General features: G+C 38.7%; 9 protein-coding genes and 1 non-coding gene across 28 annotated transcripts in view; 4 read left to right on the top strand and 6 right to left on the bottom strand.

The window, feature by feature from the left end:
* Positions 1 to 10,620, top strand: part of znf687b (zinc finger protein 687b) — an 11,895-nt gene extending 1,275 nt beyond the window's left edge. Inside the window, exons 2-10 of one of the 3 annotated variants that reach the window (XM_055053800.1) lie at positions 1,103 to 3,382; positions 5,046 to 5,287; positions 5,378 to 5,562; positions 5,914 to 6,090; positions 6,172 to 6,334; positions 7,183 to 7,536; positions 7,610 to 7,710; positions 8,282 to 8,369; positions 8,876 to 10,620. In XM_055053800.1, coding sequence (XP_054909775.1) covers positions 1,117 to 3,382; positions 5,046 to 5,287; positions 5,378 to 5,562; positions 5,914 to 6,090; positions 6,172 to 6,334; positions 7,183 to 7,536; positions 7,610 to 7,710; positions 8,282 to 8,369; positions 8,876 to 9,490 — 4,191 coding nt within the window. In that variant the 5' untranslated portion in view covers positions 1,103 to 1,116 and the 3' untranslated portion in view covers positions 9,491 to 10,620. Of the gene's footprint in view, positions 1 to 1,102; positions 3,383 to 4,991; positions 5,288 to 5,377; positions 5,563 to 5,913; positions 6,091 to 6,171; positions 6,335 to 7,182; positions 7,537 to 7,609; positions 7,711 to 8,281; positions 8,370 to 8,875 lie in introns of all 3 variants that reach the window. The other 2 variants (XM_055053799.1, XM_055053798.1) reach the window with 2 other exon arrangements.
* LOC129375203 (small nucleolar RNA SNORA13) lies at positions 6,367 to 6,501 on the top strand. Its single transcript, XR_008607609.1, has one exon. It is a non-coding gene; the product is annotated as a small nucleolar RNA SNORA13 (small nucleolar RNA).
* Positions 10,621 to 11,345: 725 nt separating the features above from the next.
* On the bottom strand, positions 11,346 to 15,623 carry aqp10b (aquaporin 10b). The gene is made up of 6 exons (XM_055053801.1): positions 15,457 to 15,623; positions 15,017 to 15,143; positions 14,273 to 14,410; positions 13,502 to 13,620; positions 12,401 to 12,618; positions 11,346 to 12,322 (listed from the first exon to the last, which is right to left on the bottom strand). The coding sequence occupies exons 1-6, from the start codon at positions 15,541 to 15,543 to the stop codon at positions 12,094 to 12,096; spliced, it is 918 nt and encodes a 305-aa protein (XP_054909776.1). The 5' UTR covers positions 15,544 to 15,623; the 3' UTR covers positions 11,346 to 12,093.
* An 819-nt stretch (positions 15,624 to 16,442) lies between these two features.
* On the bottom strand, positions 16,443 to 20,508 carry hax1 (HCLS1 associated protein X-1). Of its 2 annotated transcripts, none has more exons than XM_055053652.1 (7): positions 20,334 to 20,508; positions 19,189 to 19,439; positions 18,584 to 18,756; positions 18,444 to 18,507; positions 18,235 to 18,368; positions 17,114 to 17,234; positions 16,443 to 17,037 (listed from the first exon to the last, which is right to left on the bottom strand). In XM_055053652.1, exons 1-7 carry the CDS (start codon positions 20,396 to 20,398, stop codon positions 16,964 to 16,966), a joined length of 882 nt encoding a protein of 293 aa, XP_054909627.1. In that variant the 5' UTR covers positions 20,399 to 20,508; the 3' UTR covers positions 16,443 to 16,963. The 2 variants fall into 2 exon arrangements, with proteins under 2 accessions (XP_054909627.1, XP_054909628.1); XM_055053653.1 differs by lacking the exon at positions 20,334 to 20,508 and adding an exon at positions 19,578 to 19,649.
* Positions 20,509 to 21,776: 1,268 nt separating this feature from the next.
* ubap2l (ubiquitin associated protein 2-like) lies at positions 21,777 to 50,999 on the bottom strand. Of its 6 annotated transcripts, none has more exons than XM_055053686.1 (29): positions 50,872 to 50,999; positions 47,760 to 47,897; positions 47,008 to 47,085; positions 45,321 to 45,431; positions 43,261 to 43,435; positions 42,307 to 42,420; positions 42,174 to 42,216; positions 38,859 to 38,965; positions 38,734 to 38,775; positions 38,601 to 38,653; positions 37,724 to 37,809; positions 37,442 to 37,616; positions 36,676 to 36,874; positions 36,232 to 36,569; positions 34,975 to 35,147; positions 34,515 to 34,635; positions 34,086 to 34,125; positions 33,323 to 33,509; positions 33,175 to 33,241; positions 32,648 to 32,972; positions 31,833 to 31,921; positions 31,690 to 31,743; positions 31,494 to 31,575; positions 30,397 to 30,614; positions 28,781 to 28,886; positions 26,626 to 26,751; positions 24,391 to 24,458; positions 24,085 to 24,279; positions 21,777 to 23,198 (listed from the first exon to the last, which is right to left on the bottom strand). In XM_055053686.1, the coding sequence occupies exons 2-29, from the start codon at positions 47,853 to 47,855 to the stop codon at positions 23,103 to 23,105; spliced, it is 3,564 nt and encodes a 1,187-aa protein (XP_054909661.1). In that variant the 5' UTR covers positions 47,856 to 47,897; positions 50,872 to 50,999; the 3' UTR covers positions 21,777 to 23,102. The 6 variants fall into 6 exon arrangements, with proteins under 6 accessions (XP_054909661.1, XP_054909657.1, XP_054909660.1 ...); XM_055053682.1 differs by having other exon boundaries at positions 42,174 to 42,219; positions 50,872 to 50,998; XM_055053685.1 differs by having other exon boundaries at positions 32,648 to 32,969; positions 42,174 to 42,219; positions 50,872 to 50,996.
* Positions 51,000 to 52,319: 1,320 nt separating this feature from the next.
* LOC129374970 (protein C1orf43 homolog) lies at positions 52,320 to 55,240 on the top strand. The gene is made up of 7 exons (XM_055053696.1): positions 52,320 to 52,646; positions 52,736 to 52,837; positions 52,910 to 53,018; positions 53,106 to 53,159; positions 53,632 to 53,798; positions 53,883 to 53,941; positions 54,671 to 55,240. The coding sequence occupies exons 1-7, from the start codon at positions 52,584 to 52,586 to the stop codon at positions 54,876 to 54,878; spliced, it is 762 nt and encodes a 253-aa protein (XP_054909671.1). The 5' UTR covers positions 52,320 to 52,583; the 3' UTR covers positions 54,879 to 55,240.
* An 81-nt stretch (positions 55,241 to 55,321) lies between these two features.
* On the bottom strand, positions 55,322 to 83,640 carry tuft1b (tuftelin 1b). Of its 6 annotated transcripts, none has more exons than XM_055053692.1 (13): positions 83,437 to 83,640; positions 81,502 to 81,552; positions 65,074 to 65,118; positions 64,825 to 64,923; positions 64,669 to 64,743; positions 64,484 to 64,549; positions 61,606 to 61,692; positions 60,341 to 60,451; positions 58,476 to 58,699; positions 58,246 to 58,351; positions 57,418 to 57,501; positions 56,301 to 56,392; positions 55,322 to 56,215 (listed from the first exon to the last, which is right to left on the bottom strand). In XM_055053692.1, exons 1-13 carry the CDS (start codon positions 83,545 to 83,547, stop codon positions 56,143 to 56,145), a joined length of 1,224 nt encoding a protein of 407 aa, XP_054909667.1. In that variant the 5' UTR covers positions 83,548 to 83,640; the 3' UTR covers positions 55,322 to 56,142. The 6 variants fall into 6 exon arrangements, with proteins under 6 accessions (XP_054909667.1, XP_054909665.1, XP_054909669.1 ...); XM_055053690.1 differs by having other exon boundaries at positions 65,041 to 65,118; positions 83,437 to 83,639; XM_055053694.1 differs by lacking the exons at positions 81,502 to 81,552; positions 83,437 to 83,640 and adding an exon at positions 72,877 to 72,944 and having other exon boundaries at positions 65,041 to 65,118.
* A 1,707-nt stretch (positions 83,641 to 85,347) lies between these two features.
* Positions 85,348 to 114,603, bottom strand: cgnb (cingulin b). Of its 4 annotated transcripts, none has more exons than XM_055053890.1 (21): positions 114,443 to 114,602; positions 106,676 to 107,779; positions 105,957 to 106,051; positions 105,808 to 105,877; positions 100,427 to 100,524; positions 98,652 to 98,784; positions 98,356 to 98,568; positions 96,681 to 96,829; positions 96,397 to 96,423; positions 94,623 to 94,722; positions 94,199 to 94,411; positions 93,947 to 94,045; positions 92,374 to 92,634; positions 91,549 to 91,719; positions 91,151 to 91,312; positions 90,198 to 90,287; positions 90,014 to 90,097; positions 89,823 to 89,941; positions 88,671 to 88,779; positions 87,548 to 87,711; positions 85,348 to 87,466 (listed from the first exon to the last, which is right to left on the bottom strand). In XM_055053890.1, the coding sequence occupies exons 1-21, from the start codon at positions 114,491 to 114,493 to the stop codon at positions 87,385 to 87,387; spliced, it is 3,594 nt and encodes a 1,197-aa protein (XP_054909865.1). In that variant the 5' UTR covers positions 114,494 to 114,602; the 3' UTR covers positions 85,348 to 87,384. The 4 variants fall into 4 exon arrangements, with proteins under 4 accessions (XP_054909865.1, XP_054909867.1, XP_054909866.1 ...); XM_055053892.1 differs by having other exon boundaries at positions 106,676 to 107,785; positions 114,443 to 114,593; XM_055053891.1 differs by lacking the exon at positions 96,397 to 96,423 and having other exon boundaries at positions 114,443 to 114,601.
* Positions 114,604 to 115,845: 1,242 nt separating this feature from the next.
* pygo2 (pygopus homolog 2 (Drosophila)) lies at positions 115,846 to 124,870 on the bottom strand. 3 transcript variants are annotated; one of them, XR_008607594.1, is made up of 5 exons: positions 124,692 to 124,870; positions 122,551 to 122,611; positions 121,896 to 121,948; positions 116,691 to 120,345; positions 115,846 to 116,596 (listed from the first exon to the last, which is right to left on the bottom strand). XR_008607594.1 is itself a non-coding variant. In XM_055053816.1 (4 exons), the coding sequence occupies exons 2-4, from the start codon at positions 122,597 to 122,599 to the stop codon at positions 118,690 to 118,692; spliced, it is 1,758 nt and encodes a 585-aa protein (XP_054909791.1). In that variant the 5' UTR covers positions 122,600 to 122,611; positions 124,692 to 124,870; the 3' UTR covers positions 115,846 to 118,689. The 3 variants fall into 3 exon arrangements, 2 of the variants coding, with proteins under 2 accessions (XP_054909791.1, XP_054909792.1); XM_055053816.1 differs by having other exon boundaries at positions 115,846 to 120,345; XM_055053817.1 differs by lacking the exon at positions 122,551 to 122,611 and having other exon boundaries at positions 115,846 to 120,345.
* Positions 124,871 to 126,021: 1,151 nt separating this feature from the next.
* LOC129375031 (SH2 domain-containing adapter protein E-like) lies at positions 126,022 to 137,498 on the top strand. Its single transcript, XM_055053818.1, has 6 exons — positions 126,022 to 126,885; positions 130,950 to 131,076; positions 132,102 to 132,323; positions 132,615 to 132,834; positions 133,473 to 133,592; positions 134,962 to 137,498. Exons 1-6 carry the CDS (start codon positions 126,145 to 126,147, stop codon positions 135,143 to 135,145), a joined length of 1,614 nt encoding a protein of 537 aa, XP_054909793.1. The 5' UTR covers positions 126,022 to 126,144; the 3' UTR covers positions 135,146 to 137,498.
* The last annotated feature ends 3,076 nt before the right edge of the window (positions 137,499 to 140,574 follow it).

The raw sequence follows: 140,574 nt of genomic DNA, 5'->3' as shown, positions 1-140,574 counted from the left end.
GTCAGATGAATACAATTTTGCAGAAATTCTACGACAAAGACGCAAGTTTGAGCTTCGATTTAATACTTCTTAAGCGTCATTATTTGCTCCATTCACTTAAATACAGAACCGTCTCTTTTATCCATCTTAATTAAATAGATCAAAACTGAAATGTTGCCTGTTTTTCTGTCAGCTCATGGAGACGCAGCATGTTTTTTTTTTTTGCTGCACTTTGATTTGAGGTTAGTGAAACCAGTTGGAGGAGACAGGCTTATGCTTTGATGCACAGATTGAGAAATTTTTGTACTTCTTAATTTTCAGTTGAATTCAGAGCTATCAAACCTGCTGCTAATGATCAAATTAGAGCAAAGTTTACAGGAATTTGCTTTTATATATTGTAGGGATGAAGCTATCGATTACTTTTGTAATCAAATGTTCTGACGATTAGTAGAATAAAGGGGAAAAAATCTTAATTTTCAAAAGATTTTCATTTTAATTAAGATAATTTTATACAGGATCAAAAATACAACAATAAATAATTAAGACATTTTATTAACCAAAATGCAATAACAGTATTTATTAGTGCATGATTGATCATTTGTGGTAAAAGATGCCTCTGCAGCTAAAAAACTCAGGCCTTTCTGCTTGACTTAAGATTGATAAAGTGTTGAGCTATTCTGTTTATTAATTTGTTTATTATTATTGAATAGGAGATTTAATTAATTTTTTTTTATGAATCTGAACCAGGTGAAGATAAATTTGCCACTTGCGGAGTTCTGGATATAAGATACCTAAAGAAAAGTTTTTTTTTTATCTTGTATGAAAAAAACTTTGTTCATCTTTGGCTTAATTAATGCCCGGAGTAAATTTGTTGTTTCAGAAAATGGCCATTCGTTTTGAATCTGTATATTATCACGATTATTTTATTACTAAATTAGTTGATTATTTCAGTAAGTAGTTAATCACAATCGTTTCAGTCTTACTATATTGTATTCCTTTTGAAAAACATGTAATGAAGAAGGAAACTAAGCAGAAAATTAAAATCGTCCAATGAAAGCCTGATCACTGAATTCTTCGTTTTTCCAGATGAATACTTATGTTTCTGTATTTTCTAATGTTCCAGGAGTGGATCCCGTTATGGGGGACATGAAGACCCCAGATTTTGATGACCTATTGGCAGCGTTTGATATCCCTGACATCGATGCCAAAGAGGCCATACAGTCTGCGCCGGATGAGGCCGAGGGCCCCCATGGACCGGCCGGTGCGCCCCTGGGAAAGCAGGAAGGCGTGGTGGGTGTTGGGTCCTCCCTGAGGCCGCCCAGTCCCTCAGACCCCCAGGCGGACACTTCCATCGTGAGCGTGATCGTGAAGAACAAAGTCCGGCATGAAGCTGTAGACGGCGGGGATGGAGATGCGGAGCAGCACCCCATCGATGTGATCGCTGGGGCGGATGCCGGTCCCCGACTCGGCGCCTGCGCCGAATCTGAAGCGCTCAATCACAACGGTTTTGGAGCTTCCGGTGTTTCCATGCCTCTTTCCCTTGGGCAAAACCAGTCCAATGGAGGGCCGTGGTCTGTGAACACTCCCAAAGCGTCCGCAGAAGCAGCCGGCGCCAGTACAGCCAAACCTCACAAGCAGGGCGGGAACATTTTCAACAGACTCAAACCTCTGGTGGCGCAGGGGTCTGGAGATCCGGTGGGTCGAGCCAGGAAAATGCAGCTCCTCCAGCAGCAGCACCAGCAGCAGGACACGGGCCAAGAGAGGGCGGATGCCGTCAAAGCCTCGCTTCCTTCATCTTCCTCCGTGTCGGCCGGGTCGTCCTCTCCCGCCGGACTCGCCTTGCCGTTCTTTCCGCCGTCCAAGCCTCTGCTTTCAGCTCCTCCTTCTGCACCTTCATCGCAGTCGCTACTCTCGTCTCAGCCTTTTAACGGTGCCCCTAAAGGCGGAGCTGGTGGATTCCAGCACCAGGTGGAGGAAGACGATTCCGACCCAGATTTGGGGAGTCCTCTCATAATCCAGGAGAACCCAGACTCGCCGACTATCGCGCAGATGAGCAGGCGATATAAGTCTGATTCTCTTTTGTCACAGCCTGCATCGTCCGCCGCGTCCCAACCAAAACCTGGGGACACCCCTTCTGCGTCTGCTCCACAGTCCGGCTCAGTGGAGACTCCACAGGTGGAGGAGAGACATCCAGAACATGTAATAGAGGAGAGAGATTCACCTGAGAGCCCGGAGCCAGAGATGCCAAATTCAGCCGCTCAGGTCCCTGCAAAGCGGTGCTCCAGCCCCGCCGTGGCGTCCACTCCGCCTCCCCCTGAGCTGCGGGTGCCTAAAGAGGAAGAGGAAGAGATGGAGGTGGGAAACGGCATCGATAAGGTCACGGATGGCAAATCGGACAAGGGAGAAAATATGGAGGTGGATGATGGAAAAGCTAAACCGTCTTCCACTGATGGAGGAGAAACAGAAAGTGCTGCTCCTGCTCCCCCCGGAGCTCCATCCCGGCCACTCAAAGTCAGGATAAAAACCATTAAAACCTCCACAGGTGGGATTACCAGGACTGTGACCAGGGTGGCGTCAAAAGGCGGTGGAAAAGGCTTGGACCCAAAAGGTCAAACTGGGGAACACAGGCTTTTATCAAACAAAACGCAAAAGGCAGACGTTTCCCCTGGCCTCATGACAACGTCTTCCCAAAAAGTAAGTGCTCTGAATGCTCTACCTGTTTCTACACTTGCAGCTAGCAGCGTCATGCTCGCCGCTGCCACAAAGGTTCAAAACAAGATGGCTTCTTCGGACAAGGCCAAGGTTTCGGCCACGGCTGTCAGCATCACCAAGTCCGCCGCTCTGCCGGCGACGCCCGCGGTGGCTTCCTCCCCCAAGTTCTCTGTCGCTGCCAGCGGGATAAGCGTTCGCACAGCCGCCAACAAAACAGCCAATGGAGGCAGTGGCACAATCTCGGGCAACGCCATCCAGCCAAACAAGCCCGCCTCAATAGTCAACAGCACTGGCGCCGTCATCTCCCGCAGCCAGTCGAGTCTGGTGGAGGCTTTCAACAAAATCCTAAACAGCAAAAACCTCCTGCCAAGCTACAAGCCCGACCTCTCTGCCCCTCCGCCACCCGAGTGGGGGCTCCCCGTGCCCGCCACGGGTTACCGCTGCCTTGAGTGTGGAGACGCATTCGCTCTGGAGCGCAGCCTGGCACGGCACTACGACCGGCGGTCACTCCGCATAGAGGTCACCTGCAACCACTGTGCCAAGAGGCTGGCCTTCTTCAACAAGTGCAGCCTGCTGCTGCACGCCAGGGAGCACAAGGAGCGTGGCCTGGTGATGCAATGCTCGCATCTGGTCATGAGGCCCGTCACTGTGGAGCAGATGATTGGCCAGCAGGATATAACGCCGATTGGTGGTAAGTTGATTTGCATAAACACTCGCACTACATTACAGCTACAAATGTTGATAAAACCTCCATTAAATGCATTAAATTTTTTGTATTTAATAGAGGTTAAATGCAATACTTTTTACTCCTAATGTAAAAAGTGAACAATTAGTTTACTTACGATCAATTGTCAATTAATGGTATCAGATTAAAAAAAGAGCTGGTAGAATTTCCAAAAATTTTACTTAAGCATATCACTACTTCAGCTTATTTTCACTCAATTAAAAGGGAAAATTAGGCTCCAAAGAAATTACACAAGACTTAAAAAGTCTGGTCAAGTACTGAGTAGGCATCGATCTTTTAAAATCTAACACTCACATCATTACATGGACTGCTTCAACATATTTCTGAAGTAAAAGTAAAACCGTATATGGTAAAAAAGTCTATTGAAATATTCAGTAACTGATCAAATTATTAATCGTTTTATATTAAAACATTTACATTATCAGACTCACCAAAATATAAAGTTAAGTGGAATTTTTGGTATTTCAAGGACCAAAATGACAATAAATAGTGAAAGTGACAAAAAATAACAAATCAGTCAAGAAGAATGTTCCAAATCATTTTCTGTCAATAAAAAACATAAAAAATGCAACAAAAAATGCATTTGTTTGTCTTTTTCTGATGAATTTTTGGTTAGAACATGTTACTTTAACCAAAAATCACACTTTATTATGATAACTCATAATAAAGTTACTCAAATAAAATTAAAAACGTATTGCATAGTAAAAATACTTTTAAGAGTTAATTTTTTCCAAAAAGTCACTCAAGTAAATATAACTGAGTAAATGTAGCTAGTTACTACACAACTCTGATTAAAATAACTTCCTCTCGATTAGCTAATGAGGTCAGCTGGCGAGATCGTTTTATTGTTGCAGTTTGGCCGCCATCCAGCAGAGGGCGCTGCTGGTCATCCTCAAGCTGAGCCGTTGATGCAGAATTAAAGATAGCGGCCATATTGGAACAGGAAAGAGATGCGGACCAAACAGCCCGGGACGGGAAGCAAAATGCACTTTATGCGGTTGTTTTTAAAATTTAAACACTCGACACATTCCTTAAGTTCACGCGGAGAAGCATCAGCTTTTCAACCAAAAATTACTGATGTGCTACGGAGGCAAGGACAGATGTAACAAGCTGAAAACGGCTGATGTTGGTAGTTTTAACATTCCTTCAACAGCAGGCAGTACTTCTACATTGATATCTATGTTTATAGGGAATTAAGTCTTTACATATTTTATTCATTTAATCTTTTATTCAGCAACAAAACGTTCTCGTTTTGTTATATTTTACAGGTATAAGTTTCATAATGTGAGAAAACCACCATTTTCTGTTTGTCCAGTCAGCATTTAATACAGATTACTGATTTTAAGAAAATGGCCGTTTATCAGTCTGTCAGCTCAGTTAGTTGATGGGTAAAATCAATCAACTTTAGATTGATTAATTTGCATCCAGGTTTGGAACTTGACACAGCTCGTAATGGTTGTGAATCACAACTATGCATGCATCTTTTTTCTTTTTATCTATCTTCGCTGACCTCCACCTGTTTGTGCTGCTCGGTGTCCACCGTCTGGCTATCCAGGCCTGCTCACTTCTTCGTCCTCTCCTCCAGTCTCCTCTCCCTCTGCCACATCAGGGGGTGCTGCTGTCCCCGCTGGCTCTAGTCCCATGAAGGACGCCTCGTCCCCAGCGGCAGCAGGTCCGAGTCGACCCGTCCGCCGTGCTCCTCAGGGGCCTCAGGCCTTGATGCCGCTCCCCTGCAAGAAGGCTGAGGGGCTGCAGTACAACAACTTCAAGTGTCCAGAGTGTCAAACGCAATTCTCCAGCAAGGCGGAGCTGGTCACTCACTTCCAGCAGATCAGGGGTGCTCCCAGCTCGGTGAGGATCAGACCCGTATCCTGCTTAGGACGGTTCATATAAAACATCAACGGACACTGAATGTTTTCCCCAAAATATTTGTTTTTGCAGACCTGCAGCCAGTGCTCGCCTCCCATGATGCTCCCCAACTCATGTGCCGTGTCCGCCCACCAGAGGATCCACAAACACAAAGCGCCGCACGTTTGTCCTGAGTGTGGTGGGACGGCGCGCCAGGCCAGCTTCCAGACCCACCTGGAGGAGGCGTGTCTGCACTTCGCCAGGCGCATCGGCTACAGGTGGGCAGGCATCTGTGTGAGGATGAAACCTCAGCTCTAATAACAGCAAGAGGGAAAAATATGAAGGATAACGTAGGACTATAGCGATTAATCGTGATTAATTGATTACAGAAATAATACTCAACTAAATTAGGAATCAATTATTTGCTATTGAGTATACAGACTCTAAAAAAGGTACATTTCTAAATGGATGACACACTTCATATCAGCAGTTTAGGCTTATATTGTTACTAATTAATTGTTGCTAATCATAATTAATTGTTACTAATTGTGATTAATGCCATCAATAGAATCACCCCATACGGCAGGTACAACAGGTGTAGTCAAGATGGTGTCTTTCTGCTCTTCCAGGTGCTCAAGCTGCCAGGTTGTGTTTGGAGGCCTGAACTCCATCAAGTCCCACATTCAGACAGCTCACTGCGAGGTCTTCCACAAGTGCCCCAGCTGCCCCATGGCTTTCAAGTCCTCCCCCAGCGCCCAGAACCACATCAGCACCCAGCACCCAACACTAACTGGAGGACAGGCCAAGTACGTCCCTCATCCTCCCATCCACAGGTCTTCTTTATTTGAATTTTAAGAGGACCAAATAGCTTTCCTCTCTCTTTACAGGATGATCTACAAGTGTGTGATGTGTGATACGGTTTTTACCCAGAAGCCCCTGCTGTACATGCACTTTGACACTCATTTAGCCAAGCAGAAAGTGCATGTGTTCAAGTGTCCCGACTGCACCAAGCTCTACGCCCAGAAGGGGTCCATGATGGAACACATCAAGGTGTGTGTTTGGACCAGAAGGGTTTCTGTCGTCGCCTTCATGTGTTGCCCATCCATTGCTCTCCACAATGAATGTGGTGTCAGAGAAGGCGAACATTAAACCTTGGGTCGGCCTTAGCAGGGTTCCTTCATGGTGACCCTGTCCTAAGTTCTACACCAAGAACATCACTGCACTGTTTGTTCAGCTTCAGTTCATTACCAGGGTTCTGCAGAACCCGATGACTGGCTGAGAAATTCATTCAGCCGTTTGGTTCCGACTGCCAGAGCAGGGCTGCAACTAGAATTTAAAGGGCCGGAGGCCCGGGTCCCTCGAGGAAAGAAGTGTGTCTGTGTGTAGAGCGCTGCTATAGATGTCTATTAGTTAAAATCGGTCCATTTGTCTGTCCATCCATCTAGACATTCGTCCATTTATCCATCCATTAGTTTGCCCATCATCCATCTATCCAACATTCCTACGGCCACCAATCTGTCCATCTGTCTGTCCATCCCTTCTTCCCTTCTTCCCATCTGTTTGCCTACCCATCCATCCTTTTGTCCATCCTTCCTTCCTTCTTTCCTTCCTTCCTTCCTTCCTCACCCTCTTTCTCTCCCCTTTTACCTTCAATCCATCTCTCCATCATCTGTCCATATATCCATTCCTCCATCAATTCATCCATCCTTTTGTGCATCAGTTCTTCCATTCATCCATCCATTCCTTCTTTCTTTCTTCCTCTCTCTGTCTCCCTGTTCTGTATTGTGAATCCTGTCTGCTGTAGAAGTATCCACCATTACAGAGTCATCTCTTCTCTCATGACGCATTCAAGTTCTGTGACCTTCTGGCCTGTAAAGTTTTCCTGTGGTTCTGCTCAGACGGCTCACAGAGGCCCATCAGCCAAACCCGAGTCTCAGCCCGACGCCTCCAACTCCTCCTCAGCTCCCACCAACTCCTCCAGTCCTTCCGGCCTCAAGTCGAAGTCCTCCGCGAAGCCCGACACCTCGGACGGCGAGGACTGGGGGCGGGAACAGGAGGAGGAAGACGAGGAGGAGGACGACGACGACGATGAAGGGGACGAGGACTACGAAGCCCCGGCGGGCCAGTCTTCTGGCAGCGCGGGGGTCGGCGGTCATTCCAGCGCCGTGAGCGAGTGGACCTGCCCTCAGTGTCAGACCACCTTCACCGACAACGAAGACTACCTGAGTCACGTGAAGATGGAGCACGGCAAGGTGACGTTCCAGACGCTCGAGCAAACGGGGCCACCTGAAGAACAACGTTGTTTATTCTGTTTCTGCTCCACAGTTTCCCTGTCGTATCTGCGGCGGGACGTTCAGCACTTCTTCCAGCCTGCGGCGTCACGAGCGAGTCATTCATGAGGGCAACAAAAGGATCTTCCATTGCCAGTGAGTCGCTTTCATCGATGACGGAAAACATTTCAGAGTAACGCAGTAAAACATAAATTAACAATCAATGGATCTCAATGAATTAGATTAACTTTAAAAGTTAATTTAATGCATCATTTTAATTCAAAAAGTTAAACTCTAAGTTATAATTTAAGATTTAGATTTTATTTTGATTATCCTGCAAATTATTAAATAGACTTTACTATTGAATAATATAAATAGCAACGTTTTTCTACCAGTTCTTCCTTCCACTGAACTTTTATTCAGTGCTCTTTAGCAGATGGGTTGACATGTATTAATCCAAGTGTAATAAATCTATTTGATCACTTTTTGAGTTGAATTTCTGAATTATCTTTCTAAGCATCTTCTGATTTACCTGTAGATTGTCTTTTTGTAGACGTCTTAAATTATCACCCTCAATTTGTAATTTATTTTAAAACTCTAAATTAGAGTTCAATTGTTGGATATTCAGATGACATATTGTGGCCCCTAGAGGGCAGTAGAAGCGCTTTCCATCTGTGTGTGACATTTTAATAAAAAGTTTTATATCTGTTCTGATGTGTTTATCCAGGTTTTGCACAGAAGGCAAAAGAACATTTGGTAGCCGGTTCTTGTTGGACAAACATATCCGACTCCATCACAGAACAACAGACGGACAAGTGAGTAAAAAATGTAATTTAAGGTTCAGGTCAGAGTTCTGCAGCACTGGCCATGTCTGGGTTTTCTGTTGCATGTGAGATTAATTCAAAATGCTTCTTCTGCTCCACAGGCGACTTGTGGGCAGAAATCAGTTAATTTAACTGGACTTGATTTCTGGTTCACATTCTAATAAAATAAAATGATCAAGCATCTTTTGCAGCCAATTATCAGTTAATCCCAAAAATTATTTTGATGCCAAAAAAATCTTGGCGCAGATTTTTTTAATTTAACCACTCAAGCCTTTGTTGTGGAATATTTGCTATAAACTAGTAGAAGCAAATTGAAAATTATCCAGTTCTTAAGAAAATAAGCATCATGCAGAAACATAAGGCGTTGAATTGGTGACAAAAATCTTTGAAAAACAAAAATTAAATTGATTTGCTTCCCATTTGTGGGGATAAATGTGTCTGTCTGAGCCCTCATGTTGTTGTTTTGAGCACCAAGTTCTCGCTTGGTTTGCGCTCAGGGTCCTCCTCTGACCAGGAAGCGAGCCGCTACAGGAGGAGACGGACCGGGCAGCTCCTCGGAGCTCGACGGCGAGGTCGGACCTCCTGCGAGCCGGGCAGCAGACGAGGAGGAGAGCGCCACAGAGGACGGCAGCGGCGGCGGCGTTGGCCCTGCAAAGAGAACCAGGGCGTCGGTGGCGTCCACGTCGTCGGCGCCTGGCGAGCTGGAGGACGAGGACAGCGTCTTCCGCTGCATCCCCTGCGGCTTCTCCACGGAGGACGGCGCCGAGTTCCAGCGCCACATCCCGCAGCACCGCGGCGACACCGCCGCCTTCCAGTGCCTGCAGTGCGGCGTCTGCTTCGCGTCGGCCGGCTCCCTCAGCAGGCACCGCTTCATCACCCACCGGGTGCGAGACACGCAGAGCGACACGGAACGCGGCGCCCCGCGTGCCCCTGGCTCGCCGAGCGCCTCCCCCGGCGCCGCCTCGCCGCTGGCACACTTGGAGGACGGCGATGGAAACCTGGGCTGCAAGGTGTGCGGGCGGCGCTTCGACAAGGCGACGGACCTCAACACGCACTTCAGGACCCACGGCATGGCCTTCCTCACCGCACACAAGACGGACAAGCCCCAGTAGGGGGCGCAGCGCGGAGGCGGCTGCAGAACATGAATGTTGATAAAACACCTTTTTTAGCTCACAGAAACATTTTACTCTCTACGGCGCCTCCTCTATGCGACTGTAGCTGCATGTTTGATCTTGTCACACCTGTGCTAGTCTCGTGAGAAGCTCTTCCTGGGTCAAAAGCCTTTGTACTGGACCCGAGTGAAGCTGGAGCTCCACCTTCATAAAGTTGAATGAAATTGGTGTAAAAAGTTTGTGCTGCTAAGATTTTTAAGATAACGTTTCCAGAGGACCTCAAAGGTCAATTTGCCCCCCTTTTATTTACGAAATATGGTGTCAATCAACCACTACATTTGTGTTGCAAAGAATTTCATTTGTTCTATTATAATTAAACATTTTTTTAAAACGTTTCCAGAGATCAAAAGTCAACATTTACAAAATCAAACAAAATCTGGTGTTAAACTCTTTGTCTGTGGAGCAAACAATGTTGTTTGTGCCGCCATTTCCAGATGTCATCAGAGGTCACCTGATTCCCCCACATTTTATTTTTGCCGTTATAATTTTCAAGGTTCAAAACAGAAAGTTACCAGAGGTCAAAAAGGTCAACCAGCCCCAGCCCAAATAGTTACGAAAAATAAATCTGGTATCAATCAGTTGTGCTGTTTGTGCAGCAAGAAATTCCGTGACATCATTTCAATACATTGTTTCCAGAGGTCAAAGGTCAACTGGCTCCCCCAACATGTTCAAAATCAAACAAAATACGGCGTAACGTTTTGCTGCAGTTGTGCAGCAACAACTTTCATTACAATTTTTAAAATAAAATAGAAAATAGTCGTTTCTAGAGGTCAAAGGTCAACCCACATTAAGAAAAAACAGTTGATTGACTCTTAATTTGCTTAATTAGACTTAAATGTGGGGTAGTCGGTTGACCTTCGGTGACCTTTGGAGCAAGTTCATATCTCTGACATAATAGCAGCACAAGCGAAAACGTTTTCGCTGCACAAACCAAAGTTTCGTTTGGCTCTACGGATGCGGGAGGCCGACTTCACTCAGGTTCTGTTTTCATCAGCCGTTTTCGCCGGTCCTCCCATTTCTTCCACTCTTCTTCACCGAATGCGTCCACGCATTTCGCCTGCACGCCATGCGGCCCGCCTCAAACTCCTCTCCCGTTCTTACGCCCGCCGCCTCCCGAGGCGCACGAGAGACACGAAGCATGAAGAGGAGCGTCCGGAGAAACTGACAGTTTTTTTTTCTTCTTTTTTATTTTATTTTATTTTTTTCTATGTTGCAATATTTATTTATAGTAAATACGTCACTGCTGTTTGAATCTTAGAGTCATGAGATGAAGAGGAAGTCTGCGACCCGGTTGGTGTGAATAATTTGTGATGTCGTTGATCGTTCAAGCTAGAAAAAGAAAGGCCAGACTTCCTGTCAGTAGTATCGGTGTACAAGTTGTTGCCATGTAAATACATACAAGTACACTAAGAAAGCATTCTGGTTTTAGTAACTTACTATAATAATGTGAATATGTGTAGTATTTGTACTTGTACTGTTCCACTCCCCCTCCTCAGACCGACTAAAGTTAAAAACCCTCCCAGAGTTAGTTACATGTTGAGAGAAGGTGTGTCGTCTTAACGTGTATGAAAACAAAAGGTTTCTATTTCAGGCGGTTCTTTTGTAACTACAGGATCAGTGCTTGCTGTGCCCACCTTTCTTTTCTATGTTCAAGCCCTCACAGTGACATGATGGAGGTCTATGAGTGGACTTTGTATCTTTTTTATATGTCATATCATATTTATATAGCTCTATAGTGGCAATTTCATGTCATTTTATTTCCCATGCTTGTGGTCTGCTTGCTGAAATGCCATACACTTCTGTGCTGTTTGGAAATAAATGTGGAAAATATCTAAAATGTGCAAAAGTTTCATCGAGGTCTCATTTAAAGTGGATTTTAAGTAGCGGGATATTTTCTGCGCTCATTTTGTGGCCAGCAAATACACATTTTCGGTTACATGGAAATAAATACACTAAATATACGGTTCGACAATTTCTTTGGAAATCAGATCTGTGAATTACTTCAAATCCAAGTTGAAAGAGTTCTTGTTCCGAGGTAGAAAACTAAATTTTTATGGCTCAGAAGAATATAACTCGATTAGTTCACATCTTTCTTGGCTGGTAGGAGCTGCGCTGCGTCAGTCGGTAATAAATCTGAACGACCAAAGATCATGTGGGGTTCCTCAAGGCTCAGTTCTTGGCCCACTTTCTCCATGATCTCAATGCTCAAATGAGAAAGTGATATCAGACTTCCTGAAAGACTTCAGACACGCTCAACACTGCATGTGTTCAAATCCCACTGGTTTCCCAGACCCCATCTAGAATGTGACATCGATCTCATATCCTGGTTCTGATTTAGTTTTTGAATTTCATTAAAGTTCAGAACTAAACAAACTGTTAGGTTACTCAGAAATGACAAATTAGGTTTATGACCGTCATTAAACAGCTGTAAAGGTTCTCCCAAGGTATCATAATGCTGATAGCTTGTTTGCCTGATAACAGACTTCCTCAATCGGATCCTTCAGTCGGTCAGCCTTGGTCTTTGGTAAAGCACAGTTTGACAGCTATGCAGACTTTCCACCGCTTGGTTTCACTCCCTCCAGCTCCACAGACGTTCCCTCTGTGGTTTTTCCCTCGGTGGTTTTTCCCTCGGTGGTTCCCTGACATGAAGGCTGATCCTCCGGACAGAGGGATGCATGGTGGGCTTCGACCAGCAGCTCATAGATCAGAGTTCCTACCAAACCCCCGACGCAGGGAGCGACTAACGGGACCCACCACCAGCCACGTCCGGCCCTGAAACACAAATATCGAGGGTTAACATTTGGGAGGACGTTTTAGAAATAATGACCAAAAAAATTTAAAAAAACCAACTTGAAAACTTCATCTCCCCAGCCAGCAATGTAAGTGAAGAAGCGAGGTCCAAAATCTCTGGCCGGGTTCAGGGCGTATCCGCTGTTTGAGCCCATGGAGACGCCGATAACCAGGACCGCGGCTCCGGCCAGGACGGGCTGCAGACAGTCGGGTATGGAGGTGTTCCTCTGGTCGCCCAGAGCCAGGATGCAGAGCAGCAGAGCAGCGGTTCCGATCACCTGCGAGAAACCCAGTGGGCTAAGCGTAAATACGCTTACATACGTTTTATTTTACATCATTTTCCATCCTACAGAAAAAAATAAAAATCAATATTTGCAATATTTTATGTTTATCTTTACTTTGAATCCAAAAAACAGTAATAAAATGGTGGTTCTTCAAAAAAAAAATTACAACACATTTCTTAGAGTAAATATAACATTTGAGGCTGTAACTTAAACTTTTATTTGTATTTTTTAATAGTGCTAAATGGCTCTTTAGGTTATAATGCTTATTCTATTTTTTGGGAGTCTGGACTTTATTGAAGTTTCAAATTTTACTTAGTGTTACTTAAAAGGTTGCAGATCTCTAACCTAATCCGATTTCCTACCCTGGATGGATTTTATCTGTTCATCTAATCTGGTCCAAGTTGTAAAATACTAAATCCTTTAACAACAGGGTGGACCATAAGTTCCCACACGTATAAAAAATAAACATTTAATACTGGACAACCGTTTTTATTTATATCATGTTGTGTCTTCATCGGTGGCTCTACGTTGTTTACCACTTTCTGGTTGATCTGCAACATGTTCAGTTTTCTGAAACTTGCAGATAAGTTTTGCTACATTTGATGCTCGTTCCATATTTTCTGTTAAATTTCCTTGCAGCCATGCGACTGCCTCCTGATCCAGCTATCAGTATAATTTCAATTCTTTGCTCTTTTGTCAAACGCATCTCCTATCTGGAATATCAAAAATATTCCAGATACATTCTCCTGTGTCTGGACCCTCATGACCCTCCCTGCGTTTTGGTTGCAGGTCTTTGCTTTGGTAGTTCTTGGCTGTGTTGCTGCAGTTAAATATGAATTTCTCATGTCTTCCAGATGAAACAGTAACTCTACCTGACCTGGTCCAACAAGCCTCCCCCCAAACTGAGGTATTCAGCCGGATAAGTGCTGAATATTCCTGCTGTGGCTGAAGGACCCGTCACCGTCAGCTGACCCCCGCTGTAACTCTGGATGGCGTCTGCAAACATTTTATTCCCTCAGTTTTCATGCACAGCTGTGAACAACATGGACTTAAAATTTGTAAGGCTGGACAAAAAAAAAATGTCAACTTTATATTTTATATACCGAATTTGAATTTGATCTCCAATTTCTGTAACATTTTTCTCACTTTTTCAAAAAGAAATTAGAAAGTGAAGGAAAATATTTTCAAAAACTGGCTTTTATTTCAATCGTTTCTAATCTGAATTGACCTGAAATCAAATTTTAAATAGTTAGAGGCTGTGAAACACACTTGTAATTCTTGGACGAACTGACATCACATGTGGAAACCAAAGAAGTAAATTGTTGGAAAAAAAAAAAAAAGAAGAAAATCCAGATTTTTGTAAAAGTGAATACAACTGATTAATTGATTCACCACCATCCTGGTCTTTATTTGAAGCATTCAGCCAGTAAATAAATGGAAGAAATGTTTTCACATCTTAATGATGTGAAGATTTATTTTAAATGATTTCCATGAATGAATGTAGAAACTCAGAGCAGCAGGATCTGCTTTAATAATAACCAAACGTTTATGAATTATTTTCATAAAGTCCGTGACAGTATGGAGGGCTGATGGTGCCTGTACATGGTGCGCCCAACCCAGCGATTTAATGTTTTGCATGCAGACTCACCGTGGTACTGCAGACCGACTGTGGCTGCACCCAGAAAGGCTCCAAGCACTTGGAAGAAAGTGTAGAAAGGAAGTTTCATCCATGGATGTCGGCCCAAAACGCACAAACTCAGCGTCACTGCAGGATTCAGGTGAGCCCCTTTGGGAACAAACAAATAATCTGATTTACCAAAACACATTCTGCATCTGCTCAACGTCAGAGTTACAATAAATGATGTTTTAATGTATAGTCTTCATTATGTCAATCCTGTAGGCAGGAAAACATGAGCGTTCATATTGAATTTTGATTTATAAGCAGCAACTAGTTACTTTTACTCACATTTACTTGAGTAGTTTTTTTTTTTTTGGAAAAAATGTAAGAGTACTTTTTACTCTTAAATTAAACTCTCACTTATATTTCTGGATTCTCTACTCACTGTGAGAAACTTCACTGAATGTTGAACCAAAAATATTTTACTGACTCCTGCAACTTTTGTTGAAGTTTTACATTGAAAGAAATGGATTTGTAAAAATGTTTCTATTTAGTAATTATGTTATTTGTATAAATTAGTTTCATTTTGACGTATAAAATAGCTAAATTTCCACTGATGTCTGATGATGCAATTGAATTACTGATCTGTTACTCAGTAAACTTTATACCAAATGCTCTTTTTATTTTAGTAAAAATATGCTGAGTGAATGTTTTTGCTCTCCTCTGCATCTTCTATTGTTTGTGCATTCAATAAATTAAATTAAAGAATCGTACCTGAGATTCCACGGGACACAAAGACCCCGAACGTCACCCCCAAAGCAAAGCCGAGGTTGATCGACAGATACTGGCCGTTTCTTTCTCGAGACGTCGTCACCTGAGCAACGGTGCCACATCCAAACAGCTGCAAACACACGGAGACTTTTCTGAGCTGTGGACACGAGTTTCTATTTTAAGCAGACGAGTAAAAACATTGAGATCGGACACTGAGATTTTATGGACTTCACTTCTGATTAACCTGCTTTATGGTCTGTGCTGTAAATGTTCATTGCTCTAGAAGGAGAGACACTCATTAGGGGTAAAACAACATGAACACACCTCGTCTCTCAAACTGTCCCCGTTTTTGATTTGAAAAAAAAAAAAAAAAAAAAGGGGGCAAAGTCAAACTTTTCTGCAACACGAAGCAGTTTAGCGTTTCATTCATGAGTTTTACTCACAATCAGGACGTAAACGCCGAGGCATTCAGCCAGGCATTCCCTGACCAGAGGGTTTCTGATCCGGCACCTCCTCAGCAGCCTCTCCATCCTGCTGACGACCTCTGACCCCAAGGTGAGCTCTCCGAGACGCTGCGGTCAGGTGCGTGTGATCTGCACGGCTCTGCTCCTTCTGCCTCACTGAGCACAGTTTGCCCTCTGATGCTGGACTTCAGGGCTTACGTCACAAGGTTTATTGCAACGCCGAGGAGTTTTTTTTTTTTTTTTTTTGTCAGCAGAGGAGAGAAGATTATTTGATCTGACATCCTGAGAGCAGAATCAAAGCAGCAGGAAGGATTCACTGGATCTCTGAGCTAAAAGCTGATAGAAATTAGTTGATTTCAGCTCCTTTCTGATTGGTTATTTCCACTCATTCAATTTCTTTCCCCTTTTTATGAAAAAAAAAAAAGTATTAAACTGTTAAAATATTTTATAATGTTTTAGACAGTAACTGTCTGAAATACTGTAATTCCACCTAAATACATTGAGGTCAAAAATATTTGTTTATTTAGCTTTGCAATTTTTGACCTTCCCAAATACAGGAAAGAAAACAAAAACCTAATTCTTAAAAAAAAAAAAAAGTAGATCTGTTATATATATATATATATATATATATATATATATATATATATCCTGTTTATTTATAAGGACTTGCAGATGTAAACAAAATTTTAAAAAATTCTACAGTCATAATCAAATATTTTTTAATTTAAAGACTGAAATTTTTTTTAACTCACAATAATTATTCCACATCTGAATCTCTCTAACTTAAGTGCAATTACTTTTACTCTTCATCCTGACCTCCAGTGTTTTAAATTAATGATTCTCTCATGATTTAATTTCTTTAATTTCACTTTTGTATTCACGTCTGAAGGCTTTAATTATAAAGTTTGTACATAACTTTTTTCTCAGATCATTTCTTGCCAAAAGACACAAACTGACCAATGGTATTCATTTATTTAAAATGTTTTATTTTATTAAAATGTCGACTGCTTAGAATTTTTGTCTTACCCTGGGACAAAAAAACCAGCATTTTTTTGTCCCACTTTCCCAAATTTGAAAGTTTAAGAACAAAGAATAAAATTCAACACAATAAATAATATTCGTTATTGGAAAACCCGTCTCCAAACTTCCAGATGTTTAAATGTCAAACGATTAAAATGCAAATACAAGTTTAAATTCTTTCTTAAGATTTTGTATTTCAAATGTTTTTTATTCCAGACTGCATCATTTCGTCAAAGAAGAAGGAGAGTTTAATGGTGGTGTAAATATATTAAGTCTTTATTTGATTCTTTTTCACATTTCTTCCATTCACTCTGCCTTTTTTACAAAAATAAAACATTTAACTGGATTGTTTGTTCTTGATGCGACCAGTTTGAATTTCCTGTTTAAACCAAAGACTTTGTGTCAAACACACGTCCTCCCTTTAAAAACCAAAAACCAAACGGAGGACGATACTTTCGTTTATTTCTTATTTAAATCCTCCGAAGAACTGAGAGAATAACGAGTCGTCGTCCCGCAGGTCTGAGAAACGATTCGAATCTCCTGGAAAAACAAAACAAAAGAGGTGCTGTTTATTTATTCCTTTAGCTCAATGAACCCAGCCTGGAGCACAGCTGACCTGGGAGTACCGGTCCGGGCTGCCGGTCCGGTCCATCCAGCCTGTCCGGACCCCCTGAGCGGCTCACGGTGGTCTTCTGGTTGCCGTGTCCGTCTCTGACCGTTCGCTGCTCCTCTACAGTCTGAGAGGAAAGCAGGAGAACGTTTACGCCCATCCTCTGGCTTTTTCCACTTTCAGAACTAGATTTGATATTTTCAGAGACGTATTTTCTTTCCAACCATCATGTTGGAAATAAAATTTTACTTGAACATAAAACAAAGTCAACTTTTAAACAAGAATAAGAGTTAATTTTAACAGTCTATTGTTGCTTCACTGCATATGAAAATGTTTAAGCTTAAATATTATTTATTACAGCTGCAAAACTGAATTTTACGTTAATTTTTAAACGGCTTTTTAACTCTTTCTTTCAGCTGATTAGTTTCTTTTTGAAGTTTTTCAGCTGTCATAGGATTTATTTAAATTATTTATTATTTCTGCAGGTCAGGTAGCAACCAGGCCTGTGGGATTGAGTTCAGCTTTCTAAAAACAAACGACGTAATCCCAGTTAATTCATGACTTAACAGATGCTTTGTCACATAGAGCCAGGTCGATTTGGGTAGATTTTTTTTCTCTAATGAATGAAATCATCATTTGAAAACTGCTTTTTGTATTTACCTTGTTAATCTTTGTCTAATATTAAAATGTGTTTGATGTTCTGAAACATTTACAACTCATAGAAAAAACAAAAATAGATCAAATCCGCGAGCAGAAACGCTTTTCTGCAGCATAGATAATCCCAAATCCCAAACTCAAATTGACACAGTGGACTTTTAGGTGGTTTTTAAGCAGGAATATAAAAGTTTACAATGAATTTCATGCAATTCTTCAAATTTGTGGAGCTTTAAAGATGCAAGTTGTGAAAAACTTTGGAAGGAAAAATGTTTTTTTGAAAACACAAAAATAAATAAAATCTGGAAATAGAGACATTATGTTAGAATCGTGAGAAAAGAACATTATTACTATTAAATAACTGAACATGTAAGTGTAAAAAATATTTATATTAATAGAAAATATGAATAAGTACACACTTTTTTTTTTAAAGTTTGTGTATTTTGATGGAAGGATGTTTAGAAAGAGCTCACCCCATCAGGTTTCACCACCTTGGTGACGACGACTGACTGGAAGAAAGACCGGCTCTGGGGTCCGCTGGGCTCCTGACCGACAGGCGGAGTCAGGATCTGATCCAAGCCGCCTGACGACACGGCAGAGTCCAGATCTGGACGGAAAAATTGGCAAAAAATTACAATACAACAAAAAAAACGATGCAATCCAAATCAAAAACACGCCCTACCGCTGTCTTCTTTAGCCTCTTGGCCAGGAGTTCTCTGTGGCGCCTCACCCCAGAAATCATTGAACTATTTGGAGACAGTAAGAAAATCTCAGAGTCTTGGTTGAATGTGAGCCGAAAAAGCAGTGAACTCTGTCATGTACCTTAGAGAAAGGGCTCCAGCCATCAAAAGGCGACGACTCAAGTGAAGGTCGGCGCTCCGGGTGCGGCCGTCGGTCGGTGCCGTCGGGTGATTTGAGCATAAAGTCTCTGAGAGGATTCCCGCTGCTCTCCGATCTGCCCTGAGGTGGAGACGGAGGCAGGATTCTGGGAACGCCTGAAATATAAAGCAGAGAAGAAAAAACAAGTTTATTTGTATTTATTAAAGGTTATATGATGGTGGACAAGATGGACCTGCAGAAGACAGTGAAAGAGACGGAAATAAAACGCAGGATTTACGATGCCCCATTTATCTAGCTTTGCCTGATGGGAGTCATCCAGTGACTTTTCATGTTTTCAGGTTAAATATGTTTAAAGTTGAGAGGAAATTTGAAAATATCACTAGGTAATTATGTGCTATTGGAAGACATATTCAGCAATACCTAAATGGGCTTCAGTGAAGTGGACTCTTTATTTTTTCCAGAACTTTTATGTTTCAGACATTTCTCATTGGGAGACTCTGAGGCAGAGCAGGAATCCGTCTGCTGGAGATGTTTCCCAGAAAGACCTCACAACCCGGATGACAGACATGTTGGTTCTGTTTCCGTACCAAAGTGTCCCGACTCCGGATGTCCCTCCCAACGGCCCAGCTGGGAGAAGATCTCCTCCATCTCCCTGAGGACGTGGCCGAACACAGCCGGCTCCTGGAACCTCATCCCGTCTGGACCCAAGTTGAAGCCAAACCTCCAGGCTCTGTCCAACGGGTCCTGCTGGTCCCACCTGAATCCATCGTAGTAGAATCCTTCTTCCTCATCGTCCTCGTCGTCATCATCATGTGTCATTGCATCAAAGAAGGGGTCCCTAAAAAGACAAAGAGATTAATGTTCCTGCAGCCGCTACTACTGAACAACAAGTTCATTATTTGTTAGGGTGGAGATCACACATTTTTTAATTTGAACTAAGTACCCAGTAATAAATAGCAACCTAAAGTTCACTTACAAATATACCACTACAACATTTTACAAGAGCAACATGTCCATAAAACAGACATGTTTGTTTATTATGACTTGACCTTCTCAGCTTATGTCATTTATTTTGTTTCTATTAATGGTTTTTACATTGCAACTGTCCTGCAGAGTGACTGTTATTGAAAGAAAACAATTTTAAAAAAACACTTAAGTGTTGCTATTTGCATGATTTTCCTTCTGAATTGATTTTGCCTCTCCAAGAGGTAGTCACTTGTGCATCATTTTTTTCTACCACTAAACTTTCCAGTTCAGTGACTGTACTAATGAATTAATATAATAAACAACATTTATTCATTAAAGTTTTATTTTGTTTCGTACTAATTCAAGAAATGTTCTTAAAGTATTTAGATTTATTGAAATGTACTGCAGAATATAGACAAGTACTATTGTTTTTTCCTGGCTCAGATGAGGCTTGCTTTTCTGATTTAAAATATTGAACCACTTTTCTGATCAAAAGCCACCGCCAGCTGCTCACTGGGGGCTGCGAACCCCTAAAGGTCAGAACCGAGAACCGCCCCTGGCACAGACCCATCAGCAGTGACCTCAACAGATCAGGAGTCTCGACGCTAAAATGAGTAGCAGCCCAGTGAGATCAGGGACCCCTGTTGTTTTCCTGGCAGAAATAAAACCACTAATCTTGTCCTGGACGGCGCTGGCTCGTTACCTAACAGCGGCTAACTTCTACTTTCTGATTTAGTTTTGAAAAAAACAAGAAAAACAAACTGACCTTCTTCCTCGGAAGTGTCCTCCCGGGACCCCGAAGAACCCGCGGAATAAATCAAAAACACTCATTTACTCACAGCTCGAGCAGGAAGCTGTTAAATCATAACTAGAAGTATGAACTGCAACCGAATAGAAGCGTCAGTGCTGCTGCAAATGTCAACAGACGTAAAGTGCCGTAAAGCGCTCTGGAATGTTCCGCACGCATGACGCAATATGTCGCAAAGAGAGCTTTACCGTAAAGTCGGGAAAAGACGCGCACTTTATTCAATTATGTGGACTCGCCGTAGTAATCAGGATAATTACTCCAGGAGAAATGATGTGACTGAAACACATACCGACATATCCACTAATTATTCCAATACAACAAACACTCTTTAGTTATAAATGAGTTGGGATTTGTAGATAAAAAGGGATTCAGATTAATTTACGGCATCAATATTTCCCAGAAACGAAATGTGATAAAATAGCAAACATATTTATAAAGTATTTGTATATATATTCTGGCTGACATTGAAACATTAAATTTTTTTGTTGGGAAAATTTCACCTTTAAGAGAATGTTTTTCAGAACTGTTTCCCACAGTAAAACTCTTCCAAGAAAACAAGAAAGAAAACAGACATTTCTCAAATGTGAAATAAAAATAATTATTCAGATATTTTGACCAAAATGTTCCCAAATAGATGCAGATAACTGAAAAATTATTCCTACTTTTGGCATCTTTGGTTAAAGTTTCAAAAGTGCAGCCGTACAAAATACAAAAGGCAATGTTTACCTCCTGCATGCTATTTTCTGCTTAACTGTGTATAAATCAGCATATAATCTTACATCATTTGAGTAAGAAATTTCAATTAAATGTCTTTAAATCCAGCGGTATTGAAAAAAAAAAACTAAAAACATCAACCTTGACTTTTGGAAGTGATTGATTTTCTTATATCAAAATAAGTTTATCAAATTAGAAAAGAGGAAAAACTTCAGTTCAAAAGTTGTTTTTAGCAGATCTTGTTATCTTCATACCAAGATGTAAATTTGGTCAAATTAAAAAAATAATAATAATGAAGAATTTTCCATGGTTGACAGGTGTGGTCTACGCTGAGGTCACCAGGTCACGCAGGTCAGAGCCACAAGTAAACAAGGTAGACGGAGCGTGGCAATTACTCCTGCAATAACATGATTAATTATTTTCTAAAGACTAAATGAATGTTTCCAGTACTTTTAGGTAGGTACGAAGGAAACAGATTGATCAGTTTTGGTCAGTTAGACCAATCAATAAAGTCTGAAATTCAAGCATTCAACCATTTTAGCAAGATATGAAACGTACTTACTTACATTTTGTACTTATCCAGGTTGAGAAAGATCCGTAACTTTCTGATTTATTGACACCAACTTGGATCAAAGCGTTGAAAGTTTCAGCTGCCAGAAGAAAAGTTACATTCACACACCACAAAAATCTGTTTATTAAAAGACATTAGCATCCAAAATGATGAAAATGTCTTTGTTTATTTACTTAATATTTATATATTTTTACAAAATAAAAAAAATGGAACAAAAGAAGCTAACAAGTCCGCGAGAATTTGCGAAAAACAAAAAAAGAAAGCCAATGACAAACAAGGACTACAGTACTTGTGTTTTTCTTTATATATGTACAAGACAATTTTATCCATTTAAATCTTTTGTTTTAAAACGCACAGTACAAAAAGAAGAAAGAAAAAAAAAATAAACCACTGACAAAAAGAAAAGCCATAGCACAACTCTGTCCATCAGTACTCAATGGTTCCTTGCGTCTGGAGGGGGCAGGTGGTGAAGCGGAGAGGAGGCCGTGGAGGGCCTAAACTAAATAAAACTAAATAAAACACTTAAAAAACAAAAAGCGGCTCGGGTGCGAGTCATGGGAAAAATTATTCAACATTTTTCAAAAGAAGAGGGACCTCACGCAGCGTCGTTCTAAACTCATGGGAACGGTAACTGTACAAGCGTTGGATAATGAAAAACTCCTGTGCTAGGCGAAAAAACGAAGCACAGTACACCAACACGGCCCCCTGTGTGTACAAACATGCACGCAGTCACATGACAAACACACCTTCCTCACAGTTCAAGCCAGTGAGCTCACTTATATGTCTTTATATATAATAATATATCTATATTTGGTAAAAAATAAACTTCACAACTCTACCAATTAAGAGAATTGTTTCTTCAAACTTAAAAAGAAAAAAGGGAGGAGGAAAAAACAAAAACATTCAACAGCAATTGTTTTTTTGTTTGTTTTTTTTTTTATATTTTGTGTTGGAAGATTAAATAGGAGGTGAGTTGAGGGTGAGAAATAGAAAACCAGCCTGCCTCCCCCTCCCAACCGCCTTCAGATTTGACTTCGTTCAGCTAAGAAAAAAGGTGGGAAATAAAAGTGAAATACAGGAAAAGTTCATTCTTTTAGAAAACAGTTCTATGTTACATGTAAGTTAAAGAAACAAACAAACAAAAACAAAAAAAAGGGCGTGGAGAGCAGAATGAGGGGGGGGATTATCATGATACAAATTCCCAACACTCAACATTTCACCTCCTAATTTTTATAACCATTTTCAGCTCCAACCTTTAGGCCCCTCCTGGCACGGCGCCTCCTCTGGCTGCAGTCGGGACTGCAGGGAGCGGCTGGGCCAAGAGGCGGGAGGGAAACCTCTGCAGGAGGAAGAGGGAGCTTCACATGTGGACACGGTTTTGCAAGAGTGATGAGCCGTAACCCCGCCTCAGGAGGAGGCGCAGGAGGTCCCGTCGGCGGATGTTAGTTCCCGCCCCAGTTGTAGCTGTTGTACGCCGACTTGTTTATCTGAGATTTCTGCTGAATGGAGGCGTTCTGGCTGCGCTGTCCGGTGCCGCTCTGCCAAGAGATAACGGATCGTCAACAGGGTTCAGATAGGGAATAAAGACTCAAACGTCTTTAAATGGTTCTCATTTTCATTGGGATTGCTAACTGATGCAGTGTTGCCAGATTGGGCTGCTTTTAAACACATTTAGTTGAAAAACCAGAACAGATTTCAGAGGAAAGTTTTTTGTATGTGCTGCCCTTATCTTTTTAGTTAATTTATTACAAAATCTCTGGAATCTGTCGAATGATCAGTCATTGGATAAGTGTCACCATACAGAAGTATATTGTAGAACGGAAAAACTCAAGTCTCTGTGTTCAATAGTCAGGTCCCAAAGAATTCTGGTTCTGGTTGTCAGAGTAAAATAAACAACAACCAAAAATGTTACCTGAATCCAGTGGATGAACACAAGATATTTTTAGTTTTGAGGTTGAGATTTCAGCTGGTTTTTGAGCTGGAATCAGTCAAACCTGGCAACCCTTTAAGGGACGCAGAGATTTTATGCTTTTTCCACAGTGAAATTCAAGTATTTGAGAAAAAAATATGTTTGGGCCTTTTCATTAACTATAAAGACCTGGATTTAATTAAAAATAACACTTTGAAAAAAAATTTGACTTTTAATCAAATGTTAATTACATTTTATTCAGACTGCGCAGTTTGAATATCCTTCACTTTCCAAACCTTAAAAACAACAAAATGAAATGTAAGAATTTCAAGCACCAGTATGAACTCTGGGTGTTTTCCAAATTGTTTTCGACTGCAATATTATAAATCCTAATGGACACAAAACAGTAAAAATATGTTCTAATAGTGCGTCTTTTAAACGTCTAATTCTGGTTGTATTTTTCCTGCCAGGTCGTCTTCAGTGCTGCTGTATCCTTGAACATGTGGCGTGTCTACCTGGCCGTCTTGCTGCAGGTGGTGGTGCAGAATCTGAGAGTGGGGCTGTTGGTGCGGGGTCAGGATGTGCATGAAGGGGGCTGGAGCGTAGCCAGCGGCCGCCGGGGGGTTGATGGGCCCGCCGGTCCCCAGCGCCGAGGGGAGGCTGAAAGAAGCTGCTGGCGTCCCGGCGTGGAAACCCTGCTTCTCAAACGACTGCGGGAAGAAACCAAAAATTAGGAAAACATGAAATGTAAAAGCAAACAAAAATAAAAATCAAGGCACTGCTGCTCGACTGCACAGAGATTGATCATAACCGACAGCTACCTGTGTCTTCGTGTAAACAGATCCTGAAATATCCGGCACTCCTGTGTTGCTTGATGTCACAGAAACTCCTGCAGAAAGAGAGACATTACAAACTTTATCCAGAACTGAGTGACATCGTCTCCCATCAAAATAAATGACAATATGATCCTTCACATGTTTAAACAACAAGGATTTAAAGCGAAAATAACCTTAAATGGTGACAAATCCTCAGCATTTACATCTATGTTCTTATTCATAGATGATTTCAGCAGATTGTCCTCGTCAGAGACAAAGTAAGGAGGAACAAAAGTAAAGAAATTATGTCATAGTGAATAATCCTGTGATGTATTTGCAGCCATGTTTGCTCCAACTACACATTAGAAAACCGCTCACATCAACACTAAACGGGGTCAAAAAAACAACAAAAAAGTGAAACATCTTCAGGTCAGAAGCTCATTGATGCTAAAATATTTATGCCTTCAGTTCCACATGTTAGATAAAGAATATATGGAAAACAACAACAAAAAAGCTACTTGTTCCTGTGAATGCAGCCTCTGCAGAGCAATAAGTGCCTAAAAACAGCAACTAAAAGTTTTAACTTTTTTTGAAAATTCCAGCTCAAGACAAGAAAAAAAACCCCAAACATTTTGGTGAAAAAGGAAAAGCTGTTATTTCATTTATTATGTAAGGCTCAAGCAGAGTAGCTATCAGCAGTCACCATCTTACCTGCAGCAGATTTGAAAAACAGTTTAAATTATTATGAAGAAGATTAAGGCATTATTAGAAAATATGAACATTTTGAAAATGATAAATATTGTAAATTTTTTTGGTAGTGAAGCAAAAATACATTAAAATCAGCTTAAAAGAAACTTACTTCTGCATAGGCTGGTCCAATTAGCAATAAATTGTATTATAATCTAGAATTAAAAGGCTATTTTGTTGACAGAAGTCAAACAATCCATTTTATGTTTGGTTGTGTGTATTTTTTATTTCTACGTTATTTATTGTTTAGTGTTATATATATATATGTATGTGTGTGTGTGCTTCAATGACAAATACTTCATTAATAAGTTCATAATTCTAATTTCCAGCCATTGTTTCCATCCAGATTCAATGCATCTGGATTTTACAGGTGCAGAATCATCCTGCATGTCTCAGCATAATGACTTAAATGTTGGCTCAAATGCAAACCGACTGTTACGACTGCAGACTCTTTCAAAACAATCGGATATGAATCCAAATTAGAACCGTATGTGAAGTTGGCAAAGATCAGAATTGGGCCGTTCAGACTACTGCGAAAAAGTTAAATGTGGGGAAAAAAGCAGATTTGAGTCACATTTTCCTGTTGATTCACTGATCCTGACTAAATAGAACTAAACGTTTTGAGTAAAGTTTAAATTTTTGTTGCGGGTAATAGAATAAATTTACTACCCAACGTAGAAAACATTTGACCCACAAAGTTAAGAAGCTGTAAACATTTCTTAAGGGAAAATGTTTGAGCCTGTTTTTTTACAATTTATCAACATTATTTTAGCATTTGGAAAAAGAAAAAATACTTTCAACTTTGGCTTCAGTGGAAAAAGTTTGGACACAACCGGATTAGACTGTAATAATGAAGGTAAACAACAGTTTGAGTCAATCACACCAGGCTTTCTGCATACAAAGTGTCACAGTAGATGTTCAGTAAAATAAAACAAAAGCAATGAGAAAAACCTCCTTAAACGCTGCGACTGATCAAAACGGCTACAAAGACAAAACATTCTCGCATCCATCAGACTCGGCCCAACAAATCCAAGAATCAGCGAGTTTTAAGTCCAACCAGCAGGAGCCCAAGAGCTCGGACATAAAGTCACTCTTCAACATTGACAGGAACAGGAAGCATCGAGTTGTTCTGATGCCCTTTGAGCAGCGATGATGAGGATGACGAGCAAGCAAAACGCAAAACAGGACGGCATCAACCAGAGAAACTCATAATCAGCTTGGATTGATTCAGCTCATCGTATTTTAACTTCCGATGATGGAGCCGATGATGAGTTTTTCTGTGCAGAATTCAGGAAACGGGGAAAAAAAGAAAATGTGGTGTGATGTTTGTCCGACGGGCCAAGCTCTCCAGCAATGAGGCAAAAAAAATGAACAAGAGCGAAAGAAAACAGACGAGGGGGGGAGAGGGATGGCTGGTGACACGAGGAGGAAGACTGAAGGAACAGTTTTTGTTTTGTTGTTCTCTGCTTTAATTCGGCGTATGGCGTCACTCACCGACTCCAGGCCCGGTGACAGAGCTGGCTGGCTTGTTTTGTGCAGAAGCGGCCGCGGCCACGGCAGTGCCGTATCCGCCCTTACAGAAATCCCCACTCCCTGAAGCCTGGCCCACATCCTCATAGCCTGCAACAGTCAGACACACAGCCGCAGCCCACAGCGTTAGACACACCAGGCAGGGGGGCGGGGCGGGGAGGACCTGCTTCACACAGCATTTGCAAATAATTTCCAGGTCTGGAATCGAAACTAGAGGACAGGCTTTGCCAAAACATAATGTAGACTCAGAAGAGTCTGGAGACCAACTCCAAAAGCAAAGTCTTACCAAGTATTTTTACTTTAGCTTCTACTGCAAATGAGGCTGAAACGATTATTTGGATTGATCTCTGAACTCTTCCTGAGTCAAAACGTTAGTATTGTTGTTTCTAAATGAAAATCAACTTGTTTCATTTGCATTACTTGAGGTCTGAAAGCTCTGCATCTTTTTATATTGACCATTTCTCACTTTCTGTAATTAAATATGAAATTTCTGCTTGGTATTTCAGAGACATGATGTCAGCAGTTTACAGAATAAAAGAAGAAAATTAATTTCACTCAAACATAAACCTATAAAGAGTAAAATCAGAGAAACTGATCATTTAAAGATGTCTCTTAATGTTTTTATGGAGCTGTATGCAGAACCGTAATTAATCCAAACCTGTGCACTGATTGATGCATTGACGATAAATCGATGCATCCGTACCACGTATGTGCATTTTACATTTAAGATTAAAAACACTTTGGCCTGTAAATATATTTTATCCAAACTCCTCAAGTTGTATAGGTTTAGCTTCACCAGGTTGGAATGTTATTGCATTTAAAATGTTTATTTTCTTACTTAAAAAAAGAAAATCAATCTCTTTATTTGCTCCTTGTAATGCATTTCTAATACTGCATTAAAAAAGGTTTCTTAAGTGGCCAAACAAAAAATCTCTATCTGATCAACTGCCAAAAAAAATAAATAAATAAATAAATAAATCAGTAAATTAATCAATGTAATAAGTATTGTAAACTTACTAAGATATTTGCAATAAGACAAAACTAATTTAATAGCAACTATTTTTAGCAAGAAATATTTATTTTGTTTTGATGAAAATGGTTTTATTGTTTGATTAATTTGTGGGAAAAATTACTTATAAGTAAAAAGTAATCATCCAGTGGGACTCATGATATTTTTAAATCTTAAAAAAAAAGCTCCCATATTGTGCTGAAAAGTTAATTTTGACTTACTTTAAATGCACTAAAATATTTTCACTAGAAACTAGACAAAAATACTTGGCAAGATTTTGTGTTTTTGCACCGGAGAGCCTGTCTAAACGGTCCAAATCAACGCCAACATCATTTGCAAAACTGTTTGACTCAAGTCTCGGGGAAGGAGGTGAGGGAAGTGAGGGGCAGGCAGGGTGTGTGTAGGAAGGGGGTTGAGAGTGAGTGTGAGTGGGGTAATGGCAGAAAGCAGCAGATGGTGCAGCTTAGGATGAATGGGTGATGTGCATGTTGTGGAAGAAGAAAAAGAAAAAAAAAACTACAAAAACACTTCAGTGCTGGGGAAGAGAATGGATATGAATGTGTAACGTAAACTCCTGAAAACCACCAGGAAAACAAGCTGGAGAGAAACAAAAGAGCTAAAAAGGAAATATGGGGGAAAAAAATGGTAGTTTCACTCGTAATTGTGTGCAAGAGATGTGATCAATGGCAAAGCCCGAAGAAAGACTCCAACTTGTAAAATGAGCAGAGCAAGCCATGGAAAACAGCAGGAAACCAATAACCGAACCCCTCTAACTGCTGCTGGTGCTTTCACTTCCAACATGGTGGAAATTAGACCTTCATAACAGAAGTTTACATTTCTTGTAAAATCCTCAAGCACAAACATCAGTCGCTCAATTTTGGAAAAAAAACTGTAAAGCAAAAACAAAAAGAACGTCTCCAGCAACGACGGCCGTCTTCACAAACATAAAGAAATAAAAACTTCTGCACACACATACAATGTTTACACTCGCAGATGCAGCCGAGTTCGGATGAAATGTGGATCCCACGCCATCGGGGAAGACGATTAAAACAAAAATCAATGAGCAGACTGTGAGAACCGACGCGGAGATTTACAGAGTGGGCTCCTCACCAGTGCTGTATCCATGGGAACTGTAGCCACTGGCTTGCTGGAACGGCGTGGCTGATGCATTCACGCCAACATTCACACCGTGTTGTTTCGACGAGGTAGGAGCCACCTGAGTAAAAACCGAAGCAAGTCAGGATGAAATATGAAAAGAAATGATATTCATTTAGACTGAATATCAAGAAATTATTCGGATAAATATTAAAACTTTTTATGTTTGCAAGAACCATTTTGCTCTTAGTGCAGCTAAATAAAACTTTAGGACTGAAAATGTTACATCATCTTCAGAAAAATGTCTTTTAATGCATATCAACCATAGAAAATATTTTCTCATGCTTAAAGAACAATTATTTTATTTTTAGAGTTACGACTGGATGAATACAATTTATTCTATGTTAACGTTTGTGGAAAATGTTATTAAAAAAAATCGCTTAAAGTTTATATATTTGTACCAAATGTCTGAAGGCTGGGAGCACTTGAAATCGACAAGTAAAATATAGTTTTAGCTCATGCAGCTAATTCTGAAAAAAAGCTAATATTTTCCAATCTAAAGATAAAAAAAGACTGCAATTATTTTGTCAAAAGAAATCTGAAAAACTGCTCAACCTGCATGTTATCATGTCTTTATTCAAATACATAACTTCAGACCTTTATCACTTTTTGCCAAAGTGGATGTAATCTCACATCATAACCGGATTCATTAATTTTCTGCCCATATACAAACAATACCATCAGATTATTTAATCCAAATACATTTCAATCCAATCAAGGAATTTTGCATGTTTTAACATAGCCAGTCAGAAGAAAGCATTAACATCAAAAACCTAAAAACGCAGGATTGCAATTTGTAAATGTACACAGATCTTCACTTCTGGAAACATGATCTGTGAACCGTTGAAACAAACAAACGCAGGTTGGTCTTACAAACAAACTGTAGCTGCGTTTCAATCACAAATGTCAGCAAAACTTTGTCAATATTCTGCTAATGTTAAAAAAAGCATCATTTCGCATTAAAAATAAGAAATGGCGTTTAGAAAAAAAAAAAAAAAAAAAAACCCAACAAAAACCAAAACCAGACATGAATAAGTTTTGTTTACACGACAAAAAACATGACCTTCCCACCACTTCCTGTTGTCGTTCTCATTTTCGCCAGTAGCAACATTGAATTTATGACGCAAAAAAAAAAAATTTCCAATGCAATTGAAATACACTAATTTTAATACAACTCCCAAAAATAAAATATCACACATAAGCAAAAACTAAATTAATGCGTTCCATTAAATGAGTTTAATTTCTTAATTCCAATTTGCAGTTTTATGGCCAATGGAAACGTATCTAATGACTCCAAGCTTACAGGCAAAGTGGCTTAAGTACAAAGTCAAACTTCTAGAGAATTTAAAAGGTTTACAACATTTTCTAATTGCAAAGAACCAAAATATATTGTTTTATCCTGAAGTTTTTCTTTCAGTCTTATTCTAAAAGATTAAAAACGGTTCTATTAGGACTTCGTCTTTCTCCTACATCACATCCTCAGCTCTCCTCGTTCTGATTGTCTGTCAGTTTCTCATTTCTGCGATCTGACAGGCCGGTCAGCAGCCCTGTGATGATGTAAAGTTTCTCACCGGAAACATAGCAGGGCCGTATTGGAAAGTGTTGGGCAGGCCCGGCATGCCAGTGTAATACGGGAGGCTCGTGTAGCTGTAGCCAGGCGGCAGCGCCGGGTTGAGGAAGGGCTGCTGCGTGGTGTGGTGCGTCTGGGTCTGATTCTGTTGTGTCTGAGCTAATGTGGTGGCCGGAGCCGGGGACGATGCATCACCTCGACCGAACTTCGACAAGTCGCCTGAAAACAGGACAAGGAAAAAAGATGAAGCATATTACAAACAAATGTCTTTTAAGAGCAGCATTTGTGTTTCTGGGGATATAAATGCTATAATTGACATACAGAAGCAGTCATACAGTAACCTTAAAACTAAGCAAAATATTTCTCATTGTTACCTTTATCATTATCACAATAGTACAATGTATCGTGATACAATTTCAAGTAAATATCGCCCACCCTGAGTTCAGACTCGTTTCTCAGACACATCAGAATAAATCAGGAACCTAATTTGTCTGAAGATAAAAACATCTCCACCAGCTCAGTTTCTTTGTTTTTTATTATTCTTAATGCAAAGAATTTACTGGTTTTATTAATGGCTACAAAATAAAAGTACTTGTGCAACAGTCTTGAACCTCATGCAACCACAAACACAGTTTGGAGGCAGATTATATGAATCGAAATGCAAAACACAACAACAAAAAAATCAACATGATGAGAATAAAATGCTGCTTTAGCATCAGAATATCAGAAGCTGGAAGTGGAGCCTCCTGCACAACGAACAAGGACCAAAGAAGAAGTTTCTGAACAGTAAATCAACAACAAAACACTTGTGTTTTCCAGCAGCCATTGTACTTTGAGGTAAAACCAGCTGAGTAAACGTGATGGAGTTCTTCTGGGGTTGCTAGGCAACAGCAGGGTACCCATTGATCCCGATTTAATCTGGAGGTTTTTGATGCAGCTCATTTTCCAGACACCAAAAAAAAAAAAATAAAATAATTTTTTTTTAGCATTTTATTTTTATTTTTTAGAAATAGTATAAACTTAAATGAAGTACAAAACATGCAAAACTGTGAATTTTGCATCTTAACTTCTCCACTCAGTTCTTCGAAGTGGACTCACCAGAATACGGGTTGCTCGTCAAACTGCCCTCTCTGCCAGTCAGCGCCGTTGTTGGAGTGGCAAATGGAATGCTATAATAATCCTAAAAAAAGAAAAAGAAGTGTTAGTAACTCAAAAGATAAGCTACCAGTATGGCAGTGTGTGGGTTTCAGTGGACTTTTCAGCGGTTAAGTGCTGCTCTGGAGAGGAAACTCACCAATGGTATTCTTGTTTGCAGCATTTGTAGGTCATCATAGCCATACACCTGAGGCTGAGATGAAGTGAGAAAATGTCAGAAAAGTGTTGTAGGAATGTGAAGAGCAAACATAAATGTTCAGAAGATGTTATTTTGAGGCTTACAGGGTAGGCATGCAGTAGTCCTGGAGCCATAATGTATGGGTTGGGCAGTAGAGGGGGCACACCAGGTGGCAGATTTGGAGGTGCTTTCCCTGTACACATAAAACAATTTAAATAAGGAAAACTGAACAAATACCATTATTAAAAGAAAAACAATTTCCTGATTGCCTCAAAGTTTACACTGTATGGCTGAAACTAATGATCACATTAGTAAATCAGATTTTTTTATTTTTTCTTTTAAATGGCATGTTCTGCATATTTTTCATGTAACCATTTAAGATTTTTCACACATTAGAAATGCATTAATAAAATGCAAATAAGCCATTTAATTCCCTTTTTAAAATGACAAAACATTTAACTGCCTAAAATGGCAATAACATATTCTTTTACTGAAAATGGCTGCAAACAGATGCAAAATTATGCAGCTATAGAGCTCTGAAAAGCAGAGGTGGAGCCTCCTGTACAACCAACAAAATACACAGCAAGTGGTTTCTGAGTGGTAAGTCAAAAACACAAACCATTTTCCAGCAGCCATTGTGCAGCGCATACAGTGCTGACTAAATGTGCTGGAGCTCCGCTTTGGGTTGCTAGGTGACGGCGCAGTGACTTAATTGGCAGGTTTTTGAAACGGCTCATTTTCCACATACTAAAAATAAATCACATCTTATTGGGCATTATCTTTTTTTTGCCACTTGGGTTGTTTTGACAAGCGGTTGAGACCCAAATGGATGAAGAAAAACGTGCAAAATATGAATTTTGCATAATCGGTGTAAAGAGCTGGATGATAAACACAGTGTATTTCTGACTTGTCGTCCAACCTGAGGAAGCTGCAGAGCTGCGTGTGGAAGAAGTGGCAGAAGAGGGAACGGTCGAGGACGTCGTAGAGACTGAAATGGAGGCGGGGGCCGCTGTCTGTGCGCTCATGGAGGCAGCGTTGAGGCCCATGGCCAGACTGCTGACGGGACCTTGACCTGAGGGAGTCGAGACGGTGGCAGGGCCCACCGAGGAGCCCTGAGGGACTCCGAGCGACGCCTGCGCTGCAGCCATGGAGGAGGAGGAGGGGGGGACCGATGAAGATGGCACAGCTGAGACAGAGGGGAAGGACGAGTGCAGGCTCAAGTCGCCGTCTACGTTGGGGTGCTGCTGAGACAGAAGGAGGATGTACTTAAGACTGATGAGATTACATATCCATTAACGCGAATGTGCATCTAATGCGTCCATCTGCAGCCACAGGAAGCACCGAGAACGCTGTTAGCAACTTTGAACGGAGCAAGAGATGCACATCGATAATTTGTGGCTCTTACTGCAGGAAAATCAAGCCGAATCGAGCGTTTAAAGAGCTCACCAGTAAGCTTGAGTTTGACGTTCGGACTGAAGACGGAGCCAGACTGTTCTGTTGTGATGGATGAGAGCTGTGAAAATAAAACCATCTGGTTCAGACGAGCCGTTCAGCTCTCACGACGGCCTGGATGCACATGTTAGCTTCAGCTCACTTGTTGTGCTGAGGAGGAGGAATGGAGCTCGGTGGGAGATCTTCGTTGTGGCCGAGAGCGCCGAGGTTGGACTGAGTGGCGGTCAACAGGGAGGCGGGGCTGGAGCCGCTGTCTGCCAGCGCGGCCATGCTGGAGACGGATGAAGGCGTGACTGAATCAGAACCCGGCTTTACTGATACCGCAGGGCCTGGAGTAGGACAGAAATGAAACGATTTGCTGTAAGATGCTCAAACTGCAAAGATAATTTCACCTTGTCGGGGTTTCATCTTATAACCATGAAGCGATTCTAAAAACTCTAAAATATTACTATTATCTATTAAGAAAAATATAACTTTTCACTAATGTGTTTTTGTCTGACCAATGTGACCTGAGTAAACTACTGAAATTAATGATTTAAAGCCAAACCAAATTTTTTTAAATTTGATTGAAAAAAACCCTAAACAAATGAACATATTCAACCTGATTTCCCTAAAGAACATTTAATAAATTTGAATGTTCAACTTAAAATTCCTCCAGACATCTTTATTTACAGCCTCAAATGATATATTTTAGTTTTGTTTATGTATTTTTCAAAGAAATGCAGCAACAAAAGTAAATGGAATAAGCAACTAATCACATGTACGGTACATATTTAAGACGCAGAATATGTACATATGTACGTATGTTCAAGTTATTTTAGAGAAATGATTTTTGCAAGAACTTTAAAAGCCAATCAGAAATCCTGCTGTTACTTTTCAGAATAAGACAGAAAACAGACACTTACCTTCAACAGACTGACTAGTTTGTATTGAACTGAAGCCATTCTGAAATAATAAGAAATAAAAAATGTGAAATGAGATTATTGGTTTGATCAGAAATGATGCATTAATGAAATCTGAAAAGGTATTCTAATGTAAAATGTTACATTTTAATGAGCTGCAAGTAGAAAATCATCATAATTAACTGAAATGTTTGAAAATATCAGTCTGTGTGTAGCTAATCTATGCTTCACTGACTGAATTTATTTAATGAAATAAGCATATTTTTATACAATATTCTAATCTTAACACTAAAAATAGAAATGTAAGCATTTTTAAAAAACAGTACTAATTTAAAATAAAAGTTGCACACAATCAATAGAAATAAAAGTAAATAAAATGAGATGATAATATTGAAAATTTAAGGTAAAAATTAAGAGCTGCAGCAGCTTTACCTTGGGCTGCAGGTCCTTTTGAGGAGAGGATGAGACCGAGGGGGGATAGCGGCGCGTTTGAGGCGCTCTCTGATCGTACATTTCCAGCTGGCCGGAGTTCGACAGAGCAGGAGTTGATTCACTGCAAATCAGAATGAAATTATCCACAAATAATAATAATAAAAAAAAGAGAAATCACAATATTACTTTTTTTGGTTTGATGTTGATTAGATTAATTAAAATTAGACTAGAGCATTCGCAGAAAAAAATAATAATGAGACTCAATAAAAATAGACTTTTTTCAACTCAGTCCTAAAAAATACATGTTAAAACATTTTTTATTCCTATCTTGTGTACACAAGATGGCATCAGATACCACAGATATAAAAAGCAGAACTTAAGATTTTCTTTCCCAGCATCAACCTGTGGATGTGCTGAGACAGGAAACCTTTTCCAGCATTGGGCTGCAGAGGTTACTGACCTGCTGGGACTTGTGTAGAGGCTGTTCTGTACTTGGCTGCCTGGCGTCGTGGTGGCGGGGGTGGACTCGTACTCTTGTAGAACTGGCTCTGATCCAAACTGCAGCGCTCCGAATTGAAGGTTGAGGCCTGAAATGTCTGTGGAGCCGGGCATTTCAACGGCCATCGCTGGAATCTGAGAGAGAGCAGAGGAAGAGGAACGTCAGGGAGGAACTGGAATAAAACGAGCTCAATGATGCTCAACATGACACTTAAAAGTGAGAAGAAAACAAAAATTTGTATCATGCAATTGTTGCATCAAACCAAAGCCGATATGTCTGAAACTCTTTTTTTTTTTATATGACCCTTTAAGTTCTGGACTAAACACTAAATGTGCTTAAATATTATTTTATCAATCATTTTAATGCAATTTTTCCAATTTATATCAATCAGTTTCTTGGAAATTATCATGGAAATTCATGCAAAAATCAACAAATCCCCACACCTTTTTGTATTAATACCCAATGCGGAGTTTATTGCAGATTTTTTAAAAAACTTGTTAAAACCTCTTACTGTACTAAACAGCTACCTCAGATTTAATTGGGGTCAGATTATAGTCCATGATCTATAAAGCACGTAATAAAAAGTTACCGTTATTGTCACAAATAAGCATAAATATTGCAAATATTTTCAAATTAGTACCACAAACACTTATTTTAATTGCAATAATCAATCAAAACAAATGTGAAATCCCAGAGGGACTGAGAAGATGTTAAATATTGTTAAATTTTAAGAATTAATTCATATCTTAAACAGTTTGTGAAGGTTTATTTAATCAATTTATTCTGGCACAACTGGCCCTTTAAGAGCATAAATAATCCCAATGTGGGGGATTTTATTAATTTCAGAAGATTAATAAAATCTTATTAAATGATTGAATGAACTCAACACACTGACATTTCTTTTCACATTTTTGAATGTCTACTTAAAACTGCACTGAAAAAAAGATTTTTAGAAGATTTTGATCAAATGTGATTATTAGCAGTTGTGTTTTTAAAACATTTCCCTAAATTGTATGATCACGTTCAAACGAAAGTTTAAATAAACTATTGCAAAGTCGTTTACAACTACTCCTTTAACGTTTTCAAATTACAACTACAAACTTTAATAAATTGGGCTCTAATGTATCTGCTTATTTATGATAAAAAACTAAAAATCTGTTGCAAGCATTGTGTCGGCATTGGCATTTCAATAATAATAATAATAAAAGCAGATATTACCTTTGTGGAAATAGAAGATCTCTTCTTCTGCTGTTTGAGTTTGTGTTGCTGTAAAGGCAGTGGACTGGAGCCCTGGGCATCTGAGGAACTCGGGGAGACCTGCTGACCCAGAGAAGGGACAGCAGCCATTTTGGGAAGAGAGGACGCAGGCGGCGGCACCGCGTGCGGTGAAGATGTGGACTGTTGCGGTAATGAGGAAGCGGAGACAGAGGAAGGAGGAGGCAGCCCTTTGTCCTGCAGGAACACATCCAACATGGACGAGGTTGAGGTGGCAGTTTGGTAGGGCTGCCGCTTCGTAAAGGGTGTGTGGATCCCAGATTCTGACTGAGTTTTCATCTCTGTACAACAGCGAGGGTGAAAAATTAAAGAGTTAAAAATCAGAAAATAACTTAAATGTGACTTTTTTTTTAATTAAGAAAAAGTAAAGTTTAGTTTGATTCTCACCATATTGGCCCAGAGTGGAGGCGTTGTTGTCCCAGGACGAAGGTGCAGTGTTGGGAGGACCAGCCTGGGAGTGCTGTGCTGCCAGCTGGGCCAGCGCCTGGGCGGTCTTGTACTGCTCCAGGAACTGGGAACCAGTAGTTCCTGTGCTGCCTCCTTTGGGGTCTCCCACATCCCCAAATCCCTTACTCAGCATGCTGGCCTGCAGTGCATAAAGGTAATAAAATCAAGTTGTTACATCAAGTTTGCCTAAGAACCGAGTTTCAAATTGTTCTGTGGTTCAAGTGCATTTGTGGACACGCTGGAGGCTGCTCCAAATGCAGGCAGTGGATTATAATGCAGGGCATTCTGGGTGAAAACAACCAAATGAATGTGCCATTCTAACATTATCAAGAGAAAAAAAATCTTGTGGTCTTTTTCTAAAGACAAAAGAGAAATACTACAACCGCTAAAATCTCACACCACTCCATTTTCGTTTACATTTTCTGTTATCAGTTTCGCTCAAGTCTTCAGAAGTTTTTTGGACCAGGAATCCCAGTAAGTGATTCCTGGTCCAGCGCCACCACAGGCAAGAGGGGGAACAGGTTTTCCCAATTAATTTTTATGGTTTGACAGGGTAGTGAGAAAGCTAGCCACACCTGCTGAAAATGTATTAAAAGTTGTAACTTTGTTCCCCAAACAAGCCGAGACCACCGGACTATTGGGTATGAAAACAGCCTGAGACTTTGTCTAAATGTTGATCGCTGCAGGGTTTTCATCAGAGCCTCACCATGCTGGAGTAAGGGGCGCTGGAGGATGTCTGGGAAAGTGGCCCCCCTTGCTTGGAGTTGCTGAAAATCAGAGACTGGGGCAGAGAGGAGGGCTGGCCGGCCTCCATGGGGGTGTTTTCCGTCTCTGAGGATGAAGATGGAGGAGTCTTCCCCAGCAGCACTGCAAGGTCAATCCTGCAGCAGGTGAAAAACGCGTTTAAAACTTGAATGTTGATATTCGTCAGGTTTACGTTATGCAGAGAAAATGTAATCATCCAAAATCAACTAAAATAAAACCCAACCTCTGTCCTTTGGTGATTGTGACATTCTCTTGAGGCGCAGGAACCGATGTAACATTGGAAGCTGTAAAAATCTTGGTCTCTGACAGCTGAGGAAGAGAAGAGGAGGAGGATCGGACGGTTTGCATTTGGAAGTAAACAAAAAAAGAATTGACATTTTTCAGATGCAACTTTCCAGAGTCATCAGGGTTTTGTGTTCATTTTGAAATAAAATGTGAAGTCCTAAAAAAACAGAAACTGGAAAGAAGAGGAAAAAAGGGGGAAGGTGAGGCAAAAGTACAAGAGATAAGGAAGGATAAGGATGGAAAAAAACAAGAAAAAGAAAGGATGCAAGGAACAAAGACAGAAAGGAAGGAAGTGATAAAGAACCACAAGGAGAGAAAATAAAGGAAAAGAATGAAGGGATAATGCAGCAAAAGAAGAAAAACAATAAAATTTGAAGGATAAAAAGAGAAAGGCAACAAAGACAAAAGGAGGGACAAAAAGATGTAGGATATAAAGGAAAGGAAGCATCAAAAGACGAGGAGGAAAAGAAAGTACAGGGAAGAAAGGAAGCACAAGAGGGAGGAAGGAAGGCCTTAAAAAGGGAAAAAAAGAACATGAAGAACAAAAGGAAATAATTAAGGAAAAAAGGATTAAGGATAATACATTTTCAGAAAGTGGGAATCAAGTCTAGAAACAAACATTTTCACACACTTCTTTTCTAGAACTTGAAAACAATGAAATTAACTTTTCTTGATTGCATAGAAACCATCAGTGGATCTCAATATTTTCCACATTCTTGTTAAAATATCAGGTTTTCATGAGGTTCAAACTATGAAACCAAGGTGTTTCTTTTTAAAACTGTAAAATGTGAACAGCTATGTCCTGAAACACTCACATCCTCATTCCAGTCCTCAGTGCCCCATTCCTCTGTGGCAGGTCTCCATGGAGCTGTCAGCCAAAGACAATTTAACCAATGCCTCTAAAACAATAAAAGCACATTTAAAACAAAAGAGAACAGACGGCCTTACCAGGAGCAGAGTCGAACTTAGGTGGGTAATTTGTTCCCTCTCCTGCAGAATATTCCAAAAATTAAAAAAAGTCAAAAAGAGAATATTATTTTTCATTTGTAGCCTTTCTTAATGAATGGACTTACTTGCTCCCTCCTCTACCTCCACGCTTCCTGTGTTGTTCCAGGTACTGCCTCCTCCATAGTTCTCCTCTGTCTGGGCTGGCTCAGCATAGTCTGCAGGGTTGAAAGTTCTGGGAAATGCAGAGAAAAGTTGAGAACATGTGCAGACAAATCGCCAGAAAAAAACTGCAGAGGTTGCACAAAAAGGAAATAGTTCAGGTTTCAAAGGTGACCTATGTTTCTTTGAGCAGGTTAGGATTGGTCTATGGACGATAGGAATGGATTTTCTTTTGCACAAAATCCATTCCTAGAAATCTCAATTTTCATCTCGTCAATTCTGCCTATTTTGAACTCTTTTCAGAATGAGATATTTTAGGGACCCTTGCCATTTTAAATACAGATAATCTGCTTATAATTCAACGTTTGTACTTTCAAGTGAAAATGGCTGCAAACAAATGTGCAATTATACAACTGTTAATTTTTAAAAAGCATTAATAGAACCTCCTGCACAACCAACAAAAATGCAGCAAATAGTTTCTGAATGATAAACAAACATCAAAACACTGTGGACTAGTGCCGTTACATTTGGAAGGTTTTCGAAACGGCCCATTTTCCAGATAATAAAAAATAACTGATTGCTAAAAAAAACATCTGTGTGGTTCTTCTAAGCACTTGGGTTGTTTTTAGAAGCAGTAGAAACTCAAATGTAAGTACAAAACATACAAGATGTGAATTTTACATAACAGGTCACCTTTACAGCTCATTAAAGTTACATCAATTTGTAATTGTACACCTGGATAAAATTACAGACAATGAAGTTGAAGCAGAAAATCAGAGTTTTTTTTTTTCTGACTTTGTGCGTAAATAAAAAGTCAGAAGTAAGTATCAAAAACTTGAGCTATGTTGTGTTCTTGTAGCTTCTACTGATAGAAGTCTTATTTGTGCAAAAAGAAAAATCCCACCATGGCAGATATGACCAACAGCAACAAGTCAAACCAGTAAAAACTTTTTCATTGTCTGCACAAGATCCTTCCAAACAAAGACACAGTCTCGTCTTAAGGAAACAAATCAACGGTCAAACTTCAAGTTTTTTCTACATAACAAAGAGAAAATCATTTCTGATTCTGGCATTCAGGTTTCTCTTATTAACATTGGGAGCAGGTTACTGCAGGTGTCCGTCAGTTCTGAACTTTGGTTTGATGACGTCAATATGAGAATATGATTGGAGAAACCACAATCCGTAAAGGCAAAGACAAATCTTCTGAAGTTTCAAAATAAATCATTTAATTTCACATAGTTGTGGTAGAAGCAATTTATTTGTTAAAACTTGATGAAATATATTTGTCCGATTTGATATTTGTTGTGATGCTTATTCACAAACAAACGAGGGAATTAGTCCAAGTTTGTCGTTTATTGAACGTTCAGAAACTACAGCGGCTGTAAAACAACCCGAACAGGTGATCAAACTCAAAACCACTCCTACCCTTTTACTCGCTCTGTTGGTTAAGTGCAACTGCTGCCCAGCAAAGATTACATTGAAAACATAACATTCGGTCCGTTACGATACCAGATTTCCAGGCTTGATATTAATTTCTCGATTATTAATGAGCCTCTCATGAACACAGCGGTGGCTGATTAGCGAATTTAAACTCCTGCTCTGCTAGTCAGTCGGTCTTTGAGTCGCCTTTTTATTTGTTAATGGACCCAAAACGCACTGAATTGCTCAAGACCTTGTCGAAACAATAATAATCACTGAGATTATTAATTTTAACACGTTCTGTTGATTTTTTAAAAATGATCATTCTTTAATGAAGCTAAGGATCCTAGTGAATATTTTGATAAGCCTGTCAAAAGAGAAAGTGCTGAAGCGTCGAGTTTGTGACCTACTGCTGAGATCGACTCAAAACCTTCGACCGGTCGATTGCGATCGATATATTGAGCACCTCTGCACTAGAGTCATTTTGCAATAAAAAATAAGGTTACTGTGCAATTTTGAAAGTAGTTTTAGTTAAGGTTAATTTGAAGCTCGTTGTTTTTCGACTATTGATGAAACGTAGGGAGGTTTCATACAGATAAAGACGGATTGTTTGAAGTCAGGTCACCCTGAGAAATAAAATCCGAGCCAGAATGTCGGTTTCCAGGCTCCTTGTGTGAAGTAGAAAAAGGTAGTAAGCAAGTTTGATAACCAAGAGTGACAGTTAATTAGGGGAAACTACTTTTTCCTTTTATAATTATAATCAAAACTTTCCTCAGAAAACTTGTTTTCATACCAAAAAATTTTTAAACTTGACAAGACATTTGAAAATATGACTCTACCAGAAAACAATATTGACCACAGAGTATTTAAAAAGAGAAACAAAACAATTAAAAAACATATTCAACTTCAATTTAGTTTAAATTCTAATTAAATAATTAGCCAGCATTTCTACTCGATTTTATGAACTGGCGTAAAAACATTTGCTTTGTGAAATGACTACTTTACTTCTTGATGCCAGATGTATTTTCCCTGCATTTTATGGAGTTTAATTTTGCTGTCATGAGTTACAAGCCGAAATACAAACAGAAAACTTATAAAAATGATGATTTATATACCATCATAATGACTACAAAAGTGAAATCGGTCTAAAACTGTTGAGTATTTTTCCAAATGTCTTGGAATACAGACTCTGAAGATCTAGTGAGACATTATGTAATTGTTTGTTGTACCATTTAAACCGCCAACAGCAAATCCTTAAATTACTGAAAAGCTTTGTTACATTATTCTGGTTTCTCTCTGGCAAGACACCATACATGAACATACACTCGTTGTAATGTTACCCAGGCTTTCAAGTCCTAATTCAATACTTGGTTTCAGTGAGAGAGAAAATTTGATTTAGGCTTCTGGGGAGGAAACCGCACAGCTCCTGACCTCAATCTCAAAAGCCACAGTCTAGATTTGATGCAGACTCTGAAAGCATTTACAACATAAGATCTAAGTGTGTAAAAAAGAAAAAGGAAGAAACATTGTCATCCACTTTATTCATACCTTTTAAATCCAAATTCAGTGCAATGTTACCCATTAGGAATCCCATCACAGACAAATGCTTCTGTCAGTCCAGTGATACAGATCAGCCAGTTGCTGAAACTAAAACTCAAACATGCTGATAAATGCAGATGTTTTTTCTGAATGAAATTTTTAGACGCTACGCTCTCTGTAGAAATGCTCAGCCCACGCTGCTCTCTCATTGGATAACGTTTCCCCCCCACCTTCTGATTAAGGCCCAACAATAGACTGGGGTCATGCTTTCTGGTGACTATGGCAACAGGTAAAAGTGCAACAAAAGGCAGTCGCTCTCTTACCCCATGCCTTGTGCTGAAAATCTGCCTCCTCTCCATCCGGATACTGCTGGGGAAAACAGAACAAGTTTCGTTATCGGAAAAGTGTCAGATGTGCCGTTTGAACAAAAATGACTTTTTCTAGAAAATTGCTCACCAGCAGTTGCCCTTCCTCTACCCCTGCCTCTTCTGCCTCGCTCTGCTCCTCGCTCTGCTCCTCGTCCAGCCACTCCAGCTTTGCCTCCATCCAAGCCGTTCTCCTGGCCACGGACTGCAATTATGCAGAGAAAGGCCGGTATTGGATTACAACACCGCAGTGCACAACATTCCCAGGAGAAGTGACTTCGAAATGAGTCACATATTACTGGGAAGCTCGCAGAAAGAGGAGATTTTATGATTTATAGAACTCAGAAAATCAAATCAAACTGAAAAACAAGTTTGTAGTTCAGGGATTATGAGTCTATTTTGCCAAATTTAGACTCTCATATAATATCAGGAAAATCTAAAAAAGAGAGGCAAATATTTAACTATGCATATTACTGATTTAAAGACTAAAAAAAGATGAAAATATGAATAAAAGATTGGACAGAAAGGTGCCAAATGGTCAATAGAAAGTTCAGAGCAAAATATTTTTGCTTCTAACAACTACTGGAAGGAAAAACTTATTTGTCTTATTTTTAAGACGTAAAAATAAGTTCAAGCACTCAATGCACCTTGAACTGCAGGACAACTGATTAGCAAATTTTGTTTCAAAGCTTACAAATCTTTTTATATTATTGGGACCTTATGAGGTAGACCAACACAAAGCAAAGTATGGGGGGGAAAAATGATGCAAGGTTTCTAAAATGTTGCCATCTTAAAGTAAGAATATTTTTGCAGGGAACTACAACTTGGATAATTCCTCGTGCATGAACTTTCAGCTGGAATTATTTACTAAATACCTGGTTTCACAAATTTAAGAATCTAAACATGTTCAGTTTATGTTTAGATTTGTGAAAATCATAAAATGCATTAAAAAACTGCTTATAACTATCAAAGCAAATCAGAAACATGGGAATAAAATGCAATTAAACAGAGAGGAGAGCTTTAAAATTGCAAAGTGTAAACGTACACTCTCGACCTCTGCTCAATCCGCGGCCTTTTCGTGGAGCGCCACCTCGACGACGTGCAGCATCTTTCTCTCCACCTTTCTCTCTGTTCTCTTTTCCTTCCTCCCCGGTTTCCGCCGGGCTGATTTCCTTCTGCCCAGACACTCCTTTCTTCTTCCCTACCATTTCCCAGGAGTCCTGGAGAAATGAAAACAGGGTTAAAATGTTTCTCCTTCCAGCCATTGTTGGGGGTCGCGAAGTAATCTGTGGTTTATTCTGAGTGCTTGGCATTTACTGCAGGACAACTGGCCGGATGGTCACACGGACAGTAAATGTTTTTAGTAGAAGAATAAACCTCAATGAATGATGCAGGGTTGTATAAAACTTCTGTTTTTGTTGCCAATGGCAGATCTTCAATTATGTGGGCCAACACTGCTGATCCTTTCACTTGAGCAAAGAAGAAATTGCTCCTTAATGACTCTGCAATTAAATTGAGATTATTCTGATGCATTTCCATTACTTTACGGTTTCAGTTTCTATTTATATTCAGCGAGAAATGTCTGTGCATTTATTTGGAATCATCTTTGTATCACATGTCAAGCCCAATTTCAAAGTTTTGAGCATTTATCAAACATGAAATGTTTGATTAATACATTCCAGAGCGCTTACGTGTTCAAAAACAGAAATAAAAGCCTGGAAAAATTGATGAATGGACAGCTGGAAAAAGAATAAAATAATGGAAAAGGTTGATTAGATGGATATTGATTGACAGACTAAAGAAACAAGTACAGACGAAAAAAATGGACAGACCGAATGATAAAACCACAGAAGACGGATAGCAGGCAAACAGATGGACAGTAAGATGGAAAAATTGACAAAAACTGATGAAAAAGTGAGTGAGTGGATGGATACAATTTCTAGTACAAGAGTGGCCAAGTCCAGAACTCAAGAGCTATAACATTTTCTTTCCTAAAGTTTTTAATTTTTTTAGCAGACAAAACTTTTCTTAAGAAACTGGTTCCAGATGTTCTTGCAAATTTGTGAAATAAGTTTAGAACTGTAGAATGAAACTCTAATCTGACTGACGACGCCAAACGCGTCACAGGTGACAAAATAATGGTTGATTTTATGCAAATGTTCTGCAAAACGTAGAGTCTTTATGTGCATCTCTCATACGTCATGTTAAGCGCCACTGAGGGAGTGAAAACATAATTTTTGGTTATTTCTGTCTATGTGGATGAAAACATTTCTGGAAACAGTCTCATTTGGACGCAGGTGATGCAGACAATCCCTTTTAGGAAACAACTTTCCACTGTGGACTAACTCAGTCAAAACTGCATAAAGCAGCAGTGCAGGAACCTGGTAGCAATGATTTAAGTCTGTTCTATATAACTGGCAAGAAATTAAGTCAAAGACTGAAACAATTAGATTAATTTTGATGAATTGATTACTGAAATAATCGTTGATTGGACTATAAAAGCCAATTGCTAAAAAAACCCAAAACTATGCAGTCAGAGCAGTAATTGAGTCAAAACTGTACAAAATATATACATTTTACACTTAAGGAAGAAAAAAAACTAAATATGTTCTACCCCAAAAATCCACCGACTTTATGCTGTTATTGCATTTTAGGCAGAAATATATTTAAGGGGGTTTATACGCATTTTTTTCATATTAATTTTAATACTGTATAAAAAGGCTAATGTGGTGAAATGAAAACTGTTTTTATCCGATTGGAAGTACAATTATCTCACACAATTTTCTTTTTCAGATCTCATCTGGAAAACTTTTACAGTCTATAAACTCTGGCATTCAGAGTTTTATACAAATTATAAAGATAAAGACTTTTCCCCCCAAAGATCAGCAACAACAAACAGGAAAGAAAAAAAAAGTCTTTAGACAACCTTTCTATGGTTCCTTTCCTATTGACAATTCTTCATATACAGTGGAATATCACCCTAACAAATGCCAAGTTGCACTGCAAAAGAACAATGATAAGTAAATTTTCCCCACCAAGTGTGGTCTAAGCCTGGGTGGCACTGATTTCTCCAGAGGCTGCGTCTTAAACAGAGAGCGTACTCACAGTGTCCGGGCTGCCCTCCAGCAATACGTTAATAGCTCTGTTGACGTCCCCATTGCAGTCATGCAGCGCGATCATGGACTCATCCTGGTCCTTGCCTGTGATGTCAACCAGCTGAAGCAGTACAACAATGAGAACAGAGATGAACCCACGCCTAGATTTCTGCAAGTCACAGTTCTTATTGTGATTATGTCAAAACAAGGTAAAATAGTAGGTACTTGTACAGATACACCAATGAAAGTCTAAAAGAGAAGATGCTACTCCTGATTTAAAGTTGAATATCAGGTGTTTGTGACGATATCTCCTCTCTCGAAGCTCCATTCATGAACACCATGAAGCTAAATATCTCCAGGTAACGTTAATAACTTTTCCTAAAAACCGTGTGATGCATGCAGTCTAAGCTCTATATTTAATAAAGTCAACAGCACTGTTAGGATTTGTTCTTGTTCAGTTTTGGAGCAAAACTGCTCTGGCAGCTTCTCCATGTGGAAGAAATAAAATGCTGAGAAAAGACACGTGACCAAAAGAAATAAAAGCCACAAACAGCTGCTGTTGTCTGCAGCCCCAACAGTAAATATGGATTTATAGTCAGCAGTGCAGCTCAGATAAATAATACGGTTTAAAATCACCTTTTTAAAAAAATGGTAAAATTAAGATATGAAATTTGCAAGAAAAGTGAAATAGTATCAAGTGCCTCCTCACACTGTGACCATCTAAAAAGGAAAACTTTTTTGGGGGGAACTGAGCTGTATTTTTACTTTTTATAGAACCAATTTCTCGAAGCTGTCTTATGGTGAGTTCACACCAAACGGGTCAGGCACGCCTGATTTAGATGTGGAAGAGCATCAAGGGAGCTTCAAGGGTCTTTCACAGACTTCCTTATTTAAAAAACCTTTGGGCCTTTCGCTGGAGTTGAAAAATCTTATCTTTCACCACTCTATGTGACGTGTCAACCAGTACATGGTGCATTTTCTGACGGGACCTCAGAAAAAAAAACTATGGAACATTGTTGCTGTTTGCTCTTGTCCTATAATCTACAACTAATCAAGTCATGACTGCAGAGACAGGACTAGAAGGACCTTGCTTGGAGAAGGATCAGCGAGGAAGTTGGAATGTCGAGTAAATTATAACTTTTGTTATTTGAAAATATTCCCCTGGACTTGAGCTATCCAAATGCATCCAGGAAAATTGTGATTTAAATAAATGTTAAATAAACATACTTATTTAGATGACATATGAAGGAGATGGTGGAAAAGTTTGAGGGACATGTCATTCCTTGCCATACGCCTAGAGCACTTGACGCGTCTGACGCTCGTCTAGAGCAAAATCTCAAGAGTCTGACCTCAAAGCGCACAACGCGTCAAACTTGAAGCGTCAGACGCTTTTTTGAATGCGAAACGCGTTTGGTGTGAGCGCACCACTAGAATCGATTTCTGACCCTTAAAGAAATTTCAGACCTCTTTTTTAATGATTCTAACAATAATACTAATAGTCTAAAGTTTTAAATTTTGTAAAATGGGAAAGGAAAAAATTAAATGCTTATATTGCTACCAGGATCAACAAAGTAAAAACAAAGCAGATCACTGTATTGTCAACACTTATATCAAAAAAGACACAAACTGCAAATACAGTGCAGGTCAGCAAAAAACACGGCAGAAATAAGACAATGCGACTATAAAAAAGGGCTCACCTGTTTAACCTTCTCTTCAAAATCTGCGTCATTGTGGTCTGAAATCATCTGCGCGAGCCGGATCTGCTCTGCAGTGGCCTGTCAGAAAAAAAAAAGAAGAAAGGTGTCCACCATTTGCATCCAACCAACGTAGGAGATTTGCATTCTCAGTTAAACAGAACATAATTTATATACAACTACACATAAAGCCTCCAGATACAAATACATGCAGATGAAGCTAAAAGCTACTTAAATGTTCTTAAAATCTGCTGCAGTTTGATTTTAACAAAAGACATTAACAGGAAAAATCTTTAAACCTCATCAAGTTAAAAACTGGAAAGTTCTCAAAAAGTAGTCTCTTATTTAACCAATTAGTGTCACAGATTATATGTTCCTTTCATAACATCAATAAGTTATTTTTAAATGCTAAGAATAACCTCAGAAATTAGACCTGTTGGAAGATATTTACCCAAGTAGAAAAATTTACGAGAAAAAGTCTGATTTTCTCATTATAAAAAGAGAGGTAAAACTCCTTCATAGACCTTTTTTCTTCCACTCAACTTTCAAATGAAAGTTTATTGATTTATTGAGACAAAAGTAGTGATTATCTTTGCATATTGATAACTAGTTCTACCTCCAACTTAATACTTTGTTTTCAATAATCAAGTTTAACTCATCCAGGAGATTCTTTTAACAAAGCTTGATATCTAAATAATCCCAGTCCAATAGTTTGTCGCTGTGTGTATAAAGTCTGCAGGTCTCAGAATGCGTACCTGAGGCCTCTGCTTGTGCTGTGTCTGGCTCTGTGTTTGGCCCTGTGTCGGCTCCCAGCTGCCCCGGGCTCGGTTCCCGCCCATGGACGTCATCATTTACAGTATATACAAATAACAGTATTTACAAAGGAATAACACCTGAGGAGATAAGGAAAGGAAAAGGGTGCTGCAGAACTTTACGAAGCTTATATATGCACAGAAGAAGTGCTTCCTCCACTGGTGTCTTATCATTTAGAGTTGGGAAGCAAAGCAGTGATTCAGCAATGTTCCAGTAAAAGCCTTTAAATTGTTAGGAGTATTTTTGTTTCCTTCAAGCAGAAAGATAAATAAACCTTAACCTTGTGAGTGAGTTGACCTGAACGAGAAGTAAGCCTTTGTATACTAGTTGCACACAGAGTTTTTCTACATATAAAATCTGTAACCAGATCTGTAACCTTCTGTAATCAAAAATAAAACATACAAAAAACAAAACATTTGTCTTTTCTCTCTTACACCGACTACAATCACTGTCAACTATCATCATTGTTTTATTAATGCTTTCATGTGCTGGTACTGGAAGCCGAAGTCTAACGAAGTAAATGAAAAATGTGCCTTTTTTTCTGAGATGCACTAATCAGATTTTTTGTGATCAATACATATTTAAGACCATTTGAGATCTGAGTTGCTTGTTCAGATTTTGAAGGACTCGGACTCCTTTTCAAAGGACTACAACACATGAAAAAAAAGAAAATGTGCTTCAGTTTTTTTTTTGTTTGTTTGTTGTTTAGACAAACAGGGAAAAAAATAATATCCATTTTATGCATCAACTAGTGACCAGACCAACCTGCAAATTTCAACTTCTGAGTGAAAGCTGAACATTTAAGTCATTTATCTCCTTCAACCATGCTACACTGCAATGTTTTATTTTCTCTTTGTTTTTATGACAAAGTTATATAGTCCTGTTATATTACTGTTGTAAAAAGGTTTGTAAATATGGCAATACTAAAAAAAACAAAAACTTACTGAAATATTTACCCTGGAGAGAATAATGTGTAAAAACACTTGGAAATGTAAAGAAATTCAATTATTGTGACATTTAAAATCAACATCAATGAAAAATGCCAAATGTTGGCATAATTTGTTGGTCAATAAGTATATAGCCTGATCTTTAAAATAATGAAAGGTAAAAATAAAATTTTAAAGCCTGATAAGTTCATGTCTAGTACATGTTGGGAAAAGAAAGTTTTATATTTTTGCTGATTTTCAGACAAACTCATGCTAATAGAAAAATGTGCAACAATTTTCTTTTTCTCTGTTGAGAATAATAGTAAAAGTAAAGTCTAATAATTAGGAAAGATTTCAAGCAAACCATAAATATGCATTGGCCCAGAAACACCTGTGTATCTCCAATAATAACTTAATCTAATGTGTTCTTTCAAAGGGTCAGGGTTAAGCTTTAACACCCAGTGGGGAGTCTGCAGGATCACTAACTGGGAGAATTGGGAAAAAAGCCAACAACTAAAAGCCAATGTTTCCAAATCTGAGTCTGGAAAATCTTGAAAAATTAACGACCTCGATTTGGTTTTTGGGGGACAATAAGATCCATAAAACAGGAGGAATGATTGAAACATAACATTTCTCGTTGAGGTGACCGGTACCATGAGCACCTATAAGTTGCAGTCATCATGGTAGAGCTGCAATAGAAGATGCTCCAACTACTCTTAAAACTGTTGCATGGCAGCATTTTGGGGATTTCCAGTAGAAAAGATAATTGACAGAGTAACAAGAAACGAGCAATTGAGTTGTTCAGTTGCTGAAGGAGACAAAGAGTTGCTGGACGTCACAATCACAGCAAACACTACCAATAGCAACTGGGACAAGTGCTGCAGAGCATGCACAGTTTAAGCACTAACCTAGGGCCTAAAGGGATAAAAAAAAATCAAAAAAAGACGTGCAGTTTGTTGAGTTTGTGGCAAAAATGAATAAAGAGGCAGAACAAAGGCCTTTTTGCAGCATAAATTTGGTCTTAGAAGTTTCTCTTAAATTAATACTAAAATCTAATCCCGTCTCGTCTTGAGGGTTTTATGCATCGTTACAACCCTACTTTACCTTATTTTATACGCATTTACAATTCTCTCTTAGGTTTTGCTCATAAGCATCCAGAGCGCAATCCCAAGACAAATGTGATCTTTTAAAAAGTCCTTTGAATAGAGATCTAGGCTTAACTAGTCATGCAGCGAAAGGAAAGAGAGATGCAAACACCAACTAAAACACAACCAAGCAGATATTTGTCAAAAGGAAATGGTTATCCAAGCTATGTTAGGTTAGGTTACTACTTAATCTTGCTCAGGTTACGTAAAAGCCGTGTTTGACGAGCCCATAACAGCAAACTAGTAGCCAGGGCCCGTCGCATATACAATTATATATCACTTCGATAAGTCAGCCACATGGTCAACTAGTTAGCCCAGCAGCTAATCGTTGAAAGAAAACATCCAGCTCTGAAGCCTCGGTGGGCTTCCGCTTCTCACGGCTTCACCTCATGGCGACAACGAAGCTAACTTTACCAGCTAACGAGCAAACACCGCTTCAGAAAGCTGCCGTGAGAAAGCAGCGTTACCGGGGACGGCTTTACTTCACCGCATCGCCAACAGGTTAATTAGCTCACCACCTGTTTAACGAGCAGCGACGCTTTCACAGCTGAAGAGAGAAACAAACAAAAAAATACGCCCTGTTGCTATAAGAGTGTTGCTAATAACTTGAAGCTATGCTAAGTAACGTCGTTCGTTTCGGCTAACTGTAACTTTAGCTAGGTTAGCAGTTTGTGCACTACAACGTTTACAGCCAGTGTCCCTCCGGTGTGTCCTCAAACCCGGACTGTCTAGTAGGAAAACACCGGGGCTGAAGGCAGGCCTGCAGGCCGCTAAGATTGAAATAAATAACAGGCGATACTAACCAGAAACCCGGCTCAATATAATATCACCGCTACAGCCGACAAGATGTCTCGCTGTCGAGCTACTGTTCGGACAGGGCTGTGGGTAACTCTTGAATTTTAGTAGAACAAATTAAATAAAATATATGCATATAAAACCCGAGCTAACAAGCCCACAGACAATAAACGAGAGGCTGAATTTACCTGTTTCTTTTCCACTCTGACACTACGAAGAACTGCGTCACGTGGTTTTTCACAGAGCCGCTTCGAGGAAACGGGAGCCACACCACGTGACCACTTTCGGATATGTATAGTTCAATATCATCAACCGAGTTGTGACATGCTGAAGATGTTGATGCACAACACAGGAGGCGACAGCGTGGAAGAAACAAACTGCAGCTGGCATGTGTCCTCCTCACTGAGGAAATCAAAACAAGTCCCAGACTACTGCTCCACAGGTACACAGGCAGGTGAAGACAAAGAAACAATTAAAAAAGGAAACTAACTAATCTTTTTGGAGAGTACTTTTGTCTCATTATTGTTATGTTTTGGTAAAGTGTGCATTATATGTTTAGAAATGGAGGACCTATTACATAGATACAAACTGTATTTTAAACTCCAGGTCCAAGCAACGAAATAACAAACAACCAAACAGATGCACAAATCTGCAATCAGCTATTGTAGATTTGTGCATTTTTGTCAGGTGTTATTGACAAAAATGAAAGGTTCCCGAAATAATAACAGGGTATATCTTATCTGGAAAAGTACATGGAAAAGTACATTGGTGAAGAATTTTAAGCAATTCCCAGGTGTGAATAAGTAGGAGAAAAGGAAAATCCTGCAATGTGGGGTTCCCAATATGCCTAACATATATGTACATTTATAATTTAAATATTTTTATTTGCAAGCTTGTCATTGTCAAGGTATTGTATCAATTCATCCTTCAATGTTTTTATAAGTCTCCTATGCAGTTTTAAAAAGGGAACAGAAGTTTGTAGAAAAACGAAAACCATCTAGATGTACATACTTTGTTCATTAGAAATCTAGATTTCTGATATTTGACTTGTCTTTCTTATGTACTATAGAGTACACAGAGCTACAAAATGGTTGTGGTTCAAACTGTGTTCTGTCATTAATTAATATCTTTTGTTTGTCTTGGTCTCCGGTTGTTCGCCCAGGATTTTTTAAATTATTATTATTATTATTATTATTATTATTATTATTATTATTATGCAACAATTGACATGATGCAGCAGTTGCAGTATTAACATTGTTAATTTTTACATCTACAATTCCTCCATTTATAACAATAATAATAATAATAATAGTACTATTATCTAATAATAACAATAATAATAACAATATAGTGTATATTCAATATACATTTTTAAAATGATTTAAGTGTATGCTAAAGTAAAGTTCAATTACTATAATATCTTTGTTGTTTTTACGAGAAACCTTTGAAGGTCTACATTGAAGATTGTCAAATAAATAGATAATAACACCTGAGGTTTTGGTAAAAATATAAAAGTGTGATGTGAAGAATTTATTTGAACGTTTATTTGAACGTTCATCTCTGAGATGAATCAAATCGTTTCCTTGTGTGCTGCCTTGATCTCCACTCCTCACCAGGAGGGGGCAGCACTGCACCATCCTGTGTTGCGCAGTTGTTGTCATCCTGTCAGTTCAAAGCTAGCTCAAGGTAAAACCGGTATTGGAAGAAAATACTATGAAAAGGGGCGACTACGTTATTACGGTATAATAATTTTTTTTAAATAGAAGAAATTATTCAGGTACAGACATGTAATAAAGCGGTTTATACTGCATTGGTCGGCTTAGGCTTTTTATTGAACGTACCCTTAGCTACCGAGCTAATGTAGCCACAACCGTTGAATTTATTGAAGTTTACAGACAGAATGGCAGATTCGTCGCCTCTGTCCGGGGTCAATGTTGTTCTGGTCATGGCTTATGGCAGCTTGGTGAGTCGCTTACCGTATCTAGAGAACATTATAATAAACAGTTACGTAATATTGTTCCACTTTGAAGCTTTGTCTGGCTTTGTGCGCAGGTGTTCGTGCTGCTGTTTATCTTTGTGAAAAGGCAAATCATGCGGTTTGCGATGAGATCCCGCCGTGGACCGCACGCACCTATTGGCCACAATGCCCCGAAGGTAGCTGGGCTTTTCTCACCTTTAGGATCTGGTACCTCTACCTTTATCGCTTACACATGAATCTAATGACAGGGCTTGAGGGAAAACATCGACTCCAAGCTTTCTAAGGTCCAGGAGATCTGCTTCGAACCTCGGCTCCTATCAGAGGGGGACGACCGACTCAGGAGGGGATCACAGATGAGTCAGTCATATTGTTTTTGTTTCCTTTATCACTGCTAAATTGTCATTTTCCACTTTTAATGTAACAAACCCTCTCTCTCCCTCCAAGGTTGCTACAACTATCTGTACCGAATGAAAGCCCTCGATGCTATTCGAGACTCAGGTGAGTTTCAACATTTAGTTTCTGCTGGTGGTTTAGTTTACAGCAATATTAATCATCATTCTCTCTCCAAACAGTGTCAGAAGTCCCCTTAAATTATTTATCCATGGGGCAAGGCAGCAGTACAAACTTATTTCCACATGAAGACCTGCAAAAAAAATCCCAAACTACTACACTTTACAAACCACAGAAACAATATACATTTATTTTCAAACCTCAGAGATAGAAGTTTAGAATGTGACTTTAGTTAAGATCAATAAACATGATCAGTCTCATCCCTGTTCAGGCTGTGTGTGTTTGGTCTGAAAGAAAAAATCACTATCAGATTGAACGTTACATTTTAAAGCACGGCACTAACAGAGTTCTCTTTGTTTTGCTTTGCTGCTAATAACTTACTGATTTAGTCAAACTTACAGAGCAGTCGTTAATTTTTTAACAAGTTCATTTCTTTAATCTTTTTGGTTTTCCTGTTTAGGTATTCCTGTTCAGGAGATAAGCGGCACTCCAAGTGCATTTACTGGCCGCAGCTTCAGGAACTGGCTGGTGGAGCTGCGCAATTCCCATTCTTTGATCAAGAGCAGCCGCAGCGCGCTCATCGATCGCTTGCTTGAAGGATATGACAGCGCTCGCCACGGAACTGGGGTAGGCAAAGGACCAGTTATATTAACCCCCTCTAGCTAAAAGTGGAGGGAAGCTCGCTAACTTTCCTCTTGCTGTGTGTGTCAGGTGTTTGGCGAGGCAGAGTTTCTGGAGTACCGACAAGCTCTCGATGAACTGGTTGACGTGTAAGTGCTTCCATGCCGGTCCAGACTCGAAAACTATTAAGTTTAGTAACAATGTTGGAACAAGTACTTTAGATTACATTATTTACGCAGACATTATTTGAGCAGCTTCCCGACAGTGTTGAGGCCAAGTTCTGATCTCTTCACCGCACCAGATATGTGGTGAAGTTCCACCTCCTTATTTGGATTCATATCCGACTGTTTTCGAAACGTCTTTAGTCTGAACGGTCATGTTGCATTTTGTGGAGCTTTTATATCGTTAATGTGACATTTGCTGCATAATTCTGTTCTAGAAAAAGACGGACATGGTAAATCCAGATAAATTTGAAATGCATCACATCACAATCCCATCACTCCTGGCTCTGACTACACATCTAAACAGACTAATCTACAGAAGTTGCAGTGAATGCTCCACAAAAAGCCGTTGCTATTAGTTGTGCTTGTTTTTTTCTTCTCTTTTTAACACAACAATCTGTAAGTCAAGTGCTGCTGTGACCTCATGTGGGTCGTTTTGGGAATGTAAACACTTTACCAGAAGTCTCATTACAGTCGGCTTTATTTAGTACTATATACAGAAACGCAACAAAACAAGAACAAGATCAAGATGTGCAAACAGCCGAAGAATTGCTAGAAAATCGGGGTTTTCTTTCTTGCATCCATTTAAGTTTAATATCACTTACAGCTGCATAAGGACAGTTTTACTGACAGTCATTCCTCTCTCCTCTCCTCCAGAGTGAAGGCCTACTCCAGCAGCACCAGTTTGGACCAGCAGCACCAGTCTGCAGCCAAAGACTTAACGGGCTCCCCAGTCCGCGGCACTCCTTCCACTATTCAGGTCACCTACTTGCCCTCCACGGGTCAGCGCAGCAAGAGGCCCAAACACTTTCTGGAGCTGAAAAGCTTCAAAGATAACTACAACACACTGGAGAGCACCCTGTGAAACTCAGATGCTCAAAAGGAAAAAATGTGACTGCATGTTTCCAAGTTGTATTTTACAGTTCTCAACAAAAACTGGGATTTTACAGGGCATCGCCTTTATGTCCACACCCTTCAGAAACATTTGCAAACTTTGGACCTAATGGGTAATTAGGCCCAGCCTGCCACAGATTTCATTTTAAATTATTTGACATTTCTTTTCAAAAGCCTAAATGTGAATTTATATATTAGTCTTTTTTAAAATTGTTTTTACAGATATGTAATATTTAATTTATAACTTATTGATGCTGCTTGGTTTGTATTTATCCAAGATGTGTTTCTATGTGATTTAAAGATGGAAAGGAATAAAAGCAACCATACATCTAATTCAGTTCCCATTCTTCATCGAACCACTAAGTGGCAGCATAACACATAATTGAACCCATAAGAAATGAAGCACTGACAGCATTCAGGTTATCATGGGTTTTTTTTATTTAGGTTTAAATAAAAGTGGAGGAAAACAGCAACAAAATGTCTATAGATAGCTATCTACAGCTTTTACAGAAACACAAGAAATATTGACAAAAGTTGAAGAAAATTTTCAAAAAATTTAAATACTCATTAAATATCACCAGCAGAAGTTAAGCCTGGACACAGAGCATGTTCAGATTGAAAAATAATATAGCTTAGAGAATATTTTGAGTCCAGAGTTTTATTACATTAAATGCATTTTTTTCTTCACAAATGACCCACTTAACGTAAGAAACATTCTGACACAGTAACAAAGTCTGTACAAAGCACTGAGGAATTTCATTGTGACCTTTAAGGAAGCTGGTCACTCATAAAAATGTGCTAAAACCATCAGAATATTGACTATTTTTTCATAGATTAGTTTCCTATGAGTTTAGCTTCTAATTTGACCTATAAAGCTGCTTATTATTTTACTTTTACACGAGACGCAGCTTGAAGTTCTTTGAATGTTTTTCACTATGTCCTGAGGGCTTTCCTGTCAAAGTACAAACTGCACAGACTTGTGCAGTTTGTACATGCAGATTTCTTGGATGTTACACATCCAAGAAATCATTTAACTGGTTTTGAGGAGTTCATCATGTTGCCCTATTTGTTTTTGACATGCAACAAATATCCTGCATGTGAAAAAGCCACAAAAATGAGGTCTGTTAAATACCCATCACTGCAGATCTACATATAAATATCTGTGTACATATATATTATCAGAGGATAAGCAAAACATTTACACATTTGTTCTAGATCATTTCCGTGGATGTTGCTCAGGATTTGATCTCTATGACTTTGATGAAAGGCAGGACTTTGTTGGTTGGGGATGTTGGAATCAAAGGTTTGCTGCAGAAAAACAAAACAGTGAGCGGATGTAGGTCAGAAAAACCTTGATGATGAGTTGCAAAGGAAATTGGGGGCGTCTCCTCACCTGTAAACAATTTCTGGCTTGTTTTCTGTGGACAGAGCAGGGGGGTCCTGTCCTGCCAGGAAGTGCTCCATGTGGTCGTGTAGTTCCTTGTTCTGCAAGCAGAAACAAGTGAAAAGCATTTACTTTCATTCTTGTATTATGTGCCGTTTCTTAACATCACTACCTTTTACAGAAATTTTTGCAAAACACTGTAGTTTCACAAAAACATGTATCCATGTAAAGCTTTGACTACTTAAGTGGATAAACTGACATGAATTGTACAATCTGTATGTAAATACAGACATGAAGAGTTTTACAGCTCTTTATAAAACCATTTGTACCACATTCTGTCGCATTAAAATCACAATGTTCCTGGAATTTTATGCTTTATGTGGTGCAAACGATGATTTGGGCAGTAATCAGTAGCTGTGTTTTCTTTGACCATATAATTGTGCAATTTGACATTTTGTAAATAAATTCGCTTAATGGAAACGTGCATTTTGATAAAGCATTTTGATGGTAGTCTGAGGTGTTTTTTTTTTTGGCCACATTGAAACTGATTTATTTTTTCAAAACTGCAATGGAAACACTTTTTTCACATCACACGAGTCACATGCTCAACAATGATGTTGCCGCTGGCACAATCCATGAGGAAGAAGAGACAGGAAGTAGGTGCAGCATGATAGAGCAACATGGTTTTGAATGATTTATCACGTAAACAAACTTATTCGTGTGTGACTTTAATTGCCTTTCTTATTTAATGGGAACACGGAAATTGCAAAAATTATTTTTTTTACATCAGCAAAATATTGACAAAAAATTTTGTGCACTTTTGTAATAGAAATGCAGAGTGCAACATGTGGAAAGCCTGACATCGAGTTATTCTGACCCCCCATTAAACTTCTCCACAACATCTGCTGGTTTTTATGACACTGTTTGTTGTTTTAACAATGGTCTATTGACTGATTAGTGAGTTAAATTGGGGGTATCAGCATAAAGGGGCACAATGAAATTTGTGGTTATAACGTCACACATTATGAAGCAGTCAAAGGCTGTTTGTAAAGATTACTACTTTAAAAGGTGAACAAGCCCTTTGGAGGGTCAGTGGTTTTCCCTTTGACAAAGGGAAGCTACTCACCTCAGCTTCCAGGAAAGCGACCCTCTCCTCCAGATCCATGATGACCCGATCCCTCTCTTGGAGTATTGTCCGTGAGTGCTGCAGCTGTGATACGGGCCAAAAGCAAACAAAAACTGTTAAATTCAGAAAAAAAGCAAAAAATCCCTCCTACATCAACTCTGTCTCATTTCCTCATCGCTGGCATCTTCTTTGTCTCTGTGTGCACAGTCAGCAGAGGTGGGAACCCAAAATTACATTCAAGAGTAATATGTGGACTACTCTGACATATTATTACTCAAATAAAAGTAAAAAGTAGCAGTCAAAGAAATTACTCAAGTAAGAGTGAAAATTTATTTGATAAAAATGCGACTCAAGTGTTGAGTAACTGATCAAATCATCAATCATTTAATATTTAAAAATTACCTCATCAGATAAACCAAAATGTTAACTTATGTGGAAATTTGGATATTTCAAGGTCAAAATGAAAATAATTGACATAGATATAATTATAAAATAACAAAAAACAACCACAAAAAACAACATTTACCCAATAAATTTCTTTCAATATAAAACTTGTGAAACTTTAAGGTGAATCATTGCTTAAAACAAGTTTGTTCTTCATTCAGTAAAGTTACTCACAATGAGCAGAATATCAAAAAAATTCCTCAATTAAAAGTAGTGATACTTAATAATGAAGTTAATAAAGTAAAAGTAAAAAGTTCAACATTGTAAAAATTTCTTCTATAAGTAATTTATTTACCAAAAAGTCACTCAAGTAAATGTAACTAACTCCAACTACTCACTATCTAACTCTGACTGTCAGGTAATCATGATTGAGCGCCTAAATACCTGCTCAATCATGAGGCGGAGCTTCCTCTGATGACTCTTTATCATGTCGTCGAGGTGATGAATCTTTTCCTTCAGCAAAGCCACTTGTTTCTTGAGCTCTGTGCACCTGCAGACGATGTGATGAAAAGTGATTGGAAACAACAAAACAACCATCTGCAGGTTTTTCTTCTGTCGAATTGCTACCCGAGTTTACAATGGAAGTTTCTACCAAATAAAAAATAAATTCCTACCTTTCCTCATTCTCTGCTTCTTCCTTACTGTCCTCTTTAACTTGCAGCAGCTCCGCTTCCCTCGCCTCCATCTTGTCTTTGAGGAGGCCGCTCTCCATCCTCATGCTCTCCAGCAGCCTCTGCAGCTCCTCCACCTGTTGGCACTTTTCCTCCGACTGCAGCTCCACCGCCTGCAGACGCTCCGACTGCTCAGCCAGCCGGATGCGATACTCGTTCGACTCGGCCTGGAAGTAGATAAACAATTTAACAACGTCAGATTTTTTTATGACTGCATATACAAATAATTGTATATTTTCGATTTTGGTCGGGAGAGGAGCATTTTTGAAGGAAATCAATCTTTTCACAAACTATTCGTCTGATATTACACTGTCACAACATAGGGACAGTTTTAAATTTTTTATGACTTACATACTGCAGCTTTAACACCTTATATACACTTGAATAGAATGATCTGACCAAGATGCCAATATTTGAAGGGTTAAACCTGACCTTAAGAAGCCATGCAGCGTCAGGTCTAGCGATTCAAATCACACTAAACATCCAAAACGAAACTAAACTCTCCCTTGTACTGAGTTAATAGTCAGTCAAATGAACGTGAATATAATTCAATGAAAAAAAGAAAGAAAAAAAATTCCATGAGAATGAATGATGGAGAACAAATTGATGATCTGTCTTTCCACACATGAGCCTGAGTCATCTCCTAATCAATTTAATCTGAGATCCACTAAAAGCTAATGGCCTGTCTTCACATCAGCTTCTCAGGAGGGATCTGATGGATCTGTTCACTTCCTCCTGATAGAGATGTTACTTTAATGTATCGCCGTCTGAAAACTACGTACAACAGATGTAAAGCTGATGGCATCCATTACTTGTGGTTTCCAAGCTTCCCATGAAGTCCACAGTCGCATTTCTAAACATGGTTGCGGCTTAAGCGCAGACTCCCGGCCAGCATTATCTCACACTGAAGGTTCGAGAAAAAGAGGAAACTTTAATTTAAATTCATGCATTTGTTTGAGAAATAATCGGAAATTATTCACCAGTTAACACTTCACTGGCAGAGTTCACCAGATCTCTGTTTAGAGGGGACCTATTGTGCAAAATTTACACTTTACAAGTTTTTATGCCATCATTTGGATTTCAACTGGATCTAAAATCAGCCCAAGAGTTTATTAAAATAACCGTACTGTTTTTTGGCAATAAGTTAATGGTTTTTGGGGTTCGGAAAATTATCAGTGCCAAGAACTGAAAGTTATATTTACATGTTATATTTACACCCCAGAGAAACAAAGTCACATGTCTCCAATCAGATGTTATAGAAACGTTTTAAGATGGGATTTTATGGGTGTGAGTTGTGCAAAAAATATTTTAGTTAAAATTTTTACTTAATTTTCCCAATCTAACTTTAGTTCACAGCACTATTAATTAGCTAAAGATTAAGGTGTAAAAAGGGCAAATCACTAATATGAAGACGATTTTAAATAGATTTTGGGTTTATGGAGATAAACAATCTCTTAAGCATGGCTGCAAAACGACATAAATTTTTTTTTTTTAAATTAATTAATGTAGATTTTTTTTGGCTTTCCAAGTTCTCCAGATTTTTAGATTGCAGACACAAGAAGTAAATTAGATGAGTCAGTTTTTTGAGAAAACTGTCTCATATTCAACAATGAGTGTGATGTAAAAGAACCCATTGCAAAAATGTTAGTCAAGTCTGGACAGATCTTTAACAAAAACCAATAAAGGGTGGCGCACCGGAGTATGAGTAATGGACTCTGAAGGTAATATTAATGGATAACAGTTAAAGCAGCGTGAAAGTAGCAGAGCGGTGAGTCACAGTGGGCGAGTCGAGTTACTCATTTTCTGACCTCCAGTCTGTCCCGCTCCTCCTGGTGCTGCTTCTCCATCTCCTTCAGCTGCGCGTAGAGACGCCGCGTCGCCTCTCGGAGCTTGGCGCTGTCCTCCTGATTGTCCTCGAGCTGAGAGAGTGGACGGACAAAGAGAGACGCGTTCAATCGAGTCCGATTTAACAGGAAACCGCTCTCCACATTCTTTACTGTTCTCTAGTCTTATCTCATAGGAGTTACTGTGCAAAAACTACAAAACTTCACTATAGTTGTTAGAGGGGCAGTATTATGTAAAAATAGGCTTTTTTAAATATAATTTTATTCCCTCATCAAAAACACATCTGGAGTGCTGTCTTGATTCTTTCTTGCATGTTTGAGAAACCCTTCAATCTACACAGACTCAAAAAAGAGCATTTTGAGGAAGTCAGCAGAAAAAGACGAAAAAAATACTTTGAGTCTTATCTCAATATCTTCCAAACAAAACCAAAAGTACAATGTGGTACAACCGTTGGTGTCTTCTCACCTCACCTTCTCCCCTTCACAATAAAAGTATACAGGTGTGAAATATATATATTGTGTATATATTTCACCTTATTACAAATATTAAAAGAAATACTATCCAAACCAAATTAACACCAATACTAATTTATTGGTTAATGGTACCAATAAAAGTAAATTTTTGCCATTTCATTGAATGTATAAGTTCTCTCTGGTGTTCTTCTGCTTGCTTTTGTTTTAAATGCATTTTCTTTGTATACAATTTGTTTATTCTTTTATTACAATCTATAAAATAATAAACAATGCCCTATATATTCAGTAAAGTCAAACCCAAGCCTGAGAGGATGAGATAAAGCAGGTCTAGACGTAGGAAACAGCAGCTTTTAAACAGTCTATATATATAATCTTATATCTTTAAACGTTCGCTTTAGAGAGCAGAATAATTACACTTTCCACTTTGCTCCCTGCACAGTTATATAATCTGATTACTTAGAGAAGGAGGGCAGTGCAAATTGACCCAGGTTTACCTGCCATCAACCCACACGCCCACAGTCCTGGAGATAATGGTGTGGGTTTACAGCAGCTCTTATAAAGTGCTGACTACAGCACAATGCATGAGAAAGGCAGCAGTGGGAGGCATTCAGAGGAGCTAAAACTTTTCTTTACACATGATGCATTTAAATCAACTGAAAGTGATTCGTGCCACATTTACTTATTTATACATATTAGTAAATAAAAAGCAACAAGTTGATCGATGCATTAAAAGCATTGAAGTAAGACGAGCTAACCTGAATGTCAAGTGAGACGTTGTTGTTGTTGTTGGTGATCGGTGGTTGATTGTTGGGCTTGTTGACTCTGAAGTCATTTTCTGGAACCTAAAAACAGAAACAGAGTGACCAGGTTGAAAAGGTTGTTGTCTATTTTCTATTTTTTATACATATTTTTACATAAAAAGAAAATTGAAGTTTTTGGTTTTGCTTTATTATGTAGCCAGTGAAAGCTCCATAGATGCTGGCAAAGTAAAAAAAAAAAAACACAACTAAACATAATTTTTCAAGTTTTATTTCGGCATGATTTGGCATAAGCCCCCCAAAAAAAAATAAAATAAATAAATTAATGAATTAAAAAAATAAGTGAAACAACTTTGCAGTCTGTTTTGCCTCTGGAAAATTATTAAGAGACAGTAGAAACTTGCAGCACTGACAGTATCTCCAGTGGCCATTGCTGCAGCTAATGCTAATTATAAAGGCCAAAGCACACAGCTTGGCAAATAAAAGTGAAGTTTTCACAAGTTATGGAGTTTCAAATGCCATGCAAAAGATAAAAGTATCAATATTAGTATTACTTCCAGCCAGAAGATGCATGTTAGTCTAATTAAAGTATTACTTTAAAACTAAATCTGTTTAGGGGAAGAGTAGTTTTGGGCTTATTTTAATCTTTTTCTTCTTTCCAGCAAGAAAAAAAAAAAAAAGGCGGGGCCTCCATTTTACAACATAACCAGGCGCCCTTGGCCTCGTCTGCAATTAGTTACGGCCCTGTTAAACTGTCAGTGGTTAATCTAATAAGTCTGACATAAAATCATGCATGAGGAAGAGTGTGAAAATACTGGGATTTCTAACTACAGCAGATGATATCACGAAAGGATTCCAGGAATCTGGGAAATTTTGGGATGAACAAAGATGAGGCTGAAAATCAAAACTTAATGGTTGAGGTCTGCAGGCAGCAGTGAGCTGTAAACAGACATAATTCTCTAGTGAACAACATAAACTCAGGACATTTCTGTAAGAAATGCAAAAAAAAAAAAAAAAAAAAAATTCTCCCAAAGAAAAGCAAAATATAAACCAGATGCAGCTCCTGAATGTTTGCTGCTACTTTCTGCTCTGGACTAATCATGCAAGACGGACGAATCACAAATCACTTTGTGTCTTTGTATTACAGAAGGAAAAAGGAAATTTCCACAAGTATAACAGGGAACAACATGTTCATAGCACAGATATGTGGAGCCTCTGTAAAGTCTTACAAAACCAAACCATTCTGCACATATAACAGCAGCAGAAAGTGAGTCCAGATGCTTTGCTGCTCCGCCTGCAGCTCATCTGGAAGGATTTTTAACACGTTGTGCAACAAAGACAAACAAATAACTACGCTGGAAAGAGCTGTGCAAAGTTAATATTAAATTAAGTGAAAAACAGAAACATTTAGAGCTACAAAAGCAAAGATGATCATGTTTGCACAATGTGCAGAGTTAAATAGCACAGAGGTTACCAGCTCAGCTTATACAACTAAACAAACAAAAAAAACTTTTTTCCTCCAAGAAAAAAATGTATTAGAAAATAATTGCAATGTTTTTTTTTATTTATCAACAGCTCATATCAGAAGTTTTAAAGAGTTCAAGTCTTTTTTTAAATTACATTTTTTCAGATCTTTTTCTATCTGAACTCTTTGCAAACATCCTTCCTTGCATGATTTGACTTTTGTTTCTCAGATTTCTTGTACCCCCCCCATTATTTTCAATGTGATAAAATTTCATCCGTTCAAATGCAAGTGTTGTGAAATTCCTTAAAACTTAGTTTATACGTAAAAATAAACCAAAGGCCAAACAGGAATAGAATTTTTTTTAAATATATATTTCAAAGTTTTCATTTGTATGGGATAAAACAAAATTAATAAAGTTGATGTAAATTTCTGGGGAAAATAAAATAAAATTGCAAGATAAAATTAATGTATAAACACTGAAAAACTTGGGTAAACCTTAGTGTTGGAGAATCTGATGGCACATTTTTCAATATAAACGTGCAAATATAGTGTAATAAAACTAAAATATTCTCTAATATTGCACATTATCTAGATCATAAATAGCAGATTAGATTATTAAATCAAAATATTTTGCAACATTTAGATGTCTTATGGTTTACTTTGAGGTTTTTATAGCCTGAATTGTTATAATATATAAAAAGTTCAGGCACAATTTTGAGAAAAACCTCAGAAGTTCCAACATTAAAATAAAATAAAAAAATAAAAATAAATGCAAATAAATCTCAGATTTTCAAGTTATAAATTTTGAGAGAAAAATGAAGACTAGGTTACCAAGATCTAAGTCTTAAACGTAAAAAAAAGGTTATTTTAAAAGTGCAAAACTTGTAGTTTATGTTAACAGTTTGCTTTCATTCTTTAGAGTTTCCAACATCTAAAGAAAAAAGTGATACATTTGCAGGAAAAAATAAAGCCAAAACTATCAGGACTCAAGTCTTAAACTTGCAAAAAAAAAACTTAAAAACTTGAATGTTTATTGAGATAGTGAGTCCTAAACTTGTGGTTTATTTTCATATTTCATATTTTAGACTCTCCAACATCAAAGAACATTCATGTTTCAATGATAAAGATAAAAATAAATTAGTTTGGAATATTTTCTTCACATTTCATCACTTTCCACTGTTGATTTGGTTGCAAATTCTTGTTCATTTTTTAATTAAGTCCTCATGCATTTCTCTGTATGTTTTCAGTTTACCCCCAAATTAAGCATCAAATTCACTTTCCAGACATACAGATGCAGATATAAAACAGTTGATCCTTCAGTAGGAAAAAGAAAATGAGACACTGAGTAAAACACGGACTGTTGGCTGATTCAGCACAACATTTTTTCAAGAGTTAAAAGTAGGAATCTACCTTGTTGAAGTTGCTGTTTTGTCTGGCAGCCATCTGCTGTCTCAGAGTCTTGAGGCAGTACCGCACCTACAAACAAAAACAAATGCTTTAAAAATATGTTCACTATGCACAGAAACCATAAAGGCTTTCATTTGAGCTCTGCACAAGTGATTAAATGCTTCAAGCCCCAGCAGCCGAGTTCTGACCTCCTGAATCTGAGACACTTCGTCCGTCAGCATCCTGACACTCTGCACCGCCTCTGACCGAGCTCTGAGGTAGACCTTAAAACACGAGGCACAACTATGAAACACACACTGGAAAAGCTCAACGCCACTTTAGTTCCACTGAATCAGAGCACACACTTTAATGACTTCTACCTTTTCTTCTGTGGGAGTGATGAGCGCAGCTCTTTGTTTCTGCTCGCTGGGTTTCTGAGGCAGAACAATGGCTACGCTGCTCTCCTACACTCCATGGTGGGAAAAAGGAGAAGAAGAAGAAAAAAGAGGTAAATTATCCTTCTGATCTCCGCCTCCGTCGTCTCAGTAAACGATCCTGTGTTCTCCGCTCCGAGTTTGTACCTTGCTGCTTTGTCGCTCTGGGATGTATCCTACCTGATCCTGATCGTGTAAGGGAAGTGTGAGCGTCCTGCGGAGATCCTGGAATGAAAGATGAGACGGTAAAAGGAGGTGGATGACTAAGTGGAGCGTTGGGGGGGCAAAAGATTGATGTAAGGGAAAGAAAAGGAGCTCAAAATGAAAGTGGAAGGCAGAGCAGAGAGAGAGAGAGGCGGTGGTTTTTAAGTCATAAAACTTCCCCATCACTGAAGTTCCTCTATGCAAGTCCTACAATCACACTGGAAATCTTAGCAACCCACAGTGAGGAGACTTTTCCACTCAGGGCTTGTGGTCAGCCCGCTGGAGAAAATCTACCCAGTCCACTGCAGCCGGGGCTAAAAATACAAAACGCTCTAAAACCCCCAGCTTAGTCACTCTCCACTTGGCTTTGTCTCCTGGGCAACAGCAACAAACAACAATAAAAATGTTTGTTATTCAACGGTTCATTTGAGGTGTTTATGAAAATACTAGTAGCAGCAATTTCAGTGAACAGACAGGAAATTCTTGATTAGTCTGTGTGTTGAGGTCTGTGGATGTGGACTATGGTTCGATTTTATTCATATAGCAAAGCTCACAAGTTGACAAAAAATATTTTAAACAGAAATTTTAAAGTTTTAAATCAACATTAATGTAACAAGTTTGTTTCTTTTTTGGTTTTTACCAAAGACGAAATGACAAGAAACAAAACAACAAACAAAAAAAGTATTCTTTTGGTTTCAAGGTAATCTTACTCCTCCCTCCTGCTGGGGATAAAAAAAACCCTCATCTCCACAGAATGACACTGCCACCACCATGCCATGTGACAAGTTTTGCCAATTACTCATCAATCCAATTTTCATTTTGCATTTTTATCAGTTTGCAAACTGCTTATTTAGCTCATATTAAAAATGCTTATCCTTGTTTTAATTATAGTTTAGAGCAGGAAAAGCAAAGTTTAGTCCATGAGAGTTAATATCCTGCAACCTTTAGATGAATCCCAACACACTTGAATCAAATAAATTGTTTATTAGCACAGCTGCCTGCTGTTTAAGGAATTAAACTATTTGTTTGGCGATACTGTGGAGACATTATTCTACAATCAAAGCCACTTTGTCATATTTTTCTTTCTGAGCATCGTGAAGAAATTTGCTACTTGTTTCATTTTACAAAGGAAAGGTGTGGTAAAGTGAAGTAATGGGAGAACATTTAAATGTGCACGTAAGCGCTTCATTCATTGAGGATGTAACAAATAAATTAAGATAATCAGCTTTTGGTTGCATTAAGTGAATAGTTTAAAAAACTCATCTTAGCTAAAAAAATAATGATGTCAGTTAAAGTTCTTTAAACACACCTGACCCTTCAGTCCCCTCTGAAAGCAAACAAATGCTTCTTTTATTGCATAATCTCCAACAGGACGATCCATTGAAGTAAGAAAAGTATGACATCAGAGGCTGCATTTGATTTTTATTCAACTTTGGAGGTAAATCAAATCATTTGTCCTTTGTAATAGTGAGTAATACGAAGTTTTAAGCATTTGCATGAACGGGTAATCTCCATGATTCATGAAAATACTTAAGTAAGAAAACAGACGGGCAACGGTGGTACACAATGAAAACAGGAAGAAACAGAATTGCATTACATAAGTATGAATCAGACAAACGGGGCAAATTATCAAAAAAAAGCAAACATAAACTAGAAGAGAGAAGAAGAGATTGTAAAAAATAACCATCTCTTGGTTATGACAGCATATTTTGCAATGTGAGCAAGTAATGTGTCAAACTGTGTTTTATTTGGTATATTTCAGGAATTCAGACTAATAAATGAGAGCAGCTTGTCTCTACAATAGTCTTCACTAACTTGTCTATTATTCTAGAGATGTGCTTCATTTTGATAGTATTTGCACTTTTAAATGCCTGAAAGGACAATGTGTCCATATACAGTACCTTAAAGTATGTCAAGACAAGCACTAAAAACTTTTGCACTAAACTGATTGTCCATACTTTAAAATATGGTGAAATAGCAAACAGTCCTATTTATGTTTATTTAAATTAATGGAAAGTTTTATTCTTATTTGTTCTATTTTTTATTTATAATCCACATTTTTACCATTTCATTCATTTGTTTTGCCTCATTATTTAGCTACAAATTGTAAATCACTTGACAGATTTCTTTTCCAGTTGTGAGTTTGTGTGCGAGAAGGAATATATTTGCAGTTTCCTCATTCACTTCATTTGAAGTACTTTTCTTGTTGTTCCTTTGTATTAGATTAAAATGCACAAATTCTTGCTTTTATTTTGTCAGAATTTTATTTTTTTTGATTCCAACCATTGCATGTTCTGGGATTGAACATGTTGCATAAATGAACAGACCATCATGCGACTGCTGTTGGTTATGCAAACGGGACATGAATCCTAGCCAGCATGTCTTTCAGTCACCCTTATGGCATTTACTGTCTTGCAGCCGTAAAATGCAGGTCTACTGCAGAAATAATTCGTCACACACTGTTGCGGAAGTATACTAAACAAAGTCGCACGGTGAATCTTTCTGAAACAAGATCTTACGAAAGTATGGCAGCTTTGCTTTGCTTTGATATTAATCCTTAACGGCATCTACATGGAGCGTTAAGATCCATAAAACAGCAAAATCACCTAATACGGACTGTTACAAATGTTTTTTTTAAACCAGTAACACCACATGTCACAAATATTTAGCCACTCCTTTCCTGGGAATAACCACAAACTGTATCGTGCTTCCTACTTATGAAGACGTGCTGTCGGAAAACTTGTTTGTGTTCTTTCATCGTGCCATAATAAATACAAACCAGAAAATACCAAGTAAAAATGATTTGGATCTTCCTGTTAAACGCTTTAATACGTTTGGCTTTTCAGCAGAACAGCCTCCTGCTTCAGATTGTTAAGATAATAAGATAAGTACACATTTACTGGCTCATCTTAAAAACCCATCACTGGATGAAACAGACATGTTTGTCCAAGTCATTCTACAAAACAGGAAAGAGAGGAGAACACACAGTTCATCTAAAGGCAGATGTATAGACTAAGGGTGGGCATAAATATCATTGACTGTGACAAATTTATTATGATAGTTTTGATTCATTGTTATACTAATAAATTTCAATAAATGCCGTCTAAAACCTCCCAAAATTATGTGGCTTGTTAGATTTGATTTAGTGACATAAATCATATGACTGGTGTGGTTAGAGAATAAGCATTTTCTAAAAATAGTATTTGCTCTGTCATGCGTATTAGTTGGTAAGTAAATGTGTGAAAAATCTGTTAAGTATGGTGGAGGATCTGTGATGCTGTGGGCTGGTTTCTCTTTTAAATACCCTGGAAATCGCATTTGAGGGGATGACATCAGAAATACTAAAATACCAGCAGATTTTAAATAAGAATCTGCTGGATCATCAGGAAAGCAATTGAAAATATGCAATTAAATCAAGACAGAATGGTTATTAAACCATTTTAATGTCTATATCAGATCAAAACTGAACCTTAATAAAACCTAGTAGGAGAGCTGAAGAGAAAACTCACGTCTCTGCCGCCATAATGACAAAAGTATAAAACTGCAGTTATAATTTCTTCACGTGGGATTTTTTTCTGTGTAGTTTATTTTTTCAGTTTGAGATTAAACTACTGCAATAAAAGATGGCTGCACTTTAAGGATTTTCTCACAGCTTTACCAGGAGCGCCACCAAATGCTCTAAATCACACAAGCAGAGCCGCACGGCTTAATAGAGCAAAAAGCAAAACATGAGAACATCTTGTTTTCTACGTCAGCAGCCTGTTCTCTCATTTGCATTGTACTCGCAAACAAACGGCTTGGCTTGAATGGCAGGTATTTGTGTATAATTATGTTTCTGAAAACCATCAGCTCCGAGGTGCTGACAGGCGGGGCGAGGTTCATTCCTGATCTAAAGAAGCGACAACTCCAGTCTTGAGAGCTTCTCAGTCCTATGGGCAGAAATGATCCAAGGACAGACACTCCCTGAGAGATGATTAGAATGCAAAGAAATCAGTAATCGAGCATTAACCTTCTGTGGCGTGCAGGGAAAGGTGTTTGTCACAAGCGCTAAACATGTTAATTAAACATGCTCACTGGTAATTAATATAGAAATGAGCAAATTGCTGTTATGTTCTAATGCTAGCATGCATCTACTTTAAGGTGTAGACAGATAAAGGCTAAAAACTGAAAGACAAAAGAGCACAACTAAAGAGCCACAGATGGAAGAATGAAGAGCATCAACATTCTACCATCAGCAAGAATGAAGACGCTGAATTTCAGAACAAACCTTAATTAGTTTCTCCTGGATTACAATCAGAAATATTCAGAGACATCCACCCATGTGCAGAGAACATCGCCTAAAGTAACACAACAAATTCACATGTAGAGCTGTAAAATGTTTCAATTTCAACAATGGCAGGGCCTTACAGAAGTAGTCATACCTCTTTAAACCTTTTCATAATTTGTCACGTTACAACCACAAACTGTATTTCATTAAAATTTTATGCAACAAACACAAATCGGAAACAATAAATATGGAAAATTTACATGCAAAATAATCTGTGCTGCAGAAAACTAAAGTTAGCATAGCATTCCCATAGTGACATATGGTGGTGGCAGCATCATGTCATGCTGACAGACCCTGCATTCAACTAGTGGAACTCATTGACTTTATAAACAAATACAGATAAGTTCCTACATAGTTTTTCTTTAAAAAAAAAAAAACCTTTTTTTCTTACCATCCTACAGCTGAACCATGTTAAAACAATCAAAAGTTTTTAGCAACAAAATTCTCCAGTTAAAGGAAAAATAGAAATACAAGCTTCTATTTTGGATATTATGCATTTGTAGAGAAGTCAGTGCCTCGCCGCACGTCACTGCATTTATTTATTGTATGTTGGTCCATTGCATAAAAAGAAAATAAAATAAATTTGAGTGTGGTGTTGTAACATGACAAAAGCTCAAAGGGTATTAATACATTTGCAAGCATACCACATCTAAAGACCTGCAGCTCTGTTTGTGTAGCATAATGTAGTAGATTATTATAATAAAAATGTTCCTTACATCTGGCTACAGCTAAATACTTCCTTTGATCTCTACATGCATCTTCTCTCTGCTTCATGGGCAAGTGCAGACTTGGATCTCTTAAATAAACATAATATGTTCCAAGTTTTTAAGTGTCTGTTCTGGGCATAAATATGCAAATGCACATCTGCTTTGACCTTCTGGGCTTGCCCATGCAGCTCAGGGTACATTTCATTTCCATTTCTGCGGTTCTCTCAGCCCGTAAAAAGGCAGAACAAAGCTCAGATCTACTCAGGCTACCTCCTACATGATGGTGCAGGCTTGCACAAAATCATTTCTCAGGGCGAGATTGAATCTTCAGGTTAATTAAACTTAAAGAAAACAGCTTTGCTGATAACATCAACCCCATTGGTTCCAGCATTTTTCTCAACAATGATTGATTTTTCCCTTATAAGCTTCAGAACAAAATGACTTAATGAATATATAACAAAACATTGCTACAGTTTATGCAGCAATTCAAAAAGTATCTTTCAATCTGTTTTCCAATAGAATTCCATTCAATTTATGAAATATTTGTTATTTTTATGTGTTTTGGAATAATACATAACGCAAGTTTCTTAAGGACTAAAAAGTAGGGTATGAAAGAAATACACTAAATCTTGTCAAGTAATTTTCGTCTAGTTTCTAAAAAAAATATCTTGGTCAACTTGAAATAAGATAAAACTAACTTTCATGTCAGCAAGATATGAGGTTGTTTTAATATAGTAATTTCTTACAATTGCAGAAAAAGTACTTGTTCTGTTGGCAGATGATTTCACAAGACATTTTTTCCATGTTGCAAGTACATTTTCTGCGATTTTAAGGAATTATTGACTTAAAACAAGCTCTTACATCTTGCTAAAAAGTTACTTATGAGTTAGTGTCTTATTTTAAGTGTAATAAGATACCAAACTATTTTGGTAAGACTAAAATTTCTCAGCAAAATTTTGCATTTTTGCAGAGTATAAATGGTAACATATCGACCGTTTGCAAATGCGTCATGACGGTAATGACGTGAAAATACATCTTCAGTCAGAATGTTCTTCTGTTTACTTTTGTAATTTCTGAAATATATTTCCATGGAATAAATTGTATTTTTGGGTAGATATGGAACTCAATGCAACATTTTTCTGTAAAATTTCCTTTGGTGATATATTTAAAGGATACAGAGGAACTTAGAAAGCAACAAAGAATAAAATAATCTGGTTTGGCCTTTCAGCTGAGCGGTAATGAACCCTGAGGGGGAGTGTGTTCTCATTCATTGCTGTCCTGCTTTCAGCATTCCAGACAAAAGAGCAGGAGGATGGATCAGTGCTTCAGCTGCTTTACAGATTCCAACTTGTTTTTCCACTCCTACTTAGTGATTTTTGCTATTAGGAACACCTCTCGGAATCGGGAACACTTGGTGTAAATGTAAATAAGACTTGTTTTCTTCATCAGCTCATCTGCATTCACAAGAACAACACCCTTTCTAAGAAAAAATGAAAGTGCCTTTCTTCAGTCAAGACTCTCACTGCAATCTGTAAATCTGTCCAATAAAATCTATAATTGCCAAGAGGAAAAAAAGTTTCCCCGTTTTAAAATTTGTGTCTAATTGTAAAGGATTATGGGAGAAACAGAACTGCCAAGCAGCTGGCTGAAAGAAGGCGACCTCACGTTTCTCTTGAGTCACAAGAAAGACAAATTATAAAGTCTAGAAATATTTCAGATCATAAAAAATGGACAACGAACCCCCTGAAAAAAGAGAAAAAAATTGGACAGGAAAGACGCCGACTGCAGTTCAAAAGTGGAAGGGCAGTCCAGATAAATTTGCTAAGTAATGTTTGAAAGATGGTTGGGGTTAGTCAAGCTGGGCTTTTAAAGTCTTTCTTTGTCTGTCTGGACAGACCATGAGATTAAAAAAAATAATAATCAAGTTTTCTAAATATTTTCTATGAGTATAAATAATCAGCATTTTCTAAACTCAAGTAGTCATAAAGGAAATGTTCACCAACCTCCAGGATGTTGAACCTAAAGAAGCACCACATAAAACTCTAATTAAGCATTTAAACAGCAGATTGTTAATATTGTTTGAGACTAAGGATCAGCCTGTCCCGACGGAGTTTTATAGATTTATTTCTGATTTCTTAATGTCTGTGTCATTAGATAATACAAACATCTGCTCCCTTTATAACAGTCAGTTCCATGTTATTAGACTCCTGTTCTCCATTACAGCTGCTCATCATTTAGGAGATGATCTCACTTTAAAGATCAATACTTTATACAAGGAGTCATCTACACAAAGCATCAATCAATGCACAGGGCCAATAATTTGCAGAGACAGACAGTAAGTAGCATCACCTTAGAGTTCACAGACGTCTGCAAGGTTCATTTATCTCCAGCTACATCTCAAACACTGGTTTTATGACTGAGCAACATGACTACACATGTTACAAATGGGTGGAGAAGTCATACAGTACTGAAACAACTTTATATCAAATATTTTTTGCCCAACATGTAAAACGGCTTATATGACCAAAAAAAGGGATTAAAAATTATTTGTACCTTTTTTTTAAATAAAAAATGCCTCAAGCTGGATAGATTCATAAAATTCAAGATAAATCTATTTAAAAAAAAACATTGAAATATTAAAAAGCAAAAAAATAAAAATAAATAAATAAATTGTTCATCTCCCTCCACAGACATAAAAACCCCGCCATAAAATACTTTATCTCAAAGAGACACTATCATATCTACCTGAGCAGATGAAGCAATCAGACTCTTCCCAGGCAGATGTGATCCGGACCGACCGCGTCTATGTTGTGACTAAGCTTGTGCAAAGTCACGGTTGTCTTGCCTTACAAGGCTGGGTGAGGCACTTCCAGGCCCAACCCCGTCCCTGCGCACCGTTTCTCCAGACGGGGAGCTACTGTGCCAGTCGACTCTAGCCTCCCCTGCAGGACTCTGATGACACATGCACAACGAAAAGAACGGGGAGAGACATTCCCTCTGCCTGGATCATAAACAGCCAATGACAGCTTATATTAAACTCAAGGAACATTTTAATAGTTTAAAGGTGACCTATTATGCAAACTTGAAGAAGTTTGGATAAGTCTATTTGCTGTAGAAAGTATACTCTTTAAATTTTTATTTGTTCTTACAGTTCTGCCTATTTGAGATGTTTTATTTGATTCATTGAAAATCAAATAAACTGCTGATCACACCACTCAACATTTACACTTACACATAAAAATAACTGCAAACGAATGCGCAATTAGCATTAGTAGCGCCTCCTGCACAACCAGCAAGATTACGGTGAGTGGTTTCTGGATGGTAAGTCAACAACAAAACACTTCTTGCCATCGTACAGCACATACAGTGATAAAACCAGCTGACCAATGCCACATTTACACTGGAGCATGAAGTGACCCAATTCCAATTTTTTGTTAAATCATATTTTTTCACATTTACAAATCTATGCGACTTGTATGTGATCTCCACTGTGAACTTCAAACGACCTGAAAGTGTCTTACATGTGCATCAGAGGGCGCAACAACGTCACACACAGAGAGCATTCTCAATGTTTTGAAAACCGCCATAAAAAAAAAGAAAAAAAAAAAGTGCTCAGTGTTTGCGGAAGTAAACCTGGATGCCAACAGTGAAGCATACCTTGCTATTTTGAAGTTGTTGCCCGACCAGAGCCAGCACATTAACAGCTTAATCCTCGTTACTGTCCGCCATTGTTGTTGTTGTTTTTCTTCCCACAGAGTAGTGACGTTTAGCGAGTGTCTGTGACGTGATCCTGTGACGTTCAGGATCTGGCCTTTCAGATTCAGGTCAAATTTGAAAAGATCGTATCCGTATCGGATATCACAGTGGCCTGGGTCACATTGGGGGAAAAAATCCATCCTGAGTTGTTCAGACTGTCATGAAAAGATCAAATACAGATACATTGTCAAAAAAAAAAAGAATAAAGGTCAGTTTATGGGTGAAATTTAAAGCAGGGACTAGCTAAAGCTGCAGTCAACTACAACACACGTCCGTGTAAAACTCGCCTCCCTGTTGCTGACTAGTTAACCGCTAAGTCAGGATGTCATACAGCTGTTAATAACAAAGTGTGTGACGTCATAATTCTATGTTGCTGATTAAATAAAATCATATGGTTTTATTTATACTTGTCTTGACAGATATAGCCGTCAGTTCGTGCTAAGCGTATGACGATCTGACAAGGTATGCTGATCTGACAGAACACCAGAGGATTTTAAAAAGGCTCATTTTCCAGACACCTAAAAACATGAACTTATTCCCAAAAACCAGCTGGGCGTTTTGTTTTTAAGAGCTTGGGTTTCTTTTAGAAACAGTAGAGACCCAAATGTAAGTACAAAAATGGGCAAAATGTAAATTTTACATCTCCTTCAACATCCAAACTGAAGTTTTATTATTTAATTGAAGCTGTCCATATCAGTCAGAGCACTATTCACAAACCTCCTGTGAATCCCGAGTTACGGAGGTGATAAAAACTGCAAAAGGACAAAGCCGTCGTTCGTCTGCCAGACGGTGACATTGGTAGGTAGCAGCACTCTGAGGAATGTGTCATGCTGGTTACATAACGCTGATTAATGAAAAGTCTTTATATAACAGTTTCTGGTTTGGTGCAAAATAAACAAAACTGTGCAAATAAAACTGACTGAACACACCAAATATGTTCATGTTTGTCTGCGCTTGCTGTCCTTACACACATTTAAGCCAACAACACAAAGTGTTTGCTTAAATGGGAGCCATTTATAGGCCTAATCAGGGGAGTAACGAATAAAGTTTTGTCATGGAAATTAAATTAGTTCACTATATTTGCAATTAATTCAGCTAAAATATATTTTATGATATCTTTTAGCAAATTAAAAATGTTCATTTAAACCATAAGTTTGTTTTTGAAAGGAAATTCAGCTTTTCACAGCAAAATAAACCCCACAAGAAACCACTAGTATTTTTGGTTTCTAGTGCAAATATTTTAATACCCATAAAATTAGACAAAGCTACGCCCAAGTAACATTTCGGCAAAATATCTGGGCTTGTTTTAAGTAAATACTTCCTTAGTATTGGTGAAAAAGTTTCAGTTCCACCACCAGATTATTTCACTTGTGGGAAAAATGTCTTGTTATAAATGAAATAATCTGCCGGTGGAACAAGAACCTTTTTTAAAATCAGGAATACAAACATTAAATGTTGGTCCCAGTTTTTGCTGATAATGGATACGAGCTGATGTGTTGATTTAATAAATCATAACTATTTATTTACTTAAAACAAGCTCAGATATCTTCCTAAAAAGCTACTCGTTAGTTAGTTTTATCTTATTGTATGTATAATTATATTTTCACTGAAAACTAGACCAAAAAATACTCGGTAAGATTTTGTGTATTTGCAACGTTTAAGTGTGAACAACTCACAAATGAGAAGTATCAGGAGGGAAACAAAACCGTTCAAAGGCTCTGAAGGACAACTGACACTAATAAATAACTCAATCAAGTCAGGGACAATAGCCTCAAAAGCAACAACAGCTAAAGCTCTAAAAGAATATCCACTTTCCCAGAAGGAATACTTTTAAGCCAAAACAAAGTATGCACAGGCTGGAGAGAGGATGAATACTTTAGGCATTTTCTGCAGATGCCTAGATCTAACAGCTTGAGACGCTGCGTCTGTTTGGAAGAAGAAGAGAGGTGAATAACCCAGAGACGCAGAGTGAATCATGGTGACTTCATTGGCTCTGGGCCTGGGAATCTTGTCGAGTTCAAAGTAATCCAGAAGAAATGAAGACTTCAAACCAAATATGTAAAGCAGTCAGCACTAAACTCTTTCGTTTTCCAACATGAAAAAGTCCTGAAATAAATACTTGTTGTTAAATAGGTGCAGAAGAAGACATCAAGAAGGTGAGCATAATTTCAGGAAATTAATTAATCTGAAAGTCAAGGATGAAGAGAAGACCATAGTCCTTGCAAAAAGGTAATGAAATAAGGTAACACTTTATTTGAAGAGGTGTGCATAAGACCGTCACAAAACATGAAGTGTAATTCGGTAAATAATGGCACTTAATGCAAAGTTTACACTTTTAATGCAACTGTACATTAAAAGTGTTTAGGAAATCTTGCTGAAAATGCTAAAATCTTGAACAATTTTACTTAATTTTGTCTAATACTTTAACAATTAACCACGAATATCTGAATAAAATGAACTGTGACACCAGTATTATAATGAAAACCTACCAAATGTCCAACAGTTGTCTGTACATGCCGTTCTTTTAATAAAAATGCACATTAAATGTTTTTTTTTATTATTCCTGAGTGACTCACATATTTGTAGTTGGAACTGTTATTTCTTGACATGCCAGCAGTGGAAACATGTCATTTAAATGTTTGTTTCACACATAAAAAGGACCTTCAGTCTGATCTCTTTATGACGGCCATGTAAATACACTGCACAGTTGACAGTAAACAGATCAAAATCCAGCTAAGCTATTTTAATAACATCCTAGCATGGAAAATGATAGGCCTCCTCTGCTTGTTTCTCACGCTATGAGAGAAGGTGCTTCAGGACTGCGGCTCTACAGCGGAATATGGGGAAAAGTTTCTCGTTCGAGATATGAAATGGTCTGAGTTAAACTGTAAGACTTATCCACTTCATTACATCATGAAACAAACAGGGTTCACCTGACAAACACTGCGTGTGTGTTCACTAAGGCCTGCACTTCCTGCATTGCGTCTATATAAACATATTTTGTTCAGTCATGTCTCTGGTCCTCTTGGCACGCAGCATCATGATGGGAAATAATGCAATCCGTTTCTCTTCTGTCTTTACCACACGTTGCGAAATGTTTAATCTTTATCTGGCAAAGTCTCTTTGGTGTTTTCTTTTTTTTTTTTGATGAAGTGCCATTTGATCATCACATAAACGCCTAAGCGTGTTCCAAAAAAAAAATGTTCGATTGCCAATCTGATGATGCCGTTTCTTTTTAACTACAGGCCCAACAGGTCTCGGCACATTCTTACCGAGTAAGCAATTCGGTAAAATGTCAAGTCAATTGTTTTTCACAAAAGATTGACTTAATGAAGTTCTGGAGGGTTTGAAACAATAAAAAGTGTTTTTAAGCGATAAATAACACCCACAGGGTGTTCTTTGTCCTTTTGGCATGTTTCAACACATTGACTCATATCTATTATCACCAAAAAGTGGGACAAACATTTAATCTCCGATTCCTGCTAAAGTTTGCCAAACCATCTAAAAACAACTCAGGATGTTAAATATGTGAAAGGAATATTTGTTTTGCACAATTAAAATGTGCAAACAATCGCTTTACTGCTCTATGATTCAATCGTTTTTCATTTGGAATATTATTTATGGCTGGTTAATTACATTCAGCTGTTGAATAAATAGATACCTTTTTCTCACTGTTTTATGTTAATTAAAATGGCAGAAATGTGTGTTTTAAATGCTACAATAACAAGAGAGAGAAACTGTCGCATTTATCTATGATCATATCTAATTATTTGTGCATTTAAATCTGACATTTACATCCATTTTCTGAGTTTTCTGTGTTTGAATTGCATGATTTGGGTCAAACCATTTGGGTTTTCTTACTTAAGCCTCTTACAATAGTTTTCTGGAGTTCTGGCTCAGTCAGGCTCACAGAACTGGTGCAGCTGATTCAGGTTTGTAGGCCACCTCACTCTCACACACCTTTTCTGATCTGCCCATAAATTCTCTATCGGATTACGATCAGGGGTTTGTGATGGCCACACCAAAACATTGACGTCGTTGTAATTAAGCCACTTTGTCTGAATGCTTTGCGTCCAATTGGAAGATCAATCTGAGTCCACCCTTTAACTTCAACATTATTTTCCACATAATCTTCATTTCTTCCATTGATTTTATGAAGAGCACCGGTTCCTCCTGCAGCAAAACAGCCCCACAACATGATGCTGCCACCACCATGCTTCACAGTTAGGATAATACAAGCATCCCAGTTCTTCCTCCAAGTGCAACGAAGACCGAACAGACCCACTTTAGTTTCATCAGACTACAGGAAATGTCTTCAAAAAGTCTTCAGGCTGAATGGGTGGATTGAAATAAAATGGAAGAATGGACACACAGCAAAACCTTTTTACATTCTAGATTTGATTTCCACGTAAATCTGGAAAAAAATTACATTTCAGACTTTGACTGTTGGAACCATATGAATAAAACTAAACCATTTATACACAAACAATACAATCAAATATTCTAGATTTTAAAAGTCCTGACATCAGTTGTTTCACTTAAAACTAGCTCATAATATAAATAAACATTAAATAAACAAATGTGCCGTACCATAATTCTGCCAAACCTCGTGCTATCTGAAAAAAATCCAACGGTTTCTGGAAGGGGAGCCGTTGCGCTTTCCAGTCAATGTCAGGTTATTACAGTAATTTCACTCCCACCGTAGCAGGAAGTGAAATTAATTTGAGGGACAATTTTAATAGACAGTAAATTATGAAAATTATTGCTATATATTGAAAGCTCCAGCTGTTGCGGATAAATGGGCAAATACATTTACTCACAAGACATTTAGAGAACTTCGTACAATTAAAGGACGCAAAAATATCCAGGTGAAGATTTGAAACTTGGTATTCAAACAGTTGAATGAAACACCTAAAGACTTTCACATTAAAAGCAGAAGAAACCATGCAGATAATTAAATTGTTGCAAACGGTTAAACAAGCAACAACAAGCAAGCCAGATTTGCTTCTCAAACGCACAACTTAGTACAGATTACCATTGGTGTCATTTATTTAATATTTAAATTTGCAATCCGTTTGCACGTACTGACTCGGCTTTGTTGCCCGTAGGTGATGTAATTGGATATCTTGTTTTAACAAGTCTCTCCCACCTTTTTCATCTGGCACTCCCTGTAAAGTGCCAGATGATTTCCTTATCAGTTTCTAAATGGACAGAGGTGGTCAGAACATCTGGACTGAAACAGCAGCATGACATTTAGGAATAAGAGCATGTACTGATTTATTTGATTGGATTTGATATGGAAAAGTTAAACTTTTATTAGAATACATTTGGGTGATTTTTAACATTCATGTTCAGAACTGTAGCAGTAAAACGATGCTGCTTTTTCCATGGAGTGAGGAGTAATGTTCACAAGTTAAATACACAACGACGTCAAAATAAGAAAACCTAGGTGAAGATTTATCAACTGATTACCCAACAAAAACTTCAGTGGGAAAGTTTTTGCTCAACTTCCAAATTTAGCTTCACTTTAAATCTTACAGTGCTGTGAGAAAGTATTTACCTCTTTCCAGATTTCTTAGTTTTGCTTTTGCAGATGAATCTGATCTTTACATTGGATAAGTATAATACTAAGAAGCTTATTTCTTTTCTTTTGTGTAAGGTAAGAAAAAGAAGCCAACAAAACCTGTTGTACATCCAGTTAACCTAATACCTGGATGCATCACCCTTGGGAACAACAGCTGTTTGCATGAACTCCTTCCTAATGAGTTTTTAATCACCGTGGACTAAGTTTGACCCACATGGGAGGATTTCTAAGTACAAAAGGCCTGTTTTGCAAAACATATCACAGTATCCCAATCAGATTTATGCCTGGACTTTGACTAGGTCACTAGAAAAACTTAATTTTTATTGAGTCATTCAACTCTGGACTTTTGTCCTTTTTAATATTACAATAATTATTTAAATTGGGCTAAAATCTAAACATGTAATCAGTGTGTGAGGGTGAAATTGGACCACAAAGTCCTGATTAGTAGCAACTTTGGCAGGTTGGTTTGGACAGTTTTTAACCTTTAAAAGAAAAAAACAACAAAAAAAAACATCATGTTTGGGATCCTGGGGGGCTCAGTTGGTGAGTAAGATCACCACCTAGGCAAAGGTGATTACCTCATGTTTTCCCTTCCCTGTAAAATTACGGGTCCATAAAGACCACTGGTATGAAATCCATCATTTGTATTTGCTAATGTTTTGTCTGATGATCCGGAAGATCTCAGAGTGACAAAACCAATGTTTTCTGTAAGCAAGCATTTTAAAAAACACTGTGGTTTCAGGGGATTGTTAGAAGATCCCACAATTGACATTTTCTATGCCAAAGTTTTAAGTTATATAACACATTTCAGGAACAAGCAAGCTCAAAGCATTTAATAAAAACAAAATATATAACATCGCAATATAATGAAGTCTATTTACTGAGTAGATTACTGTACTATCACAAAGATAATAAATCTTCTTTTTGCAATATATATATTTTTTAACAAACAGTCCTTGCATTTAAATATGCATAAAAAGCCCACTGTAGCTTTTTATGTGGCCTTCTGGACTCCAAATTACATCAAGGAGTCCTTCCAGTTTTTCACAAATTTGCAAAATTGACACAAAGTCAACAAATCTTGACATTTTTTCTGATTTCACTGCAAATTTTTCTCTAAATCGGTCAAAAACATTTGAAGTTTCAACGTAAAGCTGCCTCAGCTTGACTTGATGTCAAGTCATAGTAGGTGATTGATACAGCCATAAATGAAAAGTCATGTTCAACATCATACATTAGTGCAAATATCATTTAAAAAAATCCTTGCCAATATTTCTAAATTAACGCCACAAAATGTGTGATTTTCAATGCAAAAACAATCACAAAATTCTGGAGAAACTGATCAGTGTGAAGAGATGTTCGATATTTAATTTTAATCGAATGCTGAAACAAACAGCTATGTATTGAAACTTCAACAGTTTCATGGTTCCACTTTTACATTCTGGCACAACTGGCCCTTTAAGAGCATTCAGAGTTTTAAACAGCCCAAAATGAAAATGAGTTTGACAATCTTCATTCAGTTTTGCTTATGCTCTGGCGAGTTGACTTTTGAAAAGAGGTAGAGATAGAAGATTTACTTTTTCTCCCAACGTATCCTTTTCATCCCTTTAAATCAATATGCGACACGTTCACTTTAAACTGTGAGTAAATTCAATAAGTGAAAATGAGGTAAATTGCATTTCCTGTTGTGAGCAACCACCAGGATACTCTTCTGTGTTGTTTTTTATGATAAGATCTGTTCACCCAGTACATCCAACATCACACTGTCACGGCTCCTTTTGTGCATCTATTCCTTCATGTTTGTGCAAAATATACAAGGTGTGAAAACGTCTCCAGTGGGTATCACTGCTGTCAAACCTCAAACTCTTTTTAATGGTGAAACTTGGACACTTTTTGAACCGGAGCCAAAAGTGAGGGAAAAAAAAACAAGCTGGGCTGTCCGGTTAGTTAACTCTACAGCTGTTGGAAATCAGACAGGCCTCGACTGTTAAATAATCTAATGCAAATACTAGTTTCAAAACATCACTCACCCTGGTTTTCTGCTCTTCCTCTCCACTCGGTCTCATCCTCAGTCCGCTCATCTTGACGAAAACACAAATGATAAATAAGTGGAGCAGAAACTCTCTCCGTTGTATTTAGTTTCAAAATATCCTGGACACGACAGAGAGCGGGACAGGAGGCGAACAGACACCTGATACGGTTTGTGTACCGCTCCGACAGTGATGCCTTCACGGTCTGCCCCGGTGTGGTAAATGTGACCGACTAGCAGGTCTGCGCCTCGCTTACATAAAACCCAGACTCGTGTTTTACATGTAAACATGTTGAAGATACAAACAACAAAGAAGTATGGATGTACCAGTTTACTTTAAGTTTAATTTTAAATGGTTTTCCTTCTCTTCTCGGCTTTTCGCCATCACACATGAATCCTCCAGGGAAGCAGAGGACTGATGCTGACTGTGGACAATGACATGTTAAATCTACGTTCATGTTTTATTCATTTTGAAAATGCAACATCACCACCTAACTCCTGGCTAAAAGTCACTGAAATAGTGACTGGAGCCCAGATTTACGACGGGAGGGCAACCAGGTTGTTGAAGCAGAAGTACTTTATTTAGATGAACTAAACTGTGACAGGGGAGGAGAAAAACTGAAAACAGACCACAGAACAAACACAGGATGTGAAAAAAAATCCCACCTCAGCCCAGACTAAAGCTAACCAGTCCGGACAAAAGACCCAGAAATCTATACAAACAGCAAATACACTCTAATAAAGCCAGAAACTTTAGGGGTACCCAGAGATATTTACTGGATAGTCAGGGGCTCAGGCTCCCTATATCTGCATTGTTTTGACTTCGATATGTCAATAAACTGCATTTATTACCTCTCAGAGGAAATTTTATTTCAAACTTTTAAATTAAAAGGTGATTATTCGTCAATGTGAAATCTTTGCGGTTTAGCTGAAATGAGTTTTCACACCCACAGCTGGAGACCATCCGTCTAATCAAGGCGGTGTCACCCTCACCAAGGTGGACATATGAGTGCTGGACATTAGAGAGATGTAATATATGTTTCCATTAAGACAAATTGGAAAAGGTTTATGGCAAAAACATAAATTTTATGACGGCGCTCTAGGGCTGTTGTAGAAGAAAACATTTCCATCAAAAAAACAGAAATTTTGTAAAAAAAAAAAAAGAATGTTCTGAATTTGAAAAGTCGAAGAATTGGTAGAAAAACTTAAAAAAACAACAAAAAAAAAAGCTTTTTCTAAAAAGTTTTCCAGCAAATTTGGAACTTTTAAGGTTCAGATCATGTTTTTGTATTTCTGGAAAATTTATCTAAAAAGTTCTGAGCTTTTTTCTGCCGAGTTTTTCATTTGAAACTGACATTTTGAGATTGATCTGGAAAATTGAAAACAAAACTAAACAAAACAAAAGACAAACAAAGGATGCTAGAAAGAAATTCATAAATTTTCAGCTTAACCTCAGACGTTTTCGAGAAAATTTAGGAAGTTCACGACTTTCAAAATAATAATAATTAAAAAAAGAATCCAGAATTTGTTTTTCTAGCAAATATGCAATTTTTCACACTCAGAAATTTTTACAATCTTTCCCCCCAAATTTGTCAGATGAATCTAAAATTTCTGAATTTTTCCAGAAAATGTTCAACTTCAAACTCAAACATTTTTTTTCTAGAATATTTCTGAAATTATGTTTGGTGGAAATTAACTTTTTCTATCGACACTGATAGAAACTGTCATAGATTTTGTAATGCTGTTTAAAAATTTCTTAGTATTTTTATTTCAAGTTTTATTTTACTTTCGTTTTTTGGAAAATATGATAAAATTGGTTACTTTAACATTCTGTTGCAGTGAAGCTATAGAGCATAAAAGCAGCAGCACGATGCAGGGAAAGGATTCATTACTCTTCAGTCTAATGGATCATTTCTGAGACTAAACTGCGTCTGACCTCTGAGGGGTCGGTGGCGCCTCCGTCCGGCAGACTTTTGCCGCTTGTGTAGCCGAACCAAAGCATTTTGCTCTCTGACGCCCCCCTGATCTTCTTCCACAGGGATCCCATCAGACGATTGTCTTCATTTGTCTCGTCTAGGAAAAACTCAGCTCGTCCTCCATTTATTTTTTTTAAAGTAATACACTTTACAGGACCCTGCAGGTCTCCTGCTTCCTTTCCCCTTCAGCTAATTCTGCACCAGACCTGCAAATTGGATAAGAGAGCTGTTTGATAACAACAAGTCAGGTGGCTCACCTGTCACCTCCTGCTTCTCCTTTGGATAAACTCGCTTACCTTCAAGGCCACCGAGGACAGATTGTCACAATTTTAGACTTAAAAGGCATAAATGAAAATAAACATGCCATTTCCCTTGAATACTTTAATGATTAAATGGATGTGGAGAAAAATATCTGAATACCATAATCGATAATGAACTCTCTTTAGACGAACATGTGGACACTTTGCAAGAAAGTTCACCAACATATGTGCACTTTTATCACATTTTAAGAAATTTTAACATGAACAGTAGTTTTATGAGTGTTTTAAATCATATTTTTGTTTTATTTGTTGGTTATTGTACATGATGTTTTCATTAAAACATCTCCACTGTCCACAAAAACACATTTTTCAAGAGCTTAACCAAACCCTGTTCGGAGTTTTCTCTGTCATGATCAGGATGAAGATTTAAAAAGCCGCAGAACCAAGAGATTTAAGATTTCATTTTTACCTGCCCTTTTAATACGTCTTGTTGAGATTTGTGTGTCGGTTTGTACTCATGGTTTCATGGCTATTCAGTTCTGTACTTTTCATTGTATTTAGTGTTTGTGAATGCTTATTCTCTTGGCTCTAATATAAATTATCCCCTCCGAATATGAAAGATACCTTGAAAATGTTCGAACACGTTCCATCCAGCAGGTGTGCTTGAACATCAGCTCTACAACAACCACACAACAACAATCCTTTCTTTTTCTGCCTCTGTGGGAAACCTCATGACATCCTGCTTCATGTCTTTATTATAGCCTCCGGTTTTTATTATTGAAGGACATATTTGTACGGTGACGTCCACATAAAAGGCTGCACTCTTTCGCCATCACTGCAACACAATAATGCATGAATAAAGCGCCACCGCTTTGCGTGAAGAGCGTCTGGAAATGAATAGGCGTCTGATAAAAGACACACACTGCTAAAGCATATTTATGAAGCCCAGCCCATAGAAAACATGCAAAGGATTACTTTAACTTTTGTTTGGCTATTTTTGTGCACTTTTGCAGCTATTGTTTGAGTCATAATAGTTCATCTCATTCCATAATTAAATGTCATTTCTTTTCTGGCTTTTTTTTTTTTTTTTACGAAGTGACTTCCCGCTTTCTCACTGCGAAAACCACTAACTGCGTAATAACAGATGATCATTTTATTTCTATTTAAACCAAAGCTTTGCTGCTGACTGGATAAGTAATGTTAAATAAAAGACAAGAGAAGCTGTAAGAAGTAAAACCCACAGGAAAGTCAGGCTGGAAGAGGTGGAGTCACTCCAACAGCTTGATGTCTTGAGTAATTACAGTAAACCATGTGAGGATTAGAGACGGCATGGAAAACCACGGCTAAAAGAATCCCTCTGCTGGCTTGTTTTAAGAACCTCTACCACACTGCTGCCTTAATAAAAAATAAAGGATATCAAAGGTTTTTCATTTGGGATATTAGATATGTGGTTCCCATATATATGGTGCACCTTCTCTCTCTGTGAGCCATATATATGGTGCACCTTCTCTCTCTGTGAGCCACTCGGCGCCACAAGCTATTACATTATTTCATACCTACATAATTGCACATGTTCACTGTACTGGAATCAGACAAAACCCAGAGAGATCCTACTGTAAACATTTTCTTTATTTTACACAAGGTCCAAACTTTGGTTAAAGTTCCTTTGAGTAAAATCAAAAGCTTCCCAACTCAAGAAAAAACACATTTTTAATTTAACAGCATCCTTATATGTAATCCTAACAGACAATAACACCACCATTAGAAAATTATAAACATCCATAACTACTGAAACAATGTTCTTACAAAAGTAATATAATGGGTCCTGCCACAGAAATGCACAGAAGATGCAGGAAAAGGCAAGCATGTGAAACACAATGCTGCAGCCATGACACAGGAAGTTAAACCATGAAGCTCAATGTAAGGCGTCTTAGCTGGCGCCTTACATTGCCTTACAGTGGAGATAATTCAAGTTTCTACAGTTCTGAACAGAACATTACACACAGTCACCATAAATATTAATGTCATCATTCATTTGTGACTTTGATTGATGCATTTGAAACATTTTGTTTTCCATTTAGTTATAAAAAATGAATTAGGTGCAGCATTTTTTAATTGACTGTGGATTTTTCTCCATATCCTCAGATATATACACACACAGCACCAGTATACTTTGTAATATCCACTTCAGAGTAAATTTCAATTTAAATTAATTGGTTAGGGTTGTCCAGAATTATGAGTATTTAAAATGTTTTAAACTTTACAGTCATGCCTAACAGATGGAGATTCCTTTTTAATGTTTACACTCCTCAAACTATTTTTTTTAAGAGATGCAAAAGTCACTGCAGATGGGATTTTCTTCTAAAAGATCCCGAGAGTTTTTAATTCATAAAGGAGCTTTATTAATGATGGAGTCGATTCTTCACAATTTTAACTGGCAGAATTTCCACGAAAAAGAAAAATCTAAATCACATTTTTTCAAGAACAAAATGGCTGATCACAGTTCTGCTAAGAACTCTATTGGTGGAAATAATTTCAATATTTTATAGATCGTTACTGCAACACAATTTTAAATGTGTCGTTAAGATAAAATTTTTCCAAAATGAACAGAAAAACTTCAGTGCTTTATTAGACGTCCTTGAACACGTCTCTATCTGGACCTAGAATATCTGCAATGTGTTTTCCACATTAATAGAAATTTGAAGTAGGAGGCATTTCCTCTGAATGAGGCTGTCCAGGCCTGTTTACTATTATATGGCAAGTTAATTTAACTATTTCATTGAAACTCCTCTCTCTACTTTATAATCTGTGCCTTTCTGCACAGTGGTGGCATCCTCATGCTGAGGGTCTGTTTTTGCTGACAGGTTCTTGTGGACCATATAATGAAGATGGAGTAAAAATCCCAAAAAGTAAGCATCTTTGATGATTTCTAACCAAATAGTGGTCAAAAATCTAACTTGCTGGTATTACAAAAGAAAAATACAAAAGAAAAAATGTTTGTACATGTGGATAATTTTGACGCTGTGTATTCAGTCAAATTTATTTATCCATTTTCTGTTTTTAAATAAAAAAAGAACAAAATTCATGGCAAAGATGAAAGTGTGTATTAAGTTTTTAAATATTTCATTTTGTGGCTGACAGTTATAAAAACTGATATATGCAGAAATTTATTTGCTACTGATTGTCTTTAGGTAAAAATACAGGCTCAGAATATTGGCCCCAAACTGTCACAGTCAAAACCGTAAAAAAAAAAAAAAAGTTAAAAAATAAAATAAAGAAGTTCATTTTAAACATAAAGACATGCAGGGAGCTGCAACTGAAGGATATAAGTTATCATGCAAGGAAACCTTCATACATAAAACATACGGGTCTCTTTTTGGTTGAGAAGTAAAACTGACCCGAATAGATTAACAACCATGTTGCAGTAATGTGCTGCCACTGTATTTATAACAAACACATAAGACAGTCAAACTTTTTTTTAAACATGCTGTTAATCTGTAAAATCCAAGACAGATAAAAGACAACATTTCTGAAGGAATCATAACCACAGCAGAGTGTTAAAATAAAGAAAATCAGATAAATCTGAATTTCACAGGTGAGATTTCTTTAATCTCTTGTCTTTTCTTAACATTTTTATTTGTGGTTGTCTCAAGATGGAGGGCCGTCCTCCTCGTCGGAGCTCAACGCGGATGATGTCAGAGCCAGGCGATGAGTCTGCTGCGACTTTCGCCTTAGGGAAGAAAAGCAACAGAAATGTCAGTCAACACTCTGCAGATGTGTTTGATAGCTTTGCAATGCGGCCGAGACTTACTTCAGGTCGTTCTCCAGCGCTGCGACTTTGGCCTGGAGAGCCTCCTGGAGCTCCTGCTGCTCCTCCAGGTCTCTGAGGACTTTACGGCGGACTCCCTCCAAGCGCTCCACCTCTCCCTCGCTCTCGTCCAGCTGACGCTTCAGGGCCTTAACACGGAGGGTCAACTGGGAGGGAACAGAGGAAGAGGAAGGGGGTGAAAGGGGAACAGAGGAGGTTAAAGGTGAAGACGTGGGCGTTTGGGAAGACATGAATGACAGGTAGGCTGCAGATGATGTGGCAGCAGAAATATGGACGAACAACACAGGTCAGGGGTCATTCTAGTGACTGAGGGAGGTTGGGAATGGGTTAGGAGAAGAGCACATACAATCAGTCTTTAAAAAGTAAAGAAACTGTGGTTTGTTTAAACTCTATCAATAAGAGTCAATGCTTCTTGGAGTCTTAGGAATATTTTGGGACTTTGGATCCTTCATCCCCACCATTCTGGGATCTGACCCCCCCAAAAAACCACTAAACATGATAAAAACAATGAAAGTGCTCCATTTAAATATATAAAAAAAGATCTGCAGCAGATGAATATATATAATAAATTGTCGTATAATTGTTTATTAGGTTAAATGTGTTCCGTTCCGTTAACTTCGGATCTCGTTTAGATCTTTTGTCAATGATGTAGTTTCGCCGCCGTCCAACAGAGGGCGCTGCTGGCCATCCTTAACCGGATAGACAGTTGATACTGGAGTAAAGATGGCGGATGGAACAAAGAACGGGAAAGAAAAACGGTTCAGAGTCCAGATAAAGGATGCAAAATACCCTTTAATTGATTCTGTTTTGAAACACAATACTCAACAAAAATAATTAGAAAAGAATAATAAGAGGACGACTGATTTGCTACGAAGGTGACGTTGTGATGACTTAAAAGCAGAGGGAACAATAAAGAAAAAATGTAACACGATGGTGAAAGAGATGATGCCAAAAAGCAAGGACAAATGTAACAGATATATTTTATTGAATCACTTTTAAAACACGATTTTATATTTAGTGTTCAAGGTGACATAGAAAAGCAACTCAATATTGAAATGAAATGAGTTAAACTTGATATAATTAGCATTCGAACTAGAATATTTACCTGGTCCCTTTGCTCAATATGCTGGCTTCTCTCCTGGTCCAACGTGGCGTTCAGCTCCTTCAGTTTTCTCTCTGCTCGTCTCTGGGATGCCTGGATGCTCGTCTTCTCTCTATAAGTAGGGAATTGATTGGAAAATTGGAAATGGGCCATAAATATGATGTCTAAGGGATTTGTTTAGTAATTACTGGTGCATTACATTGATGTCAGACAGCAGGTGTGGGAATCCACCGTGAGCTAAAAGAAACCCAAAACTATTTAAGAGATTTGAACTTATAACAAAAAGTGTATTGGATTTTATGATAGGGTATTCTTTATTAAATAGCTAAGTTTTTGGATTACAATATTTCTTTGGACAGCTGTTTGTGGTTCCTCTGTTTGTAGCACTACTGAAACTGACTTAATTTTAACATAACTTAAAAGTAAATATTTCTCTGCTTCAATATTTCAAATCTTAAAACAAATGTTGACATAACCTGAGTGAATACAAACGGCCATTTTCAAATTGGAGGACTTAATGTTATCAAAAACAAGTGAAAATGTCATTTTCAGTCGCATATCTAAATCCATGCAGCAGAAAATTATATAGAAAAAGAAAAACCCTGAACTTTTAAAAATCCTTATTTGGTGCATTAGTGAAGACTCGGAAATCAAAGATTTTTAAAAACAATGATGTAGGAGCCTAGAAATTACAACAGTGGAGAAATTTAAATAATTTCTCCACACATTCGTCTTTAAAGCCAAAATTTTAAACTTCTTTAAACTTCAAACATAAACTCAAGAAATTATGACTGACAGGGAAGGCTGAAAAAAAATTCCTCTTATGATTTTACTGTAAACTTTATCGCCCTCTACTGGACAGCACGATCCTTACAGACCATTAAACATTTGTCTAATTCAGACGTGCATTCCTCGAGGAATTTTAATAACTGAGGTACTCGAATCATTCGGGGAATCATTTCAGCCCTAGTGTCCAGTTTTTCTAGCTTGCTTGGAGCTTTTACTTTATTACAAACACAGTTAACAGATTTCCAATCAGAATTACATAATCCAATCTGATTGTGTTTCAGCACAAAACCAACAATTTCCAAGAGTTGATTTAAAGTTGTGCAGCCTGAGTGAAGTCAGCTGATGTTGTATTATTTTGTCATGTACCGTTCCTCACTGCGGAGTCTCTCCTCCAGCTCCTGGATCTTGTTCTCCAGCAACGTGATTCCAGCTGTGGGTCGGCTCTGTCCCTCCATGTCAGCCAGGCGGGACTTGAGCTCCTTTACCTGTGAGAAAGAGAAGAAGAAGATCAATAAGCAGACCTCCTAGAACAAACTGCTGAGGGGACCTGGGCGTACCTGTCTTTCCAGGGCGCTCTTGTCCATCTCCAGGTCATGTCTCTCTGAGCGCTCCTGCATCAGCTCCGAGCGAAGCTGGTCCACCTTAGTGGAGGCAAATGGAGACAACCAGCAGCTGGTGTTAGTGGACGGCTCTGGCCTTCACGCCTCCTGGTTATTTGTGTATTCAAATGTCATGCTGCACCTGATCTCTGCTCCTGGTTATGCGATCGTTCAGCAGCTCCACACCACTCTTCTCCTCATCCAGCTCAATCTCCAGCGTCTTGATTTTATCCTGTGAAGAACTTCACACTTCAGGGACAAACTATGCTTCACCTCACACCGGATGTGGGGAGTCGAGACACATGACCTGGACTGGAGTCATTAGTATTAAGATTTTAGACTCTCACTTTTACACCAATAACCTGGGACTTGAATTGGACTTGAATCTGTTTACTTGAAAAGACTTGATATTTCACCCAAAATCTAAAGCTTAAAATACATATTATTCATAAAGTGGACCCCATTAATTCATTTCACTCATTCTGTATTAACAGACAGACACTGTCTCTGTTTTTCCATGCTTATAAGCTGCAGAACAACCAATCAAATGAACAAGATAAAAAAAATAATAATGAGAATGTTATTATTTATAACAACAACACTTAAAGCAGATATGCTCCCGCGAGTAATTTCTTTTGTGCACGTGAGTTATGATGTAGTTATGACGAGTGGAACATGCAAAACCTGTAAGAAGAGAATCTGCAACAGCTTCCCACTTTGTTCCACATTTTAAGCTGCACAAAGAATTGAAAGCTGTACTTTTCTTTTAATAACTGACTTTAGCTAACTTTGTGTTATCAGCAAATGCACTTTGGGCTCCATTGACGCTACCGCTTACTATTTACATTTAACATATAATCGCAACATTGTTAAAAGAAAGAGTCGAAAGGACTTGAAATGACATGTTTCAGTCTTGGGATTTGACCCGACTTTTGCCTTTCTTCACTTGAGACTTGCAAAACCCTGACTTGGTCCCACCTCTGTCTCACACATTCTATTATTTTAGAGGTGAACGACAGTTGCTCCACAATTCTGATTTACTCCTATCTAACTTTAGACTCCACCTGTCACGACCTTTGACCACAGCGGTCTCACCTCCAGGCCCCGGATCTCCCGGCCTCGGTCTGAGTGGGAGCTCCTCTCGGATTCCAGCTCATTCTCCAAGTGTTTCAGCCGGTTGTTCAGGAGATCTCTCTCCAGCTGAGCGCTGTCTCTCTCCTCGCTGCAGGTCAGCAGCTCCTTCTTGAGACGAGAAACCTGGAAAAGCGAAACAAGATCTTGTCATTTGTAAAATCTTGCAGGATTCTTATATTCTACGATAGAAGAAAAACTCTTCCTGGGTTTTCAACATAAATATAGGCAACTCACATGAATTCAAAATAAAAATAACTAAAAAATAGAGGTGGAACAGAGTCTGCAAAAGGACATTCACGTCAGTATATGACAAATATATGCACAGTGCTTTTATTTTTCAACTGAAACATGCTCCTGACCTCTTCCTGCTGGGCCTTCAGGTTATTCTGAGCCCTTTGAAGCTCAGCCAGCCGGTCTTTGCTGTTTCGCTGCGCCTCCAGCAGATCTTTCCTCGATCGCTCCCTGAATTCATCCAGCTGCGTCTGCAGAGTGGCCACCGACTGACGAGAATCTCCCATCATCAACTCCATCTGAGAGCAGGATGAGAAATTAAGGTACTGATGACAAAAACACCTAGAACTTAATTCAAAGGTGACCTACTATGCTTTTTTGAACAGGTTAGAATAGGCATTCATTAATTTTTTTTTGCAGAAAATTGTTCTTAGATAATGAGATTTTAGTCTCATCAGTTCTGCGTATTTACATCTCCTTTTGGGGCCTCTTGTCACTTCAAAATTCAAATAATGCCTCCCTACTCAACGTTAACACTCACACATAAAATTGGCTGCAAACAGATGAGCAATTATACAACTGTACATCTTTGAAAAGCAGAAGTGGAACCTCCTGCACAACCAACAAGAATGCTACAAATGGTTTCTGGATGGTAAATCAACAACAAAACACTTGCCTTTTCCAGCAGCCGTTGTATAGAACATACTGAGCAAACATGCTGGAGCTCCACTTGGGTTCCCATGGTAATGGCAACCCAACCTGTTGATTGTGCCTTAACAATGGGGACGTTTTTGAAATGGTTCACTTTCCAGACACCAAAACAAACTTTAACTTAATACCAAAAAATAGCTGGGTGTTTTTTTTAAGCACTTGAGGTTGTTTAAACCCAAATGAAAGAATAAAAACGAGCAAAATGGGACTTTTTCAGTCCCATTTACCCAACACACGCTAACCTCCTTGTTAATCTTCTCAAGAGATCGGTCCAGCAGCCGTTTCTGCTCCTCCAGGTCGCTTTTGCCCCGTCGAAGTGCCTCCCTCTCCAGGTCCCGTTCCTCCAGCCGCCGGGTGAGGTCGTCCCGCTCTTTGCTCAGCCGGGTGGCGCCTCTCTTGGCCTCCTCCAGCTGGGACTTCAGGGAGCGATTCTCGTCTTCCAGGGCTTCCAGCTCCTCCTCAGCATCCGAGCTGCGCGGCACACTGGACTGAAGCTTTGATTGCTAGACAAGAAAACAAAACACTTGAGACAGATGGGTTTACAGAAGGTGTTTTGGGAACTAAAACAAGTATTTATAATTTTTTTTTTTTTAAAATATGCATGGCAATTTAAAAAAATATTTCAATAAAAAGTTTTTGCAATGGTGATGAATTAAGGTATTATAGTTTAGAACAGAATGGAAACACTTTTTTTGCATAAGTCATGTGATCATGGTTATTACTACTGGCGGAAAAGATGAAGAAGACAACAGGAAGTAGCAGGAGGATGACGGTGTGGCATATTTTTTCTTATACAATCGAAACCCTGCAATTGCAAAATTGTGGGTTTTTTTTTACATTAGCGGAATATCAACAAAGTTTTCTGCACATTTGTAATGTGTAGCTACTTACGACTGCAAAAGTTAGTCACACCCTTTTTAGATGTTTATTTGTTCTCACAAAAACAATAAATCAATGTATTTCATTGTGCTTTTTGTGGTAGACCAACAAAAAGTGCAAAGTGGAAGGAAACTGATTCAGATGACACCAAAATTAAACTTTCCATGTAAGCTGCTGCATGCAGTTCCAAACTGACACTGCATCAATCTGAATTCACCATTTTTAAAAAACAAAACAAAACATCCAGCCAGAGATTTGATTAAACGGTTTAAATGAAGGCATCTGTAGGTATTGGGATGGACCAGCCAAAGTCCAGACCTAAATCAAGTTTAGAATCTGTGGCAATTCTTGAAAATGCCTGTTTCAAAATGGCCTCCAATCAGTCTGACTGAACTTGAGCTATGTTGCAAAAAGGAATGAGTAAAAAAAAAAAAAAAAAAAAAAAAAACAACCTTTGGTTTCTTGATGTGCTGAATCGTGGCAGCCATGAATCATTTTCCTTCCGCTTCACAAATACAAGCTGCTTTGTGTTGGTTTATCACGTAAAATCACAATGAAACAACCAAACGTTTTGGTTGTAATATTGAAAAATATCAAAAGGGACTGAACGGTTCCGCAGGCTCCACATATACTAAGTCGTTTCTCACTTTAAAATGAGAAATTTGGAGAATTTGCTCAGCAAAAATAACAGGATTAAGACTTGCTGAACAAATGCAACATGACGCTTTTGCAATAAACACGGACAATAGCACACATCTTATGCAAATTCCTCTCAGAAGGATTATTTTCTCAGCTCAGTTTTCTCTGGACAGGATCTACTTCACTTTTCTGGGATGAAATTAGAGCCCATGTAGGAGTACGTCGTTTTGTTTCCTGAAGTATTTGTGTTTACATAATTCTGCATGCACGTCGTTTTGTTTCTCGGTTGTAAAGTACCATGCGGGCCAGCCTGTCTTTGAGGCGAGTGTTTTCCTGCTGCAGCTCCTGGGTGGTGCCGCCGTCCACCACAGACGTCCCTGCTGATGCAACAGATGCCTGCAGGAAAGAGTGAGAAACAACCGGGAAAGAAAAATAAGTCAAATTGCTTCTTGTGCATGTATTTTGTAGCACTTCTTTCTTTTCTGTTTTGCACAATAGATCATCCTTAAAATGGTCTCATCAAGCTCATTTGTTCAGATGATGTTTCACCTCCTTCGCCGTCTCGAGGGCCTTTTCCAGCTCGGCCTTGTCTTCCACAAATTGCTCCCTCAGCTTGCTAATCTCTGACAGAAGCTCGGCCTCCTTCTCTCCGCTCGCCTTCTTCAGGGCTTCGAGTGCCCCGGCGTTCTCCTCCGCCTCGCCCTTTTGTCTCTCCAGATCGGCGCGGGTACGCTTCAAGTCGTCATGGCATCGCCGTAGCTCCTTGGGATAAGTAATCGGAGACAGATGATGCGCTTGAGTCAAGAGGAAGATGGCAAGGCGCACAGCAACGGGTTTTACGTGACAGATTTGATGAGAAAAGCTAAAATTGTTGTTGAGCTGATGGGAGATTTGGAAAAGTTTTACTTTAAAAACAACAAAAATTCACCCACACACAATCATCATTTAGCTTCACGACTGTGGTCTGAATCACCTCTTTTAAAGCGTTGGCATCGTCAGACGCAGGCTGCTTGTTCTGAAGATCCTTCAGGGAGCCCTCAACCTTTTCCTTCTCCAAACGAGACTTTTTCAGTCTGCAGACAAAACAGCAACGCGGTTTATTACAGCCTGCATCCCATAATGCTATTTGAACAGACAGAATTGACTTCTGTTGATCAGCCAAAACATTAAACCACTGAAATATGAACCGAGCCTGGCAGCAGGAAACGATGAGATTCACATTTTCAAATGTGAAAATGTGCCAAATTTAGAGGTTTTTTTTTTTATGTTTCATGATGATGTGGCTGAAAAACTTTTCACAATATGAGCTCTTCATATCAATTGATATCAATAATTATTTATCAGGTCTCTGTTTTAAACGTCTACCTCAGTTACTCAACGGGACTTTGCTAGGTAACCCAAGAGGGAGCGAGTCAGTTGATTCCAGTCGTTTGAGAATCTCCCAGAATGCCATGCGGTTCTGGATCATTTCAGTGACTATGCCGTATATTTATTAATGTTATTGATTTATTGTCCCATTCTGGTGTCCACCTCCCACTCAAGCATCATGGTGGCTCGTCACTGTTCAGAGAAAAACTTTAACATTTCACCCTGAACATAAAGAAATAAAAATCCTCAAACCAACGTCATGTTTATCTTTTCTTAAAGCATAAATCCTCACATTATTTTATCATAAACTGAGATGCATCACACATTCACTTTAAATCAATGGTATATCAGAACGGATGGATTTGCAGAACTTGTGATTGAAAGCAGAATTCTTTCTAAAACACAATGATTGGGTTTTCTACTGTTAGTAACGGTTCAATGATCTAATAATCAATACAGACACAGGGCTCTTCAAACTTACTATCCACCCTCAAAAAGATGCTTAAAAAGCCCCACGATAAAAGTTTCCCACAGTAAAAGTTTTAGATAAAGTCCAAACTTTATCTAAAATTAAGTGGAAGAAAGAAATGTAAAAAGAATAAAAATTAAAAATTGTGTAATGATAATTTACTTTGATTAAAACATTTTTTTAAATTTGTCGTTCACTTTCTTAAAGTGGATCAGTGTCAACAAAAAATTAAATACGGGCTGTAAATATGCTGCGACACAGAGGCCCATTTCTTTAAGCCAATCTTCAACAGGGGAAAAACAAGCGAGCATTTCAGCACTGACATGAACTGATCGTAATGGACTCTAGCAATTCCTCTGGGTCAGATTGAACTTTTCAGCGTCGTTCGCTCCAGGTATATTTGGTTTGAAACAAGAGGAAAAGCACGGCAAAGTATCTGTGATGAGTGGAAGGTATGTTCAAACTATTTGACGTACTGGAGAAGTTCAGTCAGAAATGCGAAATGGGTCGTTTCAGGGAAATAATGACCCACAAAAAGGCCAGGGAACAAAAATACAACCTTCCTTCAGATGTAATTCCAATAGAAAACACTTGAGGCAGTGATGAAAACACGACTTTAGTTCTGGTTTTTATGCAAAAGAGGAGTTTGTTATAAAAACAAAGAAGTATTTATTGGTGTTTTCCTCTTACTGAACAAATGGACGTGAAAGCTTGTATTTTTAATAGTTTTTTTTTCCAGTGTGGGATAATAACACCACTTTAAGGCTTTTTACTCATTTTTTGCAGGTGTGCCAAGGGTGTAGGGTGTTTATAATCAGATGGGATTTTCAAGAGGGTAAATCACAGGTTCTGATCAAAAATGAGCTAAATCTACTCAAACCAAAACAGCAGGACAGTTTTTCTCTCTCACGTTCGGCTGCAGGGCTGTTCTCGGTTCCTGCCAAATTAAAAATTAAATCAGAGCTCAAACATAGCAACAAAACTAATGATGATTATGACTTTAAAAGGTTTGAACGACTTAAAAAAAAAATGTTTTGTCTAATGTTTGATGTCACACAGTATCTGAATTTAAAATCTGGTGGTTGTTTTAATCATTTTGTATAAATATTTCAGTCGGATTCTTGTATTCAAGTATTAAATGCCTGTTTTATGGCGTCATTGATCAGGATTTTATTTTGCTTTGGAGACACTGACTCCTCTCTGGTGCTGTGCAGTTTCTGCGCGGCGGCCTCCAGCTCCGTCCTCCACTGCTCCCCCTGCTCCCTGCTGCTCTCCAGCTCCTCCTCCAGCGTCAACAGGGAGGCATTCACCTTCTCCCGCTCCTCCTCGATCTGCGCCTGCGACTGATCACACGAAAACAAACGGCAACACGCGCAGAAAATTCATGTCAGACTAATTGGAGGCAGTTTTTATCGGGATGTGTCGAGTTCAAGCTTTATTAGTATGCTCTGCAAGAGGAATAACAAATAATAAATTAAAACGTGTTGTGCTGTCATCATAAACAGGAATCCGACTGCTTTTATCCTGCTACTGCCAAATAAATCAGCTCATCAAAAAAAAAAAAAAAAAAAAAACTCTTGCAGTCAGACTGCAGTTTTTTCATTCTGCTCTCGTTGCTTTTTTTTTTTTGACATGTTACTTTTTTCAAAGAATCTCAATTTTAATCTATTCCTGCACATTTTCTTCAAGTTTCCTCCGCATCCCGAACTGCAGTTCTCCAAAAATACTTCACCGACGGAGACAGACAGTTTTAAAAGAGAAAGTTTTCTATCTCAATCAGAACTTGCAAAGTTTTCTTCCCCCTCTCTCTCTCGCTCTCTCACTGCGCTCTGACCTCAAGAGACCCACATCTTCGCGGTTTGAATGCTGAGAGCGAACTGATGCATTAAACAGAATGACAAGGAAAAAGCCTGGATGCAGATGCAGCATCAAAGCCAGAGCTAATGTTCCCTTAATAAGTCATGAAACGCCTGACAGGTAAAACCTGACGGTTGTCCCTCACTGCTGCAGCTGCACATGAAGAGGAACTGAAACTCCTTTACACCAAAACTGTGATGTGCAGTGATGATAACAGATCAAAAATCTGTAAATTATTCATTGTGATTGAGGCGCTGTAGCTCTTCAGAGACAATTTACTATTTTTAAGCACAAAATAAGAGCTGAAATCTTCCCACCATGCGCTAATGAACGCTAGATGCTTTTTATAGTTTCATGTCTCGCAGCCTAAAAAAAAAAAACACAACCCCAAAAGATCAGACAGTTACCAGAAATGCTAAAAAATTACAGTGAAGAACAACAATCAATGAAAATGTTAATAAATACAGTTAGAATATAATATAGGTTGATGTTAGCGCATTAATCATCTTAATACTGATCCTCTACTTGTACTAAATTAAAATCCAACATCTTCTTTCTAAAATCTAATTTTATTTGTAAAGCACATTTCAGCAACAAGGTCATTAAAACTTTAGATCATAAAAACACTAAAGTATAAACAACCTTCCAGAACCTCTTAGGTCTTCTGGTTTTGGTTCTGGTTTGCGAAACAAAGAACCAGAACCACACATGGAGCATTCAGCTTCTCTACACCACAAATCTGGAACAAACTTCCAGAAAATCGCAAAACAGTCGAAACACTGTGTGCCTTTAGGTCCAGAAAAGAAGCCCACCTATGTAGTTTCCTTTGAAATATCTTCAATGAAAAATTTAACGATGGAACTTGACTAAACGCTTCGATTGTTAACTTTTACTTCTTTATTTTTGTGTTTTTACATCAGTTTTATATAAAAACACAAAAACTGCCTTGTTGCTTCTTTTAGGATTTTCAACATCCTGTCTCTTATGAGTAAAGCATCAACGGTTGTCCGACCTGTGTGAACTCCTCCATGGTTTTTCGGAGGTTCTTCATGTCCTGGCTGAACTGCTCCCTCAGAGCCTCCATCTCTTTGTCATGGCACTCCACCTCCTCCTTCAGCGCCCCCTTCAGCGCCGTCAGTTCTCGCTCTCGCTGGTGGAGCACCTCCTCCTGCCGCTGGTACAACATGGCGGCTTCGGCCAACCGGGCCTGCAGGTTCGTCACGTCCTGCAGAGAGAACGGCTGCGGATCAATCTGTTGGACGGAAGCGCTGCTTTGCGTTAGCTGGCGTTGTTGCAGAGCGTGCGTACCGACTGGAATGAGTCCGACTGCGGCAGATTCTCCGAAACGCGCCTCAGCTCTTCCTGAAGATGAGCCAGCTGATCTTCCTGAAGACGCAGACGAGACTCCGCCACCTCTCTGGCCATTCGCTCTGCAGCAAGTCTAAACACAAACAGCCTTTTAGTTTGACTCAGGATATATATTTTTTGTGAAAGAAAATAATTTTTCAGGTGATTTGCACTGTTCTTATGCAGTTTAATGTATTTCATTAGGATTTCAGACAGAATAACAAAAGCAGAATGACAGATTAATCGACTTTCTACGGTGTTTTGGAAAGTATTCGTAATTCACCAATCTGTTAAAATTTTGTCACTTTACAACCCCAAAACTTCAAACGTATTTTGTCTGAAGCGTTTATGCAGCAAACCAAGACTAAATTTAATAGCCCATAACTGCAAAGTGAAACTCTGAACGGTACGGTCAGTTTTTAATGGCGCCCCCTACGGGACATGGGAAAAATGACTTGAATCCCCTCACAATGAGCAAATGCATCCTGGTATTTTATGTACCCAGTCACAAACATCCATTTGAAGTTTCAAATACCTACACATTTAAAGAGCCTCTGTGAAAACATGTTTATTTATTTTTAACTCTCTGGTGCAAAAAGCTGAGTGAAAATCGATTAATTTACTGCATGTTTATGTCTGTTTGTGTAAGGTTGAGATGGAACTGCACATGAAAAAGACCCACAATAAAAACTATCACATGACTTTATTACCCTGTGAAAATAACTCAGAAATTGCCCAAATAGTTTGGATGTATTTTTTCCTTTCTTTCCTTGCAGAAAGTTTCTATTTACATCTTAGAAGGGATGCAAAACGTTGAAAATTGCAAGTTTGGCCTGTTTTGCTTTTGCGTTTTGCACATAGGTTTGTGATGCATCTCTGTCCTAAAGAAAAATATATTAAACTTCAGAAATCTCACAAGCAAGATATTAACACACTTGAATATAAGGTTTCCGAAAACATTAGAGCAGGAAGTACGAAGGCCACCGTTAGAAAGACTTTCAGTATTCAATCATGTCACATGAACTGATCAGTGGATTATTGTGAGAGAACAGAAAAGAAAAAAGTATTTACAGATGTATTTTTTGCTGACACAGAAACACACAGGTTGACTCTGTTTACTAATAATGTCACTTAGGGAAGGTGCTTGATCTTATTTAGGGATAATAGTAAAATGGGACAAATAAATGTAAAAAAAACCCCCCAAACAAACCAAGAAGAGGAATAGCAACATAAGACAAGAATTCAGTCGGTAGATCAGTTGACAACTTCATGAATTTGTTGACAGTGATCTTCTGCCAGAAGTTGATATTGCCTTGAGGCACTTAACCTCAAATGACCAATTAACATGCATATGAAAGTCTAATTATCTGAGCATTTTTGAGTGTGGCTCTAATGTGAAACATTTTGAGTGCTTATTGTCCTTTCCATTGATGCCAAAAGTCGGTCCTGCAGGGCCGGCATCCTGCATGTTTCAGTTCACTCCCTGGTTTAACGCACCTGGACCAATGATGGCTCGATAGAAGGCCTAACAAGAACATTGACCTGCTGAAAAGGTTGTTACTACCACTAGGGAGAGAACTAAAACATGCAGGATGCTGGCCCTCCAGGACCGACTTTGGGCACCTTGGTTTACTCTGCTGCTGTTGCAAAGAAATTTTCCCATCATGGGGAAACTTGAACTTAAGAGTTTATTTGGGACGACGGAGGAGGATTTTTTTGGAAAACGGTGGCCTTACTCATCTTGCGCCCGCTCCAGTTCCTTCTTGTAACGTTCGAGTTGCTTGTGAAGATCCTCAAGTTTCTCCTTTCTGACGCTTTCGTCGGATCCTCCCTTCTGCACAGAATATTCACAGAAAACCAGAGTGAGGCAGAGAAGGAGCTCAAGGACAGAGAGGCAGAGAGAACATGTTCCAAAACACAGCGACTGCCGACCTCACAAATATGCTATACATTGTGTATTATTTTTAACTTTTAAAAATAATAATAAATAAATAAATAAATAAATAAATGCTCGGATTCTTTGCCCTACTTTTTGACAGTCAAAAAAAAAAGTCTTTGGGCGAGAAAGCCTTGCTGAGAACCTTAAATAAAAAAGAAAAATGTTCGACTGCGCTGACAGCAGAGCGAGAGAAGAAGCTTGTTCGCCGCCCACCTCACATGCTGCTCAGAGAGAAGCAACCATAAGCTCAGCCTGGCCGTAAAACCTCCGTCTTTATCCTCCTACACAGTCATTACAACGAAGCGCACACAGAGGAAGACAAGAAAAATGGAGCCAGGCTCGCAGATGTTTCCCTTCTTCTGATTATTTAGATTTTTTTTTTTTTTTTACAAAAGATTCACTTGCTTCTCATCCCCTGAAGGACAGTGTGGAGATAATCCCGCTCTGGGACGCTTCGGTTCCTTGCTGAGAAGAGAGATAATTAACAGAAGATAACATAAGAGAGACGCTCGTTTGAGCAGTTTGTGTAGATTGCATCAGCTGGATTCTCATGTGAATCACACAAATAATAGAAATAAAGACTCCTGCTGGGCTAAACAGAGCCTTATATCTGAAGCAGTTGTTAATTAAAAACTAAAAGCAGAAAACGTTCCCTCACACTGAAAACATTTGGTTTGTTCTTCATAGTGTGAGGTTCATTTGAAATGCATTTAAAATCTGTTTTACTATGTTACAAATGAAAAGTTGGGCTTTCCTGGCAGGAAAAAAAAAATATGGCTGTATGTTAGCTAGCATTCTCCAAGCCTCTGGAGTCTAGAACAAGTGCCAAACTCAAGGCTTTTGAGTTTGGCACCTGGTGATATTTTATCAATTAAGTGAAAGCAGTTTTGAGCAAAGGAAGATTGAACCAAAAAACAAAATGTGATTTTTGTCTTAAAATGATTTCTTTGCCTCTGAATTTACCAGAATTATTTTGACTTTAGTCTAAGATCAAACGTTGATATTTTTAGAAAAAAGGTAAAAATTCTGAGAACATTAACATTACTAGTTTACTAGTTTGTGATTGTGTTTTATCAATACAGTCTATCACAACATTATGACCCTAAATAAAAATGAGTTTGACTTCCTTGATCCACCAGAATGAACGCCACATGACTCAATAAAACATTTTTTTTTCTTTTAATCTCAAATCGAGTGCATAAATTATTCATCTGAAAGGTGAGCAGACAAAGTCGTGGTTTTAGTGACAGAATCTCAACGTAACAGAGTTACATTTCCTTACACATAGCAAATAATCTAAAGTGAAGCATCTTTATGCTGTTTTAACCAGTATTGTATTTATTAGGGAAACAGCACTACTATAAAGCATTCTAAATGTTATATTAATACCTTAAAGTTGTTTATTTTCCTTATAATAAATGAGCACATCCATCCCTTATGCAAAAGTGTCAAAGTTAATTTCTTAAATTACAAAATAACAAAATTATCTTCTGGTTTAAGAGCAGGTTCAGAGTTTCTAGTGTGAGCTCCCGAAACAGAAAGTCGAAAAAATGCTTTTCTCTGTAATTTTACCGTCTCCTCTGGTTGCAGCCTGTGTGAACAAGTGTATTTTATTTGATTAAATTATTCACCAGAAGAGCTGAGAAAATATTGCAAAATCTTAACTACTAATAAAATATCTAAAAATGCATCTTGTTTTAGCAGGTTAAATATTGTTGTTTACTTTGATTTTATTCAGTATTTTTAAGCTTGTTGTTAAATCTTTGCAGATTTTAATCTAATCTAATACATTTATCTATTCGCACAAAAGTTAAAATGATACAGTTTACATTTGCAGTGCCTTTGAATTTAAAATGTTTGTCTAGATTTGATCAAAGTAAATTATATCACAATAATAACATGCTATGGACTGTTGTACTTCTTTAAAATCTGTTACTACAGCTTTATTAACAGTGAAGTAAAAACAAGTCAGACACTGTTTGTACAGTTTTCTACAGTGAGAAACATTTTTTGTTCTAGTTTTTAGTATATATGTATATATATATATATACACTGTGCAATTATCTTTTTATATATAAATTGCTACATTTGTCAGCTACCACAAGGGGGAACCTGCTTGCATTAATGCCCCACTGTATAAATATGTTAATTATTTTTATTACATTTTAATTCATTTCAAATACGTTGTAACACAGACTGCTACAGGAGGTCTTTCCTGCCATCACCATCACCATAAATCTTTAAAAAATCTTGAATTATTCTGAGTTAGAACAACATTAGTTTTCCTTTTGGGATCAATAAAGTATTATTGAAATTGAATTTGCTAATTTCTTGCTACTGTTAAACACAACTCAAATAAAGTGACTGTAGCTATTTAGCTTAGAAGTCTGCTTCGAATCTCGTGGATCAAACTCGACTTCGCTGAATATTTGCTTTCAGAAGATGCCTAAAAATACTTTCCAAAACTTTGGAAACTCATTTAAATAGCATCATTCTCTTGGCTTAACAGGCAGGTCTTTTGTTTGCGCTGTTTGCAAACAAACCCTGATCAGCGAACTTAGCTGTGGATTACTCAACACGCCAGTTTCTGATTCAGGGTGAAACTGGGACACAAACAGGGTGAGACAGCAGCCACTCTCAGTTTGACACGATTCAGCCTTTAACGCTACAGTTACTCAGGCGAAACATCAGAGCAGAGAAGACATATTTAAAGAACTAATGCCTCGTTTTGTATTTTAAATGCACTGTTTAAAATGAGAGAGACTGTTCTTGTTGAGCACAAGTCTAAAGCAAAAACAAAACAAAAATCCACCTTGAAAAACATCAGGTGAGCTTTGCACCGGCTCTGGTTTCATGTTGTTTTAATACAAACAAAAGAAGTGTTCATGTATGGAGGCTGAGGAGCACAGAAAGCAACCTCTATCCTCTTTTTAATTTCACACAATACCGGATTCGAAAACCCCGACTTGCTACTGTTGGCTTTAAAATGGACAGTTTGGTTTATGTCACGATAAACAAGGAGGTTTTTGTCCAACAGGATTCGTCCCGTCTTGCCTGTCAACCCCCAGCTGGTGCCGGGTTCAACTCCAACTCAATTATTGATGGCCCTCGTTGCACTGAGCCGTCGTCTGCAGGTGCAACGTTGCCAAGAGACGAGACGGGCAAAATAATTCACCAGGTATCATGCATAATCAAGAGCATGCAATTTCAGCTGCTAAGGACAGAAATGAATCATTTTTGCATGCAAATTTATGCAAGTAGATGTTAATTTAAAGGAGGAAGGGCAAGAGTTCTCCTAGCTGTGGCACAATCAATCTGAAAGAAGCCCAGCAGAGGAGCACTCGGCATGCGTCTTAAATTTCTCATTTTTTGGCCGGCTGAGGGAGAACCCTTGGAGACAAAGTGAGTGAAACAGAAACTGTTTCATGTGCTGTAAACCAGAACTGGCTGCCAGCCGTCTGCTGGCTTTACTGCTGCTCTAATGAGAGTCATCCTAACACAACTGAGTCCACCATCATCAAGTGAAGACGCCAACAAACGTAGTTTACATCAGCACCGATTCCAAGTGTGCAGTTTGATATTTTGAAATTAAATCTGCTTAATGGAAACTGAGCAATTTCAAAGAAACACATTTTTCAATAAAAAGCTTTGGTGCTCGGTTTAAGTAGTTTTTTTTTGACCCAATTGAAATTGACTTATTTCACAGAACTCCAGCAGAAACACTTTTTTATTTTGCATCGCACGTGATCAGCAACCACCATCAAAGAAGAAGAAGACAACAGGAAGTAGTTGGAGGATCATCGCATGCCCCATTTTTAAATGACTTATCACATGAACAAAGTTACTTTATTTACTTTACTTAAAGTGCGCATGAGGCTGACATGACACCTTATAAACATGACATAACACCTGCTATGAACACAAAGGAGTCTTCAGGAACATCTATAACTGTTTTCATGAAGTGTCATTCGGTAAATAATGACACTTTTAATGCAAACTTGCTTTAAAAGTTGCATTGAAAGTCCGTTAAACCAATTAAACGTGACCAAAACAAAGCTGTGTAATATCCTAATCGTCTTTGCTCAAAAGAATATTCTGTCGCAATAGATTTCCAATAAATCTATAGACGCTTATTTTGAATATATTCCTCTTGACTTTCTGAAATGTAAGACGCCCCTCTGTGACTGACATCTTGCTTTTTTACAGGCATTTATAAACTTGTAGACTTGGACTATAAAATTATGAAAATACGTATGCCCCCTACCTTTCCTTTTGCTTTTTGTCTCCTTTGGACTGCAGCATTGTGTTGTGTTGTAGTTATTAAACGAAAATTAATAAACATATCTATAAAAAAAGTCCATTACAAGTGCCAACTTTGCACTAAAGTGCCTGTGTTTACCACTTTTAATGAAACCTTCAAAGTGACTGCATTAAACGTGACATTATTTACCTTTATGACGGAAGTTATAGACATTCATAAAGACTTGTTTGTGTTCATAACGTGATTATGTCATGGTTATAACATTCTTATGCACACTAATTCAAATAAAGTGTCACACAAACTTATTGAGGAGTGATTTTAATTGTGCTTCTTATTCAGTGGAAACACTGCAATTTCAAAAAAGCTGAGAAGTTTAATCTTTTTCAGTCGACTTCTGTTCCACTTGAGGTAAGAACAAGTCCTCCATAGAAGGACATTAAAATTTCATCAAAATATTTAGTGATATTGTTGTGATAATCATAAAAGTGATGCTAAAGAACTATTTCGTCTTTTTGCTACTAATAAACTAACCTAGAAAGAAGAGCGCTGGAATCGAAATATGACAATATTTAATTTCAAACTCCTTTTAAAAACTGTGGTCTGAAAAAAATCCAACATTTCTTGTGTAATATTCAGAAATTCAAAAAGCAGGACAACCATTTTTTTTTATGTAAAAAGAAATCACAGAGCATATCAGTTTGGACAAACTTAAAAAGTCTCAATTTGCTTCATGTTTTGCTTTTAACATCATGATGAGGAAGACGATCACATTTCTTTTCTTCCCCAAAATGCAAACAACGTTGTTTGTATGCAGCTATTTTTGTTCTTATCGCCAACAAAGCAGCATTTGCATACGTACACAAAAAGACATGTAACATCTTCAGGATGTTTTCTGAAACAACAAACCGCGACTTTACCTGCAATCTGTCTGGCGTCTCGAAGGCGAGGCTGGATTTTCTTTTAAACGAAGCTTCGGTCTCCGTGGAGCTGCAGAGGAAACACAACGAGGATCGTCCTGAAAACTGAGAATCAAAAATGTTTCTGCTTTGTTTGTATTCTCACCAACCCGTCTTTGAAGATGTTGTAAGCAGACTGTTTGACTTGAGCCTCTTCTCTTCTGGCAATCTCTGTGTTTTGACTTAGACTTCTTGAAAGCGTCTCCTTCAAAAACAGAGAACAAATAAAAAATATATATATATTTACAAAACGGATTATTCATTTGCCTACAGAAGAGGATTAGGGCCACTGAATAAAAAGAGAACTGACTTTTTTCCTGAGTTATGAGTTTCGATCTCAGAAGATTAAAGTCAGAATTCTGAGAAAAATGCCAGAATTGTTACTTTAATCTGAGAATAAGGAATAGTTTTTCTTGGAATTATCACTTTAATCTCAGAATTATAACTTTCTCCCCTCAGGATTATGACTTTAATTTGAGAATTTTGACTTAAACCTTATAATTATGACTTTAATATCAAAATTATGGCTTTCCCCCCTCAGAAATATTCATTTAAACTCAGAATTATGACTTTAATCTCATGATTTTTACTTCAATCTGAAAATAGTTACTTTTCTCCATTTGAATTATGACTGTAATCTCAGGATTATGACTTTTTTTCCTGCAGAATTATTAATTTTGATCTCAGGAGACACACCCCAATTTTGAGATTAAAGTTATAATTTTGAGATTAAAGTTATAATTTTGAGATTAAAGTCATAAATCCCTTTTTATTTTCCATTTTTAGTGGCCTGGGTCCTCTCCCGCAGTTTCCTCCTGCTGGTACTCACAGGTTTTTTTGCAATAGTTGGAGGACTATCTTTAGCAGCAAACTTCTCTGGTGGCTTGAAGCTCGCCTTGGGGGCGTTGGGCGCCGTCGCCTTGACAGTGGTTGCTGGAGCGGATGACATCACTGGACTGGAAGCGGCAGACATGGGCTCAGCATGAGGGTTCAGAGCGGGAGATGAAGGGGAGGCGGGGACGGCCTGCGGCCGCGAATCTTTCCAAGCGTCGAAACTTCTGGACCTCTTGCGCTCGTCGAACTGGAGCCGCTGCCTGGCTCCGGTCCGGCCCCTCGCCTGCAGGGTGCCGCCCGGCGTGCTGCTGTTGAACTTGTTGATGAGTTTGTTGATGGGCGCCAGGGAGTTGGTGTCGATGGCTGCGGCGGGCTCGTTCTCAGTCGGCGGCGGAGGCTCTGGGATTGACTTTGGGGGTGAATCTGAGGCGGGTTTTCTCCCCACAGAACCGGTAAATCCAGCAGCGGTTCTGTTGAACCCTTTGGGTCCCGCAGATTTTAGCTTAACAGGCTTCAGTCCTGCTTCGTTATACTCCTCGTTATCAGTCCCGTTAATTTTCTTCTCTGTTTTGCTGGGTGTAGCTTTGAGTTGTGGTTCAGGTTTTGGCCTCTCCATCCGACGCTCCCTGCCGGCTCTTCCCTCCTCGTCCCCCTGAGTCCCAGCCTGGCCGTCCCCTGGAGGTCTTCTCAGGGGACTCCCAAATATCTCCCCATCCTCATCCTCTGCCGGAGACACCGGGGAGCGGGGAGGGTTCACAACAGGGCTAAAAGAGTTGGGAAAATCTGCCGGTTCTTCGCTACGTTTTGGGATGCTGTTGTACGGAGATGTTGGCCCGGAAGTGGGATTGGGATTAGACAGCTGGACTCCATAAGAGTCACCTTTTTCCCCATCTTTCAGAACGACATACGGCTGCCCAGAGATCCCCTGGACCCTCACAGCCACTCCGTATTTGCTGGAAGGAGGCGTGGCGTTGCTGCTGGCTCTGGATTTTTCGGGCGGGACCCCGCCGGTGTCATGGAGGTCTTTGATGAAGCGGATCTGAACGCCGTAATCCAACTGCGCCTTCCGGTCAGTGGAAGGAGTTCCCATTGGCGCTTCCTATTTCTGAGCAACACATGGAGGAAGGCAAACAAACAAACAAACAAAATGCAAATTAGGTGAGCCAATAGGAAAAACACAGAAGCTGCCATGCAACTGTTACATCAGACTCATTTCACAGGAAGTGATCAAATCTTCCAACATAACAACTTTGATACCTGAGGCAGGGAAACAGGCAGGTAGAGCAACCAAAGTATGAACTAAAGTAAAATTAGAACTAGTTAATTCAACTTATTTTTACTCAAGTAAATGTAACAAAAAATAAATAAAAATTGGTAAAATGTATTTAGTGACTGATCATGAATTCAGTTTAATCTATGCATGCCACTTTAATAAGAATTAAATGATCTATTTATTGGTGTTTAATGTTATCCATCATGGAAACAATAACATGTTTTATTCCTCAGTTGAACAAAAATATTATGTTACTTGAATTGATTAAATACACTTAATCTAACTGCAGAAAATACTTATTCCTTTTAAAAAAGTAAATAAAAACAACATATTGAACATAGCTTTCCTATATACAATGTAGATAAAATAATTCAAAAGATATATTGTATATATATTCACATTCTTTAAAGAAACTAAAAAAAACCCTAAATAGATAGTAACATAAAAAAATGGAAAGGTACCTAATTAAAAACAACACTTTATTAATTTATTATTTTATGCTAAAAGTTTACAACTACTATAACTATATTACCACTGACTTAAAAACCTTTTAAAAACTGTTTTGTTGAAGAAAAATGACTGTTTCAAAAAACATTTTTCATAAAAAGCTTTGCTTTTGTCACAGTTTAACTGTAACATTTTAAGTATTGGTGAAAATAAGATTTGATATTTAAAATATTGTCTTTAAACAAAAACAGCTCAATTTTGACATTGAATGAAAGTGAAAATTTTAAATTTGAACAACTGTTCCATAAATATGTTTTATTTTTATAATATCAAAGCCTATATTTCTGGAAGATGAACAATAAATGAGTAGTAAGACAAAGATTTTTCCACCCTTTAGGAGAATGTGCAGCCTTTTCCTCATATTTTCAGCCTCCTGTTTCTCGTTCCTCTCGTCATTTTGACTCGGCTAAAATATCCTGATGAACTCGCCGTCTTGTCTCGCTGCTCCTCAGGTTAAATTCCTTCTCAACTAGAATGTTTTCTATTCATAACATGCCAAATATGCCACTGAGAAGCTCTTTGTGCAGGATGACTTTACCTGAGGGGTGTGGATGGACATACGGAAAGCCAAGATGGGACTAAATGAAAACTAAAATGAAAACTAAAACATGGCGCGTTTTATTTCAGGTCACAATAGGGAACTTTTTTGAATTCCAACAACAGAAAATTAAGCAGCTAACAGTGTTTTTGTTGTTTTATTGACCTCTAAGAAACATAACAGCGAGTCACATCAGCAAATAAAGCCTCAGCTCTTAACGTCGGGTGTTTTCCACGTAATTTATCCACTTCTAATACAGCGAGGAAGGAATATGCTCCCAGTCAGTTTATGAGGTCGTGAAAAGTGCTTTTAGCTTGAGAGAGGAAATGTGTGACGTCTCAGGAGAGGCTTTTATGAAATCTGAGAGAAAAAAATAAAACCGTCTCGTGTTAAATCAGTTTGGGATTGAATATTAAAAATTTATAGAACGCACTCTGGATTACAAAATGGGGACATGTGGTTTCAAAGGCAGAAAAAAATTATTTTTGCTTTATGTGACTTGCTTTATGGATGATTAAATGGCAATTAAAAGCCGAAAAACTAGGAATTCATGAGGAGTTTCTGTTAGGTAACCAATTTTTCAATGTTTTGTACATCAGAGATAGAGACAAATATACCTACCATCTCTATTTTCTAGGGAACTTGATATTTTTCCACTCATAATTTCACAGAAAAAGGAAGAAAGGCGTTGGATGCGTTGGATTTTTTTAAAATTTCATAAAACCATTTTCTGTGAAAGGTAATACCAATTACATAGCTGAAATATTACAGCTATGGTTTTATTATTGCTTAAATGTTAAGTACGTTTCGAGACAGCAGGAAGAAACTGGACGCCCCAAACTCCAGCATCTTGCTGCTGTTTGTGAGCAACTCAAAACATTTCTGTTTTGCATCAAACTTGCATCAGGTTATAAAACAGATTCATCCGTTTTTTCTTTTTGTGCACCAATCCTGATCAAACGACTCCCAGCCAAGCATCTGAAATGACCCAAAAACGTATCTCTAACAAGCAACTTCTCATTATTCGTCCTCTGTTTTCAGGTAAACCCTTAACCAGCCCTGTCAGCGGTTATATTCGTAGTATACTCTGCACATGTCCACCTAATATTTTGAGAGATGAAAACGAATCGACTAGTCCTCCTGTGATTGTTCTGGCTCCGTGGAGCATTAAACGCTACGGGGTTATGTCAGGAATGGGCCTCCCCTTCCCAAACTTCAGAGAGGAGCCAATCAGCCGTAGACTGTTTACTCTGAGCCGGACTCTCATTGACTCACGCTGCATGGCTGTGCACATAGACATACAAGATGTTTTTATTAATATAGTTAAAGCTTGGAAAGGTATTCACACCTCTTCAACATTTTTTGCTGAAATTCAAACTGCAAAACCTACAAAGGCACGGCCGTCCAGAGCATTAAAATTAAATAAACATATATATTAAACACACACACACCCTAAAAGTTCTGGCCTGCGCTTCTTCCGTATGTGGAACTAAATCGGAAACATATCGGATTGTTTTCAAAGTGTCTGCAGTCTGAATACTCATGTCGCCTCTCATCCAGCTTTTATATCACTGATGTGAGACACGGGTCACAGTTCTGCATCCGGAGAAGCCATACACGGTAAATCTGGACGTAAACAAAGACTTTAAAATTGTAATTATCAAAGAGGTCTGTGTCACTGAAACGCATCACATCTCAATCCCACCACTTCTGGCTCTGACTGCACATCGAAACAGAGTTCTCCAAACAGAAGCTGCAGATCAATGCTCCACAAAAGGCCATTGCTAATAATTTTCTCCTTGTTGTTTTGATTTTGTGACAATACGGTCAGCTCTAATGGCTACATGAACTTTAAAATAAATCCATAAACAGCTCCATCCATTAGTAAGTCAGTAAAGTGGCATCAACATTATTCTTCTGAGCATGTAGGTCACTTTGGGGATGTAAACCTCGACGTTTTACACACACTGGTGAAAATGGCTTGAGAAGCAGAAGTGGTGCCTCCAGCACAACCAACCAGAAAGCTTCAAGTGATTTCTGAATGACAAGTTAACAACAAAATATTCGTCTTTTCCAGCAGCCATTGCATAGCGCACACAGCGGTAAAATCAATTAAGCTTGTGTTGCTAGGTTTCACTGGGGTTGCCAGGTAACGGTTCGGTGTGACTCGACAATCTGGAGGAAACGGGTCATTTTCCAGATACCAAAAACATTAACTTACTGCCAAAAGACGACTGCGTGTTTTTTCTAACTGCTTGGACTGTTTTTAGAAACAGTAGAGATGAAAATGGAAGTATAAACACATGCAAAATATAAAACTTCTTTAACGAGACCCTCTATGATCAAATTACTATTAGTGAAGCCATATGTCCTCATAAAAGAGCACATTTCTCTGGCATGCATAGATCTTGAACACTGTTCTCTTAGTGTCCTTCATTTTCTGCAAACTCTTTCAGGAATTAAACTGTAACGCTGGTTAAAGAATAACACACAGAACCTCCCATTGGCAATCAGGGTAGGTCCAGCTGATCAAAGTCAGACTTTGTCTTTACCAAAAACATTCTTAGGATTCCAGACGTTCTCCCCTTCAGCACTGCGTGTGGTTTGCATTTGTACAATAGGGACAGATTAAGAGTGGAACTGAAAAAGTGGGCCAGAAGCAGCAACTGTAAGGTCCAGGCATGAGGAGAACTGTGAACGCCAAGAGAGAAAACCACAAACAAACAAAAGGGAAATCATTTAAATGTCTGTGACAGATTCAGCGGCTGATCTCAGAGAAACCCCAGAGAGGTTAATATGTTCCTTAAGTAAATACACATTTCAACAAAGGCTCGGCTGTTATTCAGCCACCGGTAGCTGAGCTGTGCACCTCTGGGTGACAACGCCGTTGCCTTTCACGGCGTTTCTCCGACTCGTCACAAGGACGAGCCGAGTCAACAGAGACAGGAATGTCGCCAAACTGGCCAATCAGCCGTCACTCGTCCTCACCATCCAACCGAATCGTCTCGTTTTACTGCTCGCTCCTCGTTAGTTTATACACTTTCACTACCAACCTTTAGCTTGGATGTGCAGTTTATTTATTTATTTACATTTTTGTGACGTTGTGTTTCATTTTTGCGTTGCTTTATATGAACAAGAGTGCCTCAAATTTCATATGACTGTGAATATTTAGAACAAAATTCTTGTCCTATATGACTTTATATGTTAGTGACATCATATGTGAAGAAAATAATATTTTAACAAAGGAGAAGAAATGCAAACATTTTCAGCTTACATAAAAAACATCAGTTTTATTGGTTATTTCTTTGACAATTTATGAATAGCTTGTAATTAAAATATAGGTTTGTTTATATAGATAAATGACTAATGTATAGTTCAGCTCATAGCTTTTATTCACTAAATTGAAATTCAGCTAAAGTCAGTCGCATGGGTTCAATCCTCATACTGGCCAGTGGAAATCTGAAGTCTTCAGACGATCAATACTTTAAAATAAAAAAATGGTTGGAGAACAAACTATTTTGCATTGATTTTTGAAAAACATTAGAATAATAAGCACTTTTCTCAAATCTTCATTGTGGTAAAATCGTGTAAGTTTTTCTTAAATCGATGAAAACTCAACTCTGTGTATGACAGGTTTAGCTCATCTGGTGCTAATAATGCTCATGTGAAAACATGAACTCCTTCTGTCATGCTTGAGGTTTCAAAATCAGTTCTATTTGAGGAATCTTGGCATCAACTTGTTCTGTAATGTACAAATTCAGCAAAAACATCTACAATGATAATTTAGTGAATTTCATGCTTCCTTCCATTGACCGTCTTTCTGAAGATGCCAACTTCCTATTCCAGCAGGAAATGACATCTGCTCGCGATGCCAAAGGTAATAAACTCACCTGTTAACCAATTTATGAGTATTGCCGAGACGAAGATGAGACACGAGACTCAGTAATGCAGCTCAAGGCCACCATCAATGCCACTGGCTGCTAATCACCTCCATGCTACGCTGCATGGATCCAGGCCCGAGTATCGAGTGTACAAACTGTATGCTACTGTTCTTAAAAATCCCTGGTGATTTTTTCCTTCCACTCAACATTCCTGTATTACGCTGAGATACGTTACTCTTAACAGAAAGCTTCGTTAGCTGTAACTTCCTTGTGGGACTTCGGTGACGGTAACTATCGACTCGACTGTGAAATAGGAAGCCTTTGTTGTTTGTTGTGCAGTCCATAACAAACTCACAACATTTCTGTATTAATTAAACAGAGAAACTGAATTTCAGAGCTTCATTATCGATAAATTACAAGAAATATAATATTTGAAATATGTCCTTTTGTATGTAATTAATGTCTATAAAATGTGAGTTTAATTTATAAAAATGAATTACAGAAACTTATGTTCTTATTTATTGTAAGTGTAAAACATTAACAAAAGCAAGAAAAAGGTAATTTAATTAGAACATTACATTGATTTATACATTTTAGTTTTGAAAAATGTACTAATTAGCCCTGTTGCTGTCCTGATCATTGGCGTTTAAACTTCAGTAAATAACTTTCACATAATACTAAAAAGTACCTCCGTTTTTGTACAATTAAGTTTGACGTATCGCTCATAAAAAAGTAATAAAGTAATAAATCTGACTGGTGAGAACCCCTGTTGGGTCTGTGCAGCCGCTTGTTTCGCTTGTGCTTCCGTCCTGCATGTGTTTACCAAATGAAGGGGCTTTGAGTGCAGCTTTAAGCTCTTTCATTACAGTTACTACATGTGACTAGACATGTAGTAACGTCTAGTCACACTTACAGCTATTTCTGGAGCCAACTCTGACAAACAAACAAACAAACAAAACAAAAAAACATTACTTACTGCAAAACAAAACGGATTTACGTATCAAATATTACAAAATATTATAATTTAAACACGGATGCTGCAGACTGTAACAGCACCTGTGTTGCTTCTGCGTTAATTGCGTCACACCCGCCCATCCGGTCAGTCAGTATCGGTGCGCGTCGAAACCTCCCGGCTGTTTACACCTGAGCAGCAGCAACAACAGGAACGCGTAAAAAAGAAAAAAGAAAAAAACAAAAACAAACAGGCGAAATCAACAGCAGCCTCACCAATGAGACGCCGCCGCATCCCGCTTGAGGCGTTCACCTGCTGTAACAGCCCCGCATATCCTCTTTACGCGGCGCAGACAGATCCGATTAAAACAAGAGTGGACAGAGAGAGCGCAACAAACCAACAAAGCACCACGAAGGCGGACGACAAAAGATGACCCCCCTCCCCTTCTCGCCCTCCTTCTTGCGATAATTTCCATGAGAGGAAAAGCCACAGGTGGACCCGTTTTGATCCAAATGCTGGGGAAATGCCCGCTCTGCTCAGCAGACCGCATTACTCATACTTTATTTCCAACTCAAAGTAAATAAGAAGCTGCTGAGTAAGTGTTACTGCACCTGCAGTGATGGTCCAGTGTCTGAGCTCTTCCTCTGCCAATTCCTCGGCATGTATAAATCAACAGCAAGTCCACGCAGCGCTGAGACGGGGAGACGTTACTCCACGGGCCGAGGACATTGGGGAAAATTACCCCCACTACCAGTGGAACCTGTTGCCAGCACGTCCGACGGACCGTCCTCCCGCCTCTGCGGCGATTTGATTGGTGGGAAGCGGCTGAAGGGGGCGGGGCTTCGCCGCGCACTGACTTTCATCTCTGCTGCTGCACTTTAAAACACAATGCAGCCACTGTGTGACCCACTTCAGCTGTGTAATCAATGAGAAACGCTTTGCATGGCGGTATTATCTATAGCAGCAGAACCAATGCGGAAAAGAACCGTAATTTGCTGCTACTTAAGATTACACTGGACTCTAACTTTAGTGATTAAGGAAAGTATTCACTCCCCCGGGAGCTGTTTCATGTTTAATCAGACCACAAACACAAACCTCAAGACATTTCATTAGGATTTTATCAAATAAACTAAAACATGGCAGTGAATAAGTTTAAAAGTGGAATTCATACATGATGTTCAAAATTTTCTGAAGAGTGTGGTGTGCTTTTTGCTCTGGACTCCTTAATAAAATCCAACAGACTGCGAGAAGTCACCTAACATTATGATAATGTTAGTGAACAAACATGATCATAAAACCAAGGAAAACAGAAGACAAGTCTGTAAGAAAGTTGTGGAGAAACTGAAGTTAGGTGGAAGCTATGAAACGACATTCCAAGATGATTCCAACATTTCTAGCATATCTCCAAATGAATGAGTGATATTTTGAACGTTATTTAATCGATTTGGATATTGTGTTTCAGATATTTTAAACTAACATTTCAATGAAAAAATGTAACTTTTTTTGTTGAAAATATAACATTTTCAGCTTGGGTTGACACTTTTAGCTTTTCAAAGCAGTTTTTAAGGGCACTTTGTGTGCTGGCAGAGAATAAATTAGAAATTATTTGGCGACTTCTGGAGTCTTCAATTTGATGAAGTTTGCGTTGTGCGCATGTTCAACGCTACTGAGAATTTTCTGACATTACACAGGAAACCCATATATCTGAAAATGTAATTTTGACTTGTCGTAATTGAGATATGAATTGCAATTACGGATTTTCCACTTTGTTAAATGGTTTGTTTCTTAAAGGAGAGTAATCTTGTAATTTCTTTATTTTCTGCCTTTTTCCACAAAAATACAGCAGATTTATTTCTGCTTTCAAGTTTAATGTTTGTGACTAATCAAAAGCTTACAAAAGAACAAATGTGCTATAAAGTTCAATCTTCTGCATAACCTTCAACACCAATGTCTAGGATAAAACTATATTTTATGTGATTGTGTATATGTGATAAACCAGACTCGACAACATAACAAAAAAAAAAAACTGTCTTTACTTCAGAGTTTAGTACCTCTCCTTTCCCCACCGCCTGTAGTACTCGCAGGTTCCACCAGGAGGCACCAGAGCAGAGCAAGAGCACAGCACAAATAGTACAAAACAAATAGGGAACGACTGAGAGCATGAAAATAAAGGCAACTTGGACATGTAATAAAGAAAAATGACAAGAAAGAATTATAGATAAACACCTTATACCGCAAGAAAAATGTAAAAATGGGTATTTCTCTTTCCTTTTTTTTTTCTTCTCTTTAGTTATTTGGTCTACTTCAAGGTTTCCCGCAGTGAAGAATCCTGAAAATAAACGAGAAGTTACTGCATTGGATCGCATGCATCTCCCTCCAATAGTGTCTGTTAAGGACTATGCACATCGTGATATGAGACATGATGCCACTACTTGCTATGCCAACACCATCCAAAAGCACTGGATTCACAATGTCATGAGTACTGCAGATAGAATAAAGAAAAAACAAAACAGAAAAAAAAAACGGCTGTATAAAAACCAAAACACCATGTATACAACCAAGACACAAAAACTCATCTTTTTTTTTTTTTCTTTGTTCACTGGTTTGACTCTGCGACTTGTTCACAAGTGATGGAAACTCTAGACAAATATTTCTGTCAGTATATTTACAAGTTTGTATTTTTTGTTGTGTTTGTTTTTTGTTTACTTTTTGGCGGTGAAACGTGGATGAGATGCCGACCTCGTACTCCTTTGAGTTAACCAGCACTGGGTACAGAAAGATGCAGTAAGTAGGGTTAAAGCGTGTAAGATTTAGCTTCCACAATACACTTAATACTGACATGTTTATACTGCCACTCACCGATGTATTGTTTTCAGTTTTTCCCCTTGCTTGCAGTAAAAGGCCAACAATGTGAAAGGGCAGTGCTGAACTGAAGCGTTTCAGTAGAAAACTAAGCTGCGAATTCCTGGGACCTTTTTACAGGGTTCCTCCATGTTTGTCTGGTAAAAAGTTTCCAAAGTTCTCAGTCCTTTAAGTTCATTTTCAGATATAAACACACACACACAAAAAATCACTTAATTTATGGCAGATTTTTTTTTTCCAGGTATCAAATAAGGAAGTTTCAAAAACCACACACCAACAGGAAGGAAGAATGAAAGTAAAGATGGAACTAAAGACACAAGGAAGAAAGAATGAAAGAAAAATAGAGCTGGGTGATCTTAGATTTTAAGAATAAAATCTCACGTTTTTATCATGCCAGACTCAATTTTTTTATTTTAATGAGCCCCCCTGCCCAAGTTTTGTTTTATAAAAGGAAAGGCAAAAGAAATATTTTCAAAAAGTGGTTTTTAGTTCATCGCTACTGTAAACAGAGGATTAGGGCCAGGCTACGAGAATTTTTGATTAATTATGAGAATATAGTCATAATATTAAGAGAAAAATACTCAATTCTACCAGAAAAACATCCTAATATTACAAGAAAAAGTTGTTTTAATGAGAAAACAGTTTAGTTATCAGGATCTGATGCAAGTTCATGTGCTTCCTTCTTTAAATATACACCCGGTTTCAAAGTCCAGCTATTGATGCTGATGTTAAAATTTGACGTTTTTCAATTAAATATTATCTCTAAAACTTAAACCAAAGTATAACTTTACAAGATGCTCAACATTCCTCATTTTAATTCAACTTTGTGTTGGAATTCTCAAGAAATAACTTTAATCTCCTAATATTACAGCTTTATTTTTGTAAATGTATTTATTTTTACAATAAAAATTAAAAAATCTTTAAAAATAATCAAAATAATAATTTTGATTTTTTAAATTTCTTTTAAATAATCTTAGCCTTGCCCTAATATTTTGTTGCAATACTTTCTGAATGAATTTTTTAAAGAATAATTATGTTTAAAATTCAAATTTTAAAATAAATTTAAATTAAAATTTTGTTTGAATCTTTCAAACAAAGAAGCAACTTTAGGTTTCCTGACATCACGCTGAATCATAATTTTCTGAAAATGTAATAATCAAAAATAAAAATTTGATTAATCAATAAATCTGATTTATCACCCAGTCCTTTGAGAAAAGCAAAAAGAAGCACAGATTAGTGGAAAAAAAAGTGTGTCGGAGTCAAGTTACACAGAAAAGGACTTAATGATAGGAAGAAGAAAGGGAATAAAGGAAGGACACTGAAAAGAGTGGAAAGAAAAGACAAAGAAGAATAAAGTAGGAAAAGCAAGAAGAGAAAGAAAAAGGACGGACAGATGGAAGATAGGACAAGGTAGAAACAAGGAAGTATTGGAAGGAAAAAATGATAAAAGGAAAAATCTAAATTTTTTTACCAACTCATTTTCTTTTTTCCACACTTAACCAAACAGTTGAACCGCATTCCAGACTTTTCCAGACTGGAGGCTCCTTCTAATTAAAATCAGTAATCTGCTGAACTCATACCAGTACAAAGCGAGTATTTAAACATCATGTCCCATCGCCTGATTTAACTTTCTGAGCGCGTGAGCTGGAAATATCGCCACGCATACACATGGTTCAGTCAGTCAGTCAGTGCGGGAGTTTCTGTGCCAGTCGGTCGCGAGCGGTTTGAGGTAGTGTGTTGGTGTCAGTACTTTTCTGGATTGGCAGGCGGATTTCTCAACGTGGGTGACATTCATCATGATTTCAAACTCTAATTGCCGGGGAGGGGAAGGAAAATGTATTTGCCTGGAGTCACTCAAAGTGCTACGTTTAAGCATCAGAGTCGATGAGTGTGTCGCTTTTGTGAAGTGAACGAGTAAAGGGCTGGCCAAGCCGCAGCTGACATGGCACACGGGTCATTCAGTTAGATCAGAGTCCGTTTGTCCAATGGATGCTGCTCAGCTCTCATTGGCCGCCACCAGCTGGCCTAAACCCTGGCGAACGTACACGGCCTGTATGTCCTTGGTCTTGATGCAGAAGTCACAAGCCCAAACGGCGGCGCTTTCCGTGGTCAGCAGCCCGTACGCCGGTTCTGTAAGGCCCGTACAGTCACGGTGGAACCAGCGCTGGCACGTAGCCTCACAAAGGATGGCGTCCTGGTCGTCGTGTACTTCCGCCAAACACATGCCACAAGGGAAGACCATACCGGGTCCGCCGAGTTTTCCAGGACCTGAACTGGGCCCAGTTGTCGGGGCTGTGGGTCCAGGAGGCAGGGGAGACTGGGTGTTAGGGGTCGAGGTGGAGTTTGAGGGGGGATTGGGGTTGCTGCCAGGAGTGTTGCCTCCATTGTTGTTAGCTATGTTGTTCTGATTTGAGTTGGGGGCAGCGTTGGACAGCGGCCCACCGGAGCCGGGAGTGTTGTTCTGCTGGTTGTAAGAAGAAGACCCTGCAGAGTTTGGCGGAGTTGATTGTTGCTGCTGCTGATTGGAGTTGTTGGAGTTTGGGGTGTTGGTGTTGTTGGAGGGCTGCAGCTGACCGGACTGCGGGTGCTGGGGTTGACCTGATCCGTTCAGCGGACCGGTAGGAGAAGAGTTGGGGTTGGGTTGCGGTGGAGCTGACGGAGGTTGGCCAGGTGTGTTTGTACTTTGTGGTGGGACATCGGGGTGGCCGGGAAAGCCTCCACCTGGTTGTGAAGGCCCAGAGTTAGAAGGAGGGCCAGGTGTAGTGTTGTTATTTGGGGGGCCGTTGGGATTCATGTTAAGCTGCTGCTGCTGCTGTTGCGGCGGAGGACCAGGCGGACCCCCTCCTCCACCAAAGTTCTTCCCATCCTCGCTGCCAGGCCCTGGTGGACTGGGGCCGGGGTAGGGGCCTTCCTGTGAGGGAGGAAACTGTCCTTGAGGGGGCATACCTGGCAACCCTCCCCCTACCATGTTGCCGCCAGGGCCACCACCCATTCCACCCATCATGTTCATCCCAGGACCCATGCCTCCTCCCATGGGAGGCAAGGGCCCTCGTGGACCTCCACCTCCAGGTAACGGTGGGCTGTTGAACGGGTGTCCGCCCTGTCCATGCTGCTGCTGGGGAGGCATGCTGAAACGAGGATGGGGCGGCCCACCGCCTCCAGGACCTCCCATTCCTCCTGGAGACAACATGGAGTTAAATCCTGGCCCAGGATGCATGGGGGGACTGAAGTTTGGCTGCATATTGAACTGAGAGGGGCCACCAGGAGGAAATCCACCTCCCCCGCCTCCTCCACCACCGCCACCTCCACCTCCTCCGCCTCCGAACCCAGGCATTCCTCCAAAGCCTAACTGGTGGTGCGGTCCAGCGTTGCTCGGAGGGCCGAAGGGCGGTCTGCGTCCAGGCTGACCACTTGCCGGTCCGCTCGGGCCTCCCATGAAGTTCATGCCTGGACCCATTCTGCCTCCACCTCCATACCCTCCTCCTCCACCGGCACCTGGACTGGGGAGAAACGGAGCCCCACCTGGTCCGCCTGCCCCACTAGGTCTGGACGGAGGTCCAAAGTCATCGTCAAATGGATTGGAGGCGACCAGATGGTCCACCATGGGCGTAGGAGGCGGCGCAAACTCAGTGAGGTGGGAGAAACCCGCCGCCTGAAACAGAAGAAGTTCACCTTTTAAAATTTGGATGAAAATATTATAATTTCAACACGCAAATTTAAGACATTTTGAAACCATTATGAATGGAATTTAAGAACTATATATCCACAGGAATGCATAAACTTTTTCCAGCAAACTGGTCATAAACTTTCACTTACCCAAGATGAATGCAAAAAAAGCTAGCTAGCTAGCAAGGGTATGTTAGCAGTGAGTTAGCGGTAGCCTCAACCGTCTCGAGTCACAGAACGCAATGACGATGTCTGACGCAAACTTTTGCCTGACATGAAGTCCCACAAATCCCCCAAAAAACAGAATATACAAGATTAAAGAGTCCTGTCAAGAAAATTATTAAGAACAAAAGGCCAACTTACTTCTGAAAAATGAATTTAAGGCTTTTTGCTAGTTTTTACGGATAGGAAAACACCTTGTTTATAAGGGAGGCAAAACAAATGTGTGCAAAATAACTTCTTGAGAAACACACAGCCACAATCTCTTATTCAATTCACTTTAGACAATTTTTTCAGACAATAGAATTGACTAAAAAGTGGATAAACTGATTTCCACAGAATAATAACAAACGAAAATATGTAACGTAAGGATGTCTCCAGTTGTATGATCTTAATTCTGTGTGGATGTGAAATAATGTGTGAGCAACAGACAACCTCAATTTCCCTATGGGATTAATAAAGTTTCACCCCACTTTAAAATAACTGACCTAATTCAACAGAGGTCCAGCCAATTTGTGCTAATATTCTCAAAACGACTCACCAGGGTGGGCTTTTCAAACTGCATATGAAAAAATGTATTTGAATTTGAATGTTTTTCTTGCCTTCTTTTCTAAAAAAAATAAATTAACAAAAAACATTTTCAAAAGGTGGGTTATATCTCAATTATCCCTTCTGTGAGTTGTACGACAGTATTAGAAAATGTTTTAGTACTTTTGTTTAGTTAAAAAATAAAATATAGTAATATAATAATAAATGAAATTATTACATAATTTTCTGGGTTGGAGTTTTCATAAATGTACTACTTTGTTCTCCCAATATTCTTACTCTGTTCTCGTAATTGAAAAAGAAAAAAAGTCTTACATTGCTTCATAGAGTTAACCTGAATTCAAAGTCCAAATAAACAGAACCTGCAAAACACGCTTGTCAAACAAGATGGCCGGCCTCAGGCCATGATGACATCATTCTGAACGATGAGTGCAATGGAGAGAAAAAAAAAATCAGATTTTCCAAAAATTAAACCTTCAAAAAATTTGATTAACCAATAAAACCGATTATTGCCCGGACTAATCTCAAGTGACTGTTTAAAGGCACCTGTGTCTGGCATCAGATTTGCGTTTGCAGGCAAAGACGCATCTATTAAACACCGACTCAAAAATATGTGCAACAGCTATGGACATATTTGTACAAGTTTTTTGTATTTTCTTTTAAATTAAAAAAGCCAATTTTGTGCACCCTGGTTGACTTGATGCACAGTGGAGGACACTTTCTAAGAGATACCGTACATTGTCAAGGAAAACCTCGATGGACCCTCCTCACCTGAGTGGAAGATTTCCTGGCCTTCTTCTTCTCCGGGCTCTTCATTTGTGAAGCTGAAGTAGTAAAAAACAGGAGGAGAAGAAACTTGAGTAACTAAAAAAAATATTCTCTTCATGCCTCACATTATTGATCCACCACCAATCAGGTGCAGCATCACATTTGGATTGGCCAATACCCCTTAGTGACAGAGTGGAGCAGCTTTAGACCTAGGGCCTCTTTTTCAAGTCCAACAGTTGAGATGGATTCAATGATGAGACATAGACTGGCATGAGGACAAAATGCTGAACATCCAGGCGTTATCATCACCAACGTTATGAAGCCTTGAATCGCAAATGACCCAGGCAGACCAAATGACCCAGGCAAGAGGAAGAGAGGCCGCAAACAGAGGCAGAAGAGGTAAGGTCAATGAGGGAGACAGGAAAAGACTTCAGACATGAGAACGAAGAAACAGTACTGAAGATACATTTATAGCAAGATAGACGTAATAACCTGTTCACAGACTCACTCTGTGAGAAACAGCCACCACCGAAGACAGTCGTGAAGTTTACATATGGGGAGGCGAAAAGTGATTTGCTAACAGCACCAGTGCAGCCCATTGCAGCGCAGTAATGGATGATTCCGATCTGATCGGGAGATGGGTGAAGGTAATTCCTACCTTTTCGTTTTCCTTGTCCCGCCAGTAGTCTCCCCGATTCGGAAGCCATTAGCTAATATGACTGTCGGTGAAGTGGCAAATCACCGTTCATATGCAAGGGAAAAAAAAAGTTACAAAAATGACGACGTCTTGAAGGCTACATGCCAACAGGTTGAATCTGCCACAGAGGCCCAGAGGTCCAAAACACGACAATACATAGTTTTTTCTTCTTCTTCTTCAATGGTGCAACATACCCTTTAATTGAAGAGTTTTGTCTGGTCTTGTTGTGTTTTGGATCTCAGGTTCAACCTCCCTGTCAGTACTGTAACTACAGCATTGGCTAACACTTAAAAGTGAACTGGATTAGCTGGTACAATAACGCCGGCCCAGGTCTGCAAATATTTTAGCCACGGTGTCTGTCACGCCAGGATTTGGTCACCAAATCAACGTCAGACAAAAGTGACAACTCTAATTTATGTAGCAGAAATTTACGGAGCTCATAAAGTGCCACAAGTTGAAATGAAAAATTAACTGATTCGGGTTAGTCAACAGTATGCACAGATTTGCTGTCATAGTTGTGCCAATGTGCACCAAGAATTGCAGTGAGCTGTGTTTTCAGTGAAGAGGTTGTTGTCAACAAAGTGACAACATAAAACCGGATCTCAAACAAAGGCTTAACAATTTCATATTGTTTTTAATGCAGAAGGAAACAATATACTGTGATAACAATTTTCTGTCCTGCTCTGATAACCATAAACTCCAATTTAGGTTGTTAATAATTCTCAAAAACTTGGCAGATTTTTTTTTTAATTTATGGTTAAGAAAAATCTTCTTTGTCATTTTAACCATGTTACTTTTTTGTTAAAATATTTGGATTATTACCATGAAACCTTAATATTTTAGCCAAATTTAGCATCACAACAATTAAGAAATCTCACAATCTCAATTGTTACTAAATGCAAAACGTCACAGAGATTAGATAGAATCAGAGCGAGGAAAACTTCCATCGATGATGACTAATATACAATTTAGCAACAGAACTGCAGGATTTTTTAAATGTTATGTTTCCCTAGCTTTCAGATTTGGGTCTGATGTCATTCCCAGACCCAAGCTCTGACATCTCATTTCAAACATTTTGAGGTGCTGTAAAGCTATTACTCGCTGTAGTTGACATTAGCAATTTAATACTACGCAAACTGAGTATGTTCATATCCACAACATCATTAATAATTGTCAATATATCTCTAAAATTGCACTGTGCAACATGTTGAGGCAGCTCTGTTCTGATTTGTTCTGCTTGTGAAAAAGATAAAGTAGTTTTGAATTTTATTTGATTATTTGTCCAAACTTTCTCAAGGGGATTTATATATTTGTCAAGTCTCTTTTCCCTTAGCCTATCACAGGTCACAAAGCTTTTACAGCTCATCCAAGCTATCCTTTTAAGAAGAATCAGACGCACCATACAATGTTTCTATGTTGACAATCGCTGGGGTAACCATTTGCTTTATAAAATAAGACAAAAACATGAAACGTATATCACAAGATTCCTTAACCTGGTCGACAAGCAACGAGTTTTCCATTGAAAGTTTCCAAATTGATGCAGTATATGCCTACCACATCCTTGTGTCATGAGAAAATTTGAATTCTAGATGTTGATCATGCCATTTTGCATATCTGTGCACACGTTTCCTAAACTTAGCAAACGGATGTTCCCAACTTCTATTTTTATGACTACATTTGGCACTTGCAGTGCTCCGTACCAATTTCGAGTAGGTGCAACCCAGCTTCCCTCCGTTGGTTGATGCTGGTTTTCGTACTACCAGCTGTTAGTCAGTAGATATACAGTGCAGAGCTCCCCGTCCTCCTCTAATCACTTGCAGATGTTTGGTTAGCAACTTGCAGGACGCTACGTTTGCTAACCAGTTAGCCACGTTACCCAATGTGGCTAACCAGCAGCGTTGAGATTTTCACTCAAAACTCGTAAAAATCATAAACCAAACTCTACCATATGTGTCTTTACAGTCATTTTAACACATATCACATAGTGTATAGCACAAAGAAATCGATTAGGTTGTGTGAACTTGCTGTTTGCTATGCTAACATTAGCGAGCTAGCTGCAGATTGCTAGCCATCTGGCAGACTATCGTGGAAGCAAACTGTACCCTTTCTCCGATGCTTGCTCTGCTCTGCTGTCCTTTAAAACGAAACTCGCTGGTGTGTCATTGCCAGCAAACCAGTCCTCATACGGTGTGTGCTTGTTGATCCACCATTCAACTGTAATTCATTCAAAAACGCAAATTTCTGTCATAATTACCACGGCCTTTCTGCCGCTACCGGACAAAGAGGGAGAAGCAGGGAGAGCGAGCAGCACGGACGGTTACATTTCACCACACAAATAGGGGTGTTGGTAGGTATTTACTACTTATTTTACCACCACTTTTGGTAAATAAAATGCCCTGTTGGCTTAAATTGGATAGTACAAGTCCAAATAGAAAGATATATTTATACCGCCTTGCAGAAAAATAGCGAAATGTTCTAATTTTAATTTATATTAAAAATAATCCCACCCACATTTTTGGCTAGTCTAACATATGCAGAGCTGGTCTAAACCTGCATTTCAAGAAAAAGCAGTCAATTTGGGTAAAAAACGGGATTGAAACTAATGTAAATGAACTTATTTCTGTCTTGAACAATAGCTCCATGAATTGGGGTGAAACAACATTATTGTAAGTGTAAACCTTGAAATATTATATTATATTATATTATATTATATTATATTATATTATATTATATTATATTATATTATATTATATTATATTATATTATATTGTAGAGAGGATCTTGTTTTTCTGAAAGTTTCCATACAGAATCAAAAAATCATATTAAGTCATTATAGTTCATCTGCTTTTATTGAAATTGTTTGTGATATTTGCTGTTGTATTTGTGAATTTATAATCATTTTCTCATTGATTTTTGGTAACTAGAAATATATTTTAAAAACCCGTAATAGTATTAAAATGGGTACACCATTACTATTTTTTTCAAAGATGTTTTATTATTTTACAGATTCAATTCTTTCATTCATTCATTCATTCTAAAATTCTTTTGAATTTTGGGAATTTATCTGTATATTCATGTATTTTGTTTTTTTTCCCAAAAAAGCGGACAATTTGGGCTTTCCTGAATATTTTGCAAGAACCTTATTAACATTAACAATGTTTCATCCTTGGTTTCTGTAAATTAAAAAAAAAAAAAGAAAGAAAATAAACCTGAAACATTGGTGGTGTAGAATTTTTTTAAATAAATTTTTCATTGATTACTGACCCGTGGTGAGTGCGAGGTGGCCAGGCTTGAAGGAGGGACCCAGGGCAACAGTGAATATAGGACCGCCACTGACTCTCCGCCCACCAGGGACTGCCTCCCTGTTGTTAAAGCAGATACCTGCCTCCACACGGGCTCATTTATTTGACTTTTTCCATGCGGACGCTCGGAACTTACCCTCTGGGAATGGGACCAAAAATCACCATCAAGAAAAACTTTGCCTTTTTTCGGATGATCCCGCTCCGATGGCATCTTTTTATCCAAAGAGAATAAATTTTCTTTAAACTGAAAAAAATGAGCAAATGTAATACATTTTCAAATGGGATAAAACTTGGGTATTTTTTCCCTACTAATGAGGCTTATGTTTCATTTTTAAAAGATTTTTTAAAAGTGAGGTGTGAAAATGTTCTGTCTAGAATAAAGCAGCGGAAGTCCATTGTTAGAGAGGCAGTGATTTTAGTCAAGGTGCGTCCCCGGGGGCCCCTTTGCATGGCGCTGAAAGGTGCAGGACAAGGCAGGGAAGTTTACAGATTTTCATCTGAGGGGGGGGAAATGGCAAAATGGTTCAAGGAGTTCCCCCTGGCCCTGAAGAACGGTACGGACAAGATCCGGTCAGTCTCCGAGTCCGGCTCCCATCCGAGAGCAAATAGAGCCGGGCTGATGATCAGCATCGGGACCAAAACGGGCCACCGGAAGAACTCCTCACCAGACAGCGCGCCAGGAGGTGGAGGCGTCGGAAAGAGCCGAAAGAACTCCGGCGCAGAGGTCAGCAGGACCGGGGTCGGTTCCCAGAAAGATGGGAAGGTTTGGGACGCTTTGCTGGCCGGGAAAAGCCGCAAGAACTCCAAGGCAGAGGCGGTGCTGGAGGAGCAACACAGGCCCCCGAAGACCTCCCCGCCCGCCCGCGCCTATATCAGCCGGATGATCAGAGTGGACAAACAGGAGAAAACCCCCAACTTTACAGTCAGTGGTACCGCCGGCGGCCCAGTGAGCTCTGAAGCTGAGAAACTTGCAGCCCAGTCCACAACGGAAACTGTGAGTTTCATTCTAAGAGCTCATTTTGACTCTCCTAAAAATACTGGTTGTAAAAATAAAAATAAACCAGGTACTGACACTTGATTGTAATCTGGACCACCTCTAGCCCCATAGATAGTATCCCTTATGTGTTGTTTTAGTTTTACATTATTGTTTACATTAATATTTCTTTTGTTCTATAGTGTAAAAAATAAGAATATATAATTTTGAGCCACTGAGCCCAAAGTGCCACAGTATGACAAATAATTAGCAAAAAATATTAAATATTTTATTATTTAAATAAAACTGTGATATATACATAAAAACATCGTATAAAGTACAAACACATGTTTTTAGTTTGTGATTCTTTACACTAATCTGACATATTTCTTCTACCTTCTCTAAAAATACCGATGGGATACCAGTAAACTGTCTGACTGGAGAGGCAGTCAATTTGCTCACAGTGAAGAAGCCTGGATCCAATCCAAACTCAGAAAAGACTTATTATTGTCTCACTTCCCCTCCTCCTCTCTTTGTCTGTGCCTCCCATTGTGCCCATTCCTCCCAGATTGTGTCTCTCTGCTCCTCTCCACTGTTTGATCTTCTACCTTCATCTTCCTCTGCCTCGATTACAAAACTGTTGACGGGCATAAAAGGTCGTCACCTTCCTCTGGCTCGGTTTTGACCTACGCAGAGGCGCCTCCCTCCTTCGCTCTGCTTCATCCCTCTCATTCATAACATTCTTCCCTTCTGGTCATATATCATTGATTCCATTGCCCCAATTAAAGTAAAGGTTTTGACTGGTAGAAAGAAATCTCCATGGAGAAATGCACAAATAGTTCGGTCTGCAAGACAAGTCTGCCGCAGGGCAGAACGACAATGGCGTAAAACTCAACTTCACGTTCATCACGACATCTACAAAGAAAAACTACGTAACTATCACTTAACACTAAAACATGGAAGGGAGGCTTTCTTTGCAGATGTCATAAAGAAAAACATCAATAATGCTCGAACTTTATTTGCAACAGTTGACAGGCTCACAAACCCTCCTGTGACGTTTCCACCTGAATTCCAATCTAATGTTGCCTGTAACAAGTTTTCTGATTTCTTTTCAGAGAAAATCCAAAAAATCAGAGGATTAATCTGCACATCAACTCTAAAGCCAGAACCATTGCTGTACCAAAACAAAACAAATACAGAAAAAATGACCCATTTTCAACTACTTAATTATAAAACTCTAGAAGAAATTATAAGTCAATTAAGTTCAAGCTCCTGCTGTCTGGATGTCCTTCCCACACATTTCTTTAAGAAAGTCCTGCCTGTTATTGCTACTGATCTGATCCAAATCGTAAACTCATCGCTTACATCAGGTGTTTTCCCCCAGGCCTTGAAAACAGCAGTCATCAAACCACTGTTAAAAAAGAACAACCTGGACAAATCACTATTGCAGAATTACAGGCCAATCTCAAACCTCCCATTCATCAGCAAAGTTATTGAAAAAACTGTGTGTAAACAATTAAATAGTTTCCTCATGATGACCAACTGCTTTGACACTTTCCAGTCTGGTTTTCGTGCTCACCACAGCACGGAGACTGCCCTCGTAAAAGTATTCAATGATATCCATATAAATACGGACTGTGGGAGAACCACGGTGCTGGTTCTGTTGGATCTCAGTGCAGCTTTTGACACTGTCGACCATGACATATTACTGAATCGACTTGAAAGTTGGGTTGGACTCTCCGGTTCGGTGCTCGACTGGTTTGAATCCTACATAAAGAACAGGGATTTCTTTGTTTCAATTGGAAACTTCTCATCAAAGAGGTCAAAGGTCACATGTGGGGTACCCCAAGGTTCAATCCTAGGACCCCTCTTATTTAATATTTATATTCTCCCACTAGCTCAGGTCATAACAGGAAATAATATTAGCTACCACAACTATGCGGATGACACACAGCTCTACATTACGATGTCACCAGGTGACTCTGAACCCATCCAATCACTGAATAAATGTTTAGAACAGATAAATGTGTGGATGTGCCAAAACTTTCTCCAACTGAACAAAAATAAAACTGAAGTCATTATTTTTGGACCTAAAGAGGAACGATCTAGAGTCAATGCACAGCTTCAGTTACTACCACTAAAAACTAGCGATCAGGCCCGAAACCTGGGAGTGGTGATGGACTCGGACTTGAACCTCCAGAGCCACATAAAGACACTAACAAAATCGGCCTTCTATCACCTGAAGAACATCTCCAGGATTAGAGGACTAATGTCTCAGCCAGATCTAGAGAAACTCATTCATGCGTTTGTCTTTAGTCGCATTGATTATTGCAACAGCATCTTCACAGGCCTGTCCAACAAATCAATCAAACAGCTGCAACTGATCCAGAATGCTGCTGCTCGCGTTCTCACTAGAACCAGGAAGATAGATCACATAACACCAGTTTTAAAGTCCCTCCACTGGCTCCCTGTAGCTCAAAGAATAGATTTTAAAATACTCTTGTTGGTTTACAAATCACTGAACGGTTTAGCACCACAATACATCAAAGATCTGCTGTTGTTGTATCAACCTTCCCGACCTCTCAGGTCTTCTGGTTCTGGTCTGCTCTGCATCCCCAGAACCAGAACCAAGAGAGGAGAAGCAGCTTTCAGCATCTATGCACCAAAAATTTGGAACAAACTTCCAGAAAACTGTAAAACAGCGGAAACCCTGACTTCCTTCAAATCTCAAGTAAAACGCACCTGTTTAGAGTTGCATTTGAAATGTAATATGTATGGATTTGATTTTGTGGATATGTATGTAATTTTTTTTTTTTTTTCCTGTTGTGGGCAACGGGGCCCGGCGAATACCCGTGGTTAAACGGACGGCGGAGTCCGGCGGTAACAGGCGCTTAAATTCCGTGTCAAAGGGAAGGGGGAAGAAAGGGAAAAAAGAGGGAAAGTGGAAAAAGGGGGAAAAAAAAGGGAGGAAAAAAAGAAAAAAAAAAAAAAGAAAAAAAAACCTTGGTATTTTATTCTATGTTGCATGCCTTCGTGTTTTGTATTTATGATGTAAAGCACTTTGAAATGCCTTGTAGCTGAAATGTGCTATACAAATAAAATTTGATTGATTGATTGATTACCGCCACCATGGTTTACAAAACTCAATGGGATTCAAATCAGAGCCTGGCCAAAGCCTCCATCAGTTTATCCTAAAAAAAAAGCATGATGGGAAAAACCATCAATAACTACATCAGTTATAGTAGATATTAGAATTACGTAAGGCTGGACGATATGGCTGAAAATTGCATCAAGATTTAGGCATTCCATATCAGTCGATATCAATAATTATTGTTTAGTTTTTTTGATTCAGACATCCAAAATACAACTAAATAGAAAAATCACTAATAAAATATTCTATTTTGTTGAAGGGCTGGACAATATGGCTGAAAAACCATATCACGATGAAAGTGTTACATATCAGTCAATATCGATAATGAATGTTTTAAATATTTGAAATTCTGCCAGTCTGACGTGTGACTGTTCCTGTCTTGTCCAGTTTTAAATCCATGTAGTTTTTTATTATGTTTTTGAGCAGTTATAAGGCACAGTGACAAAACCTTAAACTGCTGCTGTGCAAGTTGCTCATCAGGTCATTGCGAGGTAACCAAAGAGGAGTGAGTTAATGCATACCATTCACTTTGCTTAGCTGACCAGGAAAAGTTGAGCAGGTGTGCACAATGTTAAATAAATAAAAATAAATACATTTATGGTATTTATATGGTCAAATCCAGGCAACCGCAGTGGCCAGTATTTTACCGTAAATTAGAGACGTTTTCTTTTTGTTTTGTTTTCACAGTGTAGAACTGATGTAAAAAAAGAAAGTGTTAGCAACCCATTGCTGCATGAAAATTACACTAAATACTCTATAAAACAATCTAACAACATTTTCCCAAGCAGAAATTCAAGCATTTGTTTATTTTGAAATTAATTTGACTTGATTTCAGTAGAAATTTAACCTCAAGTTCGAGTTTCGTCTCTGAGCTCACAGTTTAAAGGATCTACACCCCCTAAATTATCGTTTTCCCTGTATTTTCCTGAGCCAGTTGATTATTGTGGAGGATTACGCAGACCCGTTTGATGCCCAGAAGACCAGAGATCAGAGGGATGCAGAGAGGGTTGGGGAGAACGATGGCTACATGGAGCCGTACGATGCACAACAGATGATAACCGGTAGGAACTCGTAAAACACGCTTGACCTCACAACATTCCCATTTTCGGTCACTTCATCACCCTTCTGAGAATGTGAAGTCACTCTGCTCTCTGGCTTTGCTATGATGACCGCATTTCATTTGGACAATGGGAGTAGTTTCCTGTCCTCACTTCCTCTTTCCTGTTTCTATTTCCTGGTGCTATTCTCTCAAAAGGAAGTCGGCCCCGACCGGCGGCTCCCAGAACCTAGGATGCAGCCCTATTTGGACCTCCTAGAGTCAGAGGAAATGTGGTGTCCAATCAGGGAATCGGATGCTGCCAGAAACTTTTTAGTTTGTTGTTTTTACCAGAAGAGTCAAACAATGGCACTGCGTGAAGGTGGACAAGCTTTATTAGGTTCTTATTCGTCTCTTAGGTTGTTTCTCACTGTGAAGTCAGCAGAGGATGTGATGATGTGAGTCGGTTTGGTTTAAGAGGCTGAAATCACATGGAAGGAAGTCAGCAGGGCCATGAATGCGGCCCGGCATTATTTAGCAGCTGAGATCAGTTATTAAATCACAATTTCAAGCAGAATTTCTTGCTAATTTATATTTTTTTTATTCAAGCCAGGGTTGAAAGCTAGACTTCTCTGAGTTTTTACTCAGAGAAGTTAAATTTAAATAGGTGTGCGTACCTTTATACTAATATTTTGTTAAAGCACTTTTAAAAGCAATTTTAGCATTTATTGTTTATTTTTGGTACACATATAACATTTATTAAAGTGCCACTGATGAACCTAAAATGAAGTCAAGCTGTCTTGATTACTAAAATCTCATTTAAATATGTGGTGTAAACATTTGAGAGAGGTTTTCTCCCTTTGATGTTAAAAAAATGAAACTGGTTCAATTGAAATTCAGCTACAACCTTAACTTTTTTGTGTCCAGCTTTCCCGTCTTTCTCCCACAATGTTCCTGCGGCCGCTGCAGGCTCTGTGTCGCTCTGGCGGTGGAGACTTTTATCTCTCGGCAGAGATTTTAATCTTTAATCCCTTCTCTTCAACCTGCCAGAGATCAGACGTCGGGGATCTAAAGACCTGCTCAAAGTGTGCATGTCTGCGGATGGGAGCGAGGGACCTGCGAAGAAAGGTCAACCGGCTGCCATCTATGACGACCCATATGTAGGGAGCGGTGACGGTGAGCGGACGAAGCCGCAGCTGCACCAGCGCCCTGCAACTGAGTACGAATTGCCATGGGAATGGAGGAAGCAGCACATCGTCAGGACTCTGTCGGGTATAATAAAGCACCACGTTGTTATTATCTGAAGGTTCATCACTGAGTCTGAAGTTGGATTCTGGTTGAAGCTTTTCAAGAGTAGATGGTTCTGTTTGTCTTGCTCCGTCTGCTTCACCCTCACATGCATATTTTATAAGCTACACAGACCAACAGTTCACTGAACATCTTGTATAAAACATCAAAGTCGCCTGCTGTGTTTTCAGACATCAACAGAAAGTTCAAGCTCAAGAAGAAAGCTGTTCTAATATATATATAAATTTTACTTTGCTTGTGCTCGTCTTTTCCCAGCACAATTTGACCACCCAGTCAAAGAAGAGACATGTTTTCATACCCTCACCATGCAGACCCAGCTGCAGCAGCAGCAGCAGAATCATCTGAGGCAAAAAAGCAGAAGCCAAAAGATCCTGAGATCCTCTCACCCGACTCTGCTGCCATCCAAGCTACCCCGCAGCAGCCCTGATGGAGAGGCGCGCTGCGTGGATCCATTACTGCCCCTGGAAAAGCAGAGGTACCACCCTGCTCTCCTTTACAGACAAAAACGCAAAATATACAGTATATTTTGAAATTAATCACACCTTTAGATATTTTTTTATTGGGCGGGTTGAAATGAGAAGGGAGCATCATGATGCGTCCACATTATGCTCCAGTACATTTATTGTTCCTGTGATATAGTATTTTCTTTTTTGGGAAGTCTTGAATTAATTTAAGAAGAACAATATTTTTCTCCAAAATGGCAAAAAAAACCAAAACAACAACAACAAAAAAATGAGATAAAGAAAGAAAAGTTACAAAAATGCTCAAAGTGAAGCAGAAAGCTGAAGAAAATTATTTCTGAATCAGAAGAAGAAAATCATCTGTACAGATTTAACAACTGTGACTCTGACTAAATGTCTGGTTATCGATGAAACATTACTCGCTTACAGTTTTCTCAAGTTTCAGAAATTATGTTTAGCTAAACTGAAAGGAGATTATTTCACATATAGAGCTTCGAAAATGTTTAAAACTCAAATTGGACTCTGCAAAGCCTTCCATGACCCATGTGACCTACATGTTTTAAAGTGGTGTAGATGTTTTTGGAGTGATATCCAACTAATATATTGAGGAATTAAAGCATCACCTAAAGTCTTGACTCTGCGTCTCTTCCAGTTGGTACCATGGCTGCGTGACCCGGCAGGAGGCAGAGTTCCAGCTGCAGTCCTGCAAGGAGGCCAGCTTCCTGGTCAGGAACAGCGAGTCAGACAGCAGCAAGTACTCCATCGCCCTCAAGTGAGTGTTTCCTGAAGGTGCAGGCGCAGCTTTAGCTGGATAAATGTTTCTAATTGGATGCACATTTCTTATTTGTGGCTTTGCTGTTGTCTGTGTTTGAAAGAATGCAGGACAAATTAGTGGGTGTGGATGAAGAGGCATCTAAACCAGAAACATATCTTAACAGAAATTTTGAAAAACAAAACAGAAAGCCAAGCTACACCCAGCAGAACATAAAATAACAGATAAAAGAAAGGAAACGTGCATTTAGAGAGAAGATTCTTCTGAGCTGGAGCTCAGCTGTTGCTCTGGTGTGACGGCCATCATCCTATGTTGTTTCAACTACCATATGAATTCTCTAGAGACTCAAAGATGCTACAACATTTTTCTGGGCAGACATTAAATGCATGAAATAAAGTTTAACCGGAAAATAAACTAACTGAACTAAACTTCTGTTGGACAGAATGAAAACACAAAAGAGCCATAATGCTATATATGATATAATATAACAGAATATAACAGAATATAATATAATATAATATAATACAAAATAATATAATATAATATAACATAATATAATATTATATAATATAATACAAAATAATATAATATAATATAATATAACATAATATAATATAATATAATATAATACAAAATAATATAATATAATATAATATAATATAATATAATATAATACAAAATAATATAATATAATATAATATAACATAATATAATATAATGCTTTTATTTAAGGTAAAATCTATATGAATGTAGCTATATATAAGTAAATTAAAATAAACCTTGCAAAACAAATACATCAGGCATAATAACAATTTTGCCTAATACTACTACTGCTACTACTACTAATAAAACTACTATAAGTATTTTATCATTGCTATTATAATATAATATGTAATAATTACAACATTATTACATAATATTAATAAAACAGCTATTATTATATCACGCAATAATAATAGTATGAAATAACATAATATTATAATATTAACAGTATTATTATACTATAACACTTATAGTATAATAATGCTACCAGCATTATTATACTACTACTTATTTTCATAGCTCTAATTATTGTGTAATAATTATTAAACAATAATTTAATACTTGTTATAATAACTCTTTGTAATAATTATTACACAATAATTATTATTAATAATAGTATCTGTTATTATTATTTATACATATTATGCAAGTTAAATACTAAATGAAAGCAATAAATAGAAAGGGAAGAAATAAATAAACCATCAATAAATGAAAAAGGAAACATCTTTGCTATTAATAAAATTTGACGTTCATCACATCCTCATTGCGTTTCCTTTGCTAATCAGAAGCTGAAGGTTTAGTCTTCATGAATCTCGTCTGTGTTCAGGACGAGTCAAGGTTGCGTTCACATCATCGTGGCCCAGACCAAAGAGAACGGCTTCACCCTGGACCAGAGCAGCTGCGTGTTCCCCAGCATCCCGGAGGTGGTGCACCATTACTGCACCAGCCGCCTGCCTTTCACCGGGACCGAGCACATGACGCTGCTCCACCCGGTACCTCGCATCCACTGACTCTGACCTTAAAACCTCATATGCATTTGAAGCAGAGATTAAAAGAAATAATCTAAAAATTAGGTTTCTTTTTCTGTACATCCACAACCCTTTCAAATGTGTTATTTTTTTGTTGATTTGATGTTTGAAATGTGTTCAGCTGCCTGGCTTTTATTCACTTATTTTACTTTGATGTGCAGCTGATGCAAAACATCCAGGCTGCTATTTTGCATGTGAACAAGCCCAGCAGAAAAGACTTTTGTTTTTCTGATTTAAATGTGACCTGATTTCAGACTGGATTATTAGCAGTGAAACTGCTTCTGTTGTTTTATTGTTGCTAAGTTAAATTTCCAGATATTGGAAACATTTGAGTTTATCTCTCCTGCCCTCTAGTGGACAAGGAGGATTTACTGCATCTTTAGCAAGACAAAGATTTGCTCCATGCATTGAAACAAATCTAAAGATATGGAAAGAGATACTCTCAGAGCGTTGGTTACATGAAATTAGAATTTATGCATTTGGTTTCGGCATCAGCTGCCCCATGAGGATTTTTTTCCCGTTTCGCTGTGAAAAGAGGGAGCAGTTTCCACTGTGTTGTGTGCACTGTGAAGACTGGGTGATTCACCCCAAAACAATGTGTGAGACAGAGCTCCGGCTCGGCAGCGATTGAACTTTTTACTGACAAAAAACCGAGGATCAGGCTTAACATGTTTATTCATTTCAGGGAGCGTTGCAATGATTCCCAACCTGTAGGGGAGGTAGAGAGCTAAGAGATGGGCGCTTGGCGCTTGGGGGATGGGTTGAGACTTTTAATATGTTGTGCTCTACTTACTGGCAGCCTTGATGCAGATTTGTGTCAAAGTTGCTAGAGTTTACAGAGAGACCTTTGACCATTCCTCTTTACTTTCCCGGCAGATTCTCCTGACTTTGCTCTTCTCGCCTAAGTTTGGAGAGCTCCAGTGGTGACACAACTTCAGAATACTAACTCAGATTTCTATTAAAAATGTTCTGGTATTTAAAAAACTGCATATGGCAGTGTACTCTAGCAAAAATAGTTCAATTTACTTGAATGAGAAACCAGAAACCACATCGCCCACATGTCGTATTTATTACAGGAACTCTCAGTCTTAGTCTGATCTGACCAAAGCACAAAGTTGTTATACTGAAAGCCAATGAGGATTTGAATTATAACAAAGGCTTCAGGATCTTTGGAGGAGAAACATTGATGTTACTGTGGCCCACAGTAACATAGAACCTCAGCTTCATCTGACATACAGCTTAAGTTATGGTCCATGGAAATGTTTACATTTGTGACAGTAGGAAAGTTTTGTTTTTTCTGGCATGCAGAAAACGTTTAGACAATCTGATCTTATAGACAGCACCAGCAAGCAGCTTTTCAAATTGGAATGACATGTCCTGGAGTATTTTCTATTTTGCAGAACTATAAAGAAAATAGAAAAACATCTCTGTCTGTACCAGTTCCTTGGAATTATAACTTACAAAATATAAAAGATTTTAATCAGTTGAGGCTTATTTTAAAGGGATTGGTATTGCTTTGAATTATTATTGTTATTATTCTGGCTCCATTCCAATTTATGTGGAATAAACTGGAGAATAAAGTGGAAAAAAATCAAATTTGAGAAGCAACAAAGTAGCTGTAAGCTTCAGATTTATTTTTCTATTTTTATAAAATTAGTCACACCATCTTTAGATCTAGTTTGTCATACATACAATAGCATGTTATGGTTAATTTTATTGTAAAAGATTATTTGATGAAAGTAAAATATTCTCTTGCAAAAACAACCTTAAACGTGACCCACCCACATAGTGACGTCACACAAGGAATATAATTATTTGTAAAGTGAGTGTATTTGAAAATTTTGTGGTTCTTTATTGCATGTTTTCCGGTAAATTCTGTCTTCTTCTCTCTTTGCTCACCTCAGCTGATGTTTGTTTTTAAAACCTTTGAAAAAGTTCTCCCTCCAGGTAAGACAGTTCTGCACCTTTAAGGGGAAAATCGCTGATGGGAGATGTTTGAATGTTCCCTGAAAGTCTTCAGATTTTACTGCCTATCAGCTCAAACATACCAAGCCTTACGTTTCATCTCAGTGGCACGCTGGAGACCAGAACTTAGCCTGAAGCCCAGATCCAGGCCCACATCACGGTCTCAAATACTTGAACGTTAACCATTTACGTGCCACTTCAAAGTGTCATTGTTTTAAGTCAATGTGTTTTGATGTAATTTAAATGGAAACCAGATTTAGTGGTCCTGAATGTGCTGAATCCCAATAAAACAAGCAGCGGAAAATGGAAAACGTGAGTCTGTTGTGCTTTATGTGCTGTAAAGAAGCAGGATCTTAAGCAACAACGGTAGAATGAAGGTTGGTTTTTCTTTTTGTGCTCGATCCGCATGTTGACTTTTGGCTGTCGTTCCAAAGACCGAGAAGGTCAAGAGGTGAAGTCCTGGTTGAGGGATTGGGTTTAAACTTGAGGATTATGCAGAGCACAAACAGTTTACCTCGTTGTACTCCTGATAGTATGGATTAAAGTAAAAGCAGCCCTAAAGGGAGTAAGAGTCGTATCATTACACTAATGTCAAGGATGCTTAAGGTGACGAGGGTAAAAAAAAAAAAAAAAGCATTGGACACCATCCCTCTCGTCTTCCCTTCTTTTCTTACGGATCTCCTTTACCGTCCTCGTCGGTTCTGTGTCACCTGAGGCAGGTGACCGTCTGACTCGCAGAGGAGGACGCGGCTGCTTCTTATGTATGTTTGATGCCAGGAGTTTGTGCTTTAACCCACGAGGGGAACCGATCCAACGCGTTCGCTCTTATTACCTTAAAACCTCAGATGGCTTTCAGTCTTCTCACGAACGCTGCGACACCTCTGGGTCCGTGGACCCGTGTCTGGTGACCCGCAAGACGCTTCTTCCTGAACTTTTTCAAAAAAGAAAGCATTAAAAATGTAAAATGAATTGACTCGACAGTTTTAGTTTTGCAAACTTGGTGTTAATGCCAGGTGTGAAGTTGATTTTCATTTTGGGGGACATCAAGATCATGAATCATTGCAAAGTGCTGGTTATGACAGAATGCAACTGTAAAACTTCCCATTAACAAACCATTAAAACATTATACCTCGATTTTATTTATACTTCTTAACATTACATTACATTAAACATTGATGTAATTTGACCCAATACAAATAAAAACTGAATTTATTTGACTGAAGTTCTATTCCTGTGTCATTCTGAGAGAAATGCAAAGTTGTCATTATTGACCAAATGACACTTCATAAAGAGTCCTTCTCGTTCATGGCCGTTGTCATGTCCTGTTTATGACACCGTCATCTCAGTCTTATGCACAACCCTTCAGATAAATGAAACTGAATGTGCCACAAAGCTCTTCTGCAGGACATTTGCCCTTTGAATGCAGGTTTTAATACGCCTTGGTTTAAATATATGGCGACTTTTGGAGAGGGAAACCAAACCAGTATCATGCAAGAAGTAATTTAAACACAGTTCTGATGTCTTCATTGGCTGCATGAAGGTAAAACAAAGCAAAGTTTTTAAGAACTTTAAAGCTCAAAACAAGCAGCTAATAAATCAAACAAGGTTCACAATGAAACAGAAGATCCAGGTTTTCGCAGCAGTTTGGGATTTTCAACATTTCACTGAACTGTCACCAAGTTTTTCAACACAGTTTCACTATCACCTTAGTGTTGCAAACTGGGACACTTTTTGATGCTCAATGAGGCCAAACAGATTTAAATTAGTCATGGAGTGAATACACCAGTAGATCTGCTCCTGCCAAAGTCCCGGCCTTGAGTTAAAATTTGGGTCAGCTGCAGGAAACCAACAAGATTAACGGAATGCCACCAGCGCAGCCAAGAGGAGCGGTCAAATATCCAACCTCAACAATGCCAGAAGTTCATGTCCTCTTCAAGTATTTGATCAAGGTGCGACTTCTACCCACAAATATTAGCGGTGCAGCACAGGACGGTGTGTTTTAGCATTGCAGTTTGCATGCATTTCAAGAACAGGAAGCTGCTGAAGATGTTTTTCTGCTGCAGTGTTCCTAACACATAAAAAGAAAAAAAAACAGTAAAACACTCTATTAAACTGTATTATTTTTCTAAAAAGCTTTAGTTAAATGAGGTGGAGTTTAAGCTCTTCCTGAAACAAAGGCATCAGAACTTTGTCTTCTGACTCATGTCTGGCAGCCTCAGAGCCCCTGAGGACTTCTATCGAGATTAATTTCATGAACACGAGAAAAGCCGCCCTTCTCAAGTTCTCCACAGACAGAGCCAACTACACCTGGAACGGGTTTAATCATCAGATGATATGGAGCTACAGCCTGTTCTGCTGTATACTTGAATGAATAACTCCACTTTGTTCCCATGTATAAGTCATCCTACCCCTCCGTCCAGCCGCTGCCCCTCGTCGACTTGCATGACAGCTTGTCACGATCGCCGCCCGACTCCTCCTGATGGACGTCGTGCCTTGACATCTTGGTTTCACTTGACCTGCCCTCTTGGTAACCGAAGTGTTCCTGTCGGCCTTATCAGACGCGTCAGGCTTGGTGCCAGTGACACAGCCTGGCTCTCTGTTAGCTCATCTTCTTTTCTTCATGCATGCAGGCGGCAGCACCTGCCATGCCTGGCTGACGCGCTCGCTTGACCTCGGCAGGTGAGGTCGGCCGTGTTTTCAGTCACTCTTTGCACGGTGATCTTAAGTCATTGTTCGCAGTTGAGAGGATGAAGAGCTTGTGCGAGTTAAAGGCCTGCTTTGGAGCATAACTTGTAGGAGGTTTCTGTTTCAACTTGTTTTACAACCAGTCAGCTTTGAGCTGACAACAAGATTGGAAACATGAAGTCTTAACGTTTTATGCTTTGTGATAATATCTGAGTGATAAAATAGAACCAGCATTATTTGCCAAGTTTGTGCATCAAAACAAGGAATCTGACTTCAGGTCAGCTTTGCTCTAAATGAAGATTTTTGAAACGTAAATATATGATGAAAGGGAAAACTCTATAGGAAACATGCATATGCACAATATTTTTTTTGCAACTTTAAATAAATAAACAAAAAAATAAATAGATAATTGAGTATTTATAATTTTTTTTAAAAAAAAAGCACTTTCACTTGAAGGAAAATGGCACTAATGTAGCCGAGACTACAACGCTGTAGTCTCGGCTACGTTGCTGCTTCATGTAGGATTTGGCAAAATTAGAGAAACCATTTAATTTTGCTTCTATCGAACTAATTTCCAGCCATCAGTTCAAATTCTGAAGCTCAAGAAAATGAGTGAATAATAATCTCGGAAGTGTTTTACACTAGTAAAAAGCACTAGTCTTTTTAGTGACCTAGTCAAAGTTCAGACTTATATCTAATGAAGAATCACTGAGAAAACCTGAAACAGTGGTGCTGTAATGAAAGTGGTGGTTTAAAATTCC

Source organism: Poeciliopsis prolifica, unplaced genomic scaffold, assembly GCF_027474105.1.
Source record: "Poeciliopsis prolifica strain line A6 unplaced genomic scaffold, Auburn_PproV2 SCAFFOLD038, whole genome shotgun sequence".
In the NCBI taxonomy this organism is placed as follows: domain Eukaryota; kingdom Metazoa; phylum Chordata; class Actinopteri; order Cyprinodontiformes; family Poeciliidae; genus Poeciliopsis; species Poeciliopsis prolifica.
The sequence above is the reverse complement of the archived record's forward strand: the minus strand, read 5'-3'. Positions and strand labels throughout refer to the sequence as shown.

What these genes read in the sequence shown, in the direction of transcription:
- aqp10b (XM_055053801.1), bottom strand. Translation starts at nt 15,543, where the DNA reads ATGGAGAGGCTGCTGAGGAGGTGCCGGATCAGAAACCCTCTGGTCAGG. An exon ending in AGTCGGTCTGCAGTACCACG is followed by an intron (nt 13,621 to 14,272) that starts GTGAGTCTGCAT and finishes AAATGTTTGCAG; the next exon opens with ACGCCATCCAGAGTTACAGC. An exon ending in GGGGAGGCTTGTTGGACCAG is followed by an intron (nt 12,619 to 13,501) that starts GTCAGGTAGAGT and finishes GGTTTCTCGCAG; the next exon opens with GTGATCGGAACCGCTGCTCT.
- hax1 (XM_055053652.1), bottom strand. Translation starts at nt 20,398, where the DNA reads ATGAGTGTTTTTGATTTATTCCGCGGGTTCTTCGGGGTCCCGGGAGGA. An exon ending in AGGTGGTGAAACCTGATGGG is followed by an intron (nt 17,235 to 18,234) that starts GTGAGCTCTTTC and finishes CTTTCCTCTCAG; the next exon opens with ACTGTAGAGGAGCAGCGAAC. An exon ending in GCCCGGACCGGTACTCCCAG is followed by an intron (nt 17,038 to 17,113) that starts GTCAGCTGTGCT and finishes TTGTTTTTCCAG; the next exon opens with GAGATTCGAATCGTTTCTCA.
- ubap2l (XM_055053682.1), bottom strand. Translation starts at nt 47,855, where the DNA reads ATGATGACGTCCATGGGCGGGAACCGAGCCCGGGGCAGCTGGGAGCCG. An exon ending in CCTCCTCCTCAGCACAACAA is followed by an intron (nt 33,242 to 33,322) that starts GTGAGCTGAAGC and finishes TTATTTTCACAG; the next exon opens with CTCTCATCCATCACAACAGA. An exon ending in ACCTGCAGCAAGACGGCCAG is followed by an intron (nt 23,199 to 24,084) that starts GTAGACACGCCA and finishes ATCTCTTGGCAG; the next exon opens with AGCGGCACCGGACAGCGCAG.
- LOC129374970 (XM_055053696.1), top strand. Translation starts at nt 52,584, where the DNA reads ATGGCAGATTCGTCGCCTCTGTCCGGGGTCAATGTTGTTCTGGTCATG. An exon ending in TCATGGCTTATGGCAGCTTG is followed by an intron (nt 52,647 to 52,735) that starts GTGAGTCGCTTA and finishes CTTTGTGCGCAG; the next exon opens with GTGTTCGTGCTGCTGTTTAT. An exon ending in GCGCTCGCCACGGAACTGGG is followed by an intron (nt 53,799 to 53,882) that starts GTAGGCAAAGGA and finishes TGTGTGTGTCAG; the next exon opens with GTGTTTGGCGAGGCAGAGTT.
- tuft1b (XM_055053690.1), bottom strand. Translation starts at nt 83,547, where the DNA reads ATGGGATCCCTGTGGAAGAAGATCAGGGGGGCGTCAGAGAGCAAAATG. An exon ending in AAAAGGTAGAAGTCATTAAA is followed by an intron (nt 64,744 to 64,824) that starts GTGTGTGCTCTG and finishes TCGTGTTTTAAG; the next exon opens with GTCTACCTCAGAGCTCGGTC. An exon ending in ACGTCTCACTTGACATTCAG is followed by an intron (nt 60,452 to 61,605) that starts GTTAGCTCGTCT and finishes CCACTCTCTCAG; the next exon opens with CTCGAGGACAATCAGGAGGA.
- cgnb (XM_055053890.1), bottom strand. Translation starts at nt 114,493, where the DNA reads ATGCCGAGGAATTGGCAGAGGAAGAGCTCAGACACTGGACCATCACTG. An exon ending in ATGCCAACGCTTTAAAAGAG is followed by an intron (nt 94,412 to 94,622) that starts GTGATTCAGACC and finishes ACTTATCCCAAG; the next exon opens with GAGCTACGGCGATGCCATGA. An exon ending in TTGAGAAGATTAACAAGGAG is followed by an intron (nt 91,720 to 92,373) that starts GTTAGCGTGTGT and finishes TCCTGCTCTCAG; the next exon opens with ATGGAGTTGATGATGGGAGA.
- pygo2 (XM_055053816.1), bottom strand. Translation starts at nt 122,599, where the DNA reads ATGGCTTCCGAATCGGGGAGACTACTGGCGGGACAAGGAAAACGAAAA. An exon ending in GGGACAAGGAAAACGAAAAG is followed by an intron (nt 121,949 to 122,550) that starts GTAGGAATTACC and finishes TTACTACTTCAG; the next exon opens with CTTCACAAATGAAGAGCCCG. An exon ending in CCAGGAAATCTTCCACTCAG is followed by an intron (nt 120,346 to 121,895) that starts GTGAGGAGGGTC and finishes CTTCTGTTTCAG; the next exon opens with GCGGCGGGTTTCTCCCACCT.
- LOC129375031 (XM_055053818.1), top strand. Translation starts at nt 126,145, where the DNA reads ATGAGCAAATGTAATACATTTTCAAATGGGATAAAACTTGGGTATTTT. An exon ending in CCCAGTCCACAACGGAAACT is followed by an intron (nt 126,886 to 130,949) that starts GTGAGTTTCATT and finishes TTCCTGAGCCAG; the next exon opens with TTGATTATTGTGGAGGATTA. An exon ending in CTGCCCCTGGAAAAGCAGAG is followed by an intron (nt 132,835 to 133,472) that starts GTACCACCCTGC and finishes CGTCTCTTCCAG; the next exon opens with TTGGTACCATGGCTGCGTGA.